This window comes from Caloenas nicobarica, chromosome 36 (genome assembly GCF_036013445.1).
Source record: "Caloenas nicobarica isolate bCalNic1 chromosome 36, bCalNic1.hap1, whole genome shotgun sequence".
Classification (NCBI taxonomy): Eukaryota; Metazoa; Chordata; class Aves; order Columbiformes; family Columbidae; genus Caloenas; species Caloenas nicobarica.
In genome coordinates, this window is record NC_088280.1 from 849,170 (window position 1) to 950,702 (window position 101,533).

The window sequence follows — 101,533 nt, forward strand, 5'->3', positions numbered from 1 at the left end:
GTGTCCTGATGTTTGACGACACGTCGCTCCCCGTCCCAGTACACCCCAGTGCGTCCCGGGACATCCTGGCGCTGTCCCGGTGTGTCCCACTATGTCCCGACGCGTCCTCGTGGATCTCGGTGTGTCCCAGCACATCCCAGCGTGTCCCCTCCTGCTGTCCCCACCCCTCTCATGGTGCTGGGCCAGGGGGATGCCCGTGTCCCCTCCCCGTCCCCGCCAGGGTGGCCTGTGCCTCAGTTTCCCCAGGGCCAGCAGCTCCTCGGCCTCCGAGCTCGGGGCTGTTCCCTGTGGGGACAACAGCGGGGACAGGACACGGCTGTGGGGGACACGGATGTGGCACCAGGACGGGACCCGGGGACACGGTGCAGGGACGTGACACGCGGGGATGTGACCCGGGGACGTGACACGTGGGGACACGACACGGACGCGGCACAGCCGGATGTGACCCGGGGATGTGACACGGGGACGTGACACGAGGACACGATGCAGGGATGTGACCCAGGCATGTGACACGAGGACACGACACGAGGACACGGCGCGGGGACGTGACACGAGGACACGATGCAGGGATGTGACCCAGGGATGTGACACGAGGACACGGCGCAGGGATGTGACATGAGGACACGGTGCAGGGATGTGACCCAGGGATGTGACACGAGGACACGGCGCGGGGACGTGACACGAGGACACGATGCAGGGATGTGACCCAGGGATGTGACACGAGGACACGGCGCGGGGACGTGACCCGGGGACCACAGCTCGGGGATGTGACACAGGGTTGGGGACACAGAGGTGACACGGGGATGTGACGGGCTGGACGATGACGCGTTGGGGACATGGGGGACATGGCACGAGGACAATGTGGAGGTGGCACGGAGATGACACGGCGCAAGAGACAAGGGCGTGTGGCACGGAGGTGGCACGAGGACGTCACGCGGGACGGGGGACAACGTGGGGACACGGCGGAGAGGTGACGTGGATGGCGCGAGGATGGATGCGACACGATACGGCGAAGAGGTGGCACCGGGATGTGACACGGGGACAATGCGGAGGTGGCACCAGGATGTGACACGGGGACAAGACGCAGAGGTGGCACCGGGATGTGACACGGGACAATGCGGAGGTGGCACCGGGATGTGACACGGGGACAAGACGCAGAGGTGGCACCAGGATGTGACATGGGGACAAAGCGCTGAAGGACAATGCGGAGGTGGCACTGGGGACACAGCACAGGGATGTGACACGGAGCGGTGGCAGATGGCTCGGGGATGTGACACGTTGGGGACAGCCCAGGGACACGTCACAGGGATGTGACACAGAGGGACGTCGCAGGGACACATCGTGGGGATGTGACAGAGGGACGACGCTGGGACGCGGCATGGGGACACGTCACGGGGATGTGACACGGGGACACGCCGTGGGCATGTGACACAGAGGGACGACGCTGGGACACGATGTGGGGACACGTCACAGGGATGTGACACACGGGGACACGACGTGGGGATGTGACACAGAGGGACGATGCTGGGACACGACGCGGGGACACGTCATGGGGATGTGACACGGACGTCACGGGGATGTGACACAGGGACGACGCTGGGACACGACGTGGGGACACGTCACAGGGATGTGACACAGAGGGACATGTCACGGGGATGTGACACACGGGGATGTGACACAGAGGGACGATGCAGGGACACGATGCGGGGACACATCACGGGGATGTGACACAGAGGGACATGTCACAGGGATGTGACACACGGGGACACGACGTGGGGATGTGACACAGAGGGATGATGCTGGGACACGACGCAGGGACACATCACGGGGATGTGACACGGACGTCACAGGGATGTGACACAGAGGGACGACGCTGGGACACATCACGGGGATGTGACACAGGGACGTCACAGGGATGTGACACAGGGACGACGCTGGGACACGACGCGGGGACACGTCACGGGGATGTGACACAGAGGGACATGTCACAGGGATGTGACACACGGGGACACGACGTGGGGATGTGACACGGACGACGCTGGGACATGACGTGGGGACACATCATGGGGATGTGACACACAGGGACACGACGCGGGGATGTGACACGGAGGGACGACGCTGGGACACGACGCGGGGACACGTCACGGGGATGTGACACGGAGGGACGACGCGGCGGGAGCCCCCGTGGTGCCGGGGACGCGGTGACGCGGTGACACGGGGCCCGCACGAGGCCACGCGGCGACAATCAGGGCTGGGGACACGGGGCCACGTGGCGCGCGGTCCCCGCGGGTCCCCGGGTGGCAGCAGGTGCAGTTTTAGTGCATTGCGGGCGCGGGCGGCGGCTCCTCCCCTTCGTTATCGTCGTCATTATTAATTATTATTATTATTGTTATTATTATTATTATTATTATAAATGCGCATGTGGAACCCGAGGGGCCGCGTTGCCGTCAGGATCTGGAGGACGTCGGGGACAGGGGGTGACATGGGGACCGTGGACCTGGGGGACGTTGGGGACACAGGAAGATGTGGGAGGATGGGGAGGGGGACAGTGGGGACATGAGGACGTGGGGGAGATGGGGACAGGGATGGGGACAGAGGGACACGGGGATGGGGACGTTGGGGACACAGAAAGGCGGGGGGGGTCATGGAGGGAGTTGGGGACATCAGGGACATGGAGGACATGGGACACTGGGGACATGGGGGGGGAGACATCAGGGAGGGGGACGCCTGGGTCCCTCCCCGGACGCCTGGGTCCCTCCCCGGGTGCTGTCCCCGCAGCCCAAGGCCGGGCGGGTGTCACCGGGGAGACGGTGACCTCGGGGGGGCCCCCCCGCCCCCCGTCACGCGTGGGCGGGACCCGGAGCCGCCACCGGGGCCACGGGCGGGAGCGGCCGCCGCTGGGGACACGCGTGGGGACAGCGGGGACACGCGTGGGGACCCCCCGATGGCGCCGCGCGGGAGCCGCCCCCTCCCCCCCCTCCTGCTGCTGCTGCTGCTGCTGCCCGGGGGGGGGCCCGCAGGTGGGGGGGGGGGCACGGGGGGGACCCAGGCGTCCGGGGGGGAGGTGGACAGGAGATGGAGGGGGGGACATAGGGGGACCCAGGCGTCCGGGTGGGGGGGGGCCACGGGGGACCCAGGCGTCCGGGGGGGAGGTGGACAGGAGATGGAGGGGGGGACATAGGGGGACCCAGGCGTCCGGGGGAGGGGACAGGGGATGGGGGGGACCCAGGCGTCCGGGTGTGGGGGGCCACGGGGGACCCAGGCGTCCGGGGGGGACATAGGGGGACACCGGGATGAAGGGACATGGGGGGACACGGGGGGACGTGGGGGGACACGGGGTGGACAGGGAACGTGGAGGGACCCAGGCGTCCGGGGAGGTGGCCAGGGCACAGGGGGGGTCTCAGGTACCTGGGGGGGTCATGGGGGGACCCAGAGGTGCCACCACCCGCAGGGCCCCCCCCGGGCTGGCCGTGGGGTGACACTGGGGACACGGGGGGGGCCCCGAGCCCCCAGAGGCCGCGATGCAGCGGGGACCGGCCCGGGGTGAGTGGGGGGGGGGGCACTGGGGGTAACTGGGGGATCACTGGGAGGGCTGGCGGGAGGCACTGGGAGCACTGGGAGCACTGGGGCGGGTGCTGGAGGCACTGGGGGGGACTGGGTGGTAACTGGGGAGGTCACTGGGAGGGAGGTGGGGGGGGCACTGGGGGGCACTGGGAGGGGTGTGGGGGGGCACTGGGGGGCACTGGGAGGGGTGGGGGGGGGCACTGGGGGGCACTGGGAGGGGTGTGGGGGGGCACTGGGGGGCACTGGGAGGGGTGTGGGGGGGGCACTGGGAGCACTGGGTGCACTGGGAGGGGAGTATGGGGGGCACTGGGGATGCCTGGGGGGCACAGGGAAGGCTGGGGGGGGGTCACTGGGAGGGGGGGGCACTGGGGGTGACTGTGGGGGTGACTGGGGGGGGCACTGGGTGCACTGGGAGGGGGGTGGGGGGGCACTGGGGGTGACTGGGGGGGGTCACTGGGGGGGGCACTGGGTGCACTGGGAGGGGGGGCACTGGGGGCACTGGGGGCTCCGGGCTGAGCGGCGCCCCGGGCGGTGCCGCAGCCCCGCTGCCCCCCCCGCCCCCCCCGCCTCCGCTTGGACGTTTCCGCCGCCCCCGAGTTTCCCCCCGCGCCGGGACCGCGCGCGGTGCCCGCGGGGGGGCGCGTGTTCGTGCAGGTGCGGGGGGGGGACACCCCGGGGACACCCCAGTGACACCCCCAGTGTCACCAATTCCCCCCCCACAACCCTCCTGGTGTCCCCCCCGCGGTGTCCCCAGACCCCCCCAAGAGCTCCCGGTGTCCCCGGTGCCCCCCCGGTCCCTCCCGGTGACCCCCGGGTCCCCATCACCCCCATTGTCCCCCCCGTGTCCCCCCCACCCCCGGGTCCCCACCCCCCCCGGCCCCCCATATTGTCCCTGTCCCCCCCGTCCCCCCCCGCCCCCCCGCTGACCCCCCCTTTGTCCCCAGATCTCCCTGTCCCGGGCCCCCCCCGGCCTGAGCTTCTCCCTCCGCCGCTGTTTCGTGTCGCCGCGCTCGGCGCCGCCGCCGCCGGGTCCCCCCCCCGCGCCGCGGCCGCTCGTGGTTCTGCGCGGGGGCTGCGCGCCGGGGGGGGCGCGGCGGCTGCTCCGCTCCTTCGTGCTCCCCCCGCGCTTCCCGGAGCCGCTGCAGTTCCTGCACTGTCACCTGCGGCTCTGCCGCGCGGGGCGGGGGCGGCGCGGCGGGGACGGGCTGCCCCGGGTGCGGGGCGCGGGGACGGGGGGACACGGGGGGACACCGGGAGGAAGGGACACGGGGGGACACGGGGGACACCGGGAGGAAGGGACACGGGGGGACACGGGGGGACACGGGGATGAAGGGACACGGGGGGACACGGGGGACACCGGGAGGAAGGGACGCGGGGGGACATGGGGGACGGGGAGGACACGGGGAGGAAGGGACACGGGGGGACACCGGGAGGAAGGGACACGGGGGGACATGGGGGACGGGGGGGACAGGGGGGGACACGGGGGACACGGGGATGAAGGGACACGGGGGGACACGGGGGACACCGGGAGGAAGGGACACGGGGGGACATGGGGGACGGGGGGGACGGGGGGGACACGGGGATGAAGGGACACGGGGGGACATGGGGGGACACGGGGGACACGGGGATGAAAGGACACGGGGGGACACGGGGGACATGGGGGGACACGGGGATGAAGGGACATGGGGGACACGGGGGGACACGGGGATGAAGGGACATGGGGGACACGGGGGGACACGGGGGACACCGGGAGGAAGGGACGTGGGGGGACACGTGGGGACACGGGGAGACACGATGGGACATGGGGGGACACGGGGGACATGGGGGACGGGGGGGACAGGGGGGGACACGGGGGACACGGGGATGAAGGGACACGGGGGGACACGGGGGACACGGGGGGACACGGGGGGACACGGGGATGAAGGGACACGGGGGGACACGGGGGACACCGGGAGGAAGGGACACGGGGGGACATGGGGGGACATGGGGGACACGGGGATGAAAGGACACGGGGGGACACGGGGGACATGGGGGACACGGGGATGAAGGGACGTGGGGGGACATGGGGGACACGGGGGGACATGGGGGACACCGGGATGAAGGGACGTGTGGGGACACGGGGGACATGGGGGACACGGGGGGACACGGGGATGAAGGGACATGGGGGGACACCCCGGGTTGGGGACACGGGGACACCCCGGGTTGGGAGCGCGCGGTTCGAACTGGGGGCGCTGGGGGTGAACTGGTGCCCACCCCCCGCCCCCCCCGCAGTGCCGGGCGGAGTCATGTGACCCGCGGAAGGGCGGGGCCTCGGGGTCAGGCTCCGCCCCCCGGCCCCGCCCCCGGCCCGGCCCCGCCCCCCGCCGCGCGCTCCGCACCGTCACGCGCCCCATAGTGGTGACTCTGGGACCCCCCGGCACCTCCGCGCCAGGTCCGGAGCCCCATGGGACCCCAAAACCGGGACCCCAAAACCGGGACCTCCGAACTGGGACCCGCCCGAGACCTCCCCAAAACCGGGACCCCCAAAACCGGCACCCCCACCCCGGGACCCTCCAAAACCGGGACCCTCCAAAACCGGGACCCCAAACCCAGACCCCAAAACTGGGACCCCCAAACCGGGACCCCCCCCCCCCGGGACCCTCCAAAACCGGGACCCCAAAACTGGGACACCCCCCCCCCCCCCCCCCCAAAAAAAAGGGACTCCTAAAAACGGGACCCCAAAACTAGGACCCCCCCCCCGCCCGGGACCCTCAAAAATCGGGACCCTCAAACCAGGACCCCAAAACTGGGACCCCCCGAAACGGGGACCCCCAAACCGGGACCCCAAACAGGGACCCCCAAAACCGGGCCCCCCCGGGAACCCCCAAAACTGGGATCCCCCAAACCCGGGACCCCCAAACCGGGACCCCTCAATCCCCCCAAACCGCAACGCGTCCCCCCCAAACCGGGACCCCCCCCCCCCCAATTTCTATCCCCCCCCCCATAACACTGATGTCCCCCCCCCAGGTGCCCCCCCGCTGCCGTTCCCGCCCCTCCCCCCCCCGCTGCCCCGCCCCCCGCCCCCCCACGGCCCCCCCCCCGGAGCCCACCCGCGGGTGAGTGGGGGAGGGGCCCGGACGCCTGGGTCCCTTTGGGGGAGGGATGGGTTGGGGAGGGGGGGTGGGCCCGGACGCCTGGGTCCCTTTGGGGGAGGGATCGTTTGGGGAGGGGGGGTGGGCCCGGACGCCTGGGTCCCTTTGGGGGAGGGATGGATTGCGGGGGGGGCGGGGCCCGGACGCCTGGGTCCCTTTGGGGGAGGGATGGATTGCGGGGGGGGGCGGGGCCCGGACGCCTGGGTCCCTTTGGGGGAGGGATGGATTGCGGGGGGGGGCGGGGCCCGGACGCCTGGGTCCCTTTGGGGGAGGGATGGGTTGGGGCGGGGGGGGTCCCGGACGCCTGGGTCCCTTTGGGGAAGGGATGGGAGGGGGGGGGGGGGGGGGGGGGTGTGCCCGGACGCCTGGGTCCCCGGTTTTGGGGGTAGCCGGATGCCTGGGTCCCTTTTAGGGGGGAGGAGGTTTGGGGGGGTCCCCGGACGCCTGGGTCCCCCTGACTGTGCCCCCCCAGCTCCCGCTGTGCCCCCCCCGGCCGTCGCCGCCGTTTCCTTCGGGGCCTTCGTGGTGGGGGCGGCGCTGGCGGGGGGGCTCTGGTGGGTCCACGGCCGCACAGGTGAGGGACTTCCCCCCCCCCCGCAAAAACTGGGGACCCCCCCAAGCTGAGACCCCCCCCCCCCATCTGTGACCCCCCCCAAACTGAGACCCCCCCCCCCCCAACCTGTGACCCCCCCCCAAACTGTGACACCCCCCCCAAATTGAGACCCCCCCCCAAACTGTGACCCCCCCCCCCATGATCCCCCGTGACCCCTCCCAAAAAACTGACTCCCCCCTCCAAAAAAATCTGTGACCCCCCCCCCAAATTCATTACCCCCCCAACTGTGACATCCCCCCCAAACTGTGACCCCCCCCCAATCTATGATCCCCCCATGACCCCTCCCCAAAACTATGACCCCCCCCCCCAACTGTGACCCCCCCCCCAAATTTGTTACCCCCCCAAACTGTGACCCCCCCCCCCCGAAACTCTGTCTCCTCCCCCCCCTCCCCATCCCCCCCTAATTTTTGCCCCCCAGCCGCCCCCCGACCCCCCCGGTCCCCCCCCAGCTCCAGCGCTGCCCCCCAGGTACGGACTGGGGATAATGGGAGCACTGGGAGGGATGGGGAGGGGGTAACTGGGGATACTGGGGGCACTGGGAGGGCTGGGGGGGAACTGGGAGGGATGGGGAGGGGGTAACTGGGGATACTGGAGGCGCTGGGAGGATACTGGGAGCACTGGAAAGGAACTTGGGGCATTGGGAGCTCGGGGCGGGGGGGGTAACTGGCAATACTGGGAGCACTGGAAAGAGATACTGGGAGGACTGGGGGGGGAACTGAGTAACTGGGAGCATTGGGAGGGATGGGGGGGGGCACTGGGGATACTGGGAGCACTGGGGCGGAGACCGTGAAGGGCTAATGGGAGCAACGGGCTGGGGAACTGGGGTAACTGGGAGCACTGGGCGCTCGGGGCGGGGGGGTAACTGGTGGTACTGGGAGCACTGGGGGGGCACCAACCCCCCCCCCCCCAGCTCAGAACCATCGACCCGAAGCCACTTCCGGCCGTGACCCCCCCGGCTGCGCCCTGAGCCCCCTGGACACCTGGGTCCCCTCCCCGGACGCCTGGGTCCCCACGGATGCCTGGGTCCCCCCCCGAATGCCTGGGTCCCCCCAGCCCCCCCTTCCCTGGGGGGGACAATAAAGGTGCTGCCGCCCCCCCCATGTGGTTATCGGGGTCCCCAAGGTGGGGGGGGGGGGGGGGAGTTATTTTGGGGTGAATTCCCGTGGTTTTGGGGCAATCGCAGGGATTTCAGGACCCCAGGGGATTTCTGGGGCCGGATTCCCGGGTTTCGGGGTCGCTCTGCGGGATTTTTGGGGTGAACCGGAGGCGCTTTGGGTCTGTCCGGCCCACTGTCTGTATTTCTGTCCAGGTACAAACAGCGGTTTGGGGGGGCGGGATCCAGTCCCGGCGCTGGGACCCCCCCGTGGGGTGGGATCGGGGGGATCCGGGGGGGCAGGATCCACCGCTCGGGGATCCAGCGGGTCCTTGGGACCCCCCGTGGGGTCCACGCGGCTGTTCGGGATCTGGGGGGATCTCGGGGTCCCCTGGGGGGGGGGGCAGAATTCACCGCGCAGGGATCCACTGGCTCTCGGGTTCCACCCTTTGGGATCCACCCTTTGGGATCCACTTGGGCCTGGGGACCCCCCACCCGGGGGGGCGTGTGTGTGCGGGATCCATCACAGGGATCCAGTGAGGCCTTGGGATCCCCTGGGGTGCAGGATCCATCGCAGGGATCCAGTGGGGCCTGGAGATCACCTGTGGGATCGATGCGGCTGTTTGGGATCCAGGGGGTCCTTGGGATCCCCCCCGTGGGATCGATGTGGCTGTTTGGGATCCAGGGGCTCTCAGGGTCCCCCAGGGGTTCGGGATCCATCACAGGGATCCATTGGGTCCTTGGGACCCCCCCCCGGGGGTGTAGGATCCACCGCAGGGATCCAGTGGGGCCCAGAGATCCCCTGTGGGATCGATGCGGCTGTTTGGGATCTGGGGGGGTCTCAGGGTCCCCTGGGGGCGCAGAATTCACCGCTCAGGGATCCAGTGGCTCTCGGGATCCCCCACGGGATCAAGCCATCCGCTGGGGATCCAGTGGGTCTCAGGATCTACAGGGGTGCCGGATCCACCCTTTGGGATCTGCTGGGGCCTTGGGACACCCCCCGCCCCGGGGGTTCGGGATCCCCATCTCAGGGATCCAGCGGGTCCTTGGGATCCCTGGGGGTGGGGGTGGGTGCAGGATCCATCATAGGGATCCAGTGGGCCCCGGAGATCCCCAGTGGGATCGAGGCGGCTGTTTGGGATCCAGCGGCTCTCAAGGTCCCCCGGGGTTCAGGATCTCTGGCTCAGGGATCCAGTGGGTCCTTGGGACCCCCTCCAGGATCCACGCGGCTGTTTGGGATCCGGCGAGTCCCGGGATCCCCCGGGGATGGATCCAGCGCTCAGGGCAGCCCCAGGGCCGTGACCTTGACCTTGGGTGACCCTCAGTGTCCTCGGGGTCCCCCGGGTGCCACAAGGCCCATGGGTGGCCCCCAATGTCCCCTGGTGTTCCGCGGTGTCCCCTCATGTCCCTCGGTGTCCCCAGGGTGTCCCCAGGGTGCCCCGGGGCTGGCAGATCCCCCAGAGGTCAGGGGTGGCCCCTCGGGCTGTCACCGCTGTCCCCCGATGTCCCCAACGTCCCCTCAGTCTCGCTGGTGGCTGCTGTCCCCCGATGTCCCCAAGGGTCATGGTGCTACAGGTGTCCCCTCGGTCTCGCTGTCCCCCAATGTCCCCAAGGGTCATGGTGCCACAGGTGTCCCCTCGGTCTTGATGTCCCCAATGTCCCCAAGGGTCACGGTGCTGCGTGTCCCCTCAGTCTCGCTGTCCCCGATGTCCTCAACGGCCCCTTGGACTCGCTGTCCCCGATGTCCCTGAGGGTCACGGTGCCACAGGTGTCCCCTCGGTCTCACTGTCCCCGATGTCCCCTCAGTCTCACTGTCCCCTGATGTCCCCAAGGGTCACGGTGCTGCGTGTCCCTTCGGCCTCGCTGTCCCCGATGTCCCCAAGGGTCACGGTGCTGTGTGTCCCCTCGGTCTCGCTGTCCCCGATGTCCTTGACGTCCTCTCGGTCTCGATGTCCCCAATGTCCCCAAGGGTCATGGTGCCACAGGTGTCCCCTTGGTCTCGCTGTCCCCGATGTCCCCTCAGTCTCGCTGTCCCCAATGTCCCCGAGGGTCACGGTGCCGCGGGCGTCCCCTCGGTCTCGCTGTCGCTGCTGTCCCCGATGTCCCCCATGTCCCCGAGGTCCCCGATGTCCCCATGGGCGAAGGGCGGCAGCTCGTCATCCGAGGAGCCCAGCGAGTCCTCGTCCCCAAGCCGTGTCCCCAAGGCCACCGCCCCGAAGGGCAGCGGGCCCCGCAGCAGCCGGATCTGCAGGGACAGGGACATGGGGACACCGGGGGTGACGGGACAGGGGGACAGGGATGTGGGGACACCGGGGGTGGTGGGACAAGGGGACATGGGGACACCAGGAATGATGGGACAAGGGACGTGGGGACACGGGGGGTGATGGGACAGGGGGACAAGGGACATGGGGACACCGGGGGTGGTGGGACAAGGGGACAGGGGACAAAGGACATGCGGACACATGGGTGATGGGACACGGGGACAAGGGACATGGGGACACCGGGGGTGGTGGGACAAGGGACATGGGGACACAGGGGGTGATGGGACAGGGGGACAAGGGACATGGGGACACCGGGGGTGGTGGGACAAGGGGACAGGGGACAAAGGACATGGGGACACATGGGTGATGGGACAGGGGGACAAGGGACATGGGGACACCGGGGGTGGTGGGACAAGGGACATGGGGACACCAGGGGTGATGGGACAGGGGGACGAGGGACGTTGGGGACATCAGGGGTGGTGGGACAAAGAGACAGGGACATGGGGACACCGGGGGTGATGGGACAAAGGGACAAGGACATGGGGACAAAGGGACACCAGGGGTGATGGGACAGGCCCAGGTGACACTGTGGGCGATGTGACAGGGCCCGGGTGACACCGTGGGCGGTGTGACAGGCCCAGGTGACACTGTGCTATCCCCTCACCTCGGCCTTGAGCTCCTCGATGTGGCCCTTGAGCTGCCGGATGTACTGGGCGGCGTCCGAGTGGTCGAGCTGGCCCTGGAGCAGCCCCTCCTCGCGCTGGGGACAAGGGACAGTGTCCCCCTGTCACCTCCCTGTCACCTCATCACCCCCTGTCACCCCCGTGTCCCCATGTCACCTGGATCTCCAGCTCAGCCAGGGCCACCGGACCGTCCCCTGTCCCCCTGTCACCCCACTGTGCCCCCATGTCCCCTTGTCCCCCTGTGTCCCCCCATGTCCCCTTGTCCCCCTATGTCCCCGTGTCCCCCCATGTCCCCCTGTCCCCATGTCACCTGGATCTCCAGCTCAGCCAGGGCTGCCAGTCTGTCCCCCCGTGTCCCCTTGTCTCCCCGTGTCCCCCTGTGTCCCCTGTCACCCCCCTGTCCCCCCGTGTCCCCCCATGTCTCCCTGTCTCCCCCATCCCCCTATGTCCCCTGTCCCCCTGTGTCCCTCATGTCCCCCTGTCCCCCCACGTCCCCTGTCCCCTGTCCCCCCATGTCTCCCTGTCCCCTCATGTCCCCCCATGTCCCCCTGTCCCCCCATGTCTCCCTGTTCCCCATGTCCCCTGTGTCCCCCCATGTCCCCCTGTCCCCCCATGTCCCCCGTGTCACCCCATGTCCCCCTGTCCCCCCATGTCCCCATGTTCCCCCATGTCCCCCGTGTCCCCCCATGTCTCCCTGTCTCCCCATGTCCCCCATGTCCCCCCACGTCTCCCTGTTCCCCCATGTCCCCCTGTCCCCCTGTGTCACCTGGATCTCCAGCTCGGCCACTCTCTGCCGCAGTTCGGCCACGGCCGCCAGACTCTCGGCCTCGCGCAGCCGCACGGCCAGGACCTCCTCCTTGCTCTGGGGACACGAGTGTCACCGGTGTCACCTGTGTCACCCCCTGCCCACCCCCGCATGGCCAGGACCTCCTCCTTGCTCTGGGGACACGAGTGTCACCGATGTCACCTGTGTCACCCCCTGCCCACCTCCCCACCCAGCTCTGGGGACTTGGGGGGACAGAAGGGGGGGACAGTGGTGGAGGGGACGTGGGGACAGGGAGGGGACATGGGGACCCCAATGGAGGGGACATGGGGACACTGGGAGGGGACAGTGGGATCCATGGGAGGGGACATAGGGACACTACAGAGGGGACATGGGGACACTGCGACCCCACGGGAGTGGACACGGGGACACTATAGAGGGGACAGGGGGACACTGCGACCCCATGGGAGGGGACATGGGGACACTGGGAGGGGACATGGGGACACTACAGAGGTGACATGGGGACACTGTGGGAAGGGCTGTGGCTGGGGACAGTGATGTCCCCATGGAGGGGACACGGGTGTCCCCATGGAGGGCACAGCGGTGACACCAGGGGATGGTCTGTGGGTGCCCCAGGGGAGGTGACAGGAGTGTCCCTGCGTGTCCCCTGGGAAGTGCCAGAGGAGACCCTGAGGGTGTCCCTGAGTGTCTCCAGATGTCCCCGAGTGTCCCCGAGTGTCCCCAAGTGTCCCCGACTGTCCCACCTTGCACTGGGCCTCGGCGTGTTTGCGGTGGCTCTCGCTGAGCTGCGCCTGCAGCCCCTGTGCCTGTGTCACCGTCACCCGCAGCTGCTCCTGCAGGAGGTGACCCTGTGGGGACACCGGTGACACCGTCACCCTGTCACTGTGTCACTGCCACCCTGTCACTGTGTCACTGCCACCCTGTCACTGTGTCACTGTCACCCTGTCACTGTGTCACCATCACCCTGTCATTGTGTCACTGTCACCCTGCCACTGTGTCACCGTCACCCTGTCACTGTGTCACTGTGACTCTGTCACTGTGTCAGTGTCACCGTCACCCTGTCACTGTGTCACTGCCACCCTGTCATTGTGTCAGCGTCACCCTGTCACTGTGTCACTGTCACCCTGTCACTGTGTCACCGTAACCCTGTCACTGTGTCACTGCCATCCTGCCACTGTGTCACTGTCACCTGCAGCTGCTCCTGCAGGAGGTGACCCTGTGGGGACACCGGTGACACCGTCACCCTGTCACTGTCACCTTGTCACTGTGATCCTGTCACTGTGTCATTGTGTCACTGTCACCCTGTCACTGTGTCACTGTCACCTTGTCACTGTCACCCTGTCACTGTGACCCTGTCACTGTGTCACTGTGACACCGTCACCCTGCCACTGTGTCACCGTCACCCGCAGCTGCTCCTGCAGGAGGTGACCCTGTAGGGACACTGGTGTCACTGGCACTCCCCGCCAGACCCCCCCAGTGCTCCCAGTCCCTCCCAGTTTGCCCACCTGTGTCTCCAGCTGCAGCACCCACAGCCCCAGTCCCTCCCAGTACTCCCAGTCTCTCCCAGTCCCCCCCAGTCTCTCCCAGTCCCTCCCAGTGCTCCCAGCGTTCCCAGTTTGCCCACCTGTGTCTCCAGCTGCAGCACCTGCAGCCCCAGTCCCTCCCAGTCTCTCCCAGCACTCCCAGTCTCTCTCAGTGCCCCAAGTCCCCCCCAGTCTCTCCCAGTCCCCCCCAGTGATCCCAGTGTTCCCAGTTTGCCCACCTGTGTCTCCAGCTGCAGCACCCACAGCCCCAGTCCCTCCCAGTACTCCCAGTCTCTCCCAGTCCCCCCCAGTCTCTCCCAGTCCCTCCCAGTGCTCCCAGCGTTCCCAGTTTGCCCACCTGTGTCTCCAGCTGCAGCACCTGCAGCCCCAGTCCCTCCCAGTCTCTCCCAGCACTCCCAGTCTCTCCCAGTCCCCCAAGTCCCCCCCAGTCTCTCCCAGTCCCCCAGTCCCTCCCAGTGCTCCCAGTGTTCCCAGTTTGCCCACCTGCGTCTCCAGCTGCAGCAGCCGCACCCGCAGCCCCCGCAGCTGCCCCTGGGCCTGCGCCTCCCGCAGCCGCGCGGCCACAACTGCCCGCTGCAGCGCGGTGACGTCCCGCAGCGCCGTGACATCCTGCAGCTCCGTGACATCCTGCAGCGCTGGGTCCCCCTGCAGCGCGGTGACGTCCCGCAGCTCGGTGACATCCTGAAACACAGTGACACCCCGCAGCTCGGTGACGTCCTGCGAGGCGGTGACGTCCCGCAGCTCGGTGACATCCTGAAACACAGTGACACCCCGCAGCTCGGTGACGTCCTGCGAGGCGGTGACGTCCCGCAGCTCGGTGACATCCTGAAACACAGTGACACCCTGCAGTTCGGGGACACCCTGTGACGCGGTGATGTCTTGAAACACAGTGACACCCCGCAGCTCGGGGACACCCTGTGACATGGTGACGTCTTGAAGCACAGTGACACCCCGCAGCTCGGGGACACCCTGCGACGTGGTGACGTCCCGCAGCGCCCTGGTGGCTTCGCCACCCCAGTGTCGGTGGGGACATGGAGGGGACCCGGGGGGGATGGGAGGGGACCCAGGTGCTGGGACAAGGGACCCAGGTGTCCGGGAGGGGAGCCAGGCATCCGGGAGGGACCCAGGCATGTGGAGGGGACCCAGGTGTCTGGGGGGGACCCAGGCATGTGGAGGGGACCCAGGCGTCTGAGGGGGGACCCAGGAGGGACCCAGGTGTCCAGGAGGGGACTCAGGCGTCCGGGGGCAGACCCAGGCGCCCGGGGGGACACAGGCATGTGGAGGGGACCCAGGCGTCTGAGAGGGACTCAGGCATCCGGGAGGGGACTCAGGCATCCGGGAGGGGACCCAGGCATCCGGGAGGGACTCAGGCATCCGGGGGCAGACCCAGGCACCCGGGGGGACACAGGCATCCGGGAGGGGACCCAGGCGTCCGAGAGGGACTCAGGCATCCAGGAGGGGACCCAGGTGTCCGAGAGGGACTCAGGCGTTGTGGGGGGAACCCAGGCACCCGGGGGGGACCCAGGCATGTGGAGGGGACCCAGGCGTCCGAGAGGGGACCCAGGTGTTCGGGGGGGAACCCAGGCGTCCGGGCGTACCTGCCAGGTGTCACTGAGGTCCCTGAGCTGCTGCTGCAGCTGCGCCAGCGACTGGGCGGCCTCGGCCTCGCGCAGCCCCAGCGCCTGCAGCTCCTCCTGCAGCCGCAGCAGCGGAGCCTCCCCGGGCAGCGCGCTCTGCTGCGGGGACATTGGGGACATCAGGGGACAGCAGGGGACAGGGGACACAGGGACAGCAGGGGACAGCAGGGACAGGGGACAGCAGGGGACACCCAGGGCAGCCCCAGCAGCAGAGCCTCCCCGGGCAGCGCGCTCTGCTGTGGGGACATTGGGGACACAGGGGACAGCAGGGACAGGGGACAGCAGGGGATAGCAGGGACAGCAGGGGACAGCAGGGGACAGGGGACAGCAGGGACACAGGGAGATTGGAGAACAGCTGGGGACAGGGGACAGCAGGGGACAGGGGACAGCAGGGACAGCAGGGACAGCAGGGGAGACCCAGGGCAGCCCCAGCAGCGGAGCCTCCCCGGGCAGCGCGCTCTGCTGCGGGGACATTGGGGACATCAGGGGACAGCAGGGACAGGGGACAGCAGGGGATAGCAGGGAGAGCAGGGGACAGCAGGGGACAGGGGACAGCAGGGACAGCAGGGGAGAGCAGGAACAGGGGACATCAGGGGACAGCAGGGGACAGGGGACAGCAGGGGACACCCATGGCAGCCCCAGCAGCAGAGCCTCCCCGGGCAGCGCGCTCTGCTGCGGGGACATTGGGGACACAGGGGACAGCAGGGGATAGCAGGGACAGCAGGGGACAGGGGACAGCGGGGACAGCAGGGGAGAGCAGGAACAGGGGACATCAGGGGACAGCAGGGACAGGGGACAGCAGGGGACACCCATGGCAGCCCCAGCAGCAGAGCCTCCACGGGCAGCGCGCTCTGCTGCGGGGACATTGGGGACACAGGGGACAGCAGGGACAGGGGACACAGGGACATCAGGGGACAGCAGGGACAGGGGACAGCAGGGGATAGCAGGGACAGCAGGGGACAGCAGGGGACAGGGGACAGCAGGGACACAGGGAGATCGGAGAACAGCTGGGGACAGGGGACAGCAGGGGACATGGGGACAGGGGACACAGGGACATCAGGGGACACCCGGGGCAGCTGCAGCAGTGGAGCCTCCCCGGGCAGCGCGCTCTGCTGCAGGGACATTGGGGACATTGGGGACAGCAGGGACACAGGCAGTTCAGGGGACAGCCAGGGACAGGGGACAGCAGGGGACATCTTGACTGTCCCCATCCCCAGGGCCACTCCTGTGACATTCCCTGTCCCCAAGGCCACTGGTGGGTCCCTCCCTGTCCCCAGGGCCACTGGTGGGTCCCTCCTTGTCCCCAGGGCCACTTGTTGGTCCCTCCCTGTCCCCAAACCCACTTGTGGGTCCCTCCCTGTCCCCAAACCCACTCGTGTGACTGTCCCCAGGGCCACTTGTGGGTCCCTCCTTGTCCCCAGACCCACTCGTGTGACCGTCCCCAGGGCCACTCGTGGGTCCCTCCTTGTCCCCAAACCCACTTGTGTGACCGTCCCCAGGGCCACTGGGGGGTCCCTCCTTGTCCCCAAGGCCACTTGTGGGTCTCTCTCATCCCCAGGGCCATTGGTAGGTCCCCCCCTGTCCCCAAACCCACTCGTGTGACCATCCCCAGGGCCACTGATGGGTCCCTCCTTGTCCCCAACCCCACCCGTGTGGCTCTCCCCGTCCCCGGGGCCACTGGTGGGTCCCCCACGGTCCCCGTGTCCCCGCGTGTCACCTTCTCGAGCAGCCCCAGGCGGTGCTGGAGCTGCCGCAGCTGCCCCCGGCTCTCGTTCTCCCGCAGCCGCGAGCGCTGCAGCTCCGACTGCAGCCGCGACACCAGCTCGGCGCTGCCGCGGTCACCCTGTCACCAAAATATGTCATTGTCACCAAGGGTCACTGTCACCAATGGTCACAGTGACACCGGCTCGGTGCTGCCGTGGTCACCCTGTCACCAAAATATGTCATTGTCACCAAGAGTCACTGTCACCAATGGTCATAGTGACACCGGCTCGGCGCTGCCGCGGTCACCCTGTCACCAAAACGTGCCATTGTCACCAAAGGTCACTGTCACCAATGGTCACAGTGACACCACCTCGGCACTGCCGCAGTCACCCTGTCACCAAAACGTGCCATTGTCACCAAGGGTCACTGTCACCAATGGTCACAGTGACACCGGCTCGGCGCTGCCGCAGTCACCCTGTCACCAAAATGTGGCATTGTCACCAAAATGTGTCATTGTCACCAAGGGTCACTGTCCCCAGGGGTCACAGCTGGGGACACCAGGGGACGGCTGGGGACACCTCTGACACTTGGGGACACCTGGGACAGCTGGGGACACTAGGGGACAGCTGGGGATGCCTGGGGACACCTGAGGACACCTTGGGACACCAGGGGACAGCTGGGGACAGCTGGGGACACCAGGGGGTGCCTGGGGACATCTGAGGACATCTGGGGACACCCAGAGACACCAGGGAACAGCTGGGGACACCTGGGGACAGCTGGGGATGCCTGGGGACACCTGAGGACACCAGGGGACACCAGGGGACAGCTGGGGACAGCTGGGGGTGCCTGAGGCTGCCTGGGGACATCTGAGGACATCTGGGGACACCTGGGGACACCAGGGGACGGCTGGGGACACCTGAGGCCACCTTGGGACAGTTGGGGACACCTGGGGACAGCTGAGGGTGCCTGAGGATGCCTGGGGACATCAGAGGCCATCTGGGGACACCCGGGGCCAGCTGGGGACCCACCTGCTGTCCCTGCAGCTGGCGGATGGTGCTCTGGGCGCGCTGCAGGTTCTGGGTGGCCGAGCTGCATTGCTGCTTGGCCACCGCCAGCTCCCGCCGGATCACGTCGTTCTGCTCGGCCTCCTGCGCACGCGTCACCTGGCCCTGCGGACACGGGGACATGGGGACGCCGCCGGGGACACGGGGACATCGCCGGGGACACCGGGATGTCGCCGGGGACGAGGCACCGCAGCCGCTCGGGGCACCGGGGGGTGACGTGGGGTGACACAGGGTGATGATGGGGACATGAGGGTGACACCAGTCGCACAGCGCGTGACACTGGGGACAAGGGGGTGACACTGGGGATGAGGGGGTGACACTGGGGACAGTTGGGGACATGTCACCAGATCCACCTGGCACCTGGTTCTGGGCCCCCAGGTCACTGAGAGGGGACGTGGGGTGACACTGGGTGATGCTGGGGACATGAGGGTGACACCAGTCGCACAGCGGGTGACACTGGGGACAAGGGGGTGACACCGGGGATGAGGGGGTGACACTGGGGACAGTTGGGGACACGTCACCAGATCCACCTGGCACCTGGTTCTGAGCCTCCATGTCACTGGGGGGGACATGTGAGGTGACACTGGGGATGAGGGGGTGACACCGGGGATAAGGGGGTGACACTGGGGACAGTTGGGGACACGTCACCTCATCCACCTGGCACCCATTTCTGAGCCCCTGTGTCACTGGGGGGGGACGTGGGGTGATGCTGTGGACATGAGGGTGACACCAGGGATGAGGAGTGACACCAGTCGCACAGTAAGGTGACACTGGGGACAAGAGGGTGACACTGGGGACACGTCACCAGATCCGCCCAGCACCTGGTTCTGAGCCCCCGTGTCACTGGGGGGGACACATGGGGGCACACTGGGTGATGCTGGGGACATGAGGGTGACACTGGGGACAAGGGGGTGACACTGGGGACATGTCACCAGATCCGCCTGGCACCTGGTTCTGAGCCCCCAGGTCACTGAGGGGGGACGTGGGGTGACACGGGGTGATGCTGGGGACATGAGGGTGACACCAGTCGCACAGTGGGTGACACTGGGGACAAGGGGGTGACACTGGGGACATGTCACCAGATCCACCTGGCACCTGGTTCTGAGCCCCCAGGTCACTGGGGGGGCACATGAGGTGACACTGCGGACATGAGGGTGACACTGGGTGACACTGGGGACAAGGGGGTGACACTGGGGATGAGGGGGTGACACTGGGGACAGTTGCGGACACGTCACCGCATCCACCTGGCACCCATTTCTGAGCCCCCAGGTCACTGAGAGGGGACGTGGGGTGACACGGGGTGATGCTGGGGACATGAGGGTGACACCAGTCACACAGTGGGTGACACTGGGAATAAGGGGGTGACACTGGGGACAAGGGGGTGACACCAAAAACGGGCCCCAAAGCCCCATTTTCACCACCCCCCCGAGGGGGGAAGGGACGCGGGAGCCTCCGGAAAAGCAGAAAAGGGTTAAAATGAAGCGGAAAAAGGTTAAAATGAATCAGAAAGGGGTTAAAATGAAGCGGAAAAAGGTTAAAAAGTGGCGGAAATGGGTTAAAATGAAGCGGAAAAGGTTTAAAATGAAGCGGAAAAAGGTTAAAATGAAGCAGAAAGGGGTTAAAATAAAGTGGAAAAACGTTCGAAAGCGGCGGAAATGGGTCAAAATAAAGTGGAAAAGGGTGAAAACGAAGCGGAAAAAGGTTAAAATGAACCAGAAATGGGTTAAAATAAAGTGGAAAAAGGTTAAAACGTGGCGGAAAGGGGTTAAAATGAAGTGCAAAAAGGTTAAAAAGTGGCAGAAATGGGTTAAAATGAAGCAGAAAAGGTTTAAAATGAAGCAGAAAAAGGTTGAAATGAATTCAGAAATGGGTTAAAATGAAGTGGAAAAAGGTTAAAACGTGGCAGAAAAGGTTAAAAAGGAAGGGAAAAATGTTAAAATGAAGCGCAAAAGGGTTAAAACGAAGCGGAAAAGGGTTAAAACGAAGTGGAAAAGGGCAAAATAGTGATTTTTGACGCTACCTGGATGAGGCGGTCGGCGAGGGCCGCGCTCTCCTGCGGCCAGAGAGAGGAGAGAGCAACGAGGAACCAGCTTAACGAGCTTAACGAGGAACCAGCTTAACGAGAGACGCGGAGGCGCCCGGGGACCTTCCCGCGCCCCCGTTTTGGGGGGATTTCCCAGGATTTGGGCACTTTCCCCCCCGTGTCAGGTGGTTTTTCACCCCCAAATTGAGCATTTTCCACCTCGCGGGGATGGGAAATGATGAAGCGGCTGCTCGCTGGACCAAAATCGCCTTTTTTTGCACCAAAGCGGTGCCGCGAGGGGGGAGTTTGGGGGTGTAAAAGGGGGTTGGGGTTGCACCCATGGGTGCCCCCCCCGGGGGATATTTTGGGTGCACCCGCTTGGTTCGTGGGTGCCCCGGGGTGGTTTTGGGTGCACCCAGTGGATTTTTAGGGTGACCTGGGAGGTTTTTGGGGTGACTCAGGGGGGGTTTGGGGTCCCCTGGTGGGTTTTTGGGGTGCCCCAGTGGTTTTTGTGGTGCCCTCAATGTTTTTTTTGGGGTGCTCCGTTGGTTTTTGGGGTGCCTGGGGGGATTTTGGGGTGATCTTGGGGGGCTTTTGGGTGCCCCTATGGGTTTTTGGGGTGCCCGGGTGTGTTTTTGGGGTGCTCGGTTGGTTTTTGGGGTGCCCCCAATGGTTTTTGGGGAGCCCTGGGTGGGTTTTTGGGCTCTCCTGGTGTATTTTTGGGGTGCCCTGGGGGCTTTGGGGTCCCCTGGTGGGTTTTTGGGCTCTCCTGGTGTATTTTTGGGGTGCCCTGGGGGCTTTGGGGTCCCCTGGTGGGTTTTTGGGGTCCCCCAGTGGTTTTTTTGGGGTCCCTTGGTGGGTTTTGAGGTGCCCCAGTGATTTTTTTGGGGTACCCTGGAGTGGTTTTGGGTGCACCCAGTGGATTTTTGGGGTCCCCCTGTGGGTTTTTTTGCGGGTGCCCCAGTGGTTTCTGGGGTTACCTGGGGGGTTTTTGGGGTCCCCCAGTGGGTTTTAGGGGTGCCCTTGTATTTTCTGGGGTGCTCCAGTATCTTTTTTGGGGTGCCCCAATGGATTTTGGGTGCACCCGGGGGGGTTTTGGGGTGACCTTGGGGGGCTTTTGGGGTGCCCCTGTGGGTTTTCGGGGTGCCCCAGTGGTTTTTGGGGTGCCCCAATGGTTTTTTTGGGGTGCTCGGTTGGTTTTTGGGGTGCCCGCAATGGTTTTTTTGGGTGCCCGGGTGTGTTTTTGGGGTGCCTAGGGGGGATTTTGGGTGCCCTGGAGGAGTTTTGGGGTGACCTTGGGGGGTTTTTGGGTGCCCCCCATGTTTTTTTTGGGTGCCCGGGTGTATTTTTGGGGTGCCCCGGCGGGGGTTTTACCTTCTCCAGGGTCTCGATTCGCTGCTTGAGCAGCCGGTTCTCGGTGCGGAGCCGCTGGGGGGGCAAAAAATGGGGAGAAATGAGTCCCTGGGGGGGGGGGTGAATGTCCCAAAGGGGTCACTGAGCCTGGGGACATGGGGGGACATGGGGGAACATGGGGAGAAGTGGCCCCGGGGACAGACTGATGTCCTGGGGGGACCCTGGGGTGGCTCAAACAAGCCCAAGTTGGGGACAAAGTGGCCCTGAAGTGGCTGATGTGGCCCTGGGGACACATTGAGTGGCCTTGGGATGGATCATGGTGGCCCCAGGGTGGCTTAGGTGGCCCCAGGGATGGGACAAAGTGGCCCCAGGACACTTTAGGTGGCCCCAGGGATGGGTTAGGTGGCCCCAAGGATGGCTCGGGTGGCCCCAGGATGGGACAAAGTGGCCCCAGGACACATTAGGTGGCCCCAGGGATGGGTTAGGTGGCCCCAGGAATGGCCCAGGTGGCCCCAGGATGGGACGAGGTGGCCCCAGGATGGCTTAGGTGACTCCAGGATGGGACAAAGTGGCCCTAGGGATGGGACAAAGTGGCCCCAGGACACCTTAGGTGGCCCCAGGGATGGCCCAGGTGGCCCCAGGATGGAACCAGGTGGCCCCAGGATGGGACAAAGTGACCCCAGGGATGGGACAAATTGGCCCTAGGACACCTTAGGTGACTCCAGGATGGGACAAAGTGGCCCCAGAACAGCTCAGGTGGCCCCAAGTCACCTTGATCTCGATCTGCTCCTCCATCTCCTTGTTCTTGATGGCCGCGTACTCCTTCTCCAGCCTGCGGGGACACGGGCCGGGCTGGGACGCGGGTTGGGGACGGTCCCTGCGCCCCCGTGGGACCGACGCGGCCCCCCCCGCTCACCTCTTCATCTTCTTGGCGTTGAACTTGACCTGTGAGGCCTTGAGGATGAGCTTGTCGGGGCAGCTGTCGAACTGGTGCGGGATCACCTTCTGGAAGAACTGCGGGGACACGGGGGGACAGTCAACGTGGCCCCGAGAGCCGGGCCGGGCTGGAAACTGGGCCCAAAGGCAGGCCTGGGGGGTAAAACCAGCTCCAAAGTAGGGTTTGGGGGGTGAAACCGGATCCAAAATAGGGTTTGGGGGGTAAAACCAGCTCCAAAATAGAGTTTGGGGGGTAAAACCAGCTCCAAAATACAGTTTGGTGGGTAAAACCAGCTCTAAATAGGGTTTGGGGGGTAAACCGGCTCTAAAACAGGGTCTGTTGGGTAAAACCAGCTCCAAAATACAGTTTGGTGGGTAAAACCAGCTCTAAATAGGGTTTGGTGGGTAAAACCATCCCCAAAATAGGGTTTGGTGGGTAACACCAGCTCTAAATAGGGTTTGGTGGGTAAAACCAGCTCTAAATAGGGTTTGGTGGGTAAAACCAGCTCCAAAATACAGTTTGGTGGGTAAAACCAACTCTAAATAGGGTTTGGTGGGTAAAACCAGCTCCAAAATAGGGTTTGGTGGGTAACACCAGCTCTAAATAGGGTTTGGTGGGTAAAACCAGCTCCAAAATAGGGTCTGCGGGGTAAAATCAGTCTCAGAATCGGCTCTGTGGGGTAAATGTGCCCCAAAATACACCCTCGTTGCATAAATCCACCCCAAAATACAACTTATTCTGTCAACCAGCCCCAAAATATGGCCCATATGTCCCCAAACATGCCCAGTTGGGAGAAATCTGCCCCAAAAATACTAAATGTGGGGGGAAATCTGCCCCAAACGACGGCTCCTTGAGCAAAGCTGCCCCAAAACACGTCCCGTTGGACAAATCCGCCCCAAAATTATGTCCTGTTGGTCAAATGTGTCCCAAGATTATGTCCCGTTGGGCGAATCCACCCCAAAATAAATCCTGTTGGACAAACTGACCCCAAAACACATCCCGTTGGACAAATTGACCCCAAAATAAATCCTGCTGGACAAATAGGCCCCAAAACACGTCCCGTTGGACGAATAGACCCCAAAACCCATCGTGTTGGACAAATAGACCCCAAAACACATCCTGTTGGACAAGTCTGCCCCAAGACCCATCCTGTTGGCCAAATCCACCCTACACCCCATCCCCGTCGTGTACCTGGGACATCCCCTCCATGTCTAGCTGGACGAGCTCGGCCTGGTTGAACTGCAGCAGAGCCAACCCCACGCGGAACACAATCTCCAGCCCCTGCCGGAAGGACCCAATGGTTGAGTCAAGGGTTGAGCCAACGCTTGAACCCAGCGCTTGACCCAACGTTTGACCCAACGCTTGACCCAACACTTGACCCCAACCCTTGACCCAACGCTTGATCCCAACGCCTGACCCAACGCTTGGCCTAACGCTTGTCTCCAACCCTTGACCCGACGCTTGACCCAACGCTTGATCCCAATGTTTGACCCCAACGCTTGACCCAATGCTTGATCCCAATGCTTCACCCAACGCTTCACCTAACGCTTCACCCAACGCTTGATCCCAACGTTTGATCCCAACGCTTGACCCAACGCTTCACCCAATGTTTGATCCCAATGCTTGACCCCAACGCTTGATCCCAATGCTTGATCCAACGCTTGATCCCAATGCTTGATCCAATGCTTGATCCCAACACTTGACCCAACGCTTGATCCCAACGTTTGATCTCAACGCTTGAGCCAACACTTGGCCTAATGCTTGTCTCCAACCCTTGACCCAACGCTTGACCCAACGCTTGATCCCAACGCTTGACCCAACGCTTCACCCAATGTTTGATCCCAATGCTTGACCCAATGCTTGATCCCAATGTTTGATCCCAACGCTTGACCCAATGTTTGATCCCAACGTGTGATCCCAATGCTTGACCCAATGTTTGATCCCAACGTTTGATCCCAACGCTTGACTCAACGCTTGATTCCAAGGCTTGATCCCAAGGCTTGAACCCAACACTTGACCCCAACCCTTGACCCCAACGCTTCACCCAACACTTCACCCAACGTTTGATTTCCTAACGCTTGACCCAATGCTTGACCCCAACCCTTGACCCAACATTTGACCCCATGCTTGACCCAACCCTTGAACCCAACGCCATCACCTCAAGGTTTGGGGGGTTTTCTCCCCCAAAACCAGCCCGGTTTGCATGAGGAGAACGTTTCTGCACCCGCACGTGGTTTTTGTGGTCGGTCGCGGGTGCGTTACCTCGTACATGAAGATGTCGAAGACGCGCGTGGCCACGGGGAGCGGGAAGGTGGTGAGGAAGAGGGTGAGGAACCAGGAGGATGCATACATGGAGGTGAGGAAGCTCTGCGAGCGGAAGTGGACGTTCAACTCCGGCAGCTGCTCCTGGACATGAAAAATGGGGGGAAATGAAGAGAAATGGCAAGCGGCGGATGGGTTTAGGGGTCGCTCGTGGCTGGTGAGGTTGGGACTGGGCCACGAGGTTCCTCAGGGGGCTCCTAGAAGGTCCCTTGGTGGGGAGGGGGTTGTGGATGGTCCCCAAGGTCTCCTGGATGTCCCTCAGGGCACCTCCTGGATGGTGTCACATGGATGGTCCCTTTGGGTGACTCACAGGTGGTCCCCAGGGTGTCACAGATGGTCCCTGAGGTACCTCATGGAGGTGCCTTGGGGTCTTATGGATGTCCCCGAGGTATCTTGGGGACATCCTGGACACTCTTGGGGTCTCACTGATGTCCCAAACATCCTTGGGGTCTCACAGATGTCCCCAGGTATCTTGGGGACACCTCTGGGCTCTCATTAATGTCTCCAGGGTATTTGGGGACAGCCTTGGGCTCTCACTCATGTCCCCAGGTATCTTGGGGACACCCTTGGGCTCTCACTCCTGTCCCCAGGTATCTTGGGGACACATCTGGGCTCTCACTGACGTCCCCCTCAGTAAACCACGCCTGGTCCCCAGATCCCTCCCAGACGTCCCCCGGATCGTGTCGCTGGACATGAGCTCCGCAGAGGAACTGATTCCTCCCAAGAGCTGTCACCTCCCTGTCCCTGTCCCTGTCCCCTCCCTGTCCCTGTCCCCACCCACCGGGGACTCTGGGGGGTCCCCACCTGCAGCAGGTACTCGAACTGGTAGATGCAGAGCCCCAGCTCGGCCATGCTGGGTTTGAAGAGCTCCCGCAAGCGATATTCCTGCATCAGCCTCACGAACACGCAGAACGCCTCTTCCTCGGGCATCTGGAGACCCAAAACCACGTGAATTCCCTCCGAAAACTCTGCTGGAAGCTGTTGGGATGGGGGTGGGAACCATCCCCAGGTGAAGGGGAAGGCGAATGGGGGATTTGAAACCCACTAGGAGCAGGTGGAATGGTGGGAACGAGCCCGTTTTGCCCCTGAGGATGGAGAAAAATGTTCCCGTTCCCCAACCCTGCATCTCCAAAGGGTGTGAAACCCCCCCAGGGTCATCACGAACCTGCATGAGCAGCAGCCCCACGATGAAGGCACTGCCCTGGCAGTACCCAACCTCTCGGTCCACCAGCGAATAGGCCTGGAAGGGAGAAAAAAATTCAAAATAAATATAAATGTAAGGAGGGGGATTGGCCGGCCTACTGGCCCTGCGTCCTGTGGGGAGAAACATCCAAAAATCTCATTTTTTGGGGGGTTGACGACACCTCCTGCGAGCACGACGTTGCTCCGCGCTTGAATTCAGACCTTGAAATACTCAAATTATTTATTTCTTAATTCAAACGACAGGAAAAACGAGGTTTGGGATGGACGGGGAACGAGGTCCCTTCGCCAGGAAAGAATCGACGGTTCCGGGCGCTTGTGGCGGAAACTGAACCCACCAAAAATCAATGAAAAAACCCGAAGCGGCGTGTGGGTTTGCGACCGCGACGGGTTGAGGTTTGGGGATGGGACGTTACCTTCATGACGTTGAAAAGAACCTCCTGGCCCAGGCTGTCCTGGCCCTTGAAGAATTCGTGCTCGGGGTAGGTGCGGGCGATGTCGCGCCGGATCAGCTTCTCACAGGGCGACGACATCTTGAGCAGCTCGGAATATTGGTTTTTGACGGGCATGTCGGTGGCACTGCAGAGCAGCTGCCACACGATGGCGCGGAAGTGGTGGGGGATCCCTTTGCGGATGAGCTCCTGCGGAGAAACGGGGCGAAAAACCCAAAAAACCCACCGGGTTTCGCGACGAGATGGAAGCTCTTTGTGGACGGGTGAACAACATCCCATCCCGGTGCGCAGGTTTTTGCTTCCCCCGTGACACCGCCGGGGACACCCCCCTGTAACACCCCCTGTGACACCTCCAGTGTTCCCCGGGTCTCGCTGTGTCCCCAGTCACCAACTTCCACCCCCATAACCCTCCTGGTGTCCCCCTCGCGGTGTCCCCAGAGCCCCCCAAGACCTCATGGTGTCCCTGGTGCCCCCCTGGTCCCTCCCGGTGACCCCCGGGTCCCCATCACCCCTCCCGGCCCCCCGCATTGTCCCGGTCCCCATCACCCCTCCTTGGGTCCCCCCAGTCCCCATCACCCCCTGTCCTTGTCCCCTTCTGTGTTCCCCCCCCCATCACTCAGTCTCTGTCCCCGCCCAGGTCCCCATCACCCCCCAGTCCCTCCCATTGTCCCTGTCCCCACTGTCCCCATCACCCTCCGTCCTTGTTCCCCCACCGTGTCCCCTCCATCCCCTGGTCCCTGTCCCTGCTGGGTCCCCATCACCCCCCAGTCCCTCCCATTTTCCCAGTCCCCACTGTCCCCATCACCCCCCATCCCCGTCCCCCCGACCTGGGTTAAAACACACTGGGAAAAACCGAACTTTGGGCCTTACTTTGAGCAGCTTTTCCTTCTTCTTGCGCCACTCGTCCCACTCGTTGACGACGCGGCCCCAGAGGATCCAGGTGTCCTCCTCAAGGTGGCCGAGGTTGGACGAGGCCGAGGAGCTGGACACCAACGAGGAGCCGCTGTTGCGGCGTGAGCCGTTCACCGACCGCATCGACTTGGAGTCGGCCTCCAGCAGCCTGCGGAGAATCCGACCCAAAAATGGAGACATTGCCCCAAAACTGGCCCAAAACCAGAGATATTCCCCCAAAATAGCCCCAAAACAGGCGATATCCACCCAAAATAGCCCCAGACAAGGAGATCTTCTCCCAAAACTGGCCAAAAAGACGAGATATTACCCCAAAACTGGCCCAAAAGGGAGAGATTTCCCCCAAAACAGGAGATATTCCCCCAAAACAGCCCCAAATGAGGAGATCTTCCCCCAAAACTGGCCCAAAAGAGGAGATATTGCCCCAAAATAGCCCCAAACAAAGAAATCTTCCCCCAAATAAAGACCCAAACAAGGAGATCTTCTCCCAAAACTGGCCCCAAAGAGGAGATATTTTCCCCAAAACAGGAGATATTCTCCCAAAACAGCCTCAAACGAGGAGATCTTCCCTCGAAATAAAGACCCAAAAATGGAGATCTTCCCCCCCAAAACTGGCCCAAAAGAGGAGATATTGCCCCGAAACTGGCCCAAAACCAGAGATATTCCCCCCTATATATTTATATAGATATTGTACACATAATTTACTTTTATATTCTCTCTATATTTTAATATTCTACACATTTTAATATTTCTATTATTTCTATTTTTTTTCACTTATTTTTTCCAATATTTTTGCCATTTTCCCCGGCTGGTGGCGCTGGCTCCTCGTTGTGCAACTCCTTTGATTTTTAAGTGAAATATTTTTCTAAAAAATCCAATAAAACCCCCAATGTCGCACCGGTTCTGCTCCTCCAGTTTGGCCAGTAGCTCCAGTTCGTCGGGACTCAGGTTTTCCGAGTCGGACGTTGGTCCCGAGGGGACGGACGAGTCGGGGCTGGCGGCCGGAGACGCCATCGCGGGGCCGAACGCGGCGATTTCGGGGCCTCACCTGCAAAAAAAAACCCCAACGTTTTGTTAAAAATCTCTTTGAAAAAAACCAACATTTTAGCCAACGGGATGAAAAACACGACTCGGGTCGTGCCTGCCGAGATATTCGCCGAATTCCCTACAAAAATTCAGGAGCATTCGCTCTCCAAAACCAACAGCAGCAAAGCGCGGGGCTGGCAGCGGAGCAGGGTGTACGAGGGTTGCGCTTCAGGCCTCACGTTTCTGAGCTTTAGGGATCAAAACGGAGATCTCGGGGAACTTTAGGGAGCGTTAGGGATTGGGTGGAGCGGTGAGGAGCTGGTCTCCATTTTGGGAAGGGTTGTGCCGCTGTCCTTGGCGATGGTGAGGCCGCAGCTTGAATCCTGTGGTCAGTTTTGGGCCCCTCGTCACATGAAGGACATGGAGGGACTAGAGAGAGGGCAGAGGAGGCGACGAAGCTGATGAGGGGTTGGAGCACAAGTGCGATGGGAGCGGCTGAGGGACCTGGGGGGTTCAGCTGGAGAACAGGAGCTGAGGGGAGACCTTCTGATCTTGGAACTGCCTGAAAGGAGTTTGGAGCATGGAGGGGGTTGGTCTCTTCTCCCAAGTGACGGGACAACAGGAAACGGCCTCAAGTTGCACCAGGGGAGGTTTAGATTGGATATTAGGAAAACAATTCTTCCCCAAAGGGCTGTGGGGCGTTGGAACAGGCTGCCCAGGGCAGGGCTGGAGCCGCCATCCCCGGAGGGGTGAACGGAGGAGGCTCTTGGGGACATTTTAGTGCTGGGGTTGGGTTGTGGTTGGACTCCATGATCCTGAGGGGCTGTTCAAACCTAAATGGTTCTAAGATCAGCTCAGGGCTCAAAATGGCGCCAGAATCACCTCAGGGATCCAAATGGCGCCAGAATCACCTCAGGGATCCAAATGGCGCCAGAATCACCTCAGGGCCCAACATGGCGCCAGAATCACCTCAGGGCCCAACATGGCGGCAGAATCACCTCAGGGCCCAACATGGTGGCACAAAGATCATCTTGGGGCTCAAAACGGTGGCCATGGGGCATAAAATCACCTCAAAACACAAAATGGTGGCCCCAGGGGCACCAGAATCACCTCAGGGCTCCAAATGGCGCCAGAATCACCTCAGAGCCGCCATCCCTGGAGGCCTGAACAGATGAGGTTCTTGGGGACATTTTAGTGCAGGAGTTGGGTTATGGGTGGACTCGGTGATCCTGAGGGGCTGTTCCAACCTAAATGGTTCTAAGATCAGCTCAGGGCTCAAAATGGCGCCAGAATCACCTCAGGGCTCAAAATGGTGCAAAAATCATCTCAGGGCTTAAAATGGTGGCAACAAAATCACCTCAGGGCTCAAAATGGCCTCAGAATCACCTCAGGGCTCCAAATGGCGCCAGAATCACCTCAGAGCCGCCATCCCTGGAGGGTTGAACAGATGAGGTTCTTTGGGATATTTTAGTACCGGGGTTGGGTTGTGGTTGGACTCCATGATCCTGAGGGGCTGTTCCAACCTAAATGGTTCTAAAATCACCTCAGGGCTCAAAACGGCCCCAGAATCACCTCAGGGCTCAAAACGGCGGCACCCAAATCACCTCAGGGCTCAAAATGGCCCCAGGGGCACCAAGGTGGCCTCAAGTTGCGCCAGGGGAGGTTGAGGTTGGAAATCAGGAAAAATTATTCAGGGAAAGGCCTGAGGTTCTCAGGGGTGTGGGTTAATGGTTGGACTCAATGATCTTGAGGGGCTTTTCCAACCAAATTGATTCTAAGATCAGCTCAGGGCTCAAAATGGCCCCAGAATCACCTCAGGAATCAACATGGGGGAACCAAAATCACCTCAGGGCTCAAAACGGCGGCACCAGGGGCACCAAGATCATCTCAAAACACGAAATGGCGCTAAAACCACCTCAAAACACAAAGTGTTTGCCCCAGGGGCACCAGAATCACCTCAGGGCTCCAAATGGCCTCAGAATCACCTCAGGGATCCAAATGGCGCCAGAATCACCTCAGAGCCGCCGTCCCTGGAGGGTTGAACAGATGAGGTTCTTTGGGATATTTTAGTACCGGGGTTGGGTTGTGGTTGGACTCCATGGTCCTGAGGGGCTGTTCCAACCTAAATGGTTCTAAAATCACCTCAGGGATCCAAATGGCGCCAGAATCACCTCAGGGCTCAAAATGGCCCCGGGGGCACCAAGGTGGCCTCAAGTTGCACCAGGGGAGGTTGAGGTTGGAAATTAGGAGGAATTATTCAGGGAAAGGGCTGAGGTTCTCAGGGGTGTGAGTTAATGGTTGGACTCAATGATCTTGAGGGGCTTTTCCAACCAAATTGATTCTAAGATCAGCTCAGGGCTCAAAATGGCGCCAGAATCACCTCAGGGCTCCAAATGGCGCCAGAATCACCTCAGGGATCAAAACGGTGGCACCAGGGGCACCAAGATCATCTCAAAACACGAAATGGCACAAAAACCACCTCAAAACACAAAACGGTGGCCCCAGGGGCACCAGAATCACCTCAGGGCTCCAAATGGCGCCAGAATCACCTCAGGGCTCCGATGGCGGCCCCAGGGCTGTTGGGATCACCTCACGCCAAGAAAAACCTTGAGGAGCTGCAGCGAGTTCAGAGGAGGGAACGGAGCTGGGGAAGGGGCTGGAGAAGGAGGCTGAGGGTGGAAATTTGGGGTGATTTCTTCCCCAAAGGGCTGTGGGGCGTTGGAACAGGCTGCCCAGGGCAGGGCTGGAGCCGCCATCCCCGGAGGGGTGAACGGATGAGGCTCTTGGGGCCGTTTTAGCGCCGCTTAATGGTTGGACTCGATGATCCTGAAGGTCTCTTCCAACTGAAATGATTCTATGATTCTATGGTCTGAATTAAATTCATTAAATCATTGCATTAAATTAGACAAAACCCCAGAATTTAGCCCGATGGAGCCTCGTTTTGAGGCCGGAACAGGGAAGAGAGAATCGACAAAACCCGCTCGGTTTGGCTTTGGGGGGCGACAGCGGCAGATTTGCCCAATTTGGTGGGTTTTTAAAGCAAAATGGTGCCTCGAGAAGGGACAAATCCTGGGTTGGGATGGTGGAAATGGGGCGGAAAACGGGGAATTGAAGAGCGCTGAAAAAATTGGGGTTTAAGTGGCGCCTCCGGGCGGGAATGGGATCAACCCCGGGAAGCTCCGGCCTTTTTTTGGGCTGAAAAACTCACTTTGTGGTGAAAAAAAGCAGGAAAATGAACCCTCAGTGGGCGCTGCGGCTAAAGGGAATGAAAACAAGAAAGAAATAAATTAAAAAATGTGACATAAATGTGGGATTTACCTGATTTGGGCTGAATTTGCTCTCCATGGAATGAAGCTGTAAATCGGGGAGGTTTGAAGCAAAAATCTGTGGTTTAAACTGTTTTTTTGGGAGGAAAAAGAGCAAAATGAGAGAAGAGAAAGGAAGAGGAGCCGGGCGAGCGAAATGGGGGAAATTCCAGCTCTTTTGGTTAATGTTTTTTTCCAAAAGTGGTAAAATTTAACAGAGCGGTTTTGGGGGAAAAAACGGGCTCAATGGTTAACGGGTTATTAAGCAGGAAATTTTACAAAAGGGGGCAAAAAAAGCCTTAATTTTATTTAATTTGGCCCCGTCCGGCGGCGGCTGCGTGTCCAGGAGAGTCATTAAATTAATTAAATTAATTTTAAAAAATTAATTTAAAAAATAATTAATATTTCCCTGCAAGACTTCCCTGGTTGATCGTGCCCAAAATGCTGGTTTAATAATTAAAAAAAAAAGAGTTTTGCTGCAAAATTGTAAGTTATTGATTAAATAGAGGTTGCGGCACAAACTACTCGGGTTCAAGGGGCAGTGAAAATGGCCCGAAATGGCTTTTTTTAGGAAAATGTTCATTTTTACACCGATGTAGAGGGGAATAAAAGCAACGACTGCGCGATTTCAACCCGAAACTGCAGGATTTTGATCCAAAACCGCAGGATTTCGATCCAAAACCGCAGGATTTCAACCCAAAAATGAGGCAAACAGAAGGGAATGTGAATTATTAGACACAGGAAAACCAGGTGGAAATGGGAAAAAAGGAGAAAGAACGAGTTGGAATTTTTACAGGGGGGTTTTTGGGATGGAATGTTGTTTTTTCTGGCATGGGGGGCAGCAAAATTGGCTGAAAAAGCTGGAATTTGGAGGAAAAACATAAAATCTGGGGGGGGGGTTTCAAAGGTGCTGGGAAAATTGGGGGGGAAAATGGTGGAAACGGTCCTGGAAATACCGTAAAAAAAAGCCCATTTTCCACAGGACTTCGCGACCTCAAACCGGAGCATTTTGGGAGGAAAAAGCAAAAATTTCCCCCTGTTCCTCTTCAAATTGCCCAATTTGCAGGTTTTTTGACCCATTTTGGCAGCTTTTCTGCGGAGCTTCGTCCCGTTTCTGCGTTTTTTTGTCCTTTTTCCGCCCCTTTTTGCTGCGTCTCTCACCGTCGTTTTTGTGTATTTTCCACACATTTTCTCAGCCCCGTTTTGCGCCTTTTTCGCCCCATTTCTGTGGCGTCTCCACTTTTTTCCCTGCGCCGCTTCCGCCGCCTCTTCAAACTTCATCAAAACGGGGGATTCGGCCCCAAATTCAGCTGCAATTTTTGGAGGTGCCATCGACATCGAACACAAACCATGAAAAATCCATCGATTTGCCAGAAATCCCAATTATTAACGTGCAAAAGGAGCCAGAGGAGGGAAAATAAATGGATTAAACCACAAATATTTCGCTGGGATGTTCTCGAGCGTCACCAACACCCGCGGTTGGTGGAAAAAGGAGGAAAATGGGTAAAAATGGGTTTAATCATGGCAGGTTTTGCCACCGGGGGGGATGAAACGGGTGTAAATTTTAAGCTAAAATCCCCCCAGGCTCAAAATCAACCCAAACCCACCCAAAAAACAGGTGAAAATTGAATTGATCACCAAAACAGAGCGAGGAAACCGCCACCCCCCGCCCGGCACCGGCCACAAAACATGGATTTTTGGGGCAAAACAACCCAAAATGCCACTCGGGTGGTGATTTTTGTGGTTTTTTCGCAGTCCTCAATGGGTCGAAACGGGGAGGATTTGGCGTCTTTGGGGATTTTTCACCAAAATAGGGATTTTTGATAGATTTCCCACCCAGGCTGCTGGTATCAAACGCTGCCGGCAAAGCCCCGATTGATGGAAAACCAGCAAAAAAAAAAAGGGGAAAAATGGCAAAGGGAGGGGATGGATTTTGGGGAAAAACCTCTGGAATTGGCTGGGGAAGCCAAAATCGCTGTGTTTGAACCCAAAATGGGGCGGGGGGGGGGGCGTTGGGGCAGCACAAAGACCAAAATGGGGGGGGATGGGGGGAGGTTTTGGGGGGCACCCAAGGGACCCCCCAATCCCCCCTCCCCATGGGGTGGGGGCGTTTTAACCAAAATCTCGGGGTTTTAAAGGGAAAAAGACGCGAGAGGCAACACCCTCTTTGCACACGGGTTGCAATGGGGAGGGGGGCGAAAAAGGTGGGGGGAGAACCCCCCAAAATCACCCTCTGTAGTGGGGGGACACCCCCCCCCGCAATGTCAGCCCTATTCGGGGGGGTACCCCCAATGTTGCCTCTATGGGGGGGCGACACCCCCAATGTGTCCCCCAATAGCCCCTAATTACCCCACATTCCTTGGGGGGACACAGCCCTAATTACCCCCCCCCCCCCCCAATTAGTGGGGTGACCCTAATTACCCCCTCAGCCTTGGGGGGGGGGAGAATCCCCCAATTACCTCCCAGTCCTGGAGGGGGGGGGGGTGTTACCCCCATAGTGAGGGGGGAAATTATCCCCTTACCCCCCCCCCATATGAGGGGGGACCCCAAAAGAACCCTCAGGTATGGGGAGGGAACCCCAATCACCCCCTATATATTTGGGGGGGGGGGGAATTACCCCAAATTACCCCCCACAGCCTACGGGGGGGGTCACCCCTATAGACACCCCCTCCTTGTAGCCTGAGGGGGGATTTGCCCCAATCACCCCCCCCACAAAGAGGGGGTCACCCCCAATCACCAATCCCCCAGGTACATCAGCGGGGGGTTTTAGGTCTAATTACCCCCCCCAGGGGGTTAATTACCCCCCCGGGGAGGGGGGGGCACCCCCATTGCTGAGGGAAGGCCCCCCCCCAGGGGGCGGGGCGCCCCTCTCGGCCCCTCCTACCTGCGAGACGCTGCCATAGCGACCACCGGCTGCCTCCGAGTGGGGGGCCCGCGGCTTTTCCCGGCCGCCACCGCCGCTTGGAGCCGAGCGGGAGCCGCGGCCGCCGCGGGCCCCGCCGCTGCCATGGGGGGACCCGCCGCCGCCGCCGCCGCCGCCGCCGCCCCGACTGACACCGACTGACAGCGACTGACAGGCGGCCCCGCCCCGCAGCCAATCACCGCGCAGCTTCCACGCCTCCGCCCGCCCTCCCGCGGCGCCTCCGCCAATCGGCGCGGCCCACCCGGGGAACGAGCCGCCGCTATAAACCGCGCCTTGCTGAGCGGCGAGCCAATGGGCTGGCTAGCCGGTGGTTGATGGGCAAGGCGCCGTTCCAATGAGATTCAAGGAGATGCTTGGGGGTGGGCACAGTCCCGCTGAGAGGCGAATGGCAGGCGCAGGGGGGATGATGGATAGGTAGAGCGGCCAATCAGCTGCCACATCTGGCTGGAGTGGCACCTGGATGACAGGAGAGGACAACAAGCCCCCCCCCTTCAGCCGGAGGGTTTGGATTTGATTGACAGAAGAATTTACCAATCGCCGGCGCAGGAGAAGCTGAGACAGCCTATGGGAGCGCGGAGACCAGGCGGCGTTCACTCCTCCAGCACAGGGGGCTGATCCCCGGGGAGATTTGCGGCTCTTATTGGCTGGCGGAGGATGATAGGCAGTCACCTCCACCTATGGGACGTCGAGTAGCCGATCACGGCTTTGTGAGGAGAGGTCCTGCTGTCCCCAGGAACATGGGGACACTTTGGGGGGGACGCTGCAAAGTCGCTTTTTTAGGGGCTTAAGGTGATTTTCAACCCCTCTAGTTTCAGTATTTAAAGAATAAAACCCTAAAAAAGGTTAAAGACATAAGGATGTGGGAGGTTTAGTGCTGGGAGCCGGTGGTTTCCACCCTTTTCTCTCATTTTTCAATTGTTTCCACTTAAATTTTTCCAACCTCTCCCACCAGGATGAACCGCACGGCGGCAGCAGAGGCGAGAATCCCGAATTCGCGGCGTTTCCACCCAAAACCGGCCCTTGGGAAGCGCTGGGACCCCCCCAGGGCACAAACGGGAGACGTTTGGCTTCGATTTCTCTGAAATTTGGGGTAAAAAGAGGGGAAATCGGCTAAAAGGAGGAAGCCGCTTGCGCTGAGCTGAGGGGAACGTTCAGGAGAATCACCGGAATTGTGTTGCTGCTTCAAATGGGGGGAAAACAGGCGGAACCCGGCAAAAACCAGCGCAGGGTGAAAAACGTGAGGTTCTGGGGTTGGAAAATGGCCAAAAAAAGGAAAAAAAAAAAAGGGATTTCCCTTTTTCAAAAGTGGGGGCGGGCGGTGAAAGGGTTAAAAGGTTTGAGGGGGTCGTTCTTTGGGGGGAAATGGGGCGATTTTGGGGGCGTCCGTTCACGTTTTGTTTGTTCTTTGCGGGGTTGCTCTTTGGGGGGAAATGGGGCGATTTTGGGGGCGTCCGTTCACATTTTGTTTGTTCTTTGCGGGGTCGCTCTTTGGGGGAAATCGGGCGATTTTGAGGGCATCCATTCACATTTTGTTTGTTCTTTGCGGGGTCGCTCTTTGGGGGGAAATCAGGCGATTTTGCGGGCGTCCGTTCACGTTTTGTTTGTTCTTTTGGGGGAAATGGGGCGATTTTGGGGGTGTCCGTTCACATTTTGTTTGTTCTTTGCAGGGTCGTTCTTTGGGGGGAAATGGGGCGATTTTGGGGGCGTCCGTTCACATTTTGTTTGTTCTTTGCAGGGTCGCTCTTTGGGGGGAAATGGGGCGATTTTGGGGGCGTCCGTTCACATTTTGTTTGTTCTTTGCAGGGTCGCTCTTTGGGGGGAAATCGGGCGATTTTGCGGGCGTCCGTTCACATTTTGTTTGTTCTTTGCGGGGTCGCTCTTTGGGGAGAAATCGGGCGATTTTGCGGGCGTCCGTTCACGTTTTGTTTGTTCTTTGGGGGGAAATGGGGCGATTTTGGGGGTGTCCGTTCACATTTTGTTTGTTCTTTGCGGGGTCGCTCTTTGGGGGGAAATGGGGCGATTTTGGGGGCGTCCGTTCACGTTTTGTTTGTTCTTTGCGGGGTCGCTCTTTGGGGGGAAATGGGGCGATTTTGGGGGCGTCCGTTCACGTTTTGTTTGTTCTTTGCGGGGTCGCTCTTTGGGGGGAAATGGGGCGATTTTGGGGGTGTCCGTTCACATTTTGTTTGTTCTTTGGGGGGAAATCGGGCGTTTTTGAGGGTGTCTGTTCACATTTTTTTTCTTCTTTGCGGGGTCACTCTTTGGGGGCAAATCGAGTGATTTTGGGGGCGTTTTGGGGGTGTCCGTTCACATTTTGTTTGTTCTTTGGGGGGTCGCTTTTTGGGGGGAAATCAGGCGATTTTGGGGGCGTCTGTTAACATTTTGTTTGCTCACCTGTTGCTCCGAGGCTCGACGCATCGAGGGGAAAATATTAACGAATGAAGCGCTTTGATTGCAATTTTGAACCAAACCCCACGTCGATCGAGCTGATTCGCCACCGAGCAGCATTGGCCGCACCTTATTTTTTCCCAGGCTTTGGGTAAAAAAGAACCCAAAAAAGGGAAGAGAGAGCGGCGACGCACGTTTTTGGGGCCGCGCATGCAAATCAGCGACTCGCGGGCGCTGAAGCGTGGCGCCTGTTTTGCCGAAACACGGCGGCTCCGTTCGGGATCTCGCCGGCGCCGTCGGCAGCACCCAGCACGCCACAGCGGCGATTTTATCGACAATCCCTAAAATCCCCCCAAATTTCTGCACGGGCCGCCTGGGCGTCCCCTCCGGCTCGCCGGCCACCACCGTTCCCCTGCTCAAAACCGAACCCGTCGCCTGCGAATTCACCGAAAAAGTGAATTTTTTGCGGTGGGAAGAGCGAGGAGGAAGCGAAACGGCGGCGCTGGGACGCGGCCCCGTGTTGGGCGCCTGCGCGGCGACGCTCCCCACGCCATGGAGACCTACGGCAACTGGTTGGGACCCCCAGCGGCGCCCTCCAAGCGCCCGGCGAAGCAAGCAGGTACCGTTTGGTCCCGTTTCGCGAGATTTTGGGCAATTCAGGGGCGTTCCCCCCTTTTTCCGTGTGCTCGGGGTGCGTTTTTGGGGTGGACGCGCGTCCCAGCGGCGCGTTTGGGGGAAACGCATTTGGGGTCCTTGGAGTCGCACGAGTCTCCATCTGTGCCGAAAAACCCCGAAACCTCGCGGTTTCACCCCAATTTCAGGTCTAAACTCCGCGCCGGGCCTTAAAAAAACCACCGGCAACTTCCTCCCTATGGTTTGAAGAAGCGCCGGCCACGGTTTCGTGTTCCTCCCTGTATCCCCAATGCTCTTTTCCTTTCTTTTTTTGGCAGGAATTTACTCCGTCGCCGGGAAAATGACGCCCATGGGCGACTTCAGACCTGGTAACTTGTCCTTTTTTCACCTTTTCGGGCTTTTTTTGCTGTGCAGATGGAAAGCAGAACTCCCCGAGGTCCCTCCCTGGGCTTTATTTTCAGCTCGGTTGGTCAAACGTGTCTTGTGTTCCTCTCCAAATTTGGTTCCTTCTGTCAAATGAGGTCAAATTACCCCCAAAATACCCTGAAATTCCGCTCTTTGCGGGGGGGATTGAGAGGGAATTTATCGCTCCGTCCTCGATTTGCTAAAATTCATCTCCTCCCACTTAAAAATTCATCGGAACCACTCGGATTTGCAGCCAAGGGGAGGACCCGAAAGTGTGGAGCGGCGTCCTGAAACTGTAAAAACCATAAAAACCCACCTATTTTGAGCGAAAGGCGTAAAAACGCCGCGGGAGGCGCCGCGGATTTACCGAAGGGGACAGGAAATCGCGTTTTTCACGCCCGCCCGAGGGCCGAGCCGCCGTCGACCGGGATTCGCAGTTGGCCGTAAAACCCCTGATTCTCCCCCATTTTTCCCCTCTGGTGCAGCGTCCCCCGACAGCTTCGAGGATGATTACGACGACGTGTCCCTGTCGGAGTCGGATCGTGGCCGCAAGTTACCGGCGACCCCTGAGGAGCCGCCGAGGAGCCAAAGCGGCACAGGTGGATCTTCCCGGCGTGGATTTGCCCCCCAAAAAACCCTCAAAATGCCCTAAAATACCCCGAAAACACCACCCCTTGACTATTTCCCTCTTCCCAACAGGGGTTTACACCCTGGCGGGGAAACCGGCGTCTCCAAACCTTCCCCAAAAGGGTGAGTCGCCCTCAACCGCCGCCGCCATCCCACGGCGGAGCCATCGGCTGTGTCTGCACCCGAAAAGCTGCGATTTCACCCCAATTTCTTCCCCCGCAGGTGACGCGGAGCCCGGAGGTGCCGGGGGCCAGAGCCGCAGGGTGACGTCAGTGGCCGTTCTCTATTTTTTGGTGGCGTTGAGCTTCGTCGCGTGGGTCCTGCTCTTCGCGCTGGGCCTGGTGAAACGTGAGTGGCCGTGGGAGGGTCCCCATTGGGTCAAGAAGTGGCCGGTTTGGTTAAAACAGCGAAAAAAAACCCAACAAAAAAAAGGCATTTTCACTCTTAAAACACGGCGTTCGCCCGCTATGATTTAAGCATCCATCGGCGTGGAAAAATGCAGCTAAAACCCATCCAGCAGCACAATTTGGTTTGAATTCTGCCTCGGGATGGGGATTTTAGGGTTTTAGCACCAAATTTCCCCCATCCGGGTGCTGCCGCCTTCTAGTCCGTTTGCTCCGGGGTGTAAACCCAGAGTAAATCCGCTCCGGAATTCCCCGCTCAGCCCCCCAAAAAAGAGCCGGAAAGCGGGAAAAATTTCCGACCTGCTCCAGAATTCCCCACTCCGCCCCCAAAAAAGCCCAAATTTGGGCAGATTTTGACACCGTTCGCGATTCCTCTGCCTCATCCAGCCCTTTTTTTTCTTGCATTTCCACCCCAGAGATGGAAATTGAGGCGGAATTGAAGCTCTTGAGGTCAAACTACTCGGAGAGCCAAGCGGACGGTGAGTGATGCCAATTTTTGGGGGCGTTTGGTTCATTTTCCGGCACCGGTTTCGCCTTTTGGTCTAAATTCACCGACCCGTGACCCAAGTCTGGAGGAATTAGCCCCAAAAAAGGAGCAATTTGGCCTGTAGGATCTCGCGGGATTCGTCCTCATGAGGATCCTGCTTGGGAAGGGTGTAAATCCTACAGAAAATTCCGCAAAAGTCAAATATAACGGGGCGAATCCGTAAATGGGTCATTAATTAAATTATATTATGAGCCAAATCCTCCAATAAGCCATTAATTAAATTATATTATGGGCCAAATCCTTAAAGGAGTCATTAGTTAAATGCGTAATGGGGCAAATCCTTAAATGAGTCATTAATTAAATACAGAATGGGGCAAATCCTTCAAGGAGTCATTAATTAGATACAGAATGGGGCAAATCCTTCAATAAATCATTAATTAAAATATATTATGGGCCAAATCCTTCAATGAGTCATTAATTAAATTATATTATGGGCCAAGTGCTTAAAGGAGTCATTAATTCAATATATAATGGGCTCAATCCTTCAATAAGTCATTAATTAAATTATATCATGGGCCAAATGCTTAAAGGAGTCATTAATTCAATACATAATGGGCCCAATCCTTCAATAAGTCATTAATTAAATTATATCATAGGCAAAGTACTTAAAGGAGTCATTAATTCAATACATAATGGGCCAAATCCTTCAATAAGTCATTAATTAAATTATATAAATCATGGGCCAAATCCTTAAAGGAGTCGTTAGTTAAATGCATAATGGGGCAAATCCTTAAATGAGTCATTAATTAAAAAGAGAATGGGGCAAATCCTTCAATAAGTCATTAATTAAAATATATTACGGGCCAAATCCTTCAATGAGTCATTAATTAAATTATATCATAGGCCAAATGCTTAAAGGAGTCATTAATTCAATACATAATGGGCCCAATCCTTCAATAAGTCATTAATTAAATTATATCATAGGCCCAATCCTTCAATAAGTCATTAATTAAATTATATCATGGGCCAAATGCTTCAATAAGTCATTAGTTAAATTATATCGCGAGTGATACCGCAGCAAAACGTCCCCCGAAGCGACCGAGCAAAAACCCCGCGGCCGGCGCCGTGGGAGCTTCCGCAGCCCCGACCGGGTTTCCTGTGCCTGGAAAAGTCATCAATCTTGGGGGGGAAAAAAGCTCGAAATTGGGTAAAACCGGGGGATTTGGGGGTCGCGCAGTGCGGCGGGAGCTGCGGGAGCGGCGGCGCGAGCAGACGCGGCTGCGGAGCGGGATGCAGCGGCAGCGCCAGGAGCTGCAGGACATCGCCGGTACGAAACCACCGCGTTTCCCCCCTGAATAACCACATTTCCTCCATTTTCGGGCCGATTTCTCATCGATTTCCCTCCCCACCCCAACTAGCGCTGATCTGCAGGTCCGTCCCCGACGGCAAAAGGTGCTCGGCCGGGTGGCGGATTTTCGAGAAAAGCTGCTATTTCTTCTCGTCGGAGCGGGCGAGCTGGGCCGACGCCGGCGACCTCTGCGCCGACCAGGCTGCGCACCTCGTCGTCATCAACTCGGAGCACGAGCAGGTGCGAAAACCCCAAAATCGCCGCTTTTTCAGCCCCCAAACCCCCTTTTCTTAAAGCATTCCTCCTCTGGAAAGCACAAGAAAGCAAAAATCCCTCATTTCCGGGGCTCAAATTAACCAAAACCAGCCGCCGCGCTCGGAGGCCCGATGGGCGAGTTGAGTTCCGTTGATCCGGTTGAGTTCCGTTGATTGCAGCTCCCCGTTTTTAGAGAAAAAAAATGCTAAAAATGGAGCAAAAACCCCCAACGTTTCCCTCTTGGAGTGAAGCATCTGCGCTTCGACACCCCCAAATTGTTCGCGATTCACCAAAAAAACTCCTCGTGCCCCCAAAAAAACTCCTTGTGCGTCATGGCGACGACCTTGTCTTAATTACCAAATGCCGTAGGCTGCTGGAATTACTGGTTTGGGGGCTTTTTTAACCAATTTTAGGAGTTTTTAGCGGAGAATATGAACAGCAGCGCCTTGTACTGGTTGGGGGTGACGGACCAGCTGCAGGAGGGAAACTGGGTCTGGACCAATGGCGACCGCACCAGCATCAGGTAAAACCCCCAAAAATGGGAAATAATTGGGAAATAAAAGGAAAAAAGCAAAGCTGATGCACCAAAAATTTGCTTTTTTGGTAGCTGTGCATAAACCAAAAGGTTTTACGTTGGAAAAATTGGGATTATCGGGGCGTTTTCGTGCCAGTGGTGAGAAATAAAATGAGATTTTTCGTGTTTTCTCCCCCTCGAAAATACAAATTTTAGCGTTTTCTGAGAGAATCCTGCCACTGCGCGCTCGGGTTTGTTGCTTTATTATTTTATTTGTTGCATTTTTTGACTTTTTTTGCCCCGTGTTCGCAGTTATTGGGACACGTGGACGGAGAACACGGAGAAGGAGCTGAAGGATTGCGGCGCCATTGGGCCCAGCGGCATCTGGATTGACGAGCGCTGCTCCCGCGCCCACCGCTGGATCTGTGAAAAGTCCTGGAATTGCTGATTTTCACCTCATTTTTCCCCGTTTTCACACAATTTTCAAAAAAAAAAGCAAATTTCAAGCTCCCCGCTCGGGCTGGATGTGGATCCGGAGGCTCCGCGCGCCCATTTTTTGCCTGTTAATGAATGAAAATTCCTCAAAAAAAAGCAAATAAAATCCCGATGACCCCCTGACTGTGCAAACCCGATTCACAAACCATGAAAAAAAGGGATTTTGAGTTAAAATAAGTTCCATAAAATGGTTAAAAACCCCAACGCCAGCCCCAAAATTTTATGTAAATTGTATAGAAATTATATCATGGGCCAAATCCTTAAAGGAGTCAGAGTTAAATACAGAATGGGGCAAATCCTTCAATAAGTCATTAATTAAGTACAGAATTAAACCATCTCTAAATTTCTCCTTTTCCCCTGCAACTCTGCTGCCGAATCAGGTTCTGCTTAACCCCCAGAAAAGACAATTTTAGGAAAATCCTGGGTTTTTTCCCGTTTTCAAAAGACTTTTCTTTGTTTATTTGCTTTTTGGTTTTTTTTTTTTTCTTCTTTTCTTGCTCTCTGTTGGGCTTTGTTGAGCTCTGTCGGGCTCTATCGGGCTTTGTTGAGCTCTGTCGGGCTCTATCGGGCTTTGTTGGGCCCTGTTGAGCCCTGTTGGGCTCTATCGGGCTCTTTCAGACCCTGTTTGGCCCTGTCGGGCATCATCATGCTCTGTCAGGCTTTGTCAGACTCTGTCGGGCTTTGTCAGGCTCTATCGGGCTCTGTCGGGCTTTGTTGGGCTCCATCGGGCTTCGTTGAGCTCTGTCAGACCCTGTCAGGCTTTGTTGAGCTCTATCGGGCTTTGTTGAGCTCTATTGGGCTTTGTCGGGCCCTGTTGGGCTCTGTCAGACCCTGTCGGGCTCTGTTGGGCTCTACCGGGCTTTGTCGAGCTCTGTTAGGCTCTATCGGGTTTTATCGGGCTCTGTTGGGCTCTATCGGGCTTTGTTGGGCTCTGTTGGGCTCTACTGAGCTTAGTTGGGCCCTGTTGGGCTCTACCGGGCCCTGTTGGGCTCTGTCAGGCATCGTCATGCTCTGTCAGGCTTTGTCAGACCCTGTTGGGCTCTGTTGGGCTCTCTCAGACCCTGTCAGGCTTTGTTGGGCTCTACTGGGCTTTGTCGGGCTCTGTTGGGCTCTATTGGGCTTTGTTGGGCTCTACTGAGCTTAGTTGGGCCCTGTTGGGCTCTACCGGGCCCTGTTGGGCTTTGTCAGGCATCGTCATGCTCTGTCAGGCTTTGTTGGGCTCTGTTGGGCTTTGTCAGACCCTGTTGGGCTCTGTTGGGCTCTGTCAGACCCTGTCAGGCTTTGTTGGGCTCTGTTGGGCTCTATTGGGCTTTGTTGGGCTTTGTCAGACCCTGTTGGGCTCTGTTGGGCTCTCTCAGACCCTGTCAGGCTTTGTTGGGCTCTACTGGGCTTTGTCGGGCTCTGTTGGGCTCTATTGGGCTTTGTTGGGCTCTGTTGGGCTCTACTGAGCTTAGTTGGGCCCTGTTGGGCTCTACCGGGCCCTGTTGGGCTTTGTCAGGCATCGTCATGCTCTGTCAGGCTTTGTTGGGCTCTGTTGGGCTTTGTCAGACCCTGTTGGGCTCTGTTGGGCTCTGTCAGACCCTGTCAGGCTTTGTTGGGCTCTACTGGGCTTTGTTGGGCTCTGTTGGGCTCTATTGGGCTTTGTTGGGCTCTGTTGGGCTTTGTCAGACCCTGTTGGGCTCTGTTGGGCTCTCTCAGACCCTGTCAGGCTTTGTTGGGCTCTACTGGGCTTTGTCGGGCTCTGTTGGGCTCTATTGGGCTTTGTCGGGCCCTGTCAGGCTTTGTCAGTCTCTGTTGGTCTCTGTCGAGCTCTGTCGGGCCCTGTCGGGATTTGTTGTGCCCTGGCGGGCTTGGTAGGACTTTGTCTGGCTTGGTAGGGCTTTGTCGGACTCTGTCAGGCTTTGTTGGGCTCTGTCGGGCTTTGACAAAATCTATCGGGCCTCGACAGAGCTCGACAGAACCCAACAAAGCCCAACAAAGTCCGCCAGCGCCCGAGAGAGCCCAACAAAGCCCGACAGGGTCTGACAGAGCCCAACAGAGCCCGACAAAGCCCAATAGAGCCTGACAAAGCCCAATAGAGCCCAACAGAGCCCGACAAAGCCCAGTAGAGCCCAACAAAGCCCGACAGGGTCTGACAGAGCCCAACAGAGCCCAACAGGCTCTGACAAAGCCCAACAGAGCCCAACAAAGCCCAACAGAGCCCAATAGAGCCCAACAGAGCCCGACAAAGCCCAGTAGAGCCCAACAAAGCCTGACAGGGTCTGACAGAGCCCAACAGGGTCTGACAAAGCCCAACAGGGTCTGACAAAGCCCAACAGAACCCAACAGAGCCCAACAAAGCCCAACAGAGCCCAACAAAGCCCAGTAGAGCCCAACAAAGCCTGACAGGGTCTGAGAGAGCCCAACAGAGCCCAACAGGGTCTGACAAAGCCCAACAGAGCCCAACAAAGCCCAACAGAGCCCAACAAAGCCCAACAGAGCCCAACAGAGCCTGAGAGACCCCGACAGAGCCCAACAAAGCCCAACAGGGTCTGACAGAGCCCAACAAAGCCTGAGAGGGTCTGACAAAGCCCAACAGAGCCCAACGGGGTCTGACAAAGCCCAGTAGAGCCCAACAGAGCCCAACAAAGCCCGATAGAGCCCGACAGGGCCCAACAGACTCCGAGAGAGCCCAACAAAGCCTGAGAGAGCCCGACAGAACCAGAGAGACCCCGACAGAGCCCGACAGAGCCCACCACCCACTACGATGACGCCGTCACCCCCTATGGTGTCCCCACCACCCTGGTGTCCCCTACAAAGTCGCCATGACACCGGCGAAGGCCTCACCACCCCATCGTCCCCAACCGTGTCCCCACATCCCCCCCATACAAGCCCAGAGCCGCACTGTCAGTAAGGCCTTTATTTAACCCCCCCAAAAAGGGGGGTGGGAGGGTGCGGGGCACCCATGGGTGGGGGGCTCAGGACGGGCACCCGAACATGGTCATGGCCTCGGCGAAATCCAGCAGGTCCTGGCACAGGGACATCAGGTCCGGCTCCTGACATGTGTCCTCCGAGGGCCAGAGCTCCAGCCACGTGTCCTTCCCCACCAGGTACGAGAAGCTGGGGACACGGGGGACACGGAGGGGACACGGAGGGGACACGGGTTAGAATGGGAGACACACGGGGGGACATGCGGGTAGGAGGCGGGAGCGCAACCCCGTGTGAGACAGCGGAGAATGCAGGGGTGGGGGGACGGGCTTGGGTGGCGTTGGTGGCCTTGTCACCGTTGTCACCGTGCCCATGTGGCTCTGGGACCCCGTGTTCCCTCTGCCCATGGCCCCAGGGTGCCCTGGTTCGTGTCCCTGTGTTTCTGTGTCCCCGATGTCCTGTGGCTTGTGTCCCTGTGTGCCACCCCCTCATGTCCCATCTACCCACTTCCCCGGTGTCCCACGTCCCTGTGTCCCTGTGTCCCCACATGTCCCCATGTCCCATCTACCCATGTTGCCAGTGTCCCGTGTCTTATGTCCCTGTGTTTCCGTGTCCCCAATGTCCCCTGTCTTGTGTCCTTGTGTCCCCATGTCCCCAATGTCCCATGTCTTCTTTCCTCACACGTGTCCCCATGTCCCATCTACCCATGTTGCCAGTGTCCCCATGTCTTATGTCCCTGTGTTTCCATGTCCCCAATGTCCCATGTCTCGTGTCCTTGTGTCCCCATGTCCCCTCTACCCATGTCCCCAGTGTCTCATGTCTTGTTTCCCCATGTCCCCACACGTGTCCCCATGTCCCCAGGCGAGTCCCCATATCCCATCTACCCCTGTCCCCAATGTCCCCATGTCTCATGTCCCTGTCTTTCCATGTCCCTATGTCCCATCTACCCACGTCTCCAGTGTCTCACATCCCATGTCCTTCTGTCCCCATGTCCCCAGGCGAGTCCCCATGTCCTATCTACCCCTGTCCCCAATGTCCCCATGTCTCATGTCCCTGTCTTTCCATGTCCCCACATCCCATCCACCCACATCCCAAATGTCCCATGTCCTGTGTCCCCACACGTGTCCCATCAACCCATGTCCCCAGTGTCCCGTGCCCCTGTATTTCCACGTCCCCATATCCCATCCACCCACATCCCCAGCGTCCTCGTGTCCCCACGTCCCCTGGCGTGTCCCCCATGTCCCTACCGGCCGTTGGTGACCCACATATCGGCGGCCAGGCCCCACACCAGGTATTCCCTCCCGAGCTGCAGCTGCAGCGCGTCCCGGCACTGCCGGTGGCTCACGAAGGTCCGGTTGCTCCCGGCCGGGTCCTCGTCGGTCCCTGTCACCCGAGGGGACACGCGGGTGACACGTCACCTCCACCCCAACGCAATGGGGACCCCCGCTCGGGCACGTCCCGCAATGGGGACTCTCAGTCCCCAGGGACTGTTGTCACCAGCCGTGGGTTACACCAGCCCCCTCCAGCTTTCCCCAGCACCCGTGGGTGTCCCCACCCCAACTGGGTGACACCAGCCTTCACGGGTGTCCCCAACACCCTTGAGTGCCACCAACCCCCCTATTGTCTCTTCCCAATGAGTGTCCCCATCACCATTGGGTGTCCCCAACACCCATGAGTGCCACCAACAGCCCTGGTGGCCCTTCCCAATGGGTGTCCCCATCACCATTGGGTGTCCCCAACCCACTTGGGTGTCCCCACGCCACCCTAGTGCCACCAACCCCCCCTCCCTGGCTGTCCCCGGCCTGAGGTGACCCCCGCAGTGTCCTTGTCCCCAAACCACGGTCGTACCCGTCTTGATGACGGAGAGGATGGTCATGATGTAGTTGTCGTGTGACGGTGACTGCTCCGTGGCCACCAGCTTCACCTTGTACACTGGGGAGGGGACATCACAGTGTCACCCTCACCCCGTCACAGCACCCACAACGCTGCCCCGTGTCCCTCCACGTCCCCTCGTGTCCCTCCACGTCCCCTCCTGTCCCTCTTGTCCCCCCATGTCCCTATCGCCTCCCGTGTCCTCATTGCCCCCCCATGTCCTTCTATGGCCCCACCCATATCCTTCGTGTCCCCCATTGTCCCTCCATGACATCACATGCCCCATTGTCCCCGTGTCCCCATGTCCCACCGTAGTCGACGCCGGCCTCGCAGGCGCGCTCGATGCGCTGGTTGACGGTGATGGCGACGTCCTCCTTGCGCCGCACGAAGCAGTTTTCTGTGGGGACACGGCCATGACACGGTCTGGGGTGGCAGTGACACGTCGCATCACGGCAGGGACGTGGCCCCATCACGATCGCGACCTGTCCCCTCATGTCAATGACACGTCCATCACGGCCATGACGTGTCCCATCATGAGCGTGATGTGTTCCATCATGTCACTGATACGTCCCATCATGACCTTCAAGTGTCCCATCATGTCAATGACACATCCCATCATGGCCATGACATGTCCCATCAGGTCAATGACACGTTCCATCATGGCCATGACTTGTCCCATCACAACCATGGTGCGTCCCATCGTGGCCATGATGTGTCCCATTGCAACCATGACATGTCCTATCATGGCCACGACGTGTCTCATCATGACCATGACACGTTCCATCACGGTCATGACGTGTCACATCATGAGCATGACATGTTCCATCACGTCAGTGATATGTCCCATCGTGACCTTCATGTGTCCCATCATGTCAATGATACATCCCATCATGGCCATGAGGTCCTATCACGGCCATGACTTGTCCCATCGTGGCCATGAGGTCCTATCATGGCTATGTTGTGTCCCATTGCAACCATGACATGTCCCATCACAACCATGACGTGTCCCATCATATCAATGACATGTCCCATCATGGCTGTGAGGTCCTATCATGGCCATGACATGTCCCATTGCAACCATGACATGTCCCACCATGGCCATGAGGTCCTATCATGGCCATGACATGTCCCGTTGCAACCATGACATGTCCCATCATGGCCATGAGGTCCTATCATGGCTATGTTGTGTCCCATTGCAACCATGACGTGTCCCGTCACAACCATGACGTGTCCCATCATATCAATGACATGTCCCATCATGGCTGTGAGGTCCTATCGTGGCCATGACGTGTCCCATTGCAACCATGACATGTCCCATCATGGCCGTGAGGTCCTATCACGGCCATGACATGTCCCATTGCAACCATGACATGTCCCATCATGGCCATGAGGTCCTATCATGGCTATGTTGTGTCCCATTGCAACCATGATGTGTCCCGTCATGGCCGTGAGGTCCTATCATGGCCATGACATGTCCCATTGCAACCATGACATGTCCCATCATGGCCATGAGGTCCCATCACGACCATGATGTGTCACATCATGGCCACGACACGTCCCACCACAGCCATGCCACGTCCCATCCCGTCAACGCCATGTCCCATCATGACCACGACTTATCCCATCATGGCCACGAGGTCCCACCACCACCACGACATGTCCTGTCGCCGCCGTGACGCGTTCCGTCACGTCAATGACTTGTCCCATCACCGCCACGACGTGTCCCATCACGGTCACGCCGTTGTCCCCGTGTCCCCGCGTCACCTTCGGCGCAGCGGCAGATGTCCCCGTAGCAGATCTTGCTCAGTTGCCCCCCGGCCTTGTCCGGGTGGTAGAAACGGGTGCAGCGGTCATCTGTGGGGACACCGGGGGACACGAGGGGACACGAGGTGAGCGGGGACACGATTGGGAGACACGTGGAGGACACAGGAGACATGAGGGGACACAGGGAGAAGATCGGGGGGGACAAAGGGACGGGACAAAGGGACGTGGAGGGGACTTTGCGGAGGACAGAGGGGACCCGAGGGTGACAGGAGGGGACACACCGATCTTGTAGTAGCTGTAGACGGTGACGGCCGCCGGCTGGATCAGGCCCACGCGGAACCGCTGATGGGCCTTGAAGGCGAAACACTCCTCGGCCTTGTGCGAGATCTGGGGACACCGCGAGGACACGGGGACACGGGGACACGGGGACACGGGGACGGTGTCAGCGCCACAACCCCCAGCCTGGCCCTGTCCCCAGCCGTGTCACCGCGACGTCCCCATCCACGATGTGGAGCCGCCCCTGGCCTTGTCCCCACCCCTGAGAGCCTTTTCCTGTCCCCATCCTGTCCCCAACCCCACCTGTGTCCCCAGCCCTGTCCCCAACTTCATTCCCATCTCTGTCTCTGTTCCAGTCTCCATGTCCCCAACCGCACCTGTGTCCCCATCGCTGTCCCCGTCCTGTCCCCACCCATGTCCGCAGCTTCATCCCCATCCCTGTCCCCATCTTGTCCCGTCCACGTCCCCAACTCCATCCCTGTCCTGTCACATCCACAGCCCCGTCCCATCCTTGTCCCCATCCCCACGTCCCCATTGTCCCCTGTGTCCCCACCTTGTCCAGGTAGATGACGAGGTTGCTGCGATCCGACAGCGCTTTGTCGATCTCAAACTTGGAGATGTACCTGTCCACCCCCTCCGTGAGCTGGGGACAGGGACACGGTGACACCGGGCACGCAGGACACGTGGGGACCACGGCAGGGTGCAGGGATGTGGGGACACGGCGGGACGCGAGGACACGGGGGGACACAGGAGGATGTGGGGACACGGGGACATGGGGACACGGGGGGATGTGGGGACATGGGGACATGGGGGCACAGGGAGACACAGGAGGATGTGGGGACACAGGGACGTGGGGACACGGGGGGATGTGGGGACACGGGGGGATGTGGGGACATGGGGACATGGGGGCACAGGGGGACACAGGGGGATGTGGGGACACGGGGACATGGGGACACGGGGGGATGTGGGGACACGGGGGGATGTGGGGACATGGGGACATGGGGGCACAGGGGGATGTGGGGACACGGGGGGATGTGGGGACATGGGGACATGGGGGCACAGGGGGACACAGGGGGATGTGGGGACACAGGGACATGGGGACACGGGGGGATGTGGGGACACGGGGACATGGGGGCACAGGGGGACACGGGGGGATGTGGGGACATGGAGACAAGGGGGCACGGGGGGACATGGGGACACAGGGGGAAGTGGGGACATGGGGACACAGGGAGACACAGCGGGGACATGGGGACACGGGATGGACGTGGGGACACGGGACGGACGTGGGGACACAGCAGGGACATGGGGACACAGGGACGGACGTGGGGACACAGGGACGTGGGGACACAGGGACATGGGGACACACAGGGTATACGAGACCACAGGAGGACACGGGGACAGTGACGCCAGGGGACACGTGGCCAGGGCCAGGGACGCAGCGGCGCGGGGGAACACGGGGACACGGTGACACACATGAGGACACGGTGGGACACAAGGGCAGGGCGCTGCGTCCCCCGCCTCCACGTCCCCACGCGTGTCCCCGTGTCCCCCACGCTCACCCTCTTCAGGTCCTGCAGGTCGGGCGAGAAGCCGGTGAGCATGGACACGTCCAGGATGGACATGGTGGCGTCCACGTTGTCCAGGTGCCTGTGGGGACAGCGCTGAGGCCACACGCCTGTCCCCTCTTGTCCCCACCACCCCCATCCCCAATGTCCCTGTCCCCAGTGTCCCTGCTCCCCTCCTTATCTCCAGTGTCCCCAATGTCCCCAACCTGGTGCAGATGGTGATCTTGACGGAGCGGATGACGCCGTCCTCTTCCTTGCCTGTGCGGGGACAATGAGGGGACATTGAAGGGGACATGGAAGGGGACATGGGGGATACACACAGAGGACACGGGGAGGGGTACAGGGGACATCGTGGGGACATTGGGGACTCACCCATCTTGACGTCGTCCACCTGCACCCGCAGGTCGAAGTTGTCACACTTGTTGTCCTTCTCGGGGACCTTGGCGTTGTAGACGGTCACCACTGTCATCGTCCCCTTGCCCGTGCCCTCGGCTTTCACCGTGAAGTCCTCGTTCAGCTTGGTCTGTGGGGACAGGGACATTGCGGAGGGATGGGGACATCCCAGGACACGGAGGGGACAACAAGGACACAGAGGGGACAGGGACATTAAAGGACATGGAGGGGACAACAAAGACACAAAGGGGACAGGGACACTGAAGGACACGGAGGGGACAGGGACATTAAAGGACATGGAGGTGACAACAAAGGCACAAAGGGGACAGGGACATTAAAGGACATGGAGGGGACAGGGACATTAAAGGACACGGAGAGAACAGGGACATTAAAGGACATGGAGGGGACAACAAAGACACAGAGGGGACAGGGACATTAAAGGACACGGAGGGGACAGGGACATTAAAGGACTTGGAGGTGACAACAAAGACACAGAGGGGACAGGAGCACTGAAGGACACGGAGAGAACAGGGACATTAAAGGACATGGAGGGGACAACAAAGACAGAAAGGGGACAGGGACAATAAGGGACATGGAGGGGACAGGGACACTGAAGGACACGGAGGGGACAGGGACATTAAAGGACACGGAGGGGACAACAAAGACGCAGAGGGGACAGGGGCACTGAAGGACACGGAGGGGACAGGGGCACCGGCGGACAGCAGGGTCCCGCCGGTGCCGGTGCCGGCGCCGCGGGTGCCGCGGGTGCCCGGTACCTCGGCGGAGCGCGCCACCAGCGCGTTGCGGTTCTCGATGCGGTAGGTGACGGCGCTGGCGCGACGCGGCAGCAGCACCGACACGTCCAGGTTGAGCTCCAGCTGCCGCGGGGACGCCAGTTGGTAGTGGGCCAGCGCCTGGAACACCAGCATGGTGGCCTGCGGGGACATTTGGTGTCACCAGGGCTTGGGGACAACGCCTGGAGTGTCCCCAAACACCCCTGGGTGGGCCTGAGTCTTGGGGGCCACGAGGTGACGATTGGAACCCCAGCATGGTGGCTTGAAGGGACAGCGGGGTCACCAGGACTTGGGGACACCATCTAGAGTGTCCCCAAAGACCCCTGGGTGGCCCCAAGTGACACCAAGGTGACAATGGGAACACCAGGATGAGGGGACATCTGGTGTCACCGGGGTTTGGGGACACCACGTAGAGTGTCCCCAAAGGCCCCTGGGTGGGCATGAGTGACAACAAGGTGACCCTTGGAACACCAGCATGGTGGCCCGTGGGGACATCTGGTGTCACCAGGACTTGGGGACAACACCTGGAGCATCCCCAAAGACCCCTTGGGTGACCTCAAGTGACAGCAAGATGACCCTTGGAACACCAAGGTGGTGGTCTGTGGGGACACTGGGACTTGAGGACACCACGTAGAGTGTCCCCAAGGCCCCCCTGGGTGGCCCTGAGGGGACCCCAAGCCCTGACAGGTCCCTCAACACCTTTGAGGTCCCAGACATGTCCCCAGGGCCACAAGGTGACCCTTGGAACACCAGCTTGGTGGCCTGAAGGGACATCTGGTGCCACCAGGGCTTGGGGACGCCATCTGGAGTGTCCCCAAAGACCCCTGGGTGGGCCCAGGGTGACAACGAGGTGACCCTTGAAATACCAGCTTGGTGGCCTGTGGGGACATCTGGTGCCACCGGGACTTGGGGACACCATCTAGAGTGTCCCCAAAGCCCCCTGGATGGCCCCAAGGGGACCCCAAGCCCTGGTGGATCCCTCAACACCCTTGAGGTCCCAGACATGTCCCCAAGAGCCACTCGCCATCCCTGGAGTCCCCAGGGCCGCAAGGTGACCCCTCAACCCCCACCTGCCCCACGGCAGCACCCGTGGGTGCCGGCGGAGTCGTAGCCCACCTGAGTGGACCCGTAGCCACCACCGAAGTAGTTCTGCTGGGCCAACCACCGGGCCACCGGCCCCGCCAGCTCCGCCTTCTCCATCTGCAGCAGGGCCAGCAGCGCATAGGACGTCCCCTCCATGTTGTAGGTGTGGGCGTTACGTTCCTCCCAGCTCTTCCCCCCTGAGGGGACACCGGTGGCTCAGCACCCCCTGGGGACACATCATCCCCACCCCAGATAACCCGTAACTACGTGTCCCCTGCGCCCCGGTGTTGTCCCCGTGCTCCCCGGGGCAAGATGTCACCTTTGGAGAACTTCATGAGAACCTTCTTGCTTTTGAGGTGGCCGGTCAGGGGACACGTTGTCCCCACCCCAGATAACCCATAACTACATGTCCCCTGCACCCCGGTGTTGTCCCCATGTTCCCCAGGGTGAAAGAGCACCTTTGGAGAACTTCATGAGAACCTTCTTGCTCTTGAGGTGGCCGGTCAGCGGACACGTTGTCCCCACCCCAGATAACCCATAACTACGTGTCCCCTGCACCCCGGTGTTGTCCCTGTGCTCCCCGGGGCAAGATGTCACCTTTGGAGAACTTCATGAGAACCTTCTCGCTCTTGAGGTGGCCGGTCAGGGCCAGCGCATAGGAGGTCAAGGCCACCGTGTAGGGTCGGGCCAGTGATTGGTACCTCTTGGTGAGGTACCCAGCTGCCTTGGTGATGCTCCCCTCCAAGCTCTGGGGAGAAAAATGCCAATTTTGGGGTCTCAGGTGGCTTCGGGAAGGGTTGGACCTACGCGACAAGAGCCGGTTGTCCCCAGTGTGGGGTTGGGGACGGGGCCACTCACGTTGACGCGGTCCTTGCAGACCTCCCGGGACTCCTGCAGCGCGATGAGGACAAAGGCCGTGAGGGACACCTCGGGTTCGGCGCCATGGTACCCGCCCTGGGGGACAACACGGGTGGAAACCACCTGAGGATGGCGACCTTGGGCCACCCGACGCTCGTCCCTGTCACCCGACATCATCCTGTCCCCACAGCTCAGTCAGCATCTCCTAAACCTTGGGAGGACTCCATGGGACTTGAGGGATCTCCTGAACCTTGGAGGACTCCATGGGACTTGAGGGATCTCCTGAACCTTGGGAAGGTCCATGGGACTTGAGGGATCTCCTGAACCTTTGGAGGCTCCATGGGACTTGAGGGATCTCCTGAACCTTGGGAGGATTCCGTGGGACTTGAGGGATCTCTTTGGCCACCGGCGTTGGGACCACCCGCCCCGTACCACCATCTCCTTGTGGATGACGGGGGCGTCTTCTTGGAAGATGCCATCGGGCTTCTGCTTCTCCAGGATGAGCCACTTCACGGCCCCGCAAACCACCTCGGGCTCGATGTCCACCAGCGTGATGGCCAAGGCAAAGACTTTGGCCACGTAGGCCGTCAACCTGGGGGACAAGGGGGACCTCGGTGGCATGTTCGACCCCGTCACCCGGACCCATGTGGTGGTGGTGGCAACAGGACCCTCACCAGGTGCTCGATGGCCGGTCCTTGAAGGCGGCGTAGGAGTTGTCGGGCTTGCGGAAAGCGAGTTGTTGGGTGTAACCTGGGGAGGAGATGCGGGTTGGCCAATGCGAGGGGCACCCAAGGGTGGCGTCAGGCCATAAAGGTCCTTCAGCCATTGGCCAACACAAGGAGCACCCAAGGGCAGCTTCAAGCCACAAATGTCCTCCAGCCGTTGGCCAACACAAGGAGCTGAGGGAGCTTCAAGGCCACCAATGCGCTCTGGAGCACGTTCCAGTGCAAACCAGTAGCTCTAGAAATCCCCAGACTGGTGGCATCCAACCTGTGTCTTCTCCCAAGGTGCAGGTTTCTTCAGCACCGTGGATGACGGTGACGTTTTGCACCCCAAGAGAGGAAATCAGGGGTGCTCCCACCCTTTGGGAGATGATGCCTCCACCCTTTGGGAGATGATGCCTCCACCCTTTGGGAGATGATGCCCCCACCCATTCAGGGTATGACTCCACCCTATGGGAGATGATAACTCCACCCTACGGGAGATGCCATCACCCTACGGGAGATGCCCCCACCCTTTTTGATCAAGTTGACGGCCTCGGCGCGCCGGTCGACGCCGAAGCTCTCCCACTGCAGGGTGCTGTCCAGGTAGTGGGTGGCGATGACCGTGGGCGTCATCCCGATCATGTTCTGCTCGCCGCAGCCCGCCGGCGTCACGATGAGGTGCTTCAGCTTGTCCCCGTCGATGGCTTTCTCCACCAGGATGGACACGGGGTTACCTGGACCGGGAGAAGACACGTCAAGGTGGGAGCGTCCTGTCTCCTCCCGGCTCGTCCCCGCGGGTGTCCCCTCCCGTGGTCCCACCTTGGATGCTGACTTTGGTCTCCGACTCGGTGTTGGGGACGATGTCGGAGAGGTTGGCTGCCCTCACCCGCTCTTCCTGGACACCATCTGTAGGGCAGGGAGGTCAGAGTGGACACGGGTGACCCCAAAACCTTCACGTCCCCACCACCCTGAGGTGACTCGGCCCTACGGCAGGATGTCCCTTGTCCCTCGAGATGTTCCAGAGCTGGACCACAGTGTCCCTTCTCCCTTGAGATGCCCCATCTCCATAATGAGATGTCCCTTGTCCCCAGGGGTGCCCCAGACCCACAGCAGGATGTCCCTCATTCCTTGAGGTGCCCCAGTTCCATAGCAGGATGTTCCTTGTCCCCAAGGATGTCCCTTGTCCCCAGAGATGTCCCAGACCCACAGAAGGACATCCCTGATTCCCTGAGATGCCTCATCTCCATAGCAAAATGTCCCTTGTCCCCAAGGTGTCCCAGTCCCACCCTTGGTGGCACATCCATCGTCCCTCAAGAAGTCCTAGGCCCACAGTGGGACTTCCTTTGTCCCCCGAGATGCCCAAAATCCCTCAGGGGGACATTCCCATGGGGCTGGGGCATGTCCATGGGACAGGGACATCCCCAAGACCACCCGGGGCCACTCACTGATTCCCTTTGTCTTCGGGTCCAACTCAATGATCTTCACCGTCTTCTCCAACCTTATCCCTTCAGGCTGCAGAGGGGAGAGTCCAACGCTCCAGATTGGGTTGGTTGTGGGTTCCTCCCCTTTCCAACCTCCCTCAGGGTTGTCCAGGAAAGTTGTCCCACCCCAAGATGCCACCAAGAACTCAAGACACCACCAAGACTCCACGGTGTCGTGGAGGGGACCTAAGACCCCGAGATGCCACCAAGAAGACCTCAAGGTGCCATGGAGGGGACCCGATAGCCCAGGATGCCATTAAGACCCCAACTTGCCACCACCAAGACTTCTCTAGGGGTTGTCCAGGAAAGGTGTCCCAGGACAAACCAGCATCCCCAGGTCACGGGCCAAACTGGGAGAACCCCAGGAGACCACACTTGACCATCCTGGATGGAGGATCCTTAGACACCAACACCAGGATGGAACCGCAGACGCGGATGTCACAGGGCCACCACGCTGGGGACACCTCAGCGATGGAGGTGGCACCACATGGTGGAGACACCGTGAGCGGCAACATCCACTCACCACAACTTTGAGCTTCTTCTTGACGCCGTCGGCCATGAAGCTACCCCGGACGGCGGCCTTGACCTCCACGTCATGTTGTCCCAGCTGCAAGGGAACGATGACGAAGGGGACGGCCCAGGACGACTGTGGCTTCAGCTTGAGGATCTGCTGGTAGCGTGTCTTGGAGGTGGACGCGCTGCAGATGGCCGGGTTGTGGACCAGCTCCACGCGCACCTGATGGACATGGAGTTGGCCATGGGGTCCAGGTGGCCACCGAAGCCCCCCCAGATACCTGGGTTTGAGGGGTCTCCTACCAACCGTGATCTCGTGGGTCCAGTAGTTGTAGAGGACGGCGCGGATCTCCACCTGCTCGTTCCTCACCACGGAGTAGGGCAGGCGCAGGTCGATGAAGAACTCCTTCATCACCGTGATCTCATATGGGTCGGCCACACACAGCCCTGCCGGGTGGCCCATGGGGACATGGGGCTCAGGTTTAGGGGCTCCTCGCATCCCAGGGATGTCCCCAAGATGATCCCTCAAGTCCCATGGAACCTCCCAAGGTTTAGGAGATCCCTCAAGTCCCATGGAGTCCTCCAAGGTTTAGGAGATCCCTCAAGTCCCATGGAGTCCTCCAAGGTTTAGGAGATCCCTCAAGTCCCATGGAGTCCTCCAAGGTTTAGGAGATCCCTCAAGTCCCATGGAGTCCTCCAAGGTTTAGGAGATCCCTCGAGTCCCAAGGAATCACCCCCAAGGTCTGGGGAACTCCTCCAATCCCCAGGGGACACCTTCCCCCTCCAACACATACCCTTGGTTGGGGAGAGGCTGACGGCCAGGACCTCCCAGGTGGTGATGGAGTCCTTCAGGTAGATGGGCAGAGTCTTCCCTGAGATGCTGGTGGAGATGGGAAGGACCAAGGAGGTCACGACCGACCCCAAGCCAAGTTTGGGAGGTGTCACCAGCCACCACACTGGAGTAGGTGGGTCACAGCTGGTCCCCAAGGTGGACCAGGGGGTTGTAGATGGTCCCTCAGCTGGACCAGGGTGTCACAGTTGGTCCCCAAGGTGGACCAGGGGGGTGTAGGTGGCAACTGAGCTGGACCGAGGTGTCACAGCTGGTCCCCAGGTTGGCCCAGGAGGTCCAAGGTGGCCCTTGATGGACTTGGGGAGTTCATAACTGGTCTCCAGCCTCCAGAGCTGGCCAGGGGGGAGGTGCCGATCCCCAGGTTGAGCCAGGGGGTGGTGGGACGGGGTCGCACGCTCACCCCAGATCATTGGGTGGCTCCGTCAGCGTCTCCTCCTGCCACAACCAGCTCTCTGGGAAGAGGCTCCGCGAGGGGATGTCGTCGTCATCCAGGAATCCATCGTCCACCTCGCCTGGGGGCGGCACCATCCCCCTCGACCGTGGCCTCAGGAGACCAACCCCTGGGCGGAGCCGGTAGCACCCCCAGCATCATCCGAGCGCCGCCCGAGCAGCGTGTGGGCATCACCCAACCTCACCCAAGCCTTGCCCAAAACTCAGCCAAGCAACACTTGAGGTTCTCTTGACCTTCACCCAAACTTCCCCCACAGTTCACCCAACCAACTCCCAACCTTTCCCCGACCATCTCCCAACCTTCCTCCAACCATTGTTTGAGGTTCTCTTGACCTTCACCCAAGGTTCACCCAACCTTCTCCCAACCATTGCTTGAGGCTCTCTTGACCTTCACTCAAGGTTCACTCAACCTTCACCTAACCATCGCTTGAGGTTCTCTTGACCTTCACCCAACCTTCCCCCAAGGTTCACCCAACCATCACCCAACCTTCTCCCAACCATTGCTTGAGGTTCTCTTGACCTTCACCCAGCCTTCCCCCAAGGTTCACCCAACCATCACCCAACCTTCTCCCAGCCATTGCTTGAGGTTCTCTTGACCTTCACCCAACCTTCCCCCAAGGTTCACCCAACCATCACCCAACCTTCTCCCAGCCATTGCTTGAGGTTCTCTTGACCTTCACCCAACCTTCCCCCAAGGTTCACCCAACCATCACCCAACCTTCTCCCAGCCATTGCTTGAGGTTCTCTTGACCTTCACCCAACCTTCACCCAAGGTTCACTCAACCTTCCCCCAACCATCTCCCAACCTTCCCCCAACCAACGCTTGAGGTTCTCTTGATCTTCACCCAACCTTCCCTCAAGGTTCACCCAACCCTCTCCCAACCTTCTCCCACCCCCCATGACCCAGGACTTGCTTCGTGCCAGCTGGAGGTGGAGCTCGCGCTGCTTCTGCTCGCGGATGCCCTTGATGTAGTTGCAGCAGGTCAGGAAGGCCTGGACGCAGGTGTCCCCATCCTGGATGTAGGTGGCCCGGTGCTCGCAGCTGTGTCCCATGGGGTTGTCCTTCATCCCGTCCTCACAGCACTTGCGCTGTGCCTTGTCCGTGTACTCGGCCGCTGACGGGACCGAGGGACCCGACTGGCACCCGGCGGCCCCGGGGACATGGGACACGCTGGTGGCCTTTGAGGTGTGGGGCGCTGTGGTGTCACTGGGGACCTGGGACACTCTGGTGGCCTTTGGGACATGCGACACCGGTATTGATGGGGATATGGAACGATCTGGTGTCCCTCAGGGACGTGGGACAATCTGGTGGCCTTTGGGGTTTGGGGCGCTGTGGTGTCACCGGGGACCTGGGACACTCTGGTGGCCTTTGGGACAATCTGGTTGCCTCTGGGACGTGGGATGCTGTGGTGTCACCAGGGACATGGGACACTTTGATGTCTCTAAAGGACATGGGGCACTCTGGTGGCCTTTGGGGTATGGAATCTGTGGTGTCACCAGGAACATGGGACACTCTGGTGGCCTTTGGGACATGGGACACTGGTATTGATGGGGATATGGAATGATCTGGTGTCCCTCAGGGACATGGGACACTCTGGTGGCCTTTGGGACAATCTGGTGGCCTTTGGGACATGGGATGCTGTGGTGTCGCCAGGGACGTGGGACACCGTGGTGTCCCTCAAGGGCTTGGGACACCAGTGTGGATTAGGACATGGGACAATCTGGTGTCCCTCAGGGACCTGGGACACTTTGGCATCCTCGGGGACCTGGGACGCTCTGATGTCCCTCAAGAGCATGGGACACCCTGGTGCGCCCAGGGGCACAGGCCATCCCGGTGTTCTTGGGGACAAGGGACACTCCGGTGCCACAAAGGCCATCCCGGTGTTCTTGGGGACAAGGGACACTCCAGTGTCACCTACCCTTGGTGCCCTTGTACTCCATGAGCTGCAGGGAGCGGCGCTTGCGCTTGGCGGGCTGGGGACACTGGATCTCTGGGGAGGGAGGGGACAGAGGTGTCACCACCCTGTGACATCAGGCTGTGACCCTGAACCCAAGTGTCACCTCCCCAGGGCATCAATTGTCACATCCCAAAGCTCAGGGGACACCTTCAGGTGTCACATTCCCCAACCCTTGAAGTGCCACATCCCCAAGGTGTCACCTGCCCCCTCTCCAAGGTGCCATCCCAGATTGTCCCCAGGATGTCCCCTACCGATCCCTGAAGTGTCACACTCCCCATTCGTGAAGGGCCACATCCCCAAAGTGTCATCCTTGAGATGCCACCCCAGGTTGTCCCCAACATGTCCCCTACCCATCCTTGAGCTCCATCCTTGAAGTGCCACATCCCCAAGGTGTCACCTCCAAGGTGCCACCCCAGGTTGTCCCCAACATGTCCCCTGCATGTCCTTGAGCCCCATCCTTGAAGTGCCACATCCCTGAAATGCCACCCCACGTTGTCCCCAACATGTCCCCTACCCATCTTTGAACCCCATCCTTGAAGTGCCACATCCCCAAGGTGCCACCCCAGGTTGTCCCCAGCGCGTCCCCTACCCGCTCGCTGCGGCGTGGTGACCTTCCCGCTGGTGACGACGCTGAGCCCGGCGTCCGCGAAGACACCCACGTTGTCCCTCCCGCTGCCCGCGGTGCAGCCGATGTCGCTCTTCTCCACCGTGTCCCACACCTGTGGCCAAGTTGGGGACAACGGTGACGGCCACCGGGACAAACGGGGACAGCGGGGCCAGTGGGGACGCGCTCACCCACCTTGGCCTGGGTGATCTTGTGCTTCTTGTTGAGGACGAAGACGCCCTTGTCCACGGCCACCAGCCCCACGTGGGCCTTGTGGTCGCCCTCGATGCGCAGCCGCATCGGCGTCCCCGGCTCGTGGACGCGGTTGTCGGCCTCCGACGCGCCCTTCACCACCAGCTGGTGGGAACGTGAGGTGACATCAGGTTGGGGACGTGGGGTGGGGTTGGGTGACGTCCATGGGACGCCCCAAAAGAACCTTCACCGCATCTCCAGGAGGTGCCCCAGGGGGTGGTGGGGGCCTCCGGGGTGGCTGATGTTCCTCATGGTGGAACATCTAGACCATCAATGGGCCGCCCAAGGCCACCCCGTGAGGTGCCCAAGTCCCTCATGGACTATCCAAACCACCCAAGTGACACCCAGTCCCATACATGGGCCACCCAAAGCCTTCAAGGGTCACCTCAAGGGTCACCCAAACCCTTCCGATGGTCACCCAAACCCCTCAAGGGCCACCTCAAGGGTCACCCAAACACCTCAAAGGTCACTCGAGCCCTTCAAGAGTCACCCAGACCCCTCAAGGGTGACCCAAGCCCTTCAAGGGTCACCCAAGGGCCACCTCAAGGGTCACACAAACCCTTTAAGGACCACCCAAGTCCCTCAAGGACCACCTCAAGGGTCACCCAAACCCCTCAATGTTCACCCAAGCCCCTCAAGGGTCACCCAAGGGCCACCTCAAGTGTCCCCCAAACTCTTTAAGGACCACCCAAGCCCTTCAAGGACCACCCAAGCCCCTCAAGGACCACCCAAGCCCCCCAAGGACCACCTCAAGGGTCACCCAAACTCTTTAAGGACCACCCGAGCCCCTCAAGGACCACCCAAGCCCCCCAAGGACCACCTCAAGGGTCACCCAAACCCTTTAAGGACCACCCAAGTCCCTCAAGGACCACCTCAAGGGTCACCCAAGCCCCTCAAGAGTCACCCAAGCCCCTCAAGGGTCACCCAAGGGCCACCTCAAGTGTCCGCCAAACTCTTTAAGGACCACCCAAGCCCTTCAAGGACCACCCAAGCCCCTCAAGGACCACCCAAGCCCCCCAAGGACCACCTCAAGGGTCAGCCAAACCCTTTAAGGACCACCCAAGTCCCTCAAGGACCACCTCAAGGGTCACCCAAACCCCTCAAGGGTCACCCAAGGAACACCTCAAGGGTCACCCAAACCCCTCAAGGGTCACCCAAGGACCACCTCAAGTGTCCCCCAAACTCTTTAAGGACCACCCAAGCCCTTCAAGGACCACCCAAGCCCCCCAAGGACCACCTCAAGGGTCACCCAAACTCTTTAAGGACCACCCAAGCCCCTCAAGGACCACCCAAGCCCCCCAAGGACCACCTCAAGGGTCACCCAAACCCTTTAAGGACCACCCAAGTCCCTCAAGGACCACCTCAAGGGTCACCCAAACCCCTCAAGGGTCACCCAAGCCCCTCAAGGGTCACCCAAGGGCCACCTCAAGTGTCCCCCAAACTCTTTAAGGACCACCCAAGCCCCTCAAGGACCACCCAAGCCCCCCAAGGGCCACCTCAAGGGTCACCCAAGCCACCTCCAAGGTCCAGCCAACGCCCCTCGAGGTCCCCCCTGCCCCCTGGGCCAGCGGGGCCACACTCACGCTGCCCATGCACGTGTCCTTGACGTCCACCCAGACGGAGTCGGCCACGATCTCATCGGGCATCACGTAGTAATAGGCCACGATGCGGAAGGAGGGGATGAGCTCGGGCGTCACCGGCAGCGACATGGTGACCAGGCTCTGCCCGGCCTCGTGCGCCTGCCGCCCCACGCGCACGATGCGGCCCTTGCTCATGACCTGCGGGCGGGCGAGGAGAGGACGCGGTTGGTGGCCACACGGTCACCGAAGTCCCCAAGACTTGAGGCCGCGTCTGGAATATTGTGTCCAGTTCTGGCCCCTCAGTCCAAGGACAGGGAACTGTTGGGAGAGCCCAGCGCAGCCACGAAGATGCTGGAGGGAGTGGAGCAGCTCCCGTGTGGGAACGGCTGAGGAGCTGGGGCTCTGAGCTGGAGAAGAGGAGACTGAGGGGTGACATTAATGGTTGTCAATATGGAAAGGGGGAGCGTCAGGAGGATGGAGCCGTTGGTGACAACAGCGACAGGACAAGGGGCAACGGGTGCAAACTGGAACACAGGAGGTTCCGCTTCAAGATGGGAAGAAACTTCTTCCCGGCGAGGGTGCCAGAGCCCGGCCCAGGCTGCCCAGGGAGGCTGTGGAGTCTCCTCCTCTGGATCATTCCAACCCGCCTGGTTCTGTGTAACCTCATCGGGGATCGGGCTGGATGAGCTGCCGAGCTCCCTTCCCCTCCCTGACGTTCTGGGATTCTGTGATTAAGACGAGGAACGGTCGGTCAGCCTGCGCGCCCTCACCAGGTAGGTGAAGAACCGCACGGCGTCGCGGACGGCGTTGCTGTTACTCTTGAGGTGGAAGTTGACGACGAGGTTGTCCCCAGGTTTCACCTCGGTGGCCCCCACGGCCAGGTGGAGGAAGTTGCCGGAGGAGCCCTGGCTGCGGTACGCTTCTGCCGTCATCTGCCGCGAGGCCTGGCGTCCGGCCGGCAGCCCCGCCTGGTCCGTCCGCACCTGCGACACGGGGGACACGGTGACATCGGGTCAATGGGGAGAGGCGTGGACCTGGGTGGGGGTCAACCTGGAGGTCTGGGCCGCTGTAGAGGTCTTTGTTGTGCTGGTGTTCCCTGCTGGCCTGGGCCCTGGTCAATCGTCATCATCTCTTTGGTCAACCTGATCATCAGCTCCTTGGTCAACCTGATCATCTTGGTCAACCTGGTTGTCTCCCTTGGTCCATGATCATCAACTCCTTGGTCAACCTGATCACTTCCTTGGTCAACCTGATCATCTCTTTGGTCAACAGTCATCATCTCTTTGGTAAATCTGATCAAGTCTTGGGTCAACCTGGTCATCTCCTTGGTCAAGGGTCATCAACTCCTTGGTCAACCCCATGACCTCCTTGGTCAACCCCATGATCTCTGCTTCCCTGGACAACTTGGTCACTCCAGTCAACTCAACCACCCTTGTCCTCCTGACATTTGCCCTCCTGGCCCTTGGCCACCCTTGGTCACTCCTATCCCCCTGACCTTGGCCACCCTGGTCTTTGGTCAACAGTGACCAGGGTGGCCCTGTCCCTTGGCCACCATCGATGTCAAGGCCACCCTGGTCCCCCGATGCTGCTGTCCTGGCCCTTGGTCAATGATGACCGTGTTGGCCATGGTCCTCGGTCACCCGGACATCTCCGCCACCTTGGTTATCTCAGCAACCTCAACCCCCAGGTCGCCCCTGTCCCCACCTTGGCCACCCCGGTGCCGATTGTCACTCACGGTGATGGGGACAGTGTCCTTGTTGGCTGGCATGTTGAGGACCAGCTTGGCCGTGCCGTCACGTTGAGTGGAGACGATCCCCTGGAAGCCGTCAGCCTTGACGGTGACACGCGGAGCCGGGGACCCATCGGGGTTGGTGACGTAGACCTGGCACGGGGACACGGGACGAGGGACACGTCACCTGGTGCCATCCAGGTGACGCAGGGACAGACCACGTTCCGCAGGTGACACAGCGACAGGACACGGGGACAAACTCTGGTCCCCATGTCTCCTCCACCCACAACCCCCCCAGGTTTGTCCTGTCCCCACCACAACGCTGGTGACACACGAGGATCCTGGGCCAACTGTCCCCAGTGCTGTCCCCAGGTGTCGTTACCGTCAGGTCAAAGGGCATCCCCGGCTTGAAGTACTTGGGGGTGTGGGTGAAGTGGATGGTGTAGGGGGACGTCACGATGCGGATGCCACTGCGCTGCGTCTCCACCATGTCACTGCCTGTGGTGGCCACGGGGATGGACGTGTCACCCACGGTCCCCACCGGGGACCTGGGTGGCCCCAGGTGTCCCCATCCTCACTGTCCCCAAACCCCACTGCTCTTCATCCTCACTGTCCCCAACCCCTTGTCTCTCCATCCTTCGGTGTCGCCTACCCCTGTGTCCCCAACCCCTTGTCTCTCCATCCTTCGGTGTCGCCAACCCCTGTGTCCCCAACCCCTTGTCTCTCCATCCTTTGGTGTCCCCAACCCCTGTGTCCCCAACCCCTTGTCTCTCCATCCTTTGGTGTCCCCAACCCCTTGTCTCTCCAACCTTTGGTGTTCCCAACCCCTGTGTCCCCAACCTCTTGTCTCTCCATCCTTTGATGTCCCCAACCCTTGTGTCCCCAACCCCTTGTCTCTCCATCCTTTGGTGTCCCCAACCCATGTGTCCCCAACCCACATGTCACTGCTGTCCCCATCCCCCTACATCCCCACACGTCCCCAAGTGTCCCCCACCCACCCAAATTGCTGAGGGCTGTGACACATACAGAGCTGGTGGCCTCGCGTGTCCCTACCGTCCCTGTCCCCCCGTGTCCCCCGTGTGCCCCGCACACCTGAGTCGGTGAGGACGGTGACGGACACGTAGAGCGAATGTCCCACCAGCTCCTGGGGGTTGGCGAATCGCTGCCGCAGAGCGGCCATGGACAGCACGGCCTCCCCGTCCCTGTCGGTCACCTGCGGGACAGAGTCGGTGGGACAGGAGACAACAACGGGGACAGGGGACAACCATGGATGGGGACAGGGGACAACCATGGATGGGGACAGGGGACAATCACGGGAACTAGGGCGGGGACAGAGGACAACCACGGGGACTGGGGTGGTGACAGAGGACAGCCATGGGGACAGGAGACAACCATGGGGACCAGGTTGGGGACAGGGGACAGCCACGGGGACTGGGATGGGGACAGGGGGAGAAACGGGGGTGACAGCAAAAGACAGAGCTCAACAGAGGATGGGGACAGGGACACGGGATGGGGACAGGGGAACAGGGACAGGGGAACAGAATAGGGATGGGGACGGGGACGTTGGACGGGGATGTTGGACAGGGACGTTGGACGGGGACGGGAATAAGGACATGGGATGGGGACAGGGACATGGGATGGGGACACAAGATAGGGACATGAAATGGGGACGGGGACATGGGATTGGGACACGGGACAAGGATACTGCCGGTGTCACCTGGATGCGCTGCAGGGACTGGGGGATGCTCTTCTTCTCGTCGTCCACCATGACGCCGAAGAGGACGAACGCCGAGCCCTGCACGGACTTCCCATACAGGTACCTGGGGACGAGCCACTGTCACCGTGTCCCCATCACGGCCCCGTCACTATCACTGTGTCCCCATCACTGTCACCGCATCCCCATCACTGTCATCGTGTCCCCATCACGTCCCCATCACTGTCACCGCATCCCCATCACAGCTCCGTCACTGTCACCGCATCCCCATCACTGCCACCACGTCCCCATCGCGTCCCTGTCACCGTCACCGCGGCCCCATCGCAGCACTGTCACCGCGTGTCCCCACATCCTCGTCATGTCACCCTGTCACCCCATTGCCCCATGTCCTCATCAGTGTCCCTGTCACTCCACATGCCCGTGTCCCCCTGTGTCACCTCTGGGGACATCACCCTGTGTCCCCTCATCCCCTGTCACCTCCATCCGCTTGTCCCCACCACCCTCACCCTGTCACCTCCCACCGGTGCCACCTGCACCCCTGGGGACTTCCCGCAGGATCAATGTCACCCCGCACTGTCCCCCAGGTGGGATTTTGACCCCAAAACTGGAGCATTTTGGTGTCCCCATCCCACCTGGCGGTGACGGTCACCCGGAAATCCTCCTGCCGGTCGATGTACAGGAACTTCTCCTCGGGCTCCAGGAGCACCTCGAAGCTCGGCAGCACTGCAGGGGATGGGCACCCGATGGACCCAGGCGTCCGGGAGAGACCCAAGGGACCCAGACGTCCAGGAGAGACCAAGGGACCCAGGCGTCCGGGGACCTTACCATACTCCTTGACTTCGAATTGCGTGGAGAAGACCTGTTCTGGTGAATCTTCAAATTTGGCCATAATCGTCCACGTCCCCAAGCTGGGGAAGGCCAAGGGGACAAGGTGAGGGGACAAAGTTTTGGCCACCGATGTCCCCGGGTCCCCCGGGGAGGTGATGCCCACCTGATGACCTCGGGCAGGTAGTGGTTGAGCGAGAAGATGCCGGTTTTCATGGGCGAGGACACGGACACTTGTTTGACGATGACATTGTCGGGGGTCTGGGGGGACAAGGAGCGGTTGGGGACAGTGGCACCGGGGTCCCCGTGTCCCCGCGTCCCCAGCGGGAACCCACCTTGAACTCCACGACCACCGTCTTGGGCGCTGGTTCCATGAGGTGGCCCAGGGCGAAGAGGCGGCAGAAGACTGGGAGGGGACACGGGGACACGGTGAGAAGGAACAGGGTGGGGACACCCACAAATGGGGGCTGGGGCCCGGGGGGACGTCCCCAAATGGGGGCTGATCCCCAGCAACCCAAGGTCATGCCAGGATGTCGAGGTGTCATGGAGGGGACCCAAGACCCCAAGATGCCACCAAGAAGTCCTCAGGGTGCCACCAAGAGCCCAAGATGCCATGGAGGGGACCCAACACCCCAAGGTGCCACCAAGAAGATGACAAGATACCATGGAGGGGACCCATGATGCCACCAAGACCTCGAGGTGCCCTGGAGGGGACCCAACAACCCAAGATGCCACCAAGAAGATCCCAATATACCATGGAGAGAACCCAGGACCCAAAGATGCCACCAAGAAGACCTCAAGATGTCACCAAGAAGACCCCAAGATGCCATATAAGGGACTCAAGACCCCAAGATGTCACCAAGATCTCAAGGTGCCATGGAGGGGACCTAAGACCCCAAAGGTGCCACCAAGACCCCAAGGTGCCACCAAGACCCCAAGGTGCCCTGGAGGTGACCTAGGACCCAAAGATGCCACCAAGAAGACCCCAAGATACCATGGAGGGGACCTGGCACCCCAAGGTGCCACCAAGACCCCAAGATGCCACCAAGAAGACCCCAAGATGCCATAGAAGGGACCCACCGGTGGAGCTGGGGGTGTAGATGGGCTTGTCCGTCTGCACGAAGATGTAGCCGCTCTGCAGTGACACCAGCAGCACCTTCTCCAGCGTCACCTGGGCCACCCGCGCCGTCACCGACACGAAGCGCTTCCCCTGGCCCGGCGGCAGCACCTTGGCTGACACCTGTGGGGACAGGGGACACCGATGGCACCCACCCCACAGGGACCACGTGGGGATAGGGGGTGGCAGCTGGATGAGGGTGTTGGGTGACGGTCCCCAAGGTCACCATCGCCAAGGACCCGGCGGTGACCGTCCCCAAGGACATGGGGTGACTGTCCCCAAGGACCTGAGAGCCACCATCCTCAAGGACCCCAAAGTCACTGTCCCCAAGGACCTGGCACCACTGTCTCCAAGGAACTGGGGTGACCATCTCCAAGGACTTGGGGTCACTGTCCCCAAAGACCTGGGGTGACCGTTCCCAAGGACCCTATGGTCACCATCCCCAAGGATCTGGTGCTACTGTCCCCAAGGACCCCATGGTGACCATCCCCAAGGACCCCAGAGTCACTGTCTCCAAGGACCTGGCACCACTGTCCCCAAGGACCCTGTGGTGACCATCTCCAAAGACTTGGGGTCACTGTCCCCAAGAACCCCAGGTCACCATCCCCAAGGACCCCATGGTCACTGTCCCCAAAGACCTCAGAGCCACCATCCCCAGGGACCCCATGGTGACCATCCCCAAGGACCTGGGGTGACCATCTCCAAAGACTTGGGGTCACTATACCCAAGGACCTCAGAGCCACCATCCCCAAGGACCCCATGGTCACCATCCCCAAGGACCTGGGGTCATTGTCCCCAGGGACCCATGGTCACCATCCCCAAGAACCTGGGGTCACCATCCCCAAGGACCCCATGGTCACTGTCCCCAAAGACCTCAGAGCCACCATCCCCAGGGACCCCATGGTGACCATCTCCAAGGACTTGGCACCACTGTCCCCAAAGACCCCGTGGTGACCATGTCCAAAGACCTGGCACCGGTGTCCCCAAGGCCCCCACGCTGACAGGGGGTCCACCCCATGGTCACCACCCCCCCCAGATGCCACCACCCCCATGGAGCTTCCCCACCCCTTCCCGTCAGTTTGTCCCTCCAGGTCACCCTGGTTGGGTCAGGAGGGGTCGGTGACCAGCAGGGTGGTGACACCGGGGGGAGGTGACACCGGGGGGAGGTGACACCGGGGGGGAGGCGATACATGGGATGGACACATGGGGAGGTGACACCGTGGGGAGGTGACACATGGAATGGACACGTGGGGTGGTGACACGTGGGATGGACACGCGGGGTGGTGACACGTGGGATGGACACGCGGGGTGGTGACACATGGGGCGGTGACACACGGGATGGACACGCGGGGAGGTGACATGTGGGGGAGGTGACACACGGGGAGGTGCGACATGAGGTGGTGACACCATGGGGAGGTGACACCATGAGGTGGACACACAGGGTGGTGACACGTGGGGAGGTGACACATGGGATGGACATGCGCGGTGGTGACACGCAGGGTGGTGACACTGCGGGGAGGTGACACATGGGATGGACACGCGGGGTGGTGACACTGCGGGGAGGTGAGACGTGGGATGGACACGCGGGGTGGTGACACTGCGGGGAGGTGAGACGTGGGATGGACACGTGGGGAGGTGACGCATGGGATGGACACACAGGGAGGTGACACTGCGGGGAGGTGAGATGTGGGATGGACACGCAGGGAGGTGACACTGCGGGGAGGTGAGACATGGGATGGACACGTGGGGAGGTGACACATGGGATGGACACGCAGGGAGGTGACACATGGGATGGACATGTGGGGACATGACACGCGGGGTGGTGACACTGTGGGGAGGTGACACATGGGATGGACACGTGGGGTGGTGACACCATGGCGAGGTGACACGCGGGGACATGACACATGGGATGGACACGTGGGGTGGTGACACCACGGGGAGGTGACACATGGGATGGACACGTGGAGTGGTGACACCACGGGGAGGTGACACCACGGGGAGGTGACACATGGGATGGACACGCGGGGACGTGACATGCGGGGACGTGACGCGCAGGACGGACACGTGGGGAGGTGACACGCAGGGGAGGTGACACGCGGGGACGTGACACATGGGATGGACACGTGGGGAGGTGACAGACGTACCTTGACCGTGGTGGTGGCCAACATGCCCTGGGCGGGGCTGATGGGGACCCGGACCTGGTAGAGAACCTGGCGCTTGCTGGGGAAGTCCTGGACCAGCACGGTGGCCTCGGTGGCCGCCGCCAACCCCGGGGCCTCCAGCACCACCCGCTCGTCCGTGTCCAACCGCAGCACGGCCGGGGTCACCATGGTCACCCTGGGGACAACGCGGAGGTGGCGCTGGGTCCCCTGGATCTGTCCCCATGGCACCCTCGGACCGCCCCGGTATGTCCCCAACAGCACCCTGGGGACACCACGGCACCCCAGGGACCTTTGATCTGTCGCCACGGGACCCTGGGGACACCCTGATCTGTCCCCATGGCACCTTGGGGACCCCACAGGACGCTGAGGACACCCTGACCTGTCCCCATGGCACCTTGGGGACCCCACAGGACCCTGGGGACACCCCGACCTGTCCCCATGGCACCTTGGGGACCCCACAGGACCCTGGGGACACCCTGATCTGTCCAAATGACGCATTGGGGACACTCGATCTGTCCCCATCGTCACCCTGGGGACAATGCGGAGGTGGCACCGGGTCCCCTGGAGAACCCTGGGGGCACCCCGACCTGTCCCCATGGCACCTTGGGGACCCCACAGGACCTTGGGGACACCCCAGTCTGCCCCCATGACACATTTGGGACACCCTAATATGTCCCCAAAAGCACCTTGGGGACCCCACAGGACCTTGGGGACCCCCCAGTCTGTCCCCACAGGACCTTGGGGACACCCTGACCTGCCCCCAAGGCACCCCCAGGACCCCCTGATCTGTCCCCATGACACCCTGGGGACACTCGATCTGTCACCGTTGTCACCCTGGGGACAGCGTGGAGGTGGCCCCGGGTCCCCTGGGGACCCTACAAGGACCCTGGGGACCCCCCGATCTGTCCCCACAGGACCCTGGGGACCCCATTACACCCCAAATCCCCCCGTTTCACCCCAATATCCCCCATTGCCCCCCAGCACCCATCCCTGGGGGGGAATCCCCCCCTGGGGGGGGGTCGTGTTCAGGGGGGTTCTGGGTGAGCTGGGGGGTCCCATGGGTGGGGGGTCCCATACGGGGTCCTGGGACAGGGGGGTCCCATGGGTGGGGGGTCCCAGAAGGGGGGAGTCCCATGGGTTGGGGGTCCCATAGGGGGTCCTGGGACAGGGGGGTGTCCCATGGGTGGGGGGTCCCAAAAGTGGGGGGTCCCATGGGTGGGGGGTCCCATAGTGGGTCCTGGGACAGGGGGGTGTCCCATGGGTGGAGGGTCCCAGAATGGGGGTGTCGCATGGGTGGGGGGTCCCATAGGGGGTCCTGGGACAGGGGGGGTCCCATGAGTGGGGGGTCCCATGGGTGGGGGGGGTCCCATAGGAGGTCCTGGGACAGGGGAGGGTTCCATGGGTGCAGGGGGGGTCCCGGGGGGTGTCCCATGGGTGGGGGGTCCCAGAAGTGGGGGGTCCCATGGGTCAGGGGATTCCAGGGGCGCAGGGGGGTCCCGGGGGGTGTCCCATAGGTGGGGGATCCAATTGGTGAAGGGTCCCATAGCAGGTCCTGGGACGGGGGGGGTCCCATGGGTGCAGGTGGGGGTCCCATGGGTGGGGGGTCCCATAGTGGGTCCTGGGACAGGGGGGTCCCATGGGTGGGGGGTCCCATAGGGGGTCCTGGGACAGGGGGGGTTCCATGGGTGCAGGGGGGGTCCCATGGGTGGGGGGTCCCATAGGGGGTCCTGGGACAGGGGAGGTTCCATGGGTGCAGGTGGGGGTCCCATGGTTGGGGGGTCCCATAGGGGATCCTGGGACAGGGGGGTCCCATGAGTGGGGGGTCCCATGGGTGGGTCCTGGGACAGGGGGGTCCCATGAGTGGGGGGTCCCAGAAGGGGGAAGTCCCATGGGTGGGGGGTCCCACAAGTGGGAGGTCCCATGGGTGGGGGGTCCCATAGGGGGTCCTGGGACAGGGGAGGTTCCATGGGTGCAGGTGGGGGTCCCATGGTTGGGGGGTCCCATAGGGGATCTTGGGACAGGGGGGTCCCATGAGTGGGGGGTCCCATAGGGGGTCCTGGGACAGGGGGGGGTCCCATGGGTGCAGGTGGGGGTCCCATGGGTGGGGGGCCCCTTGGGGGTCCTGGGACAGGGGGGTCCCATGAGTGTGGGGTCCCAGAAGGGGGGTGTCGAATGGGTGGGGGGTCCCATAGGGGGTCCTGGGACAAGGGGGTCCCATGAGTGGGGAGTCCCATGGGTGGGGGGGTCCCATAGGGGGTCCTGGGACAGGGGGTGTCCCATGGGTGAAAGGGGGGGTCCCGGGTGGTGTCCCATGGGTGGGGGGTCCAATAGGTTGGGGGGTCCCATAGGGGTTCCTGGGACGGGGGGGGGGAGTGGGTCGCATGGGTTGGGGGATCCCAGAGGTGCAGGGGGGTCCCATGGGTGGGGGTCCCATGGGTGGGGGGTCCCATGGGTGGGGGGTCCCGTGGGTGACTCACAGCTGGGCGGGGGCCAACGGCAGCAGCAGGAGCCCCAGGACGAGCTGGGGGGGCAGCACCAGAGCCCCCATGGCCGCGGGGGGGTGGTGACAGTGACAATGACACCCAGGGGGGGTCCCGGGGGTCCCTTTATGGTGGCACCGGCGGTTAATGGGTAACCAGCGCCCGGACGCCTGGGTCCACCCACACCAACCAGGCCCGGACGCCTGGGTCCACCCATAGATGTAGCAATGGGTGGGGGAGGGGGGGGCACCCCCGGACGCCTGGGTCCACCTGAGTGGGGGTTGGGAGCCACTGGAGGAGGCCCGGACGCCTGGGTCCACTTGGGTGGGGGTTGCAGAGGGTCCGCCCGGACGCCTGGGTCCACCCGTGGCGAGGGCGTGCGGGATCCACATTTTGGGGGGGCCCCCAGGTCTCTGGGTGCAGCTGGGTGGGGGTTGGGAGCCCCAGGACTCCTGGGTCCACCCACGGCAGGGTGGGGGAGGGGCTGCCCGGACGCCTGGGTCCTTCCTCATTTCGGGGAAAGCGGTTGGCTGGGGGCCATGGGGGTTGCGACACCGCATGGCGGGGGACGGGGAGGGACGTGACGGGAATGGGGGGACATCGGGGGACACCAGGGGACACCAGGGGACCCTCCTGGGTCGAGGGGGTGGGAAGGACCCGGACACCTGGGTCCCCCCTGGACCCGAACTCCTGGGTCCCCTCAAAGACTCTCGACAGATCCCGGATGCCTGGGTCCCCTCCTAGGCCTTCGGTAGGACCCGGACGCCTGGGTCCCTCCTGAGATCTATTGGATCACCACACCCGGACGCCTGGGTCCCTCATGAGACCCTCAGTGTGGGTGCAGGCCCCGGACGCCTGGGTCCCTCCTGAGAACCCCCATCAGGCCCCGAACGCCTGGGTCCCCCACAAGTCCCGAACACCTGGGTCCCCCACAACTCCCGGATGCCTGGGTCCCCCTCTGAGGCCCCCAACAGGCCCCGAACACCTGGGTCCCCCACAACCCCTGGACGCCTGGGTCCCCCCATGACTCCCGGACGCCTGGGTCCCCCCATGGGCCTCCCATTCCCCCCACAAGCCGTGACCACATTGGGGCCCCCCGGGGTGCGGCGGCTCCTCCCCGGCTGCGGGAGGGACCCCGGCATCCGGCCGCCGCCTCGGGGCTCCCATTGGCCCCCGCGGGCGCAGGCGCGGTGGCACCGGCACCATCACCTTCCGGCTCCCCCATCACCTCCCCAGGCCCCGCGGCCACTGGCACCCGCCCCCCGCGGCCACCGGGGTCACCCGGGGCGTGGGGACACCCGGGGAAGGACTTTGGGGACACCCGGTCCCGGCGGCGGGACGAGAACGACGCCGGTGGCGGCACCGGGAGGGCCCATCGGCACCGGTTCCTCAACGGGGCCACCAAGGCCTCGTCTCCAGCGGTTCTTCTCCAAACGTGGTGGTTCCTGGGGGGAAGGACCCCCCGGCTGTGGGACCCGTCCCAGAAGTGATTGAAGACTCATCTCCATTGGTTCCTCACCGGCCGTGGTCCCACCTGGGCCTCATCTCCAGCAGGTACGTGGACAACGTCCCACCAAGGTCTCATCTCTGTTGGGTTCATCCTCCAGTTGGTCCCACCAGGACCCAACTCCAGCAGGTACGTGGACAACATCCCACCAAGGCCTCATCTCTGTTGGGTTCATCCTCCAAGTGGTCCCACCTGGGCCTCATCTCCAGCAGCTACGTGGACAACGTCCCACCAAGGTCTCATCTCTGTTGGGTTCATCCTCCAAGTGGTCCCACCTGGGCCTCATCTCCAGCAGCTACGTGGACAACGTCCCACCAAGGCCTCATCTCTGTTGGGTTCATCCTCCAAGTGGTCCCACCAGGACCCAACTCCAGCAGCTACGTGGACAACGTCCCACCAAGGCCTCATCTCTGTTGGGTTCATCCTCCAAGTGGTCCCACCAGGACCCAACTCCACCAGCTACGTGGACAACGTCCCACCAAGGCCTCATCTCCAGCGGTTCCTCTCCAAACGTGGTGGTTCTTGGTGGGAAGGACCCCCCGGCTGTGGGACCCTCCCCAGAAGTGATTGAAGACTCATTTCCATTGATTCCTCACCAGCTGTGGTCCCACCTGGACTTCATCTCCAGCAGCTCCTCAGGATTGGCCACACCTGGACCTCATTGGCTCCTCCCCAGAGCTGATTGGTTCTGCAGGACTTGATCTTCTGCTGCTCCTTCTGGTTCCATCAGGACCCATTTCCATTGGGTGCTCCCTAGACGTGGTCCCACCAGGACTTGTCTCCATTGGGTTCTCAGGGGTGGTCCCACCAGGACCCGTCTCCATCAGCTCCTCAGAGGACATCCCACCAGGACTCATCTCTGTCGGGTTCTCTGTCCAAGTGGTCCCACCGGGACTTCATCTCCACCAGTTTCTTCTCAAGGGTCGTCCCACCAGGACCCAACTCCATCAGCGACTTGGACAACGTCCCACCAGGGCCTCATCTCCATTGGCTTTTTCCCAGACGTGGTCCTACCAAGACCCATCTCTATTGGTTCCTCCCCAGACCCCATCCCGCCAGGACCCATCTCCGTTGGCTACTTGGACTCCATCCCACCAAGACCCATCTCCATCATCTTCTGGGTGGTCCCACCAAGCCCCATCTCCATTGGCTACTTGGACACCACCTCACCAAGACCCATCTCCATCATCTTCTGGGTGGTCCCACCAAGCCCCATCTCCATTGGCTACTTGGACACCACCTCACCAAGACCCATCTCCATCATCTTCTGGGTGGTCCCACCAAGCCCCATCTCCATTGGCCGCCCCCCAGACCCCACCCCACGTCCCGTCCAACCGTTGGGCGCCATGGAGGCGTGGCGGCAGTGCGCGCGGTGGCTGGTGGCCGCGCGGGTGCTCCCGGCCACTCACCGCGCCAGCGGCCCCGAGGGCCACGTGTGGGACCTGGCGCAGGCGCTGCGGGACGGGGTCCTGCTGTGTCACCTCCTCAACGCCCTCCTGCCCAGCGCCGTGTCCCCACACGACATCTGTCCCCGGCCTCAGATGTCACAGGTGAGACCCGGCCCGGGGGACGGTGATGGGGTGGGGACGGGGGTGATGGTGATAAGGTCAATGGTGACATGGACAGGTGATGGGAATGGTGACAAGAGGGTCAATGGTGGCGATGGGGGTGACAACAGTGACAAGAGGGTCAATGGTGACAATGACAGATGTTGGCAATGGTGACAAGAGAGTGATGATGGGGGTGACAATGGTGACAATAACAGATGGTGACGATGGGGGTGACAAGAGGGTCAATGGTGACAATGACAGGTGGTGGTGATGGGGATGACAACAGTGATAAGAGGGTTGATGGTGACAATGACAGATGGTGGGAATGGGGGTGACAACAGTGACAAGACGGTCAATGATGATGATGACAAGAGGGTCAACGGTGATGATGATGACAAGAGGGCCAATGGTGACAATGACAGATGATGGTGATGGGAGTGACAATGGTGACAAGAGGGTTGATGGTGACAATGGGGATGATGGTGGTGATGGGGGTGACGACAGTGACAAAAGGACCAATGGCGACAATGACAGATGGTGGGAATGGAGGTGACAATGGTGACAAGACGGTTGATGGTGCCAGTGGTAGATGTTGGCAATGGTGACAACGGTGACAAGAGGGTCAATGGTGACAAGGACAGATGGTGGGAATGGGGGTGACAATGATGACAAAAAGGTCAATGGTGACAACGGGGGTGACAATGGTGACAGGAGGGTTGATGGTGACAATGACAGAGATGACGGAGTTGCCAACGTCAATGGTGTTGATGTTGATGATGGGGGTGACAGTGACATTATTGGTGACTGGGGTGACAATGACAGTGATGACACCAACACCAACGGTGGTGACGATGATGGGGATGACGGTGACAATGACAGAGGTGACGCTGACGGCGGTGACGATGATGGGGATGACGGTGACAATGACAGAGGTGATGCCGACGGCAGTGACGCCCGTGTCACAAACGGGGCAAGACGACGCGGTTGATGGTGCCGATGGCCGTGATGGCGGCAAGGGGGGCGCGCCGGGGGTCACGGTGACATGGTGGTGACGCAGTGGTGACACGGTGACGGTGTCACCGCAGTTCCTGTGCCTGAGGAACATCCGCACGTTCCTGAGCGCCTGCACTGACAAGCTGGGGCTGCCCAAGCACCGGCTCTTCGGGGCCTTCGACCTCTTCGATGTCCAGGACTTCGGCAAGGTGGGGACCCAGGCGTCCGGGGGGGACCCAGGCATCCGGGCGGGGACCCAGGCATCCGACTCCCGATGTCCCCTGTGTGTCCCCAGGTTATTGACACCCTCTCAACCATCTCCTGGACGCCCATCGCCCAGAGCAAAGGCCTCACGTGAGTGGAGGGGACCCAGGCGTCCGAGGCTCGAGGGACCCAGGTGTCCGGGGCTCGAGGGACCCGGGCATCCGGGTCCCCTTCCTGAGGGACCCAGGCGTCCGGGGCTCGAGGGACCCAGGCATCTGGGTCCCCTTCCTGAGGGACCCAGGCGTCCAGGGCTCGAGGGACCCAGGCGTCCGGGTCCCCTTCCTGAGGGACCCAGGCGTCCGGGGCTTGAGGGACCCAGGCGTCCGGGTCCCCTTCCTGAGGGACCCAGGCGTCCGGGGCTTGAGGGACCCAGGCGTCCGGGTTGTGTCCCCCCTACCCAGGCCTTTCCCCACTGAGGACTGCGTTGGGGACGATGACATCTACAGCGGCCTGTCTGACCTCATTGAGTGAGTGGGACGTACTGGGACGTACTGGGGGCAGGTTGGGGGGATACTGGGGGTTTTGAGGGGGATACTGGGTGATAATGGGGGATACTGGATAACACTGGAGGCAAGTTAGGGTGTTCCAGGGGGATACTGGGACACACAGGGGGCAGTTTAGGGGATTCCAGGAGGGCTTGAGGGGGATGCTGGGTGATACTGGGACATACTGGGGGCAGGTTGTGGGGCTTGAGGGGGATACTGGGCCATACTGGTCCATACTGGGAATAGGTTGGGGGACTCCAGTGGGGTATTGAGGGGGATACTGGGACATACTGGGCCATACTGGGGGCAGGTTAAGGGGCTCCAGGGGGGTTTGAGGGGGATATTGAGTGATACTGGGGGATACTGGGACATACTGGGGGCAGGTTAAGGGGCTCTAGGGGGGTTTGCGGGGCATACTGGTCCATACTGGTTGCGCAGCGACACGGCCGAGGAGGACGACGACCTGTACGACTGCGTGGAGGCCGAAGGGGACGACGGGGACGACGTCTACGAGGACCTGATGCGGCTGGAGCCGCCACCGGCCACCGTGGGTGTCACCTCCCTCCCGGACGCCTGGGTCCCCTCCCGGACGCCTGGGTCCCTCCCGGACGCCTGGGTCCCCTGTCCCCGCAGAAGGAGCTGGACCGGCGGCTCTGCTGCCTCCAGGAGCTGCGGCAGACGGAGGAGAAGTACACGCAGACCCTAGAGACCATCTGCCAGGTGGGGACATTGGGGACATTGGGGATGTTGGGGACAATGGGGGGCCTGGGGGACATGGAGACATTGGGGACAAGGGGGATATGGAGACATGGGCAACATTGGGGTTTGTTGGGGACATTGGGGACATTGGGAACATTTGGGACAGGGGGATATGGAGATGTGGGGGACACTGAGGACATGGGGGGACATTGGGCATGTTGGGGACATGGGAGACATTTGGGACAGGGGGACATTTGGGATGTTGGAGATGTGGGGGACATTGGGGACATGGGGATCTGGAGACGTGGGGGACGTTGGGGATGTTGGGGACATTGGGGATGTTGGAGATGTTGGGGACAAGTGGGACATGGGGGGACATTGAGGACATGGGAGGACATGGAGATCTGGAGACACACTGGGGGACATTGGGGATGTTGGGGACATTGGGGACGTTGGAGATGTTGGGGACATTGGGGATGTTGGGGACAAGTGGGACATGGGGGGACATTGAGGACATGGAGATCTGGAGACACACTGGAGGACACTGGGGACGTTGGGGACACTGGGGACATTTGGGACATTGGGGACATGGGGATCTGGAGACGTGGCGGACATTGGGGACATTGGGGACGTTGGAGATGTTGGGGACTTTGAGGACATGGGAGAACATTGAGGCCATTTGGGACATCGGGGACATTGGGGACAGGGGGACATGGAGACGTTGGGGACATTGGGGACATCAGGGAAATAAGGGGACATTGGGGGACTTGGGGACACGGGCCTGGGCTCCCCCAGTGCCCCTCCCAGTGCTCCCAGTAAGTCCCAGTTCCCCCAGCACTTCCTGCGGCCGCTGCGGCACTTCCTGCAGCCCCAGGACCTGGAGAGCGTGTTCATCAACATCGAGGTGCCACCAGTGCTCCCAGTAACCCCTCCCAGTGCTCCCAGTAACCCCTCCCAGTGCTCCCAGTACCCACCAGTAACCCTTCCCAGGGCTCCCAGTACCCACCAGTGCTCCCAGTAACCCCTCCCAGTGCTCCCAGTACCCACCAGTAACCCTTCCCAGGGCTCCCAGTAACCTCTCCCAGTACCCACCAGTAACCCTTCCCAGGGCTCCCAGTACCCACCAGTACTGACCAGTAACCCCTCCCAGTGCTCCCAGTACTGACCAGTAACCCCTCCCAGTGCTCCCAGTAACCCCTCCCAGGGCTCCCAGTACCCACCAGTGCTCCCAGTAACCCCTCCTAGTGCTCCCAGTACCCACCAGTAACCGTTCCCAGTGCTCCCAGTACCCACCAGTAACCCTTCCCAGTGCTCCCAGTAACCCCTCCCAGTGCTCCCAGTACTGACCAGTAACCCTTCCCAGGGCTCCCAGTAACCCCCAGTGCTCCCAGTACCCACCAGTACCCCTTCCCAGGGCTCCCAGTACCCACCAGTACTGACCAGTAACCCCTCCCAGTGCTCCCAGTACTGACCAGTAACCCTTCCCAGGGGTCCCAGTACCACCCAGTAACCCCCCAGTGCTCCCAGTACCGACCAGTAACCCCAAGGGCTCCCAGTACCAACCAGTACCACCCAGTAACCCCCCAGTGCTCCCAGTACCACCCAGTAACCCCCCAGTGCTCCCAGTACCGACCAGTAACCCCAAGGGCTCCCAGTACCAACCAGTACCACCCAGTAACTCCCCAGTGCTCCCAGTACCACCCAGTAACCCCCCAGTGCTCCCAGTACTGACCAGTAACCTCCAGTAACCCCTCAGTGCTCCCAGTACCAACCAGTAACCCCCCGTGCTCCCAGTACCAACCAGTACCACCCAGTAACCCCCCAGTGCTCCCAGTACCACCCAGTAACCCCCCGTGCTCCCAGTACCAACCAGTACCACCCAGTAACCCCCCAGTGCTCCCAGTACCACCCAGTAACCCTTCCCAGGGCTCCCAGTAACCCATCCCACTCCTCCCAGTGACCCCCACCCAGTGCTCCAGATAACCCTTCCCAGTGCTCCCAGTAACCCCCAGTAACCCACCCCAGTGCTCCCAGTAATGCCCCCCACTGCTTCTAGAAATGCCCAGTAACATCCCAGTGCTCCCAGTAACTCTTTTTTGGGGTGACTCCCCCGTGCCCCCCGCCAGGAGCTGCTGCAGCTGCACCGGCAATTCCTGGGGGAGCTGCGGGGGATACTGGGAGCAACTGGGAGCACTGGGGGGGCCCGCGGGCTGCCCCCCCTGTTCCTGGCCTACAAGGAGAGGTACTGGGGGAACTGGGACGAACTGGGGGGGGGGTTACTGGGAGCACTGGGGGGAACTGGGGAGACTGGGATGTACTGGAGGGAACTGGGAGGAACTGGGGGGGGTTACTGGGAGGACTGGGGGGAACTGGGGAGACTGGGATGTACTGGGGGGAACTGGGAGGAACTGGGGGGCGTTACTGGGAGGACTGGGGGGAACTGGGGAGACTGGGATGTACTGGGGGGACCTGGGAGGAACTGGGGGGGGTTACTGGGGGAACTGGGGAGACTGGGATGTACTGGGGGGAACTGGGAGGAACTGGGGGGGTTACTGGGAGCACTGGGGGGAGCTGGGGAGACTGGGATGTACTGGGGGAACTGGGAGGAACTGGGGGGGGTTACTGGGAGCACTGGGGGGAACTGGGGAGACTGGGATGTACTGGAGGGAACTGGGAGGAACTGGGGGGGGTTACTGGGAGCGCTGGGGGGAGCTGGGGAGACTAGGATGTACTGGGGGAACTGGGAGGAACTGGGGGAACTGGGAGGGGGGAGAGGCCCATTTTATGGCCTATTTTGGGCCCAATTTTGGATGCATTTCGGGGTAAATTTGGGTCTGTTTCAGGGCTGATTTTTGGGTCCAATTCTGTCTATTTTGGGCCCAACTTCAGGGCCATTTTAGGTCCAACTTCAGGGCCATTTTGGGGGCAATTCTGTACATTTCAGGTCCAATTTTGGATCCATTTGCGGTCCAAATCTGGATTCATTTTGGGCCCAATTCTGGATTCATTTTGGGCCTGATACCAGGTCCAATCCCAACAATTTTGGGCCCAATTTTGGGTCCATTTTGGTCTATTTTGGGGTCATTCTGTGTCTATTTCAGGGCTGATTTTGGGCCCAACTTGAGGGCCATTTTGGGTCCAACTTCAAGGCCATTTTGGAGGCAATTCTGTACGTTTAAGGTCCAATTTTGGATCCATTTTGGGTCCAATTTTGGATTAATTTGGGGCCCAATTTTGGGTCCATTTTGGTCTATTTTGGGGTCATTCTGTGCCTATTTCAGGGCCGATTTTGGGCCCAACTTCAGGGCCATTTTGGGGGCAATTCTGTACATTTCAGGTCCAAATTTGGATCTTTTTTGGGTCCAATTCTCTCCATTTTGGGCCTGATACCAGCTCTAATCCCAACCACTTTGGGCCCAATTTTGGGTCCATTTTGGGGTCAATTTGGTCCTGGGTCAGGGCTGATTTTTGGGTCCAATTCTCTCCATTTTTGGTCCAACTTCAGGTCCATTTTGGGGGCAATTCCATACATTTCAGCTGCAATTTTGGATCCACTTTGAGCCTGTTACCAGCTCCAGTCCCAACCACTCTGGGCCAAATTTTGTGTCAATTTGGGTCTATTTCCGGGCTGACTTTTGGGCCGAATTCTCTCCATTTTAGGCCCAACTTCAGGGCCATTTTGGGGGGCAATTCCACACATTTCACCTCCATTTTGGCTCCAATTCCCTCCATTTTGGGCCTGCTCCAATCCACCCGCTTTAGGCCCGACTTTAGGCCCGTTTTCAGGCCCAACTCCGCCGATTTCGCCTCCAATTTTGCCTCCGCTCCCGCTCTGACGTTTTGCTCCGCCCGGGGCCGCTCCCGGCCGCGTTTTTGGGTGGGTTTGTGTGGATTTGGGGTTTGTTTTTTTTTCCCCGCAGGTTCCTGCTCTATGGCCGGTATTGCAGCCAAGTGGAAGCGGCCGCCCGGCGCCTGGACCAGCTGGCGACCAACACCGACCTGCGCATGAAGCTGCGGGTGCGCCCGGACGCCTGGGTCCCCTCCATGGGAGCCCCCCCTTGACCCCCCTAAACTCCCCTTGACCCCCCCAAATCTCCCCTGACCCCCCCTGAACCCCCCAAGTCCCCCCCAAACCTCCCACCCCTCCTAGAAATACACAGTAACCTCCCCCAGTGCTCCCAGTAACATCCCAGTGCTCCCAGTAACCCCTCCCACCACCGCTAGAAATACCGGTAACCCCCCCCAGTGCTCCCAGTAACCCCCCCAGTGCTCCCAGCAATGCCCAGCAACATCCCAGTTCCTCCCAGTAACCCCTCCCAATGCCCCTAGAAATACCAGTAACCCCCCCAGTGCTCCCAGTAACCCCCGCCGTGCTCCCAGCAATGCCCAGTACCATCCCCGTTCCTCCCAGTAACCCCTCCCACTGCCCCCAGAAATACCAGTAACCCCCCCCAGTGCTCCCGGTAGTGTCCTGTTACCCTCCCAGTGTTCCCAGTAACATCCCAGTCCTCCCAGTAACACCCCAACAACCTCCTCGTGAAGCTGCGGGTGGGCCCGGACGCCTGGGTCCCCTCCATGGGACCCCCCCCCCCATGTACCCCTGTCACCCCCATGTCCCCAACTCCCCCAATCCCCCTGACCCCCCCGTGACCCCACATGACCCCCTGTGACCCCTGCGACCCCCTGTGACCCCAGGAATGCTCCCAACGAGCCAACAACGGGCGCTTCTCCCTGCGGGACCTGCTGATGGTGCCGATGCAGCGGGTGCTCAAGTACCACCTGCTGCTGCAGGTCTGTCCCCCAGGGCATGCCTGGGTCCCCCGGGGCATGCCTGGGTCCTCCAGGGCATGCCTGGGTCCCCTGGGGAGGGAGGAGCACACCTGGGGCATGCCTGTGTCCTCTGGGGCATGCCTGGGTCCCTCGGGGAGGGAGGGGGACACCTGGGTCCCTCGGGGCACACCTGGGTCCCTTGGGGAGGAAGGGGTATGCCTGGGTCCCTTGGGGATGTGGGGGCACACCTGGGTCCCCTGGGGAGGGAGGGGGATGCCTGGGTCCTCTGGGGCATACCTGGGTCCCTTAGGGAGGGAGGGGCACGCCTGAGTCCTCTAGGTCCCCCAGGGCATGCCTGGGTCCTCTGGGGCATTCCTGGGTCCCCTGGGGAAGGAGGGGCATGCCTGGGTCTCCCGGGGCATTCCTGGGTCCCCTGGGGAAGGAGGGGCATGCCTGGGTCCTCTGGGGTGTGCCTGGGTCCCTTGGAGAGGGAGGGGCACACCTGGGTCCTCTGGGGCACACCTGGGTCCCCTGGGGCATGCCTGGCTCCCTTGGGGAGCAAGGGGCATGCCTGGGTCTTCTGGAGCAAGCCTGAGTCTTCTGGGGCATGCCTGGGTCCCCCTGGGGCATGCCTGGGTCCCCTAGGTCCTCTGGGGCATGCCTGGGTCCCATTCCAGGGGTTCTACCTGTTGTCCCTCGGGGGTCCCGGACGCCTGGGTCCCTCGGGGCGGGGGAGGGGGACACACCCCAGCTGTGACCTCTGACCCCCAGGAGCTGGTGAAGTTGACCCCGGAGCCGGTGGAGCGGGAGAACCTGCGGGGGGCGCTGGACGCCATGAGGGTGGGTCCCAGGGGGTCCTGAGGGGTCTGGGGGAGGTTTGGGGGGGTCCTGGGTGGTTTTGGGGGTTCCTGGGGGAGTCTTAGAGGATCCTGGGGGATTTTGGGGGAGATTTGGGGGGGTCCTGGGTGGTTTTGGGGGGGTCCTGGGGGGGTCCCAGAGGGTCCTGAGGGGTCTGGGGGAGGTTTGGGGGGGTCCTGGGTGGTTTTGGGGGGGTCCTGGGGGGGTCCCAGAGGGTCCTGAGGGGTCTGGGGGAGGTTTGGGGGGGTCCTGGGTGGTTTTGGGGGGTCCTGGGGGGGTCCCAGAGGGTCCTGAGGGGTCTGGAGGGGGTTTGGGGGGGTCTTGGGGGGGGGTCCTGGGTGGTTTTGGGGGGTTCCAGGGGGTCCTGAGGGGTCTGGGGGAGGTCTGGGGGGGTCCTGGGTGGTTTTGGGGGGTCCTGGGGGAGTCTTAGGGGATCCTGGGGGATTTTGGGGGGTCCCAGGGGGGTTTTGGGGGGTCCTGGAGGAGGGTCCCGGAGGGTCCTGAGGGGTCTTGGGGTGATCTTGGAGGCGTCTTGGGGGGGGTCCTGGAAACACCTTGGGGAGGTTTGGGGGCATCTTAGGGGGTCCCGAGGGCTTTTGGGGGGTCTGGGGGGATTTTGGGGGGACCCAAGGGGGTCTTGGGGGTCCCGGGGGGGGCATTTGGGGAGGTCCTGGAGGCAGTTGGGGGGGTCCTGGGGGATTTTGGGGGGTCCTGAGGGGGATCCTGGAGGCATCTTGGGGAAGTTTTGGGGGGCATCTTAGGGGGTCCCGAGGGGTTTTGGGGGGTCCTGGGGGATTTTGGGGGGACCCAGGGGGGTTTGGGGGGCCCGGGGGGGGGTCCTGGGGCATCTTAGGGGGTCCTGGGGGATCTTGGGGGGGGTTCTGGGTGGTTTTGGGGGGGTCTCAGGGGTATCTTGGGATGTCTGGGGAGTCCTGGGGGGGTTTGGGGGTGTCCGGGGGGTTTGGGGGTGTCTGGGGGGGGGGGGGGGGGGTGTTGGGGATTTGGGGGGGGTCTGACTGTGCCCCCCAGGACTTGGCGCAATGTGTGAACGAGGTGAAACGGGACAACGAGACCCTCAAACAGCTGACGAGCGTCCAGCTCTGCCTGCACAACATGGTGGGGACCCCAAAACCTGCCCCCCCAGGGACCCCCCCAAAACCTTCCCCCCCCACCAGGACCCTCCAATTCCCCCCGGGACCCCCAAACCACCTGGGACCCCCCCCCCAAACTGCCCCTGCACCCCCAAACCCCCCCAATCCATCCGAGCATCCAGCTCAATCTGCACAACATGGGGGGGACCCCCAAAACCCCTCTAGGACCCCCCCACGTCCCCCCCCCAAACCTCCCTGGGACCCCCCCCACCATGTCCCCCCACATCCCCCCGGGACCCCCAACCCCCCCATGTCCTTGTGTCCCCCCCATGTCCCCCTGTAACCCCCGTGTCCCACACATCCCCCCAAAAATCACCCCATGTCCCCCCACATCCCCTGACGTGTCCCCCATGTCCCCCCATGTCCCCGTGTCCCCCATGTCCCCCCATGTCCCCCCATGTCCCCATATCCCCCCGTGTCCTCCCATATCCCCGTGTCCCCCCATGTCCCCCATGTCCCTCTGTGTCCCCATGTCCCCCCCATCCCCGTGTCCCCATGTCCCCCCATGTCCCCATATCCCCCCGTGTCCTCCCATATCCCCATGTCCCCAGTCTCCCCATATCCCCGTGTCCCCCCATGTCCCCCCTGTCCCCATATCCCCGTGTCCCCATGTCCCTCTGTGTCCCCATGTCCCCCCATGTTCCCCCATGTCCTGCGTGTCCCCCCATGTCCCCATGACCCCCATGTCCCCCGTGCAGCCGCAGTCCCTGGCTCAGTTCGGTCGCCCCAAAATCGACGGGGAGCTGAAGGTCTCCAGCACCGAGAGGCGCTCCAAGGTGGACAGGTGGGACGGGGACATGGGGACACTGTGGGGACACCACAGGGACATGGGGTACACCACAGGAACATGGGGATGCCCATGGGGACATCACAGGGAGACCCATCGGGACACCACAAGAACGTGGGGCCACCCAAGGGGACACCATGGGGACTCCACAGGGACATGGGGACACCACAAAGACACCATGGGGACACCACAAGAACATGGGGACACCCAACGGAACACCATGGGGACACTGTGGAGACACCGCAAAGACACCATGGGGACACGATAAGAACCTGGGGACACCCATGTGGACACTAGAAGACCAAGGGGACACCACAAGAACATGGGGACACCACAGGGGCACCCATGGTGACACCCACAGGGACATGAGGACACCACGGGGAGACACATGGGGACACCCCAAGGACATGGGGACACCCAAGAGGACACCATGGGGACACCACAGGGACAAGGGGACACCCATGGGGACACACTTGGGGACACAGAGACACCACAGGGAGACCCATAGGGACATGGGGACACCATGGGGGCACCACAAGAACCTGGAGACACCATGGGGACACCACAGGGGCACCCACAGGGACATGGGGACACCATGGAGACACCACAAGGAGAATGGGGACACCCACAGGGACAGACAGATGGGAACACAAGGACACCTTGGGGACACCCTTGTCAAAGGGTGGGGACAACCTGAGGCATTTGGTGACCTCGGGGCCGCAGTGTCACCGCTGTCCCTGTCCCCAGATACGGGTTCCTCCTGGACAAGGCCCTGATCATCTGCAAGCGCCGCGGGGACAACTACGAGGCCAAGGACGTCGTGGACCTGCAAAGCCACCAGCTGCGGGACGGTGGCCTCGGGCCCCGCGACGGCAAGAAGGTACCACAGGACCCCGGGGAACGGGTGGTGGCCCGAAGTCCAGGTGTGGTGGCCCAAGATCCAGGTCTGGTTGGCCCAAAGTCCTTGGTGGCCCGAGTGTCCACATCTGGTGGCTTAAATGTCCAGGTCTGGTGAGACCAAATGTCCGGGTCTGGTGGCCCAAGTGTCTGGGTCAGGTGGCCTCTGGAATCCTGGTCCCTGGTAGCCAAAGTGTCCATGTCCTTGGTGGCCCCAAGTGTCCAGGTTCCTGGTGGCCCAAGTGTCCAGGTCTGGTAGCCCAAGATCCAGATCTGGTTGGCCTGAAGTCCTTGGTGACCCAAGTGTCCACATCTGGTGGCCCAAATGTCCAGGTCCCTGGTGGCCCAAATGTCCAGGTCCCTGGTGGCCTAAATGACCATGTCCCTGGTGGGACAAGTGTCCAGGTCCCCAGTGGCCCAAATGTCCAGGTCTGGTGGCCCAAGTCTCCAGGTCCTTGCTGGCCCAAGTGTCCACATGTGGTGGCCCAAAGTCCAGGCCCCTGGTGGCCCAAGTGTCCGTGTCCTTGGTGGCCCAAGTGTCTACATCTGGTGGCCCAAAGTCCAGGTCCCTGGTGTCCCCAAGTGTCCACACCGGGTCCTTGGTGGCCCAAGTGTCCAGATCCTTGGTGGCCCCACCAAATCCTGGTGGCCCCAGGTGTCCAGGGGGGGGGAACCCAGGCGTCCGGGGGGTGAGGAACCCAGGCGTCCGGGCGCCGCTGAGCCCTGTCCCCTGCAGTGGAGCCACACGTTCCTGCTCATCGCCACCGCCGGGCTCCAGGGCTACGAGCTCTTCTTCAAGACCCACGAGCTGAAGAAGAAGTGGCTGGAGCAGTTCGAGATGGCCCTGTAGGTGCCCAGCATCCATGGGTGGGGGGACCCGCCCTCATTGGTGGCCCCGGGTCGGGGAGACGATTCTCCCCCCAGCAGCTCCAGATTCCCCACGTCTCTCGGCAGCTCCAACATCTTCCCCGAGCACGCGTTGGCCGACGGGCACGAGTTCCAGATGTTCTCCTTCGAGGACACCACGTCCTGCAGGGCCTGCCAGATGTTGCTGAGGTGGGACCCCAAAATTATGGCCCTTGGAGGGGGGGGACAGGGTGACATGGACGAGGGGATTGGGGGGTTCTGGGGAAAGGAGAGAGCTCAAGGATGTGACTGGAGGTGGGAGGAGGTCGCGATGGTCTTCAGGACCTGGGGGAGTTGAGGCCACGGTGGGTCAAGACCTGAGTTGGTGACGGGTGGGGTGGGTTGCGTCCTGGGTAGGCCAAGACTAATGTGGGTCAAGCCCAGGTGGGCCAAGTCTGGGGTGAGCTGAGGCCTGGGTGGGGTCAATGGTTGGGTGGGATCAAGGGTTGGGTGGGGTCAAGGTTGGTCACGGGTTGGGTGGGGTCAAGGGTTGGGCGGGATCAAGAGTTGGGTGGAGGTCAAGGTGGGTCAAGAGTTGGGTGGGGTCAAGGTTGGTCAATGGTTGGGTGGAGGTCAAAGGTTGGGTGGGGTCAAAGGGGGTCAAGGGTTGGGTGGGGTCAAAGGTTGGGTGGGGTCAAGGGGGGTCAAGAGTTGGGTGGGGTCAAGGGTTGGCGGGAGTCAAGGGTTGGGTGGGGTCAAAGGTTGGGTGGGGTCAAAGGTTGGGTGGAGGTCAAGGGAGGTCAAGGGTTGGGTGGGGTTAAGGGAGGTCAAGGGTTGGGTGGGGTCAAGGGTTGGGTGGAGGTCAAGGGATGTCAAGGGTTGGGTGGGGTCAAGGGTTGGCGGGAGTCAAGGGTTGGGTGGGGTCAAAGGTTGGGTGGGGTCAAGGGGGGTCAAGAGTTGGGTGGGGTCAAGGCTTGGGGGGAGTCAAGGGTTGGGTGGGGTCAAAGGTTGGGTGGGGTCAAAGGGGGTCAAGGGTTGGGTGGGGTCGAGGTGGGTCAAGGGTTGGGTGGGGTTAAGGGAGGTCAAAGGTTGGGTGGGGTCAAAGGGGGTCAAGAGTTGGGTGGGGTCAAGGGTTGGCGGGAGTCAAGGGTTGGGTGGGGTCAAGGGTTGGGTGGGGTCAAGGGGGGTCAAGGGTTGGGTGGGGTCGAGGTGGGTCAAGGGTTGGGTGGGGTCAAAGGTTGGGTGGGGTCAAGGGGGGTCAAGGGTTGGGTGGGGTCAAGGGTTGGCGGGAGTCAAGGGTTGGGTGGGGTCAAAGGTTGGGTGGGGTCAAAGGTTGGGTGGAGGTCAAGGGAGGTCAAGGGTTGGGTGGGGTCAAAGGTTGGGTGGAGGTCAAGGGGGGGGTGAAGGGTTGGGAGGGGTCAAGGGTTGGGTGGGTGGAGTCCTGGGTGGGCCGAGGCCACCGTGGGCCAATGCCGGGCTGGGTTAAACCGACGTGGTTGATCCCGGCAGGGCCGAGGCCGGCGCGGTGGTTCGAGGCCCGGGATTGGCTGTGGGGCGCGGGGGGGGGTCCCCTCCCGCTGACCGTGTCCCCCCTTTGTCCCCCCGGTGTCCCCAGGGGCACGTTCTACCAGGGCTATCGCTGCAGCCGCTGCCGCGCCCCCGCGCACAAGGAGTGTCTGGGCAGGATGGGGCCCTGCGGGAAGGGCGGGGCCGGTGAGCGGCATCATGGGACGGGGGGGGGAGGGCAGCGGGGGACTGGGGGAGCGGGGCGTTGTGGGATACAAGATGGCGGACACAGAGCCAGGGATTGTGGGGTCCAGGGTGGCTGCCGTGAGCATTGCGGGGTCCAAGATGGCTGCTGTGAGCAGGGGATTGTGGGATCCAAGATGGCTGATGTGAGCATTATGGGATACAAGATGGCTGATGTGAGCAGGTCATTGTGGGATCCAAGATGGCTGATGTGAGCAGGGCATTGTGGGATCCAAGATGGCTGCCGTGAGCATTATGGGATACAAGATGGTCGCCGTGAGCAGGGCATTGTGGGATCCAAGATGGCCGCCATGAGCAGGGCATTGTGGGATCCAAGATGGCTGATGTGAGCAGGGCATTGTGGGATCCAAGATGGCTGATGTGAGCAGGGCATTGTGGGATCCAAGATGGCTGATGTGAGCAGGGCATTGTGGGATCCAAGATGGCTGATGTGAGCAGGGCATTGTGGGATCCAAGATGGCCGCCATGAGCATTATGCGATCCAAGATGGCCGCCGTGAGCAGGGCATTGTGGGATCCAAGATGGCCGCCATGAGCAGGGGATTGTGGGATACAAGATGGCCGCCATGAGCAGGGCATTGTGGGATCCAAGATGGCCGCCATGAGCAGGGGATTGTGGGATCCAAGATGGCCGCCATGAGCATTATGGGATCCAAGATGGCCGACAGGCGCGGTGCACTGTGGGACGGGGCGGCCTGGGAGCCAATGAGCGCCGGAATTAATGAGCGTTAATGAGCGTTAATGAGCGTTAATGAGCGTTAATTACCCCGGTAACGAGCGTCTCCTCTTCTCCGCAGAGCCCGGAACCAGGAAGGTACCGGCGGGAACGGGGAAAACGGCTCAAAATGGGCGAAAAAAGGGTCAAAATGGGCCGGAATGGGCGGAAATGGGCGGAAATAGGTCGAAAGGGGCAGGAGTGGGTCGAAATGGGGGAAACGGTCATAATGGGGGAAATGGGTCAAAAATTGGGGAAACGGGTCATAATGGGTGGAAACGGGTGAAAATGGGTGGAAACGGGTCATAATGGGGGAAATGGGTCATAATGGGGGAAACGGGTCAAAAATGGGTGGAAACGGGTCAAAAATTGGGGAAACGGGTCAAAAATTGGGGAAACGGGTCATAATGGGGAAAACGGGACATAATGGGGGAAACGGGTCAAAAATGGGCTGGAATGGGTCAGAATGGGTCAAAATGGGCTGGAACGGGTCAAAATGGGCCAAAAGGGGCAGGAATTGGTCAAAATGGGTGGGAACGGGTCCAAAGGGGCTGAACTGGTCAAAAATGGGTGGAAACGGGTCATAATGGGGGAAACGGGTCAAAAATGGGTGAAAATGGGTCAAAATGGGCTGGAACGGGTCAAAATGGGCCAAAAGGGGCAGAACTGGGACAAAATGGGCAGAACAGGGTCAAAACGGGTCGAAAGGGGCAGAAATTGGTCAAAAATGGGCGGAAACGGGTCAAAAATGGGCGGAAACGGGTCAAAATGGGCGGAAACGGGTCAAAATGGGCGGAAATAGGTCGAAAGGGGCAGAAATTGGTCAAAATGGGTGGGAACGGGTCAAAAGGGGCTGAACTGGGTCGAAATGGGTTGAAACGGGTCGAAATGGGGGAAACGGGTCAAAAATGGGTGGGAACGGGTCGAACGGGGCTGGAACGGGTCAAAAATGGGTGGGAATGGGTCAAAATGGGCTGAACTGGGCAAAAATGAGTCAAAATGATTGGAAATGGGTCCTGACCGGGTCTCGTTGTCCCCAGAACAAGTGTCAGCGGCCGCAGCCTGAGCCGGGACACCTGGGTGAGGACACGGCCCGGACGCCTGGGTCCCCCGGACGCCTGGGTCCTCGTGCGAGGGGGGCAAAGGAGAGGGTCCACACCCGGACGCCTGGGTCCTCATGTTGGGGGTGGTCCATGCCCGGATGCCTGGGTCCCCCGGACGCCTGGGTCCTTGTGGGAGGGGCAGAGGGGACGGTCCACAGCCGGACGCCTGGGTCCTCGCTGGGTGGGGGGGCAAAGGGGGGGTCCTCACCCGGACGCCTGGGTCCTCATGTGGGGTGGCAAAGCTGGGGGGGACCTGGACACCTGGGTTCCCCGGACGCCTGGGTCCTCGTCTGGGGGGTGTCCACGCCCGGACGCCTGGGTCCTCATGTCGAGGAGTGTCCACACCCGGACGCCTGGGTTTCCCGGACGCCTGGGTCCCTCCCCATGGAGTGTCCCCCACCCAGGGCTCCCCAAGATGGAGGCCACGCAGACATACGGGGGTGTCCCCCCCCCGCCGGGGTCCCTGGGCCCCCCCCTGCGCCTCAGCCCCGGGGACGTCGTGGAGGTGACGGTGGCCGAGGCCGAGCAGCTCTGGTGGCAGGTGGGGACACACAGCACCGTGTCCCCCCCATGTCCCCCCCATGTCCCCTGATGTCCCCCCCATGTCCCCTGATGTCCTCGTGTTGCCCCAGTGTCCCCACATCCCCCTCAATGTCCCCCCAGCCCCATGTCCCCCCAGGTCCCCTGATGTCCCCCCCCATGTCCCCTCATGTCCCCCCTCGTGTCCCCATGTCACCTCAATGTCCCCACACTCCCCACAAGTCCCCTCATGTCCCCCCCACATCCCCTCATGTCCTCATGTCACCCCAATGTCCTCATGTCACCCCAGTGTCCCCATGTCCCCCCTACGTCCCCACATGTCCCCCCATGTTGTCCCCACATCCCCTAATGTCCCCCCCACATCCCCTTGTGTCCCCATGTCACCCCAATGTCCTCATGTCACCCCCGTGTCCCCATGTCCCCCCTACATCCCCACATGTCCCCATGTTCCCCCATGTTGTCCCCACATCCCCTCCCTAATGTCCCCCCACATCCCCTTGTGTCCCCATGTCCCCCCAGTGTCCCCATGTCCCCCCTACATCCCCACATGTCCCCATGTCCCCCCATGTTGTCCCCACATCCCCTGATGTCCCCCCACATCCCCTTGTGTCCCCATGTCACCCCAATGTCCCCACGTCCTCTCCATGTCACCCCAATGTCCCCATGTCACCCCAGAGTCCCCATGTCCCCCCTACGTCCCCACATGTCCCCATGTCCTCCCTGTGTCCCTCCCACATCCCCTGATGTCCCCCCACATCCCCTCATGTCCCCATGTCACCCCAATGTCCTCATGTCACCCCAGTGTCCCCATGTCCCCCCTCCATCCCCACATGTCCTCATGTCCCCCCATGTTGTCCCCACATCCCCTAATGTCCCCCCACATCCCCTTGTGTCCCCATGTCACCCCAATGTCCCCACGTCCTCTCCATGTCACCCCAATGTCCTCATGTCACCCCCGTGTCCCCATGTCCCCCCTACGTCCCCACATGTCCCCATGTTCCCCCATGTTGTCCCCACATCCCCTCCCTAATGTCCCCCCACATCCCCTTGTGTCCCCATGTCCCCCCAGTGTCCCCATGTCCCCCCTACATCCCCACATGTCCTCATGTCCCCCCATGTTGTCCCCACATCCCCTGATGTCCCCCCCACATCCCGTTGTGTCCTCATGTCACCCCAATGTCCTCATGTCACCCCAATGTCCCCACGTCCTCTCCATGTCACCCCAATGTCCTCATGTCACCCCAGAGTCCCCATGTCCCCCCTACGTCCCCACATGTCCCCATGTCCCCCCATGTTGTCCCCACGTCCCCTGATGTCCCCCCCACATCCCCTTGTGTCCCCATGTCCCCCCCCCACGATGTCCCCACGTCCCTTTGTCCCCAGGGCAGGAACTTGGCCACTGGTGACCTGGGCTGGTTCCCCTGCGCCGCCGTCAGACCCTTCGTCTGCGTGAGTGACGGGGACCCCAAAACCGTCCCCAGGGAGCCCAGAAATGTCCCCAAGGAGCCCCTGAGATCTGGGGGTGCCCTGGGGTTTGGGGGAGGGGGGAGGTTGTGGGGGTGTCACCTTCTTGTCCCCAAATCTGCTTCTGTCCCCAGGCGCCGCTGCCGGATCTGTCCGTCTACCCCTGGTTGGTGTCGGGGTCCCTGGGGACCCCCAAATCCTTCTCTGAGACCCCCAAATCCTCTCCTGGGGCTCCCACATCCTCCCTCAGCCCCTGGGGCCCCCCAAATCCTCTCCTGGGACCCCCAAATCCTTCCCTGGGACCCCAAATTCCCCTCTGGGCCCCCACAACTCCTGGAGAAGGCCCCAAATCCTCCCCTGGGCCCCCAAATCCTCCTGTGGGCCCTGGGACCCCCAAATCCTTCCCTGGGCCCCCAAATTCCCCTCTGTGCCCCCACAACCCTTGGAGAAGGCCCCAAATCCTCTCCTGGGTCCCTAAATCCTCCCGTGGGCCCCCAAATCCTCCTGTGGGCCCTGGGGACCCCCAAATCCTCCCCTGGGCCCCCAAATCCTCTCTCAGCCCCTGGGGCCCCCAAATCCTCTCCCAGGTCCCCAAATCCTCTCCTGTGTCCCCAAATCCTCCGGTGGGCCCCCAAATCCTCCTGTGGGCCCTGGGACCCCCAAATCCTTCCCTGGGCCCCCAAATTCCCCTCCGGGCCCCCACAATCCCTGAGGAAGCCCCCAAATCCTCTCCTGGGTCCCCAAATCCTCCCGTGGACCCCCAAATCCTCCTGTGGGCCCTGGGGACCCCCAAATCCTCCCCTGGGACCCCCAAACCCTCCCGTTGGCCCCCAAATCCTCCTGTGGGTCCTGGGGACCCCCAGATCCTCCCCTGGGACCCCCCAAATCCTCCCGTGGGCCCCCAAATCCTCCTGTGGGCCCTGGGAACCCCCAAATCCTCTCTTGGGACCTCCAAATCCTCTCCTGGGACCCCCAAATTCCCCTCTGAGCCCCCACAACCCTTGGGAAAGTCCCCAAATCCTCCCCATGGCCCCCAAATCCTTCCCCTGGGGACCCCCAAATCCTTCCTCAGCCCCTGGGGACCCCAGTTTTGGGGTCTCAGGATCCTCCCCAACCCCAACCCTCCTGATCTCCCCCCAAATCCTTCTCCAGGGACCCCCAAATCTTTCCCCAGGTGGCCCCAACCCTCCTGGTGTCCCCCCAAATCCTCTCCTTGACCTCGAAATCCTTCCCTGGGCCCCACAACCCCTGGGGACCCCCCAAATCCTTCTCTGGGCCCCCAAATCCTCCTGTGGGCTCTGGGGACCCCCAAATCCTCCCCTGGGCCCCCAAATCCTTCTCTGGGGTCACCCCGTAGCCCCCAAGACCCCATCAACCCTCCCCGGGGTCACCCCGACCCTCCTGTTTTCCCCCCAAATTCTCCATCTATGTGTCTCCCCCAGCCCCCAACCCCCCCCCAAATCCCCTGGGGTGCCAGTTTTGGGGTCTCAGGACCCCCCACCCCACATGTACAGGTTCGCCGGCCCCATGGAGCGGAGCGAGGCCGAGCAGGCGCTGGCCCCGCGCTCGGACGGCGCGTTCCTGGTGCGGCAGCGGGTGAAGGACGGCGGCGAATTCGCCGTCAGCATCAAGTACGGGGGGGGACGACACACGTTTTTTGGGGTGTCACAAGGGTGGGGGACACCCAGACGGGTCGTCCCACCACGTCCCACCCCCAGGTTCCGCGGGGAGGTGAAGCACATCAAGGTGGTGACCGGGGAAGGGTTGTTCCGCGTCACCGAGAAAAAGGCCTTCAAGGGGTTGGTGGTGAGTCTTGGGGACCCCCCTCCCCAGGAGTTTGGGGACCCCCCTATGTGGTCAGGGGGCTGGTGGTGACCCCCGGATGGTCTCCAGGAGCTGGTGGAGTTCTACCAGCGCCACTCGCTCCGGGATTGCTTCAAGGCGCTGGACACCACGTTGGCCGTGGCCTTCAAGGAGCCCGAGAGGCGCGCGGGGCCGTGGCCGCACGGTGGGACATGGGGACAAGGCGGGGGGGTCCCATCAGTGGGATGAGGTGGGATGGAGATGGTGCGGTCCCACCATTGGGGTTGTGGAGGGATGGAGGTGGTGGGGTCCATCATTGCGCGGTGGAGGTGATGGGGTCCCACCACTGGGGTCATGATGAGATGGAGATGATGGAGTTGATGAGGTCCCACCATGAGGTTGAGGGTGGGATTGGGGTGGTGGTGGGGTGGAGATGATGGGGTCCCACCATTGGGGTTGTGGAGGGATGGAGATGATGGGATCCCACCATCAGGGTGAGGGTGGGATGGAGGTGGTGGGATCTCAGGGTCATGGTGGGGTGGAGATGGTGGGGTCCCACCATCAGGGTCATGATGGGATGGAGGTGGTGTGGTTCCACAATCAGGGGGGTGGTGGAATGGAGGTGGTGGGATCTCAGGGTCATGGGGGGATGGAGATGATGGGGTCCCACCATTGGGGTCATGGTGGGATGGGGGTGATGGGTTGGGTTGAGGGACCAACGGCCAAGAGGGACCAAGGGGGACACGTGAGACAAGGGGACAGTTGGGTCATGGAGTCACCTCGTTGGTGATGGCCAAGGTTGGGTTGAGGGACCAACGGCCAAGAGGGACCAAGGGGGACACGTGAGACAAGGGGACAGTTGGGTCATGGAGTCACCTTGTTGGCGATGGCCAAGGTTGGGTTGAGGGACCAACGGCCAAGAGGGACCAAGGGGGACACGTGAGACAAGGGGACAGTTGGGTCATGGAGTCACCTCGTTGGCGATGGCCAAGGTTGGGTTGAGGGACCAACAGCCAAGAGGCGCCAAGGGGGACACATCGATGGGCGGGTCGGGGAAAGGACCACGGGAGGGTCGAGGGGACACGACGGCCACAAGGAGCAGCCAGAGGGACCGGGGCAGCCCCGAGGTGGCCCCGGGGGACCCCGTGTCCTTGTCCCTGTCCCCAGGCGCCGTGCGCAGCTTCGGCTCGGCCAAGGCCCGGTACGACTTCAGCGCCCGCGACCGCACGGAGCTGACGCTGCGGGAAGGCGACGTCATCCGCGTCCTCAGCAAGAAGGGCCACCCGGGCTGGTGGAAGGGGGAGATCTACGGACGGGTAGGACCCCCAAACGTAGCACCCGAGCTCCAGCACCTGCTCCCAACGTGTCCTTCACCCATCGTGTCCTCCTTCTCCCATGTCCTTCTCCCAACGTGTCCGTCTTCTCTAAATGTGTCCTTCTTCTTCCATCGTGTCCTTGTTGTGCTGTGTCCTTGTCCCATTTTGTCCTCCTGCTTCCATGTCCTCCTTGTCCCAACATGTCCTCCCGCTCCCAATGTGTCCTTCTTGTCCCATCGCGTCCTTCTTGTCCCAACGTGTCCTTATCCCAATGTGTCCTTCTTATCCCATCATGTTCTCCTTGTCCCAACGTGTCCTCCTGCTCCCATCGGGTCCTTATTGTCCCATCGTGGCCTTATTGTCCCATCATGTTGTTCTTCTCCCATCGTGTTGTTCTTGTCCCATCGTGTCCTCCCATCGTGTTCTTCTTCTCCCATTGTGTCCTTCTTGTCCCAATGTGTCCTTGTTCCATTGTGTCCTTCTTCTCCCAACGTGTCCTTCTTCTCCCAACGTGTCCTTGTTCCATTGTGTCCTTCTTCTCCCAACGTGTCCTTCTTCTCCCAACGTGTCCTTCTTCTCCCAACGTGTCCTTGTTCCATTGTGTCCTTCTTCTCCCAACGTGTCCTTCTTCTCCCAACGTGTCCTTGTTCCATTGTGTCCTTCTTGTCCAAACGTGTCCTTCTTGTCCCAACGTGTACTTATTGTCCCATCAGGTTGTTCTTCTCCTAGTGCGTTTCTTCTCTCAACGTGTCCTCCTTGTCCCGTCGTATCCTTCTGCTCCCATCATTTCCTTGTTGTCCCAATGTGTCCTTCTCCCAACATGTCCTCCCATCGTGTCCTTCTTGTCCCGTTGTGTCCTTTTTGTCCCAACATGTCCTTGTGCCATCGTGTCCTCCTGCTCCCATTGTGTCTTTCTTCTTACATCGTGTCCTCCTTGTCCCATCGTGCCCTTCTTATCCCAACACATCCTTGTCCCATTTTGTCTTCCTGCTCCTGTGTCCTCCCACTCCCATCGTGTCCTTCTTGTCCCAACGTGTCCTTCTTGTCCCATTGTGTCCTTCTTGTCCTATTGTGTCCTTGTCCCATTGTGTCCTTCTTGTCCCAACATGTCCTTCTTGTCCCAACATGTCCTTCTTGTCCCATTTTGTTCTCCTGCTCCCATGTCCTCCTTGTCCCAACGTGTCCTCCCGCTCCCATCGTGTCCTTCTTGTCCCAACATGTCCTTCTTGTCCCAACATGTCCTTCTTCTCCCATCATGTCTTTCTTCTCCCAGCGTGTCCTCCTTGTCCCAACATTTCCTCCTGCTCCCATCATGTCCTTCTTGTCCCATCGTGTCCTCCTGCTCCCAACATGTCGTCCTTCTCCCAACGTGTTTCTTGTCCATCGTGTCCTTCATCTCCCATCGTGTCCTCCTCGTCCCATCATGTTCCTTCTCCTCCCATCGTGTCCTTCATCTCCCATCATGTCCTCCTTGTCCCATCATGTTCCTTCTCCTCCCATCGTGTCCTTCATCTCCCATCGTGTCCTCCTTGTCCCAACATGTCCCACCGTGTCCTTCTCCCCCAGGTCGGATGGTTCCCCGCCAACTACGTGGATGAAGATTACTCGGAGTATTGCTGACCACAGACCCCCCCATCCCATGCCCCACCTTGTGTCCCACCACCCGCGTCACCCCGAGGCCACCACACCCACCCCCTCCCCCCACCCATTAATTTATGCCTCTTCCTGCCCAGGAGGGACAATAAACGAGGACGAGGACAAGTTGTGGGGTCAGGTTCTGGGGGAAGGGACCCAGGTGTCCGGGAAGGGAAGAGGTTGCGGGGTTGGTGTCTCTGGGAAGGGACCCAGGCATCCGGGTGGGGACAAGACCATGGGGACATCTCTGGGAAGGGACCCAGGCATCCGGGCAGAGGTGACACCCCGGGGTCGATGTCCCCAGGAAGAGACCCAGGTGTCCGGGTGGGGGTGACCATGGGGTCGATGTCCCCAAGCAGGGACCCAGGCGTCTGGGTGGGGACAAGACCATGCGGTCAACAACCAGATTTTGGGGTGGAACAGAGGAAAATGGGAAAAGGGAAACTGAGGCAGGGAGGGAAGCGGGTGGGGGCTGTAGGAGCCGCAGCCCAAAATGGCCTGAAATGGCCCCAAAATGGGGGTGCTGGAGCTGGGAGGGGGATATCGGGTGCTGAAATGGGGGAGGTTGAGCCTGGAGGGGGAGGTTGAACCCCCCCCAAAAAATGGGGATTTTAGCCAAAAATGGGGGTTTAAGGACAAAAACGGGGTTCTGGCCCCAAAATGAAAGATTGGAGACCTGAGAGCGGAAGGTTGAGCCCCCAAAAAGGAGATGAGTCCCCAAAAAGGGGTGTTTGAGCCCCAAAAGAGGGGGTTTTCACCCCAAAATGGAGGGGGTTAAGCCCTGATGGGGCAAGAATGAACCCCAGAAATTTAAGTTTGCCCCCCCACAAATTACGGTTTGACGCCCAAAATTAAACTTTGATCCCCCAAAATGGACATTTTGATCCCCCGAATGAAGATTTGACCCCCAAAAGGAGCTTATGAGCATCAACAATGGGGTTATAACCCCCCAAATCAGGGGTTTTACCCCCAAAATTGGGGGCTGAGCCCTATGGGGGGTGGATCCTGGGGGTCGCCCCTTGACGGGGGGTCCTGATGTCAAACGCTGTGTCCCCCCCCAGTGCTGTGTCGCCTCCTGAACCGCCTGCCGGGGGGGATCTGTCGGGCTTTGTTGGGCTCTCTTAGGCCCCGTCGAGCTCTGTTGGGCTTTGTCAAGCTTTGTCGGGCCCTGTCAAGCTTTGTCGGGCTTTGTCAAGCTTTGTCGGGCCCTGTCAAGCTTTGTCAGGCCCTGTCGGGCTCTGTCGGTCTTTTTGGGGCTCTGTTGGGCTTTGTCAAGCTTTGTCGGGCTCTGTCAAGCTTTGTTGGGCTTTGTCAAGCTTTGTCGGGCTCTGTCAAGCTTTGTTGGGCTTTGTCAAGCTTTGTCGGGCCCTGTCGGCCTCTGTCGGTCTTTTTGGGGCTCTGTTGGGCTTTGTCAAGCTTTTTCGGGCCCTGTCAAGCTTTGTCGGGCCCTGTTGGCCTCTGTCGGTCTTTTTGGGGCTCTGTTGGGCCTTGTCAAGCTTTGTCGGGCCCTGTCGGCCTCTGTCGGTCTTTTTGGGGCTCTGTTGGGCTTTGTCAAGCTTTGTCGGGCTTTGTCAAGCTTTGTCAGGCTTTGTCAAGCTTTGTCGGGCCCTGTCGGGCTCTGTCGGTCTTTTTGGGGCTCTGTTGGGCCTTGTCAAGCTTTGTCGGGCCCTGTCGGCCTCTGTCGGTCTTTTTGGGGCTCTGTTGGGCTTTGTCAAGCTTTGTCGGGCTTTGTCAAGCTTTGTCAGGCTTTGTCAAGCTTTGTCGGGCCCTGTCGGGCTCTGTCGGTCTTTTTGGGGCTCTGTTGGGCCTTGTCAAGCTTTGTCGGGCCCTGTCGGCCTCTGTCGGTCTTTTTGGGGCTCTGTTGGGCTTTGTCAAGCTTTGTCAGGCTTTGTCAAGCTTTGTTGGGCTTTGTCAAGCTTTGTCGGGCTTTGTCAAGCTTTGTCGGGCCCTGTCAAGCTTTGTCAGGCCCTGTCGGCCTCTGTTGGTCTTTTTGGGGCCCTGTCGGGCTTTGTCAAGCTTTGTCGGGCCCTGTCGGCCTCTGTTGGTCTTTTTGGGGCCCTGTCGGGCTTTGTCAAGCTTTGTCGGGCCCTGTCGGCCTCTGTTGGTCTTTTTGGGGCTCTGTTGGGCCCTGTCAATCTTTGTCGGGCCCTGTCGGGCTCTGTCGGTCTTTTTGGGGCTCTGTTGGGCTTTGTCAAGCTTTGTTGGGCTTTGTCAAGCTTTGTCGGGCCCGGTCAAGCTTTGTTGGGCTTTGTCAAGCTTTGTCGGGCCCTGTCGGGCTCTGTCGGTCTTTTTGGGGCTCTGTTGGGCCTTGTCAATCTTTGTCGGGCCCTGTCAAGCTTTGTCGGGCCCTGTCGAGCTCCGCCGGGACCTGTCAGGCACTGTTGGTCTTTGTTGAGCTCTGTTGGGTTTTTTGGGCTCTGTCCAGGCCCTGTCGGGCTTCGTTGGGCTCTGTCGGGCCCAGTCCGGCTCTGTTGGGACCTGTCGGGCCCTTTCAGGCTCTGGCGAGCTCTGGTGGGATCTGTAAGACTCTGTCAGGCCCTGTCGGGCTCTATCGGGCCTTGTCGGGCCTTGTCAAGCTCTGCCAGGATTTGTCGGGCCCTGTCGGGCCTTGTCGGAGTCTATTGGGCTCTGTCGGGCCCTCTGGGTCTTTCTCAAGCTTTGTTGGGCCTTCTTGGGCTCTGTCGGGCTCTGTCGAGTTCTGTCAGGCTTTGTCGGGCCCTGTTGGGCTTTGTCGGGCTCTGTCGGGCTTTGTCGAGCCCCGTCAAGCTTTCTTGGGCTCTGCCAAGCTCTGTCGAGCTATGTCGGGCTTTGTCAAGACCTGTCGGGATTTGTCGGGCTCTGTCGGGCTTTGTCGGGCCCTTTCCAGCTTTGTTGGGCTCTCTCAGGCTTTGGCGGTATTTGTCGGGTTCTGTCGGGCTCTGTCAAGCTCTGTCAGGCTTTGTCAGGCCCTGTTGGGCTTTGTCGGGCTCTGTCAAGCTCTGTTAGGCTTTATCAGGCCTTGTCGGGCTCTGTCGAGATTTGTCGGGCTCTGTTGGGATTTTTTGGGATTTGTCAGGATTTGTCGGGCTCTGTTGGGCCCTCTCAGTCTTTCTTGGGCCCTGTCAGGCCTTCTTGGGCTTTGTCGGGCTCTGTCATGCTCTGTCAGGCTTTGTTAGGCTCTACCGGGCCGTGTCGAGATTTTTCAGGCCTTGTCGGGCTTTGTCGGTCTCTGTCGGGTTTTGTTGGGCTCCGTTGGGCCCTGTCGGGATTTTTCAGGTTCTATAAGGTTCTGTCGGGTTTTGTTGGGTTCTGTCAAGCTCTGTTAGGCTTTTTCAGGTCTTGTCGGGCTTTGTCGGGCTCTGTTGGGTTTTGTCGGGCTCTGTTGGGATTTTTCAGGCTCTGTCGGGCCCTGTCGGGATTTTTCAGGTTCTATAAGGTTCTGTCGGGCTTTGTCGGGCTCTTTTGGGCTTTGTCGGGCCCCCACCCGAACGCCTGGGTTCCCTTTGCAGAGCGCCCCCTACCGAAGAAACCGGTGGCTCATGTCATCGGTAAAGGGGGGGGGCAACGCACACATGAGGACTCCGGCGTCCGGGTCGGTGACACCCCGGGGAGGTCACCCCCCCATTTTTGGGGACAATCAAGGCCCTTTCGGGGCACCGGCTGCCATAAATAAATTTATTAATTAATAAATAAATAAAGCGGAGAATAATTTAGCGGGAGGGGGGGGAGGGACCCCCAGGCCCGCTGGGGGGTGGGAAGGGGACCCCGATGTCCCCAAAACGGGCTCTGCGATGTCACTTGGTGTCCCCAAGGTCCAGCATGGGGGTGGCCAAGGTCCCTTGGTGTCCCCGATGTCCCCAGCAGGGGGCTCTGCGATGTCACTTGGTGTCCCTTAATGTCCCAAAATGTCCAGGAAGGGAAGTCGCTGATGTCCCTTGATGTCATTTGATGTCCCTGATGTCTCTTGATGTCACTTCATGTCCCCAAATCCTTGGACATGGGCGTCTTGGGACCCAAAATCTCCAGGTAGGAAAGTCACCAATGTCCCCAGATGTCACCAAATCTCCAGGGAAGGAAGTCACCAATGTCCCTTGATGTCCCTTGATGTCCCCAAATCCTTGGACATGGGAGTTTTAGGACCCAAAATCTCCAGGCAGGGAGGTCACTGATGTCCCTTGATGTCATTTGATGTCCCTGATGTCACTTCATGTCCCCAAATCCTCGGACATGGGAGTTTTGAGACCCAAAATGTCCAGGCAGGGAGGTCACTGATGTCCCTTGATGTCCCCAAATCCTTGGACATGGGAGTTTTAGGACCCAAAATCTCCAGGCGGGGAGGTCACTGATGTCTCTTGATGTCCCCTGATGTCCCCAAATCCTCGGACATGGG

The 101,533-nt window shown here is 60.9% G+C and overlaps 4 protein-coding genes across 8 annotated transcripts; 2 read left to right on the top strand and 2 right to left on the bottom strand.

The window, feature by feature from the left end:
* Positions 1-8,588: 8,588 nt before the first annotated feature.
* On the bottom strand, positions 8,589-34,653 carry EVI5L (ecotropic viral integration site 5 like). Of its 5 annotated transcripts, none has more exons than XM_065654935.1 (20): positions 34,490-34,653; positions 28,173-28,322; positions 27,236-27,425; positions 26,330-26,554; positions 25,879-25,953; positions 25,518-25,643; positions 24,654-24,797; positions 23,583-23,672; positions 22,371-22,468; positions 22,226-22,286; positions 21,476-21,529; positions 20,099-20,131; positions 18,043-18,183; positions 17,028-17,153; positions 15,272-15,406; positions 14,157-14,354; positions 12,873-12,977; positions 12,112-12,207; positions 11,327-11,422; positions 8,589-10,646 (listed from the first exon to the last, which is right to left on the bottom strand). In XM_065654935.1, exons 2-20 carry the CDS (start codon positions 28,286-28,288, stop codon positions 10,452-10,454), a joined length of 2,304 nt encoding a protein of 767 aa, XP_065511007.1. In that variant the 5' UTR covers positions 28,289-28,322; positions 34,490-34,653; the 3' UTR covers positions 8,589-10,451. The 5 variants fall into 5 exon arrangements, with proteins under 5 accessions (XP_065511007.1, XP_065511005.1, XP_065511008.1 ...); XM_065654933.1 differs by having other exon boundaries at positions 15,272-15,409; XM_065654936.1 differs by lacking the exon at positions 20,099-20,131 and having other exon boundaries at positions 15,272-15,409.
* A 2,812-nt stretch (positions 34,654-37,465) lies between these two features.
* LOC136001002 (CD209 antigen-like protein C) lies at positions 37,466-42,034 on the top strand. Its single transcript, XM_065655057.1, has 10 exons — positions 37,466-37,532; positions 37,864-37,914; positions 38,437-38,550; positions 38,651-38,701; positions 38,801-38,926; positions 39,399-39,461; positions 40,707-40,796; positions 40,888-41,057; positions 41,486-41,595; positions 41,899-42,034. The coding sequence occupies exons 1-10, from the start codon at positions 37,466-37,468 to the stop codon at positions 42,032-42,034; spliced, it is 978 nt and encodes a 325-aa protein (XP_065511129.1).
* A 2,938-nt stretch (positions 42,035-44,972) lies between these two features.
* Positions 44,973-69,700, bottom strand: C3 (complement C3). The gene is made up of 39 exons (XM_065654931.1): positions 69,515-69,700; positions 67,334-67,493; positions 66,589-66,659; positions 66,420-66,514; positions 66,254-66,336; positions 66,061-66,151; positions 65,432-65,534; positions 64,807-64,927; positions 64,097-64,212; positions 63,721-63,867; positions 62,756-62,968; positions 61,989-62,183; positions 60,349-60,510; positions 60,139-60,268; positions 59,511-59,582; positions 58,506-58,706; positions 57,542-57,701; positions 57,086-57,171; positions 56,599-56,738; positions 56,302-56,514; positions 55,743-55,809; positions 55,117-55,203; positions 54,828-55,031; positions 54,268-54,343; positions 54,026-54,185; positions 53,594-53,689; positions 53,333-53,483; positions 52,769-52,932; positions 51,635-51,793; positions 50,838-50,988; positions 50,672-50,723; positions 50,460-50,547; positions 49,454-49,543; positions 48,906-49,011; positions 48,625-48,714; positions 47,171-47,257; positions 46,837-46,920; positions 46,236-46,371; positions 44,973-45,180 (listed from the first exon to the last, which is right to left on the bottom strand). The coding sequence occupies exons 1-39, from the start codon at positions 69,698-69,700 to the stop codon at positions 45,039-45,041; spliced, it is 4,935 nt and encodes a 1,644-aa protein (XP_065511003.1). The 3' UTR covers positions 44,973-45,038.
* Positions 69,701-74,862: 5,162 nt separating this feature from the next.
* On the top strand, positions 74,863-97,208 carry VAV1 (vav guanine nucleotide exchange factor 1). The gene is made up of 27 exons (XM_065654930.1): positions 74,863-75,069; positions 76,155-76,271; positions 76,358-76,416; positions 76,728-76,793; positions 77,250-77,358; positions 77,445-77,531; positions 78,346-78,414; positions 79,637-79,752; positions 81,431-81,527; positions 82,206-82,301; positions 83,052-83,120; positions 84,168-84,254; positions 84,988-85,073; positions 85,824-85,956; positions 86,710-86,819; positions 86,928-87,029; positions 88,435-88,532; positions 89,386-89,402; positions 90,344-90,383; positions 90,811-90,947; positions 92,330-92,395; positions 92,545-92,576; positions 93,925-94,041; positions 94,129-94,216; positions 94,304-94,418; positions 95,381-95,529; positions 97,096-97,208. The coding sequence occupies exons 1-27, from the start codon at positions 74,866-74,868 to the stop codon at positions 97,147-97,149; spliced, it is 2,520 nt and encodes an 839-aa protein (XP_065511002.1). The 5' UTR covers positions 74,863-74,865; the 3' UTR covers positions 97,150-97,208.
* Positions 97,209-101,533: the final 4,325 nt, after the last annotated feature.

Bases quoted from the DNA above. Each gene is read 5' to 3' on its own strand.
- EVI5L (XM_065654933.1), bottom strand. From the start codon at position 28,288: ATGGCGTCTCCGGCCGCCAGCCCCGACTCGTCCGTCCCCTCGGGACCA. The intron at 18,184-20,098 runs GTAGCGTCAAAA...CCGTGTCCGCAG, and splicing joins TCGCCGACCGCCTCATCCAG to GGCCAGGTGACGCGTGCGCA. The intron at 12,208-12,872 runs GTGGGACAGTCG...TCGTGTCCCCAG, and splicing joins ACGCCGAGGCCCAGTGCAAG to AGCAAGGAGGAGGTCCTGGC.
- LOC136001002 (XM_065655057.1), top strand. From the start codon at position 37,466: ATGGAGACCTACGGCAACTGGTTGGGACCCCCAGCGGCGCCCTCCAAG. The intron at 39,462-40,706 runs GTGAGTGATGCC...GGGGTCGCGCAG, and splicing joins CTCGGAGAGCCAAGCGGACG to TGCGGCGGGAGCTGCGGGAG. The intron at 40,797-40,887 runs GTACGAAACCAC...CACCCCAACTAG, and splicing joins GGAGCTGCAGGACATCGCCG to CGCTGATCTGCAGGTCCGTC.
- C3 (XM_065654931.1), bottom strand. From the start codon at position 69,700: ATGGTGACCCCGGCCGTGCTGCGGTTGGACACGGACGAGCGGGTGGTG. The intron at 56,739-57,085 runs GTATGTGTTGGA...GCCACCCGGCAG, and splicing joins CAGCCTCTCCCCAACCAAGG to GGCTGTGTGTGGCCGACCCA. The intron at 47,258-48,624 runs GTGACGCGGGGA...GTGTCCCCACAG, and splicing joins CATCTGCCGCTGCGCCGAAG to AAAACTGCTTCGTGCGGCGC.
- VAV1 (XM_065654930.1), top strand. From the start codon at position 74,866: ATGGAGGCGTGGCGGCAGTGCGCGCGGTGGCTGGTGGCCGCGCGGGTG. The intron at 79,753-81,430 runs GTACTGGGGGAA...TTTTCCCCGCAG, and splicing joins TTCCTGGCCTACAAGGAGAG to GTTCCTGCTCTATGGCCGGT. The intron at 87,030-88,434 runs GTGGGACCCCAA...CGGTGTCCCCAG, and splicing joins GCCTGCCAGATGTTGCTGAG to GGGCACGTTCTACCAGGGCT.